Source organism: Mytilus trossulus, chromosome 1, assembly GCF_036588685.1.
Source record: "Mytilus trossulus isolate FHL-02 chromosome 1, PNRI_Mtr1.1.1.hap1, whole genome shotgun sequence".
Classification (NCBI taxonomy): domain Eukaryota; kingdom Metazoa; phylum Mollusca; class Bivalvia; order Mytilida; family Mytilidae; genus Mytilus; species Mytilus trossulus.
Genome location: NC_086373.1, coordinates 66,352,472 through 66,496,650, shown reverse-complemented (window position 1 = coordinate 66,496,650; position 144,179 = coordinate 66,352,472). Strand labels below are relative to the sequence as shown.

The window sequence follows — 144,179 nt, the reverse complement described above, 5'->3', positions numbered from 1 at the left end:
ACCGACAGTCATAATTTCTGTATTATTTAAACAAGTTTTGTTACACATTTTGTTACATCTTAGTTATACAGTAACCCGGATTGGTTGGTTATTGTGAAGTTGCATATATTTATATCGTTGTATTCCTTTTGTTTGTGTTAACCAATTGTCGTTCGGAATTATTTTTTATGCATCATTTATTGATCTTGCAATTTCTTGTAATTTAGTTTGCGTCTTATTTCTTTGGTTTCATATTTTTGCTATGTTTGTGTTCGATCATACAGTATAATAAGTCGGTAGTTGCCCGCGAATGGATTTTTTTTTAATTTCTTGTGACTCTTTGAGTCTTATTTGTTGATTGCAGTTGGTTTTGTGTCATGTGGAGATATGGTGTGATTTTGTTTTTCTTTGGATGTGTTTGCATCTTAGATGGGGATTGCGCTGAGTTATTTCATGATTTCTTTTGTGCTATATTTTCGATACATTTTTATTGCCCCACCTACGATAGTAGAGAGGCATTATGTTTTCTGGTCTGTGCGTCCGTTAGTTCGTTCGTCTGTGCGTCCGTTCGTCCCGCTTCAGGTTAAAGTTGTTGGTCAAGGTAGTTTTTGATGAAGTTGAAGTCCAATCAACTTGAAACTTAGTACACATGTTCCCTATGATATGATGTTTCTAATTTTAACGCCAAATTAAAGTATTGACCTCAATTTCACGGTCCACTGAACATGTAAAATGATAGTGCGAGTGGGGCATCCGTGTACTATGGACACATTCTTGTTAGTCTATCTTATAGCATCTTACAATTGGCTCACTCTATTTTTCTCATACATGCTCACTATTACAAGTCAAGTACTATAGTAGTACACCGGTGTCTTCATATTTCATGTACTACACATGCGTATATATATCATATGACTCGAATGTGAAACATGCAACATTTTACAATACTCTACCAAAGCAAGCCAGGAAACAATCCATCAACAGGAAATAAGTTAATCATTTAACTTTAAAGGGGGTATGGTTTTCTTGTCTGAGCGCGACCATTTATTGTCCGCCTCCACCAATCAAATATTTTTTTTCTTTCAAAACTTAACACTATAAGGTTTTAGAAGATCAGAATTTATAATATTTTTTCTGGTTTTAAATTTTGCCTGAAAACACTATTTTTTCGAACGAATTTTGGATCAGACGATATTTTTTTTGAATGAATCTAACCCCCACTCTTTTTCACCATTAGATGTTAAATTTTCGTTCCCGTATGTAAATAACCAGCACAAAGACTCATTTTTTTTTATACATTTGAAGACTTCCATCGCACTGTTCAAACCAATATTCAGCGGCGGATCCAGAATTTTACATTAAAAAGGGGGGGGGGCTGACTGAGCTAAGGGGAGCTCGCTCCAGTCATGCTTCAGTGATTTCCTATGTTTAATCAAACATATTTTCCCGACGAAACTCCCCCCCCCCCCCCAAAAAAAAAAAAATAAATAAAAAAATCCGCCTATATTCTTGAGAAAACGTTGTTCTTATACATATATATACTTACCTCCATGTTATTGTCTCAAGTTTTCATTCTTTGCACCAAACACTTACAATCAACCAAGTCGTTGCTAAGACAGTGCTTAAAAGAGCACTAGCTTGGGTTAAAATTGTACTTACTATACAGTTTTTGATAATCTGTTACAGTTTTGTACAAGAGTTAGTCCTTTGTTGTTTTAATAATAAAAACGGAACTATTATGATGTGATGGGAAAAATCGAGTTTGCTTGATATTGACAAATCAAAAATTCAAGTCACATGGTAATGTTTGGGATGCTTAAACCTTTGATATATTTTGTAAGTTGAAAAATGAATATACTAATTTTAAGACCTTTTTGTGGTGTTAACATTTACGGTTGACTAGCATATTTATGTAGAATGTACAACCTGTTTTATTTATAAAAAAAAATGATGATTCTAAAAGATAACGAAAATTAAGCATATTCTCTTTAAACTGTTCTTGAACACGGCTCCAATTAAAAAAAAAAGATGTGTACTCCAGGAGTCGTTTTCACACAAAAAACTTACGACTAAGATTTATCGTAAGTACACTGAATTGTTCATGACTTACGATCATTCTTAGTCGTAAGTTTTTTTGTGAAACCGACTCCTGATGATCAAGTTCTTTGAAGAAGGAGAAAGGGGAAACCAATGGCACTGCTATATCATCTCAGAAATTATGTAAATTATTACTATCAGTATTATAAGACTATGAAGGATGCATTCACATCTCTTCTGTTATGGATACGTTTGACATATTCTGTATATAAAAAAAACAAGTTCCTTTTGTGGCATAACTTTATTCATATAGATTATTTCTCCTACATATCTGTATATATTGTTTTCTTTGATTCAAATTTGAATCTCAGATAAGCATCTGTTACTTTAAAACCTTCCTCTCTGTTTCATGCCTCTGGTCGACATGTGTACTTCAGAATAATTCCTGACTGTCAGATGTATAGCAGAACTTTCACATAACTTCTTGATAAAACAGCTGTCTATCTCCCTTTTCGACACTGCAAACATAAAAATCGAACAGGCCATTAAAGAGGGGGTTGCAACCACATGTTCCCCGTACAAACGGATCGGAACTAAGAGTTCTTTCCCGGATCTGCCACTGGATTTATACATCAGATGCATCACAAAATATAAACATGTTATTAATTCTAACATGACGTCCTTCAAACACTTTGAGTACACACCCGTGGTAAAATATGAATATATTGTTTGGGCTGTTCCGATCGTACTCCCACGTCATATGCTTTTTTATGAATGAGCTACCCGACGTCATAGAACGATGACGTCTGAATATAAGCATTTTACGGGGAAATACACGTTTTTGAACCCGAAAATCATCACAACAAGGAAACGTAATCAAACTATCTTAAAACGTATATATATATAAGTACAATGATCATTTAGATTCATATAAATCTATATCAATATGTTATAGTAAATAGTTTTAGCATGTTGCTTACTCGTTTTTTCTCCGTTCTTTTACGTCAACTTAATAGTGCGTTTATTTATGGGAACGGCAAATAATGCCTTCACCTAGAGCGCTTCGATCCAGAACAGTTGCCGTATTTGTCCTATTAGAATCGAAATAATTCATGTGGGCTTGAATATATCGTGATTTTACCACGGGTTGTCCCTTTATGCCGATATTTTACCCCTCGCTATCGCTTAGGGTAAAATATTTGTCATAAAGGGCCAACCCGTGGTAAAATCACGATATATTCTAGCCCCCATGAATTATTTCTTAAATATACTAAAATATGAAATAAAGAAAAATATAAATCGAAAATGTTGAATTATAATTTATGTCTACGAAACCAAAAGTTCCTACTTAATTGGCCATGTTTTCAAATCATATCAAAAGTTTTCATTGGTCTTCACAGGTTAGAAAAATGTAGGTTATTGCATATTCTTCAGAGCTGTATCTTGAACTAATGAATTGGAAAAGAGGGGATGGATATACGTACTAAATATTTGTCTGTATTTTCAACATATTTAACAAACATGTGAGAAAAATTAGTTTTAGAATACGAAATATCTCTCTCATTCTGTAAACAGATATTGTAGGATTGTTAAGGTATTTTGGTGTTTTTAACCGCCCCCCCCCCTTTTTTGGTAATATACACCACAAAAAACATTTAGTTAGGATAAAGAACTAATAAACGATAGTCCTATAATGTAAGGCTTCTGGGTTTCATTTCATTTACATTCAACATGTTTATCGGATTTTTTTTACTATCAATGTTGAACCGTTATTTTTTATCGGATTTTTTTTTAACTACCAATGTCGAACCGTTGAACCGTTCAACATTGCTAGTAAACAATAACAAATGTTGAATGTAAATGATATGAACATCCGGTCTTATATTAAAGGACAATATATAAGACTTCTGAGAATCATATCATTTACATTCAACGGTTTTATCGGATTTTTTTTTTTTTACTATGAACCGTTCAACATCAATAGTAAAAAAAAAATCCGATATAAAAACGTTAAATATAAGTGACACGAACCTCCGAAGTCTTATATAATAGCACTACGGTAAATAGAATACTTGAAATTCAGTTAATTGAGTGTGGGAGGCTATTTTAATCCACTTTATGAGTGTGTATAATATTATATAATGTTACAATGTAACAAACCTATCGAACACACCGTGAAAAATAACATTATCTCCCCTGGAAATGCTTAACAACAAGATACCAAAAGCTGCTACCTTTTTTTGCCCTATATCACATAATTATGAAAACACATTACATAGATAGGGAATACTGTGTTTGTGTACACGTTAGGCGTTTGAATGTGTAGGTGGCACACTCAGAACGATCGTCTCTAGATTTTTTTTTTAAATTCGTCCCGGCCTTTCCGGGTTCACGTAGCAACACGTTTCTTTCCTTTCCAGCTATTCCTGATTATGAATAAATCCAAAACATGCATTTATCCCAAAGCAACAACTATTAAACAACTCACGTATACAAATGGTGATCGTCTTATTCATAGCTGATTCCTTTAATCGTACCTTTCTTGACGACACCCATCGTTGTAGCGTCTACCATTGAGGTAGCGAAATTACATGATTTGACAGGAGTGCGAAATAAACAAGGGGAGCAATTTTATCGAACCACATTCCGGACTGCAGTATCCTGCGGGTTTGACACTAGAAAAATAAATAACCCGGGAATTCTGAAAATGACCCGTTTTCACTTGGATTCAAAGCCTTCAGACTTATTTCATATTGAGTGATTTTCCTTTGCAAAACCGGTAAATTAGTAATTCTCCTTGGACAATAAGTTCAACTTATAATCTTTGTAAACTGAAATTAACTGACCCATTTCAGTGCATGGCTTCACTTGACAGCTTTGGTGTCAAACACACGGTTGATAAGCAGCCATTACCTAAGCTTTGGGTCGTAAATAATTTGATTATTTCAAAGTTGTTTTAAAAACAATTTGAGTTTTACCCCTTTTTTCATCTTATACAATATATATATACTCCTTCATCTTACGTTGTTTTATTTAGCTCAGCTGACCTGAAAGGTCAAGTGAGCTTTTCTTATCACTTGGCATCCGTCGTCCGTCGTCGTTAACTTTTACAAAAATCTTCTCTTCTGAAACTACAGAGACAAAATTAACCAATTTTGGCCATAATCATCATTAGGGTATCTATAGGTAAAAAAATATGTACGATGACCCTGCCTTTCAACCAACATCTATCTCCAACAAGGGTAAAAATAGAACATAAGGGTAAAATTCATTTTTGGGTTTATACCTCTGAAACAAAAGCATTAAAGCAAATCTGATGGGTGTCAAAAAGGTTCATCAGATTTAGATTTGTCTGCCCTGAAATTTTCAGAAGAATAGGACAACCTCTTGTTGGGTTGCTGCCCCTGAAATAGTAATTTTACATAATTATTTAAGGTATAATTATAGTATCTAATGATATCTTATATCTAATACTATTGATTATGTTTAAACCATTTTACATGATTTTCAAAACATCATAAAATACAGGTGAGCGACACAGGTTAATGCAGCCGTCGTAGATCAGCGGGATATAACGGCTGAATTATTCGGGTTATTCCGACACCCAATAAGTCCAAGAGTCCAATAGTCCGATAATCCGATCATCCGGTATCCAATAAAATGATAAAAAATACCATGTTTGGCCTCGTCAACCCCCTTTTCTACAAAATAACTAACGACAGGTATTAACATTCATTAACTGTCACTTTTCATTTTTTACTTGCAGGACGTGTGCGAGTATATATTTTTGAATAAAAGTTCATTCAAATTGTGGGTATTAGCAGAGACATAAATTGTATTATATTTCCCTGGTATAAGAGGGTCCTTTCCTACGGAACCCTTTAAGTGCCAAAGATGAAATTTAAATTATTTGTGCGCGCGACTTTGTATCTTGTGCGCACAACTTTTAATCTTGCATAGGGGCTCCGTACCTTTCAACACTAAATATCTCAGAACTGCGATACATCTGTTGAATGCCCATGCAAAAAGCAGCCGAATGAAATAAAATCCCCGAAAAATTGAATAAAAAATATATATTTAAAGTGACTTTGACACCTTAAAAAAAATCACTGCCTTCCTTTTTATACTCATCAGGATGATTATTTTGTTTGCTAAAGTCCGTCCATGTTACGAATTTGGGTAAGGGTCCTTTTATGTCCTTTATTCCATGGAAACGTTTAGAGCTAGGTTCATTCCGTGTCAAAAAAAGGAAGCTCATCGAAGTCGGATGAAAAATGAACTCTACATAAAAAGTACAAGTGTGGACACTATGAAATGTCTCGCCTGATCACTTGTCATATTTTAATACTAAGGCCACACCAATTTAATTTCTTGTTCTACGGATTTTTGGAATCCAAAAATTGGGGCGAGCGAGCGATTTGAAAATTTTAATAAAAAAATATTTAATTTGCAAATTTTTGAGGCGAAGCTTAAAAAGTAAAGGCGAGCGATTATATTTTTTTTTGTAAACATAAAATAGTAGGTTTTGACTATATTAAAACTTGATTTATCACTTGTACCTTGACATTTCTTTAATTTATGAAGTATTTTTTCCCTGTTCAACAAGAAATAATTGAATAATTAAGTCTGGTCTATGTATGTGTGACTGACAATGAGACAATTCTCCATCCAAGTCATAATCAGGTTCAGAACAACCCCTTAATGTTATGAATATCACTTTTATGAGGGGTCAATATAAGTTTTTTTTTTTTTTTGTAAAAACACTTTAAGTACAAAAGGGCTTATATTTCGGACTTCCCCGAAGAACTATAATATTTGGTATTAAATGGTCAAAACATGTCCAAGAATTTGTAATATTATTACTGGACTTTAACCATGTTAACACATTTACTTTAACAGTTTAATATTATTCAAAATAAGTGGACCCATCCCTCTTTTAAAAAAGTTGTTTAAAATATAACGTAATGAGAAAGCCCCCCCCCCCCCCCCCCTCATTCGTTTTTGAGTAAAAAATTCTAAGTTGTGAAAGGTTTTGTATAGTAGCACTATACAAATCCTTAGTATTTCTATTTTCTTTTCTACAACAGTAAACATGGTAAAATGACCCATCCAAGGCCCTGATTCTGAGGGAGGGTTGGTCCCAACCTGATAATAACAAACAAAGGTCAAAGTACGGCCTTTTACACAGAGCTTTGATCTAATAAACCATACCAATAAAACAGTAGATGTCTTCTAAAGAACACTAACAAGTCTCATATACCATACCACAAGAAACAATAGCTGTCTCCTAATAAATGCTACCAATTCTCATATACCATACCACATAGAAATGTAAATGTCTCTAAAGTACATTTATAAGTCCCATACCACATAGAACAAGTAGAAATTTCCGCCTAAAACCTAACACGTCTTATATACCATACCACAAGAACAGTTGATGTGTCCTTATAGACAATAACTAGTCTCATGCATCATACCACATTTATCTATACTACTATAGATACTTAGAGTAGAAAAGTAAATGTTCAACTAGGATGGAACATTTATCCTGCCGTACTGGATACTTGATATCATACGCAAAACTTTATAATAACTATTCGAATTTTATTAACAAACTAATATACTAAGACACCATGTATACACAAATATCATACCCCATGAGTATAAAATAGTCTTGGGCCATGTATGATTGAAAATTATTTTGGGTCAATTTAAGCAATAACACATATTTACACCTAAAAATGCATATAGAAGATATATTGTATAGGAAATAGATTTTGTCTACTTTTTGCTCGTTTCTAGGCTAAGATGTCATGATACAACAAGTACAGTATATGCTGATGCAAAGTTTTTTTCATTTTTTAGCGGAAAACTTTCATGGATTTTTAGTCCCAATCGGCATATACATGTACATTGTTCTTGGTCCACTTACTATCATACCAAAGAAAATAAAGGTACAGTGTAGTTTATGAAATGACACGGGTACATTTGTACGCTTATCAACATAATCTACTGTTGAAAACTTTATAAATCTAAAACCAGATGCTCCGCAGGGCGCAGCTTTATACGACCGCAGAGGTTGAACCCTGAACCGTTGGGGCAAGTAAGGACACAACATTCAAGCTGGATTCAGCTCTAAATTTGGATTGTGATTAAATAGTTGACACAGCATAGGTTTCTGACACAGAATGAATGTGGTCTAATGAACTTAAAATATTTTTTTTGCCTTTGAGCAATTCGCTATGCTGTTGAATATTAATCCTCTCAAAAAAATGTTTGAAGAAATTTTCTTTTTATTTAAGAAATCTGAAATGAGAGAAAAAAAATTACCCCCCCCCCCTTTTTTTCACATCCCCCTTTCCCTTTTTCCAAAACTGATCTCAATTCAAATTTCTAATGGAGTTTGCAACAATAACTTCTCATTTAAATACATCATAAAATATTAAATGTAAAATAAAGTGCTTGTTACATGTTTCACTGAATGGTAAAGATTGTTTTTATTTATCAGTTGGTAGTAAAAGTGAATATACATTGTATATTGTATATAACAATGATTTAAGTTGATTCAACTACTATTCTGGACAAAGAAAGATAACTCCAATTGAAATTTTCTTGCTACTGCACAATATTGTGCAATTAGATATTTCTTGCTATTGCGCAACACTGTGCAATTGAAAGTATTTGCTATTGCACAATACTGTGCAATTGAAGATTTCTTGCTATTGCGCAATACTGTGCAATTGAACATTTCTTGCTATTGCGCAATACAAAAATTGAAAACTGGGCCCATAATCAAAAATCCAAGTACATGTTTAGATTCAGCATATCAAAAAAGCCCAAGAATTCAATTTTTGTTAAAATCAAACTTAGTTTAATTTTGAACCCTCTGGACTTTAATGCAGACCAATTTGAAAACGGGACCTAAAATTAAGAATCTACATACACAGTTAGATTTGGCCTAAAAAAAGAACTCCAATTATTCAATTTTTGATGAAATCAAACAAAGTTTAATTTTGGACCCCAATTTGGACCAACTTGAAAACTGGACCAATAATAAAAAATCTAAGTACATTTTTAGATTCAGCATATCAAAGAACCCCAAGTATTCAATTTTTGTTAAAATCAAACTAAGTTTAATTTTGGACCCTTTGGACCTTAATGTAGACCAATTTTAAAACGGGACCAAAAATTAAGAATCTACATACACAGTTAGATTCGGCATATCAAAGAACCCCAATTATTCAATTTTTGATGAAATCAAACAAAGTTCAATTTTGGACCCTTTGGGCCCCTTATTCCTAAACTGTTGGGACCAAAACTCCCTAAATCAAACCCAACCTTCCTTTTATGGTCATAAACCTTGTGTCAAAATTTCAGATTTCTATTTACTTAAACTAAAGTTATAGTGCGAAAACCAAGAAAATGCTTATTTGGGCCCTTTTTGGCACCTAATTCCCAAAATGTTGGGACCAAAACTCCCAAAATCAATCCCAACCTTCCTTGTGTTTAAATTTCATAGATTTCTATTCACTTTTACTAAAGTTAGAGTGCGAAAACTAAAAGTATTCGGACGCCGCCGCCGCCGCCGCAGACGACGACGCCAACGTGATACCAATATACGACCAAAAAATTTTCAATTTTTGCGGTCGTATAAAAATCACTGTTTTTAGCATAAAAAAACAAGTTTGTCCTTAAAACAAGTTTGCCCATAGAGTCTATTTACTTAATACTAAACTTATGGTGTGAAAACCAAGAATAATGCTTATTTGGGCCCCTTTTTGGCCCCTTATTCCTAAACTGTTGGGACCTTAACTCCCAAAATCAATCCTTACCTTCCTTTTGTGGTCATAAACCTTGTGTTTAAATTTCATTGATTTCTATTTACTTATACTAAAGTTATTGTGCAAAAACCAAGAAAAATGCTTATTTGGGCCCTTTTTTGGCCCCCTCATTCCTAAACTGTTGGAACCAAAACTTCCAAAATCAATCCCAACCTTCCTTTTGTGGTCATAAACCTTGTGTCAAAATTTCAGATTTCTATTTACTTAAACTAAAGTTATAGTGCGAAAACCAAGAAAATGCTTATTTGGGCCCTTTTTGGCACCTAATTCCCAAAATGTTGGGACCAAAACTCCCAAAATCAATCCCAACCTTCCTTGTGTTTAAATTTCATAGATTTCTATTCACTTTTACTAAAGTTAGAGTGCGAAAACTAAAAGTATTCGGACGCCGCCGCCGCCGCCGCCGCCGCCGCAGACGACGACGCCAACGTGATACCAATATACGACCAAAAAATTTTCAATTTTTGCGGTCGTATAAAAATCACTGTTTTTAGCATAAAAAAACAAGTTTGCCCTTAAAACAAGTTTGCCCATAGTCTATTTACTTAATACTAAACTTATGGTGTGAAAACCAAGAATAATGCTTATTTGGGCCCCTTTTTGGCCCCTTATTCCTAAACTGTTGGGACCTTAACTCCCAAAATCAATCCTTACCTTCCTTTTGTGGTCATAAACCTTGTGTTTAAATTTCATTGATTTCTATTTACTTATACTAAAGTTATTGTGCAAAAACCAAGAAAAATGCTTATTTGGGCCCTTTTTTGGCCCCCTCATTCCTAAACTGTTGGAACCAAAACTCCCAAAATCAATCCCAACCTTCCTTTTGTGGTCATAAACCTTGTGTCAAAATTTCAGATTTCTATTAACTTAAACTAAAGTTATAGTGCGAAAACCAAGAAAATGCTTATTTGGGCCCTTTTTGGCCCCTAATTCCCAAAATGTTGGGACCAAAACTCCCAAAATCAATCCCAACCTTCCTTGTGTTTAAATTTCATAGATTTCTATTCACTTTTACTAAAGTTAGAGTGCGAAAACTAAAAGTATTCGGACGCCGCCGCCGCCGACGACGACGACGCAGACGACGACGCCAACGTGATACCAATATAGTACGACCAAAAAATTTTCAATTTTTGCGGTTGTATAAAAATCACTGTTTTTAGCATAAAAAAACAAGTTTGCCCTTAAAACAAGTTTGCCCTTAAAACAAGTTTGCCCTTAAAATTCTTGTCCCAAAATTCACCCTCACTAAACAGACGTCTATATCGACCGTATTGAAATGCTGTGAAAATATTTGGTGCATGAGCAAAACAATTGTTTGGTGAGTTAAACAAAAGTTATTGTCCTTTAAATTCTCAAAATCGCTGAAGTTTGTACAAAATACAAGATTTTCACAATCAGTCACTGTGAAGGTCAAAGCTATCATACAAACTTAATGGAGAGTATTGGAAATTGAATTTTTGCTGTTTTTTTGGGGGGGTCAAAACAGTCTTTACCAGATGCATTGCAAAATGGTACCTATATTACTGGTGGGTGTAAGAATGATCCATTTGTGTCGAATTATGTTTCTGAGGCAAATAAAGTATGTTTAAAGCTTTTCCAAAATTGTTTGGGGGAAAAAAAGGAGGGGAGGGGGGTTGTATTTGCAGAATAGGATGGAAAAATCCTGGTGCACTGTTTAAAGTTATAAGGTTGTACGAAAGCCAGTAAAGTTGGCCTGCTGCAAATCAAACCATGCTTTTCTACACTTTTATTGGATAATTGTTGTTATACCACACCGCAAATCTTATGCGCCCATGTAATGGTATGGCGATGTCTGTGTCGTCGTCCGAAGACATTTGGTTTCTAGACAATAACTTGAGTATTAGTGTATTAATCTCTATACAATTGTATCACAAAGCTCCATACCACAAAAGGAAGATTGGGTTGATTTAACGGTTATTGTCCTAACTATTTAAGAATTAGGGGCCAAAAACAAGCATTTTTCTTATACTTGTGAATAATTGTATGAATCATTGTATGAATTGCTAATTTTTGGAACAATTTAAATGGGGTTTAATTTAAAGTCTTGAAATCTTGGGGTTCTTTAATATGCTGAATTTAACCGTGTATTTTGGATTTTGGGCCTTGACATTTACTTTGGGCATTGAAGAGAGGATTAGGAAAATAAGATAGAAAAGATGAATAAATTATTTTGTTCTTGGCATAAAAGAAATCTTACTCTTTTTGGAAAAAAATTGATAATTAAAACATTAATTGTGCCCATTTTTACTTTTGTGGGATCTGCTTGCAGAGTTCCAGAGAAATTTTTAAAAGAAATAGAAAAAGTTGTTTTAAATTTGTTTGGGATAATAAACCAGATAAAGTAAAAAGATTTCAATTATTGGTTCATATGAAAAGGGGGAACTGGATATGATAGATATAAGAAGTTATTTCACTGATTTAAAAGCTATGTGGGTAAAACGACTGGTTAATGATTGTGAAGGAAGGTGGACAATTATACCTCAACACTATTTTTATAATTTTGGATCAAACTGGTTAGTGTTTCAAACAAACAGTGGGGATAAGACAAACGAAAGCATTGAAAATATCCCAGTTTTTATAAAGATATTATTTAATGTTGGAAATTAACTGGTGGAGGTCTAACAAAAATAAACCAGAAACATTTAGATAAAAAAAAAACCAAATATTAAGGAACAATTATAGCTTTATTAAATTTGAAAATAAAGCTATATTTAAAAAAAATTGGATTAAAAGCGATCTTATTTATGTAAATGTTATCATAGATGAAAAAGGCTGTATTTCTCAAGACATCATTTGAAATAAACTAAAAAATAAATCAAACTGGATAGCTGAAATTAATTTACACTGCTACTTTTGCCTAGGTACTTTTTCTGTACTTGAAATCTGTAGTTCTGGAAATTTACTCTAAATATTTAGTATACTTTTTCTTTACTTTAAAAATATTGTAATACTTAGGTACCTGTATTTTACAGTACTTGATTTGTACTTAAAATATTGGTACAAACAAAGTACCAACATGATCACAGTATTCCATGTTTGAACATCATAACTATAAGAGATTCGAAAATAGATAAACTTTCAAAATGCTGAAAATGTAACGATGTAACCAAATATCTGTAGTACTTAAATTTCTATAAGTACAAATCAAGTACTGTAAAATAAAGGTACCTAAATGTTACAATTATTTTAAAGTAACAAAATAGAGCTGAATATTAAAAGTAAATTTCCAGTACTAAAGATTTTTGGTACTGAAATAGTACCTATGCAAAAGTAGCTGTGTAGTAAAGAAATCTATACCAAAAGACTGGGCAGCAATTTTAAAATCGGAAAATTCTATAAAATGTATTGTTAAATTAAAAAGAAACCAATTTATATTGGATGGTTAACCTATAAAATTAGAAGCATTAAGAAAAAAACTTTTATATAAGTCTCTGATAAAAAAATTTGAACCAGCTATTGGACCCAAAAAATGTCTGCGTATATTTGATATAGATGATGTTTTATTCAAAACTATTTATATAAATTTTTATTCAGATATTTAAAAGAAAATAAACATAGAATTTTTAGATGGAAATTATTACAACATATTCTACCTACAAAGAAACTTTTATGCAGGTGGAAAATTGTAAACAATAGTTCTTGTAATTTTTGTACACAAGAAGAAGATTATGATCACTTCTTTATACTGTGTCCGTATTTAAAACTTTTTTGGAATGAAATAAATGAAGTTTTAAAGAACAGTAAAATAACTTTTAAGATAAAACTACACTTAGTATTTGGATATAAAACTTCTGAAGAAGAATATTTTGACTAACTATTTTTTAACAATTGTGGGTTTTTCAATTTACAAAGCCTACTACATATCTGATCAAAAGACAAAAAATGTCAATGTTTTCTCAATTTTTCCCAATGAGTTCAATAGAAGAGTATGTTTGAAAATTAAAAGTAATGTTTTAGCAACTATTAGAAAACATATGAATAGTCATATTAAGTGATTAAGTGATATAATTTAATATATATATGATGTAAAAAATGTAATATGTATTTTACAACTAATCACTACCCTGAGTGATTAGTTAGTGGATTGTAACAGGGAACATCAGGAGGAGCTTGGACTCCTGAAGGATATTTTAACAATATAAAAAAGAAGATGTGGTATGATTGCCAACCACAAAAGACCAAAATGACACAAACATTAACAATTATAGGTCACCGTACGGCCTTCAACATTGAGCAAAGCCCATACCGCATATAGTCAGCTATAAAAGGCCCCGATAAGCCAATATTTGAAATAAATATTTATTGATGTTGTTAAAAAAAAAAAAAAAATCTGTATCATATACCCAAGCGCCTGTGGTATTTTAGTTTCAAAAACTTGTAACTGTAACCTGAATGCGGACTGCAAAAAAAAAAACCTCCTAACTATGTCCATGATTGGTCATTAACGTACAGAAAAAAAAGGCTTCTTGGTCATAAAATATCTAAATGCCAGCGGGAAAACGCTCCGTCAATGTCTCACTAAAATGCTGATAAATCAGCAAATAAAAAATAAATGGGGAATGTGTCCATAGGGACACAGATAATGCCCCCGCTACCATATAACGCTATAAAGGGACATAACTCAAAAACTGTAAAAGTGACGCTTCCATAAATTGGACTTAGACTGAGTTTTGTGGTAAAAAGCATCATATATATATGTACATGTTGTTCAGAATTTTGATTGGCAAACTACTTTGACTGCTTTTGGAGACGACATAGACGGAATGGCATTTTTTTTTCACAGATAAATATTTAGAAATTGCTAGAAATTCTATACCTACTAAAACTGTCACTATTCGATCATCAGATAAACCGTGGTTTAACTCGAAAATTCGAAAAGAGATTAGACTATAGACTTCATAAAAAATTACGGAAATTTAGAACTGTACAAAATACTAAAAAATTTAAAGTTCAACGTAACAAAGTAAATAACATGATTATTCATGCAAAAGAACAGTTTTACTTAAACGCTAATGGTCTTTTGGACGATAAGTCATAAGTCTTCGAATAATGCTTTAGATATAGAAAGGAGATTAAATGAGGATCTACAAACATTAAATGATTGGTCAAAACAATGGCTTGTAGATTTTAATCCTCAGAAAACAGAATATATGGTTTTTAATTTCCGTAAGGATTCACAGCCTATTTATTTGAAATTTAATGGAGAATTGATTAAAAAGGTTGATGACCATAAACATTTGGGTGTTACTTTTTCTGATAATTGTAAGTGGTCAGTACATATAGATAACATTTGCTGTAGTGCCACTAAACAATTTTTTTGTTTTGAGAAAATTGAAATATATTCTTAACAGAAACAATCTTAATAAGATATATCTTGCATACATACTTCCACTTTTAGAATATGCATGTGAGCTATGGGATGGATGTTGTGTTAGAGATTCTGAAAAAAATTGAGCGCTTGCAGTTTGAGGCAGCCAGAATTATTACTGGACTTCCGCAATTTGCAAGTATAGAATCCCTACTTTTTGAAACTGGATGGGAAACTTTGAGTTCTAGAAGAAATAGACGTAAATTATGTTTATTTCATAAAATAAACAACAATAATGTTCCAGAATATCTTATGGATTGTATCTCGGATTATCCAGATGATAATTATTATAATACTAGAAACCGTTCTCACTATAGAGTACCAAGATGTAGATTGGACATATTTTCTAAATCTTTTTTCCCTTCTTCAATTCGAGCATGGAATTTATTACCATTAGATATTAGATCCATACAATCATTTCCAAATTTCAAAAACACCATCCGGAGAAATGATATTTCTTTTTTGGTACCTAAATATTATTTCTTTGGAAACAGGATAGAAAATATACTACATACAAAATTACGACACAGATGTAGTCCTTTAAAAGCTGATTTATACAGAGTTAATTTAGTAAATGACCCCAGTTGTGAATGTGGGTGTCCATTAGAAGATTCGATTCATTTTTTCTTAGAATGTCCACTCTACATAAACTTTAGAAATCAGCTCTTTAAAAACATTCAACACTTAGCTGATATATCTATAGAACATATTTTATTTGGAACAGACGAAATTACTGTTGAACAAAACACAATCCTTTTCAGAAATGTACATAGTTATATACGCCATACAAAAAGATTCTTTGATTAATATTGCTGTATCTTAAAATGTACTCGTATCCTACTGTAATACTGTTTAAACATAATATAAAATTGTATATATTTTTCATATTGTACTGAAATATTTAATTGCTGTCATCTTGAAATTTTGTATATTGTACTTATATGGAGAGGATTATCTTAAGTTGTTATAACTTGTATCCAATCCTATTGTATATTTAGACAATAAAATATGTTTAAACTAAACATGTTGTACGGATCACATCAAATAAGGCTATAATTCGAGTATGCGGTTAACTATATACTATATAAGTATCTTTATTCATCAAAACTACATATAATTTTGGCTTCATATACTATTAGTGGTGTAACAACCGATTCTCTACAATAAAATACAAATACACATTAATATACATCGTAAGTAAAAATATAAATTAATTAAAACACTAAAAAACATAATACTAAACAAACAATATGAATCACTTTCTTTCACGCTTCATAAATAACTTGTTAAATAAAAAGTTAATTGAAATAAATATTTATTTATAAGTTCTTTTACATTTCTTTATATTTCTTCTTTAAATAAATATTGTTCTTAAAAATGTACATAAATATCTCTTACCGATTATAATCTCTCTATACAAAATACTGATGTGTCTCCGAATAATAAATAACTTGCAATGAATACAAACTCTAGACAACGTAACGTACGTCAAATGCGAAACGCCATAAAACTTTTAAAACCAGATAGCTTTATACGACCGCAGAGGTTGAACCCTGAACGGTTGGGGCAAGTATGGACACAACATTCAAGCTGGATTCAGCTCTAAATTTGGATTGTGATTAAATAGTTGACACAGCATAGGTTTCTGACACAGAATGAATGTGTTCTAATGAACTTAAAATTTTTGTTTTCTCTTAGAGCAATTCACTATGCTGTTGAATATTAATCCTCTCAAAAAAATGTTTGAAGAAATTTTCTTTTTATTTATGAAATTTCAAATGACAAAAATTGAGCCCAATTTTTTAATCACATCCCCCTTTCCCTTATTCCAAAACTAATCTCAATTAAAATATTCTAATGGAGATTGCAACAATAACTTCTCATTTAAATACATCATAAAATATTAAGATGTAAAAAAAACTGCTTGTTATCACTGAATGGTAAAGATTATTTAAATTTATCAGTTGGTAGTAAAAAGTGAATATACATTGTATATTGTATATAACAAAGATTTAAGTTGATTCTGGACAAAGAAAGATATTTCTTGCTTACTATTCTGGACAAAGAAAGATAACTCTAATTAAAAAAAAAATTGCTATTTCACAATATTGTGAAATTAGATATTTCTTGCCATTGCACAATACTGTGCAATTGAAAAGACTTGCTATTGCACAATACTTAATATAATAATTTTAGATCCTGATTTGGACCAACTTGAAAACTGGGCCCATAATCAAAAATCTAAGTACATGTTTAGATTCAGCATATCAAAGAGGCCCAAGAATTTAATTTTTGTTAAAATCAAACTTAGTTTAATTTTGGACCCTTTGGACCTTAATGTAGGCCAATTTGAAAACGGGACCAAAAATGAAGAATCTACATACACAGTTAGATTTGGCATATCAAAGAACTCCATTTATTCAATTTTTGATGAAATCAAATAAAGTTTAATTTTGGACCCAGATTTGGACCAACTTGAAAACTGGGCCAATAATCAAGAATCTAAGTACATTTTTAGATTCAACATATCAAAGAACCCAACCGATTCATTTTTTGTCAAAATCAAACTAAGTTTAATTTTGGACCCTTTGGACCTTAATGTTACAGTAGACCAATTTGAAAACATGACCAAAAGTTAAGAATCTACATACACAGTTAGATTCGGCATATCAAAGAACCCCAATTATTCAATTTCGATGAAATCAAACAAAGTTTAATTTTGGACCCTTTGGGCCCCTAATTCCTAAACTGTTGGGACCAAAACTCCCAAAATCAATACCAATCTTCCTTTTATGGTCATAAACCTTGTGTTTAAATTTCATAGATTTCTATTTACTTATACTAACGTTATGGTGCGAAAACCAAGAAAAATGCTTATTTGGGTCCCTTTTTGGCCTCTAATTCCTAAACTGTTGGGACCTAAACTCCCAAAATAAATACCAATCTTCCTGTTGTGGTCATAAACATTGTGTTTAAATTTCATTGATTTCTATTTACTTAAACTAAAGTTATTGTGCAAAAACCAAGAATAATGCTTATTTGGGCCCTTTTTTGGCCCCTAATTCCTAAACTATTGAAACCAAAACTCCCAAAATCAATCCCAACCTTTCTTTTGTGGTCATAAACCTTGTGTCAAAATTTCATAGATTTCTATTCACTTTTACTAAAGTTAGAGTGCGAAAACTAAAGGTATTCGGACGACGACGACGACGACGACAACGACGACGACGACGACGACAACGACGACGACGACAACGACGACGACGACGACGACGACGCAGACGACGACGCCAACGTGATTGCAATATACGACGAAATTTTTTTCAAAATTTGCGGTCGTATAAAAACCGGTAATATTACAATTTATTAGAACGCAACGTTACATATGCGCAAATACTCAAAAATAGTATCTACAAGTATTATAAATGAAATTAAAATAAAAATCAGTAGTAATAAATGGAAGAAACCCAACAATTTGGAATAACATTTCAAATCTAACACATTTCATTACATTTAGTTGAGACTAACTCAAGTTAGAGAACGGAAACGAAAAATTCAGCATTTTTTTTCATTTGTAAAGGGCATAACCCTAGAACGGTAATCAAAGTGCTTGTAAGCACTGAATGATAAAGATTGCTTCAATTTATCAGTAGGAAGTAAATTTGAATATTGCATTGTATAAAGCATTGGTTGAAGTTGATTCAACTACCATTCTGGACAAAGAAAGAAAACTCCAATTTTCAAAGAAGACTTTAATATATTTTTAGAAATGAAGGGTAAAAATTGCTTTAATTTATCAGCGGAAGGCAAAATTAAACAGTGCATTGTATAAAGCATTGATTGTAGTTGATTCAACTATAATCATGGACAAAGGAAGATTACCTAAATTTTAAAAATTACTTAATTGATGTTTTGAGAAGAAAAAAAATGAAAAATTTAGCAATTTTTCCATTTGTAAATGGCATTACTCTAGAACAGTATAAGCGATGGCACCAAGATTCAAAACTTGATCTGTATATTGTGGTTATAAGCATTGTGTATAAGTTTCATAACATTTGGTTGAGGCAAACTTAAGTTAGAGAACAGAAACGAAAATTTTAGCAATTTTTCCATTTGTAAAGGGCATAAAAATATGTTCTTGAATTTTTGCTTTGGATTGACGCTCTATCTTGATCATTTAGAAGCTTCAGTTAAATTTTCGTAAGATTCCTTGAAGGTTTGACAAAGTTATATCATTTGTATGTACAAACGCAAACTTAACCTAAATGTCAACGACGCCGACGGAATCTATGATCGCTATGTCTCGCTTTCTCGACTTTCGTTGCAAACGAGACAACAACAGTGAAATGTATTGCAGATGGTGTTGTCATAATGTCATACATTTTGATGCTCGTATTTAACATTTGAATTATTTGAGTTCAATAACCACACCAGGTATCCAGATCCAAAATCTGCGCTGGGATCCGAATCCCAGAGCAATAGCACGAGAATGCATTCGGTGAATAAGTAAAATCTGGTTCCAACTCCCACGCAGCATCATCCTCTGTGCGAATCGGATCCAGATTTGATTTCCTTACCGTTTGCGGCCTCGTGTAATTTCTGCTTGGGATTTAAATCCCTCCGTGGATTTTAGATCGGGATACCCGATGTGACAATTGTATCAAGCAAACAACTGTTACATTAGCTTAGAATGTCTTTATTTTGAAGCACACAATGAATGTTCAAACGTAATTTAAAAAAATAAAAAAACACTTGATTTTTAAAAGATTGTCTGAAATAATTTAATTTTGTATTAGTTCATACCATAAATAAATGGGAAATGTGTCCATTGGACACAGAAGATGCCCTCGCTTGCATATACGTTATAAAGGGACATAATTCAAGAACCGTAAAAGTGACGCTACCCAAATTCGTACTCAGTAGTAATCTGAGTTTTGTGGTAATATAAGCATTGTGTATGAGTTTCATATCATTTGATTGAGGCAAACTTAAGTTGGAGAACGGAAACGACAAATTCAGTATTTTTTCCATTCATAAAAGGACATAACTCTATAACTGTAAAAGTGACTCTAGAAAGGTAAAAGTGAGGCCACCCAAATTCAAACTTGATCTGTGTTGTGTAGTAATAATCATTGTCTGTAAGTTTCATAACATTTGATTTAGGCAAACTGAAGTTAGAGAACGGAAACCAATTTCGAGACGCACGGACGTATAGACGGACAGGGATAAAAGTAAATGCCCCCTCCGCTATGGCGGGGGCATAAAAAAAATACAAGCAAGCGAAGTAAAAAACTATGGCCTAAAGTTTTAGTGCAATTCAAAATTTTATGAACAGAGACCACAATGCTTATTGAGTAGCCAAGTATATATATGTCGATTTGCATGCTGATGAAAAATAAGAAAGATTATCATAAATTATAAGCGCACAGAATGCTCTTTCTAAACAATGTACATAAGTACGGAGTGATCCAATTAGCCCTAAACATAATACATTTTCTCGAAATAAACAATTTATTAGCGCATTGGTCTAGTCGTTGTCTCGAGACTTTCAATACTAATATGAAAATATAATAAAAACTACAATTATGCATTGTTTATATTTTTATAACGATTTATCTCTAATTAATCATGTCTTAAAATTAAACAAATGGAAGTAAAACATATTTACAAAAGTAATAACCCGTAAAAAAATCAATAATTATTTGAAATCATCACGATTATTGCGCATAAGTGTTAATTTATTCCGTTAAATTTCTTGTTTCACCTCTGTTTCAGTGTTTATACATCTACTGTAATATGTACAATCATCGAGGTTGGTAAGTGAGAATTTAGGTCCCATAAATTTGATCCGGTGTTCTCTTTGTATGTAATATTTAGAATAAAATGGCAGCATTGGTCATTCGTTTTTAATATTGCTACTCGCTACTTTCCGTTACGGTTGAAAAAAATTCCAAATGGATCAGTCTAATTGAACGACGTCACACTCGCCCTCACTTTCAAAATAATTCGCCCCCACTAAATCAATGAAAACTCGCCCCAACTGAAATATATCACAGTTATCATCAGCTCAGTAGTCAGTATTTGGGTACTGACATGATTAAACAAACTTAACTTAAATTATCCGTTTATAAATTTATAAATTGTTAAGAAACTAAGGTTTCAACTCCCTCAGGCAAAGTTGGCTTTAGATGAATTTGGCTATTTATTTTAGGTATTTTTGACATACAGCTCTTCAACGGTTTCGGTACTTATACATCTTCGGATTTCAAATGTTTGGCTTTGAGCGTTCCTGATGAAGGTTAATCTAGAAAAGCGCTTCGGACGCAAGAAATTAATAACGTGTTGTTTTCAATATTTTATGGTAGGTTCTAAAATCTTTCCATATGCTCGACATCACTTTCAAAATTACCCCAATTTCTAATAAACTGCTTCGCTGAACGCAGCTGGATACGCCTGCAGCGGTCAAACCCTTAACAGTTGGGGGCAAAATGGACACGATATTCAAGCTTGATACAGGTCGGAATTTGGATTGTAATTAAATATTTTACATGTTATAGGTTTCTGAATAAATGTAGTCAAAGAACTTGAAATTGGTAACTAGTATATGAATTGAATTTGTATTCAATTAAAGATTTCTTGCTGTTGTGCAATACTAAGTAAATCTGTTGTCAGACTATAAAAAAATAAAGTTAAAAAACTTCTCAATGTTATATCAGAAATTTATAAAAAACTAAACTAAAAGGAGGTTATCTTAATAGATATAAATCAGTCATCAAAGTTTAATGAAAACTGCTCTAAGCACTTTAATGATATTGTCCAAAAACTTGAAAATCACCCCTTTTTTATGAATAAAATCTTATAACTCGGAAACGTAAAATCTAAAATTTTTAAAAATCAAAAGGGAGCTTACAACAATAGATATAAACAATTTACCAAAGTTTCATAAAAAATGCTGAAAGCCTTTTTGAGTTATTGTCCGAAAACTGGAAAATCCCCCTTTTTGCAATGAATAAAACCCCATACCCATAAATCGGAAATTTGTATTCTAAAATTTATAAAAATCAAAAGGGAGCTCATGTCGAGAGTATTAAACAATTCACCAAAGTTTCTTGCAAATTGGTGAAATTGTTTTTTGAGTTATTGTCCGAAAACTGGAAAATCCCCCCTTTTTTAATGAATAAAACTCCAAAATTCGGAAACGGTATATCCAAAATTTATAAAAAAAAGAAAGGGAGCTCACGTCAATAGATATAAACAATTAACCAAAGTTTCATGCATATTGGTTAAAGCGTTTTTGAGTTAATGTCCGACATGTTGACGACGGACAGACGGTCAACGGTATACCATACTACGTCTCGTAAACGGGCATGTAAAAACTGCAACTTCGCAGTCTAATATTATATGTGATCGTGAATGCAAATTAAATGTTGCCTCATTTCTGAATTTGTTCAGCTAAAAAAAATCCTTTTCACAAAGAACAAGCATTTTGTGAGTATTGCATGGCAATACATAGTCCCCTACCGGTTTAAAATTCATTGTAATGGAATGAAATTCTAACTTGATCTATAGCTTGTCATGGTGTAAATTACATAAAATAACAAACAAACCTACCACTTAATTCTTCAAACAATTTATAAAGAGAAGGAAACAAAAAAAATGTCATTTATCTTAACACAAAGTCTTTTACAAATCTTTTTAAAACCAGATGATCCACAGGGCGCAGCTTGATACGACCGCAGAGGTCGAACCCTGAACAGTTGGGGCAAGTATGGACACAACATTCAAGCTTGATACAGCTCTAAATTTTGATTGTGATTAAATAGTTGACACAGCATAGGTTATTGACACAGAATGAATGTGGTCTAAGAACTTAAAGAATTTAAATTGGACATTTACTTATTGTGGTCCAATATCCAAAATCTAAATACATGGTTAGATTCAGCATATCAAAGAACCCCATACATTCAATTTTTGTTGAAATCAAATGTAATTTTTGACCCCGATTTGGACCAACTTGAAAACTGGACCCATAATCAAAAATCTAAGTACGTGTTTAGATTCAGCATATATCAAAGAACCCCAATAATTCAATTTTTGTTATAATCAAACTAAGTTTAATTTGGGACCCTTTGGACCGTAAAGTAGACAAATTTGAAAACAGGACCAAAAATTAATATCTAAATACACGGTTAGATTCGGCATATCAAAGAACCCCAATAATTCATTTTTGATGAATCAAACAAAGTTTAATTTTGGACCCTTTTTTGCCCCTAATTCCTTAACTATTTGGACCAAAACTCCCAAAATCAATCCCAACCTTCCTTTTGAGGTCATAAATCTTGTGTTTAAATTCATAGATTTCTTTTTACTTATACTAAAGTTATTGTGCGAAAACCAAGAAAATGCTTATTTGGGCCCCTTTTGGCCCCTAATTCCTAAACTGTTGGGACCAAAACTCTCAAAATCAATCCCAACCTTTCTTTTGTGGTCATAAACCTTGTGTTTAAATTTCATAGATTTCTATTTACTTATACTACATTTATTGTGCGAAAACTAAATGTCTTCGGACGACGACGTGATAACAATATACGGACCACAATTTTTTTTTGCGGTCGTATAAAAATGAGTTATTTCCCTTTGAATAGAAATCTAGTAATGAATAAGTATTTCATCAAAAAATTAATTCTAGGGAAAGGGCTTTAACTGAACAAGGAGAAAAGCTAAAATCTTGAAATTGGAACTTGACCTGTAACTTGTCATGATAAAACAATACACCAAATATCAAATGAATATCTTCAAGCATGAAGAAAAAAAGTCTGGAAAAGTGATTTGCCGGACTGACGAATGGTCAGACAGACAGACAGCCAGAGTGCAAACCTTAAGTCCCCTTCGACTTCGTCGGTAGGGAACTAATAACGTATCAGATGTAGCCATGGAAAACAAGCCGAATTATTTGCAAAATAATGGAAAAAAGAAAGCAGTAAATTAATCCAGTACCATGTTAAATTTCATATAATTTTTTGTTTAAATTTTAAAATATAGAATTGTACGTTATTATATGTAATTGGAATCGATCTTTGCTAAAAGCAAAGTTCATTAAAACAAAGTTCAGTAAACATTATGACTGTTTATGATTTAATGTGACACAGTATGATGAAAATATTATATATATAAAGAGATCAGTCAATATCATGGAGATAGCAACTAAGAGAATAAACTTTTCAAGGCTCAACAACAATACATGAAGAAAGGTAGATAACTCCAGGACAACAAAAATCGTCCCTTGCATGACATGTGAGACTTCAGAAGATTTTGGACTAATATAGTCATGCAGGATCGATAAGTTCAAATTCATAAAGGTTACAAAGTAAAACTTTGCCTTATGCACCAAAAGTTTATTCAATTAAAACTTTCTATGGGTCACATTAATCATGTTAACAATCTTAGTTTAGTTTACTTGGTGCAAAACGTTTTCTTTTAATCTGTTTTACACATATTTAAAACGAACTGCATTAAATGAAATTCAAGATGTCACATCTGTCTTAATGTATAAAGCTAACTTCTTTTTTAATCAATAGTTTGCGCACAGTTCAGTTTTGAACATTTTACCCTTCTTCCTCTTCCTCTTCCTCATCAAAGTCCTGTTCTTCTGCTGTTGCATCCTGATACTGTTGGTATTCAGAAATTAAATCGTTCATATTCGACTCTGCCTCGGTAAATTCCATCTCATCCATCCCTTCACCAGTATACCAATGAAGAAAAGCTTTTCGGCGAAACATGACTGTAAACTGCTCAGAGATTCGCTTGAATATTTCTTGAATTGCTGTACTGTTACCCATAAAAGTAGCCGACATTTTCAAGCCTCTTGGTGGAATGTCACAAACAGCCGTTTTGACGTTATTTGGAATCCATTCTACAAAATATGAACTGTTTTTGTTCTGGACATTTAGCATTTGTTCGTCAACCTCTTTCATTGACATTCTCCCTCTAAAAATACAAGCAACAGTCAAATATCTTCCATGGCGAGGATCACAAGCCGTCATCATGTTCTTAGCATCAAACATCTGCTGTGTCAGTTCCGGTACAGAAAGTGCACGATACTGTTGACAGCCGCGTGATGTTAAAGGTGCAAACCCTGGCATGAAGAAATGAAGACGAGGAAACGGAACCATATTAACGGCTAATTTCCTCAAATCTGCATTCAATTGTCCAGGAAATCTAAGACATGTTGTTATGCCCGACATTGCAGCGGAAACAATGTGATTCATATCTCCATATGTGGGTGTGGTCAACTTCAATGTTCTGAAACAGATGTCGTAGAGAGCCTCATTGTCGATACAGAAAGTCTCGTCTGTGTTTTCAACAAGCTGATGAACAGATAAGGTTGCATTGTACGGCTCAACAACGGTGTCAGAAACCTTGTAAAAAGATTATTTTACAAAATTTATTAAGTGCTTTAATTTATTAGGAAACTGGTGAATCAATAAATAATTTAAAACATACCCATCAATTTTCATACATACATGTATTTACACAAGGTCCCAGAGGAAGAAAGGAATGAACCAGAGATCTTCTTTTCCATGCAAATTTCAGGTCAGTAAACATATTAACGTGCCAGTCTTAAGTTGGGGATCATCAGTCAGTGGTTGGTTTTTTTCATACCTTAATTTTTTGTCATTTGTATAATGGAGTTAAAAGCTGATTTTTTGTTAGTCATTTAGATTTATTCACTTTTTGGGACAATTGAAAGCATAACGAATGTAAATCTCTAAATAAGTTTCGGCTTCTTGTACATTTTTGGATAAATAATCAAAATTTATAAAAATATGTCATAAATGATGTTTTGGACTATCTTCAGGTGTTCAGGTACCAAAAACAAAACAAAATTGAAGCATCACTTATGAAAGTTTAAACGTGGCTTCTGGTCATGTCTTACCCACCGTATCTGGATGACACATGCCCAATAGCTGGAAATACATAATAGTTCCATTTCCAGAGATTTTATATAGAGACCTAGATTCAGGAGATATTTCAAACTAGATAGCTGTCATTTGTTAAGAATGCTAAATCCCAAGTTCCAATCTGACATGATCACAAAAAGCAGCATCTCCAATTACTGAATTATTACCTTAAATCACAAATTAAATAAATAAATATTTTATTTTATTGAAAGCAATTGTTGGAAAGTCTCTCTTCATGTAATAAGAGGATATATACGTGCCTTTGTTAAAATTGTCTTTTGTAGATCTTATTCTTGTAGAATGTTATCTAAATGAAGCAACAGCTAACATAGTATAAAAGTAAACATCACAACTTTGGAGAACTCAGATTGAATTGTCTCCCTTTGTATATAAAGTGTGTGATATCAACCTATATACTAATAAAATAAGTTCATAGTTTAATTCGATATCGACTATTAAAAACATGTATAAACTTTTTACTTCAAGTTATATATCATCAGAGACATATAATACATGTATTATATGTCTCTGATATCATCGTGTAATGTGTTTTCGTACTAATAACAATTTTCACTGCTTACGGTTTTCACTGTTGAGTTTTTATTCAGGTGTTTACTCAAATTTAAAAAGCATGTCCTGTAGATCTAGTTTTTTTGTCAATGCTTACTACGATTTTTTACTGTTTCCGATTACTTTGCGATTTTTGTATGTCAATAAAACGGCGTCATATGTTTTCGTATGAATCAAAAATTGGATCGGTACACGGACAGGAAATGACTACAAAATCCGGAAATTAATATTTTCTAAAGTCGTGGTTCTGGTGATCGCTTGAATCTTAAAAAAGTTATTAAATACTTTTTAGTACTAAAAATTACTAGGATATAGTTTTAGGTTGGTGTTTCGTGTGCTAATTTTTAGATTTTGATTAATTTCAGATTGGCACCTGGTTTGTACAAAATACATCATTTTTTCTAAAATAAAATGCAGTTTTCAAAATTGAGGATTAAATATAAAAAGTTAAAACTATTTTCATCTTCATGTATCAAGGATGAATAAAAAAAAATTGTCAATGAAATATTGAATAATTAGATTTTGAACAACCATTTTATATAAGAACCCTGCTAATTTTAACTCGCTGGTTTGTAATTAAAACGGCAACAAAAACCACATGACAGTCATATGTCTTGAAGATCCGTTGTCTGACTTGCAAAAAAAACATATCTGGACTTTATTTCAACCCTTCAGAATTTTATTCCACAAGTATTCTAGTGATGCATATTTTTGACATTAAATAAAAATGGCTAAATAGGTTAGTTTCTAACGTCTTTAAAAAGCGACATTGAATATGTTTTAAATATGTCAAGTTGTAGTGGTGTTGTTGTTCTAAATATAGAAATCGAAAACACGCCATAATGTACGCGTATGCAGTCTAAACCGACGAAATGTAGTTGATACGAAAACATAAGACATACGAAAACATATGACACGACGATAAGAGTAATATTTCATAATTTTGATTTACATAGGATTGAAATGTAAGTGTTCTTCATCTGAGATTGTAGCAAGTCTCAGATTTAATTTGGTGTGACTTCTAAACTCTTTTTTTCATTTAAAGGCAAAGATATGTGAACATGTACTTTAACAGGTAAATGTAACACATTATACATATATTTATTTTTACCTTTGGAGATGGGAATACAGAGTAAGTGATCATTATCCTGTCTGGGTATTCTTCCCGGAGTTTACTGATCAATAGTGTTCCCATGCCAGATCCTGTTCCTCCACCAAGAGAATGTGACAACTGGAACCCTTGAAGGCAATCACATGTTTCCGCCTCTCTTCGGACGACATCCACAACACTTTCTACCAGTTCAGCTCCTTCCGTGTAATGACCTTTGGCCCAGTTATTTCCAGCACCAGACTGACCAAATACGAAGTTGTCAGGTCTAAATAGTTGACCAAACGGACCCGATCGCACAGAATCCATGGTACCAGGTTCCAAATCAACAAGAACTGCTCTAGGAACATATCTGTTTCCTATAATTATATAGATGTAAATGTATGTTAAACTTTAAAATTATAGATTTTACCTTGGTGGTGACTCGACTCAGATATTTTACTTACTTATTGGTTTTTTTAACGACCTTGACTGGCTATAAACACAGGGACTCGGTTAGCAGATTAAAACTTTGTTAAACAATGTTTTTTTCTAATTTTTTTTTATTATTTCCTGTCTACTTGTATTACTTTATTAACGTATTTGACCTTGACATCACTATTTCTTTGCTTTGATATTATCCATATCCGTATACTGAAAAATTCTACGGATATGGATAGTAAACTGCACATTGCTAGAAAACAAAAAAATAGTGATGTCAACGTCAAATACGTTAATAAAGTAATACAAATAGACAGGAAATACTAAAAATAAAAATAAAAAACATTGTTTAAACAATTTTTTATCTGCTAACCGAGTCCCTGTGGCTATAAAGCCCCCGCACGGTCGGTAGATATTTTTTTGTTACCTGGGACTATTACAATAACATCAGGATAATAGTACCAGATGTTTCCAAGTACTGTACATTTAATGATTTTGCATTTTGTAGTTTCCTACTCCACTAATTTACTTAACTGCAGTTGGTGTATAACAATGTAAAAATAATAAACTTAATTCATTCGATTTTACTCTAGCAAATTTGGTACAAGTTTAAATAACATTGTTATACAAGTAAAATTCAAGGTACGATGATCGATCATGTCTACTGATGAATCTCTACGAATAAATCGATGTCATTCGAGGTATATCTACCAGGCAGATTTGAATCTGATATTGCTCTGTCTGACAGGTAACACTATACACCTTATCGCTATTTAGTCCAATCCGGGGAAAAACAGTTACTTGGACAACTTCCTGTTGAGGGAAAGCAGAACCAATAAAGCATTGAGCTGAGGGAGTGAAAAGTTTGGAAGGTGGACAAAATTTTGATATTTTAAGAATCAATTCATTATTGTTAAAAGACAAATTATAGCCATTGAAAATGCTTTGTTTTATGTTTATACGATGGCTTAAACATGTCTGTATGAAAATAAATGGGGAATGTGTCCATGGGACACATATGATGCCTCCACTTGCATATAACGTTATAAAGGGACATAACTCAAGAACTGTAAAATAGACGCTACCCGAATTTATACTTGATCTGAGTATTGTGGTAATAAGTATTGTTTATAAGTTTCATAACATTTGGTTGAGGCAAACTGAAGCTAGAGAACAGAAACGAAAAATTCAGCAGTTTTTCCATTTGTAAAGGAGCATAACTCTAGAACAGTAAAAAAGATGCCACCAAAATTCAAACTTGATCTGTGTTTTGTGGTAATAAGCATTGTGTATAAGTTTCATAACATTTGGTTGAGGCTACCAAAAGTTGGAGAATGGAAACGAAAAATTCAGTAATCAAGTTTTCCATTTTTAAAGGGGCATAACTCTAGAACGTTCAAAGTGACGCCACCAAAATTCAAACTTGAAGTGTGTTTTGTAGTAATAAGCATTATGTATAAGTTTCATAACATTTGGTTGAAGCAAACTAAAGTTAGAGAACGGAAACGAAAAATTCAGCAGTTTTTCCATTTGTAAAGGGGCATTATGCACTAGAACGGTAAAAGTGACGCCACCCGAATTCAAACTTGATCTGTGTTTTGCGGTTATAAGCATTGTGTATAAGTTTCATAATATTTCGTTGAGGGAAAAAAAGTAAGGGAACGGAAACGAAAAATTCAGCAATTTTTCCATTTGTTAGGGGTTTAACATGTTTAACTCTAAAACGGTAAAAGTGACGCCACCCAAATTCAAACTTGACCTGTGTTTTGTGATAATAAGCAGTGTGTATAAGTTTCATAACATTGGGTTAAGGCAAACTAAAGTTAGAGAACGGGAACCAATTTTGGGACGTACGGACGTACGTACAGACCGACAACAAGAAGGTAAAACTTAATGCCCCCTCCGCTACGGCGGGGTCATAAAAATTATGCACAATACATTGTTTCAGAGACATATAATGTTGTCTCTAATTGTTTGAACAAGGCCCCAGATAGCTTCAACTGGTTTTAAAAGTTATGTAATTTTAGAACTTATCCGGATAAGGTGTTTTCTTCTACTAAGTTCTTACCATTGTTTTCATGTTTTTTCCCCTTTTTTTGATTTTTTTCTTATTGCCATTATTGTTTAGAAAATATATTGTATATAAATATATTCTAATTGATAGATCATATATAATTAATGTATTAGTCCAAGATGAATATTGTTGTTAGCATTGTGAATGAAGTTTCTTATTTAATGCTATCAAGCACAATTCTACCTCCTTTTCACTTGCTTTATCTTTAATTTGATTGATTTTAGATATAGAGCTAATGACTTGAAGCCATACACATGTGATCAATGTAAAAACGTCTAACATGAAGAAAATGTCACATACCATTTGCTTCGCTGAAGTAAACACTGATTCTCTCAAGTTGTAGATCAGAATCGCCATGATATTGTCCAGTTGGATCTACCCCATGCTCATCTGAAATGACTTCCCAGAACTATAGAGAAAAATATCAAATAAATTGTGAAGCTTTTTTATTGTCAAAGTTTCTTTCCTACCATTCATCTTTTGTAAGGGTGTATGGGATTTTTCTCGGGACCATATTTGTTTTTCAACTTTACTTTACTTTAATAAAAATAAATCTATGTCTTTAGATTTCTTACTTGGACAAATAAGAAAATTCATTAATCATGTTAATGGGAAAGAGAGATAAATTCTATAAATCCGATTAATTTTGATTCTGAATTTGAACTTGTGAATCCCCTGACTGTTATATTTGAACATGTGAATCCCCTGACTGTTCTATTTGAACATGTGAATTCCATGACTGTTCTATTTGAACATTTGAATCCCCTGACTGTTCTATTTGAACATGTGAATCCCCTTGAAAATAATCTGATTTTTTTGTACATATTTTGTTTATTTGTTTACTAATTTTAACCTTTGATCACACCATGATTCATTTTCCTAAAAAGTAGGATTTCATTTTTTTAGTCGCCTGACATGTGGGAAAAGCCGCCATCGCCAGTCTAATCGAACCGTAGTGAAACAGTTGGCCCTTAATGTACGGCGGTAAGCGTAAGGTAAAGGTAAATTGTTTCATAAAAGTAACATAAAATGTACATAGACAATAAGCTTTCTTTTAAAACCGAAAGACATCCGTTTATGTTCGTGTAATTATGTCATCTATAGTCCAAATGAAACTAAACAGAATAAGAAACTACGTTTATTTTTCATAGAAAATGACAAGACGAAGTTACATTCGGCACACCTTGGCACCGCAATCTGCCGAGGTTGACCGATTATATGATGTTCTTATGATGGTTGTTTAGTGTATTTATACTGCTCGAGACTGCATCATCTACAACATTGTTATGCCAATGTTTTCATCCTCTTCATAAGTGGATCGATTGTAGAAAAGGTTCTTCTTACCACTGTCGTAATCTTCTTTTTTCAGCCGGTTTCACTCGTTTGCTTTTAGCCGCTTTTTAGCCGGTAACGTGATTTGGTTAACACGGCTTATTCCGAAGCTCGAACAAATGAAGCAGGCCTAAAAACAAAAACAAAAAACAAACTAGACAAAGATGAAACCCCCGCCGCATGCATGAATATAATTTCAAAAATATTTGAATTGGCAAACATTAATGTTGAAGTACTTATATTTGAAATGGCAGTGTCAGTCCATATTTTAGGATAATGAGTCTTAATGCATGCTGTTAAACAAAAGTTTTTCAAATTTGGCCGAAGGTTAAAAAAGATGTTAATGATACAAAAATGTACATGGTCATTGCAATAACTAAGCAGTAAAAACAAGGTGGACTATCTGATGTCATTTTTGTCCATTATTTTGCACTTTTTTTACCATTGTTCCCTTTTTTGTAAACCTTATGCAAACCCTCTATTATGTGTGATCATGTATTGCAGTATCTATGTGTTATGTTCAAAATTTTATATAATTTTTTTAAGATGGCATAAGAATACTTGCCATAAGACTAAAAAATCGAGATATGTGCACTCTCATGTCAGAATAAATTCAATTTTTGTGTCATCAGCAAATTAATCAAATATCAATATATTTAAATAACCACCCCGTATCAAGTATCAAGTTGTATAGCCGCTATAGCCCATCATATATTTATTATATATTAATAATATATATGTGATGTCAATACTACTTTTAGTTAAAAGAACTTTTACCTTTTATCAAAAAACTATGAAATATTGACTGTCTAAAAAGAATTGTTTATTATCTTCGGTTTAATAACACAAATGCATATTTACATGTACTGTTATTGTTTACCTAAGACCTTCCAATATTGAAGTAGCAGTGGTTTACACGGGTATGATTTCCATCTTAATATTTTAAGCCTGGTCAATGCACATGTTGCAAAAAGCAGAAATTTCAGCATTGTAAATCTGGGGTTAATAAAATCTAAAATTTGGTTTGCAGTCAGAGTTTCCAGTATTAATATATTTAATATATCTATAATAAGTTTTTTGGGGGGTTTCCATTCCATGAATGCATGTGCAAATTTAGTTTATGATTTTTTTTCTTGTCTCCATATACATAAATTCAAACTCAATTTTAATTTTGAACTATAATAAACTATAGGATTTAAGCAAGGTTTACAATTGTTGGTATGACATGTTTAAGTTTTAAAATGTCACTAAAATTTTTGATGACCCATTGACTCGGATGTCTTAACAGATGTTGCCATTTTTGTCAATATCATCTATACATAAAAACACAGCCACTTGTCTCAGGAAATACTATTAAAGGGACGTAACTCAAGAACAATAAAAGTGACGCTACCCAAATTTGTACTTGATCTGAGTTTTGTGGTAATAAGTCTTGTGTAATAATGTTTGGTTGGGGCAAACTTAAGTTATTGAATGGAAACTAAAAATTTTGCAATTTTTCAATTTATAAAGGGGCATAACTCTAGAACAGTTAAAGTGACTCCACTTAAATTCAAACTTGATCTGTGTTTTGTGGTAATAAGCATTGTGTATAAGTTTCATAACATTTGGTTGAGGCAAACTTAAGAAAGAGAAAGAAACTAAAAATTTTGTAATTTTTCCATTTATAAAGGAACATAACTCTAAAACGGTTAGAGTGACTCTACCAAAATTCAAACTTGATTTGTATTTTGTGGTAATAAGCATTGTGTATAAGTTTCATAACATTTGGCTGAGGCAAACTCAAGTTAGAGAACAGAGACCAATTTTAGGACGTACCTACGTTCGTACAGATGGACAAGGATAAAACTTAATGCCCCCTCTGATACGGCGGGGGCATAAAAAAAATATTCACAAAAACAGAAAGCGCCTGTATTTTAAAAGGCATAGAAAAAGTGTATTTTCTTATTGAATTGCCATGTCTTGAAAACTCGTCTACATAATTTTGTTTTATAATGATATGCTTTTGCTATGGGCATTTTCGTTTCTATACAAATTACAATACAATACAAATTTGGTATTGTCATGTAAATCTAAAAAGATTGGTGAAATAATTAACTAATGTATATGAAAATAAAGGGGGGGGGGGTCACTGGATTTGTTTTTGTTTTGTAAATCGATTTATTTTGAGTGGTGTATGAAAAATGCGATTGTGCAGCGTATTATTATTATTGCAGAAGAATAGGCTCGTGGCTTGACAGTTAAAATTTTAAAAAGAGGTGCTCCACTATATCAGTGTGTGTGTGTGTAACTTGATGTAATATATGTTTAGGTATGTACAGTAAATATTGACAATAAAATCAACATGTTAGTACAATACATGTATATGGTGCAGAAAATTATTTGATTTTTAATATACCTGGTAGATACAGGAGTGCTTTAGTAAAATTAAGATGTGGTGTAGCACCCATCAGAATTGAAACATAACTGTACTGATGTCAGACGTTGAAGATGAAAAACATTTTTTGTTCAACTGACCTGTATATTCAGATTTTCGTCATCATGGTCATGTTGTTTTTAAATTAATCATGCTAGTATTGGTGATGAGAATTTTTTTTAAGGTAATCTGATAATGAAAAATTGATATTTCTTTTTACAAATGAGAATATGGTATTTTATCATGTTTATGCTGCCAAAATCTACAATGAAATTTTATTAAAACGAAAATGTATTATATATACTCGTGATAATGACTTGTAATTTGTATAATATTTATAATTTTAGAAAAAAATGTTTTTTAATCTCTCACAAGAGACCTTATCAATTTTTACTTGGGGAAAGGGGGGGGGGGGGGGGGGCTGGTCAAAATGTAAGGGGAATTAAGTTTTTTTTATGTAAATGGAAAAGGGGGTTCAAATTTTTTTTTTTAATTCAAAGTGGGGGGATCAATTTTGTCTCTGAAACATTTGTGAACTTTTGAATCAAGTATATCCTACATGTCATGTGTGTCAAAGGTAAATGATTTGTATGTTAAAATTGTGGCATATTTAATAAAGGGGGGGCACATTTTTTAAAATGTTTTTCAGGGTGGGTCAAGAAAATTTTATATGTTTGATTTCAAAACGACTCTTAATATAGTGGCTCTTGTTGTTAACTTGTGTTTTACCATAGGTATTACATCTATGGTTTTACTATATGCTGTATATTTTATAAGTAACAAGTGGTTAGACCACATGGATGAAATTTTAATAAATAAGTATTTGTCTTGTCTTGTCTACAAATAATGAAGAATTTATCATGTTTATATTCATTGATATTCATTGATATTCAAAGAAATTGCTACAATCCAGACAAGTGCTCGTTTTTAAAATTTAACGTTTAGTGACATATTAATAATGTGAGTGCTCAATCATTTATCAATGAATAAATTCACAAAAGAACTTCCTAAAAACAACCCTTTCTTTATGATCCTTTATTTACCAAGTCATCTTATTTATAAAAAAAAGTTTTCATTACATTATTGTATATATAAATCAATAATCATCTGATTCAATAATATCGGTCCTTCCTATGCTTACCCTAGTTATAACCAGTTGGATGTGACGAGTAATGTATTATATTTATAAACCATTGTCAAGGTTATTTAGATTGAAAAATCATCTACGTATTACAAAAATCGGCCATTTTATTCATGATATTAAGAAAACATGTGCCCGCCCTTTGTTGTATTAAAATTTAAATAATTGGGAGCGCTGCTAAGTGATTCAGAAGAAGTCACTAGAATGTTTTAAAACCCTTCCCGGCAAATAATTTAAAATTCTATGCAACGTAAATGCATGTTTTAAATATTATGTTATTTTTGCCGGTTAATTCTCTTCAAATTGTACGAATTTCAATGGATTAATTTGGACAAAAATAGATCATTATAATTAAATAATTACCTTGGAACCGATTTGATTTCCACACTGTCCTGCTTGTATGTGAACTATTTCCCTCATTATTTCATGTGCTTCTTACAATAAGAAATTATACTAATAATAAATATGTGATGACGAATTTCTACTGCAACGGCTGTCTGTACACAAGTTCAAGGGCGAATAACTGGGTGATTAGCTAGTAAAGTAAAAATAAAAGCACTTTCGCTATTCTTAGACCATGGACAATTAAAAAGGATGAATTGCTTGAATCTGATATCCGGAACAAGAATAAGAATAATATTTATTGTATCAATTAACAGCATGACATGTATAACAATACACTATTATTTGTAACATAAAAACACATTTTTTTTTACATTGAAATGAAATGTTAATGTTCATTTAGATATAAAGTTACATATATTTCTTTATTTTATAAAAAAAAAACCAAACGTATACACATTTAATTCCAGACAGGACGTCATTACAATAATCATCGATATTACTTAAAATTGATTTACGTTTCGTCTAACATCTAGACATTCAATAACATAATTCCCAAATATTTTAGGGGGTCAGACCCATAATCCGACAGACCCATAATCCGACAGTCCTGTAGTCCGACAGCCCTATAATCCGACAAGACGATAGTCCGACACGCAGTCACTTGTCTCTGAAAAGTATGCATGGAAGTGAATTTTTTATATACAAAAAAATTGTCAAATCGATCAGTATGACGTCTTCTCACCTGTAATCTTACCAGCAGTCCGATATGCGGTTTCAATAGAACAAAAGAATTCGACCTCTTGTGTTTAGAAGGTAGAAAAGTGAAATAAACTTTGTATACGGTTGTCAAGATGGATCCTTGCTTACTGTTTTGGCAGATTCCCGTATTCCGCTTATTGTTTTGTCAGATTCCCGTATCCCGCTTATACTATGCAGTTCTAATTTTTTGTAATTATCCGTGTCCCGCTAGACTTCATTTCCCGTTTTTCACTACACAATCATTTGACTTTCACCTGTCACGCTTGCAAAAAAACGACAATCCGGCGTGACGCTTATACCCAAATGCGACCCATTATTTTACTTTATTTTGACTCATATTAAGCCCATTATAAATATATCAAAAAAGTAGCGTGGATTTTTTATCCCTTTTTATCCCGTCTCGTTTCGTTTTTGAGCCATATATAGATGTCGTATGTGACAATGAGACAACTCTCCATCCAAGTCACAAATTATAAAAGTAGACCATTTTACGTCAAAATACGGTCGTCAACATGGAGTCTTGGTTCACACCGAACAGCAAGTTATAAAGGGCTCCAGTGTAAAACCTTTTAAACGGGAAAACAAAGGTGCAATCTATATCAAGATGTACGTGATTAGTGGTGAAGTGTCATGGAAATGGATAAAAAAAATAAGGATAAAGATTCCTATACGCTTTATAAGAAACTAAATGGAATACATTTGAAATAAATGTTATTTCTATTGAATTTATTAGAGTGTTTTAAAACCAAACTTTCCTCCGTAAGTTAAATTTTATCAAATCTTTCTCTTACTTTATCTATTGTTTGAGCAAGTCGGCTAAATTAAGGCTTTACAGCTAATTTCCTAATGCATGTAAAGCAAAACTTTGGTTAGCTTGCTTGCTTTGTTTGTATAATTGTTTATACAAACTTTGTAAATAAGATTGACATTTTTAAACAATATGAATAGGCATAGTTTAACCTGTATTTTTAATATTTGAATTAAATTGGGTGTTATCATAATGATTATCCAACAAAAAAAAGCAAGCAAATTAACTAAAGTCTTGCTCTACATGCTTAAAGAAAAGAGCTGTAATAGATAAAAAAAAAAAAAAAAATTATACAGTGAAAATGCACCGCATATACAATACTAATGATTCGCTCCACAGTGAAAATGAAAGATTAGTATCATTATTCGACAGTAAACATGACTAGCATTGCGAAATCATCATAGTGGAATTTAGTTAAATATGAAGAAACTGAATGACAAAACATATTCTACGTTATACAACTTTAATAATTGTATTAAAATGAATATTTTTTACTGCAACAACATCTTCCTTGTTAGTTATAAAGCACCTGCACGATCTGTTCGTGAAATGTCCTAAATATTCACCTAGTTTGTTATATATTTCACAGCTGGATGGCTTTAGGCGCGATAAAACCCCGCTCGCATCTCTTACTATGTTTTATTAGTATTATGTATTTCTGAACATATACATTTTAACTAATTTTCTTCATTTTCTTCAAAAATTAAAAAAAGTTCGTCTGTTTATTTATCATTCTACATTAGACATTTATGGCATATACAGTAAAAATGATATTTTAGGATCCGCACTTTACATACACTGTTTGCATGTTTGACATGTTTTTTTATTGAACAATTACATTTACACCGACAGTCATAATTTCTGTATTATTTAAAAAAAGTTTTGTTACACATTTTGTTACATCTTAGTTATACAGTAACCCGGATTGGTTGGTTATTGTGAAGTTGCATATATTTATATCGTTGTATTCCTTTTGTTTGTGTTAACCAATTGTCGTTCGGAATTATTTTGTATGCATCATTTATTGATCTTGCAATTTCTTGTAATTTAGTTTGCGTCTTATTTCTTTGGTTTCATATTTTTGCTATGTTTGTGTTCGATCATACAGTAAAATAAGTCGGTAGTTGCCCGCGAATGGATTTTTTTTTAATTTCTTGTGACTCTTTGAGTCTTATTTGTTGATTGCAGTTGGTTTTGTGTCATGTGGAGATATGGTGTGATTTTGTTTTTCTTTGGATGTGTTTGCATCTTAGATGGGGATTGCGCTGAGTTATTTCATGATTTCTTTTGTGCTATATTTTCGATACATTTTTATTGCCCCACCTACGATAGTAGAGAGGCATTATGTTTTCTGGTCTGTGCGTCCGTTAGTTCGTTCGTCTGTGCGTCCGTTCGTCCCGCTTCAGGTTAAAGTTGTTGGGCAAGGTAGTTTTTGATGAAGTTGAAGTCCAATCAACTTGAAACTTAGTACACATGTTCCCTATGATATGATGTTTCTAATTTTAACGCCAAATTAAAGTATTGACCCCAATTTCACGGTCCACTGAACATGTAAAATGATAGTGCGAGTGGGGCATCCGTGTACTATGGACACATTCTTGTTAGTCTATCTTATAGCATCTTACAATTGGCTCACTCTATTTTTCTCATACATGCTCACTATTACAAGTCAAGTACTATAGTAGTACACCGGTGTCTTCATATTTCATGTACTACACATGCGTATATATATCATATGACTCGAATGTGAAACATGCAACATTTTACAATACTCTACCAAAGCAAGCCAGGAAACAATCCATCAACAGGAAATAAGTTAATCATTTAACTTTAAAGGGGGTATGGTTTTCTTGTCTGAGCGCGACCATTTATTGTCCGCCTCCACCAATCAAATATTTTTTTTCTTTCAAAACTTAACACTATAAGGTTTTAGAAGATCAGAATTTATAATATTTTTTCTGGTTTTAAATTTTGCCTGACAACACTATTTTTTCGAACGAATTTTGGATCAGACGATATTTTTTTTGAATGAATCTAACCCCCCACTCTTTTTCACCATTAGATGTTAAATTTTCGTTCCCGTATGTAAATAACCAGCACAAAGACTCATTTTTTTTTTATACATTTGAAGACTTCCATCGCACTGTTCAAACCAATATTCAGCGGCGGATCCAGAATTTTACATTAAAAAGGGGGGGGCTGACTGAGCTAAGGGGAGCTCGCTCCAGTCATGCTTCAGTGATTTCCTATGTTTAATCAAACATATTTTCCCGACGAAACTCCCCCCCCCCCAAAAAAAAAAATAAATAAAAAAATCCGCCTATATTCTTGAAAACGTTGTTCTTGTACATATATATACTTACCTCCATGTTATTGTCTCAAGTTTTCATTCTTTGCACCAAACACTTACAATCAACCAAGTCGTTGCTAAGACAGTGCTTAAAAGAGCACTAGCTTGGGTTAAAATTGTACTTACTATACAGTTTTTGATAATCTGTTACAGTTTTGTACAAGAGTTAGTCCTTTGTTGTTTTAATAATAAAAACGGAACTATTATGATGTGATGGGAAAAATCGAGTTTGCTTGATATTGACAAATCAAAAATTCAAGTCACATGGTAATGTTTGGGATGCTTAAACCTTTGATATATTTTGTAAGTTGAAAAATGAATATACTAATTTTAAGACCTTTTTGTGGTGTTAACATTTACGGTTGACTAGCATATTTATGTAGAATGTACAACCTGTTTTATTTATAAAAAAAAATGATGATTCTAAAAGATAACGAAAATTAAGCATATTCTCTTTAAACTGTTCTTGAACACGGCTCCAATTAAAAAAAAAAGATGTGTACTCCAGGAGTCGTTTTCACACAAAAAACTTACGACTAAGATTTATCGTAAGTACACTGAATTGTTCATGACTTACGATCATTCTTAGTCGTAAGTTTTTTTGTGAAACCGACTCCTGATGATCAAGTTCTTTGAAGAAGGAGAAAGGGGAAACCAATGGCACTGCTATATCATCTCAGAAATTATGTAAATTATTACTATCAGTATTACAAGACTATGAAGGATGCATTCACATCTCTTCTGTTATGGATACGTTTGACATATTCTGTATATAAAAAAAACAAGTTCCTTTTGTGGCATAACTTTATTCATATAGATTATTTCTCCTACATATCTGTATATATTGTTTTCTTTGATTCAAATTGGAATCTCAGATAAGCATCTGTTACTTTAAAACCTCTCCTCTCTGTTTCATGCCTCTGGTCGACATGTGTACTTCAGAATAATTCCTGACTGTCAGATGTATAGCAGAACTTTCACATAACTTCTTGATAAAACTGCTGTCTATCTCCCTTTTCGACACTGCAAACATCAAAATCGAACAGGCCATTAAAGAGGGGGTTGCAACCACATGTTCCCCGTACAAACGGATCGGAACTAAGAGTTCTTTCCCGGATCTGCCACTGGATTTATACATCAGATGCATCACAAAATATAAACATGTTATTAATTCTAACATGACGTCCTTCAAACGCTTTGGGTACACACCCGTGGTAAAATATGAATATATTGTTTGGGCTGTTCCGATCGTACTCCCACGTCATATGCTTTTTTATGAATGAGCTACCCGACGTCATAGAACGATGACGTCTGAATATAAGCATTTTACGGGGAAATACACGTTTTTGAACCCGAAAATCATCACAACAAGGAAACGTAATCAAACTATCCTAAAACGTATATATATATATATAAGTACAATGATCATTTAGATTCATATAAATCTATATCAATATGTTATAGTAAATAGTTTTAGCATGTTGCTTACTCGTTTTTCTCCGTTCTTTTACGTCAACCTAATAGTGCGTTTATTTATGGGAACGGCAAATAATGCCTTCAGCGCTTCGATCCAGAACAGTTGCCGTATTTGTCCTATTAGAATCGAAATAATTCATGTGGGCTTGAATATATCGTGATTTTACCACGGGTTGTCCCTTTATGCCGATATTTTACCCCTCGCTATCGCTCAGGGTAAAATATTTGTCATAAAGGGCCAACCCGTGGTAAAATCACGATATATTCCATCCCCCATGAATTATTTCTTAAATATACTAGAATATGAAATAAAGAAAAATATAAATCGAAAATGTTGAATTATAATTTATGTCTACGAAACCCAAAGTTCCTACTTAATTGGCCATGTTTTCAAATCATATCAAAAGTTTTCATTGGTCTTCACAGGTTAGAAAAATGTAGGTTATTGCATATTCTTCAGAGCTGTATCTTGAACTAATGAATTGGAAAAGAGGGGATGGATATACGTACTAAATATTTGTCTGTATTTTCAACATATCTAACAAACATGTGAGAAAAATTAGTTTTAGAATACGAAATATCTCTCTCATTCTGTAAACAGATATTGTAGGATTGTTAAGGTATTTTGGTGTTTTTAACCGCCCCCCCCTTTTTTTGGTAATATACACCACAAAAAACATTTAGTTAGGATAAAGAACTAATAAACGATAGTCCTATAATGTAAGGCTTCTGGGTTTCATTTCATTTACATTCAACATGTTTATCGGATTTTTTTTACTATCAATGTTGAACCGTTATTTTTTATCGGATTTTTTTTTAACTACCAATGTCGAACCGTTGAACCGTTCAACATTGCTAGTAAACAATAACAAATGTTGAATGTAAATGATATGAACCTCCGGTCTTATATTAAAGGACAATATATAAGACTTCTGAGAATCATATCATTTACATTCAACGGTTTTATCGGATTTTTTTTTTACTATGAACCGTTCAACATCAATGGTAAAAAAAAATCCGATATAAAAACGTTAAATATAAGTGACATGAACCTCCGAAGTCTTATATAATAGCACTACGGTAAATAGAATACTTGAAATTCAGTTAAGTGAGTGTGGGAGGCTATTTTAATCCACTTTATGAGTGTGTATTATATAATGTTACAATGTAACAAACCTATCGAACACACCGTGAAAAATAACATTATCTCCCCTGGAAATGCTTAACAACAAGATACCAAAAGCTGCTACCTTTTTTTGCCCTATATCACATAATTATGAAAACACATTACATAGATAGGGAATACTGTGTTTGTGTACACGTTAGGCGTTTGAATGTGTAGGTGGCACACTCAGAACGAGAACTTTTCAGATTAATAGGTTCTTAATATGTTTGAAAATGAAGTACAAAAAGTCTTTATCTTCTATAATGTCAAAAAATATGAACATTTGGTGTAAAGCAATTGCAAACAATTATAGAAAACTGAACGTTTGACCTTGTTGAGATGAGGGTTCAATAACTATTGCTCAATACTCCTCTTGGTATGCCCTAAAATCATCAAAAGACGATATTATGAAAGCCAAAAGATTTCTTCAAGTAAAAAAAATAATTTTATGCGGATATTTTTGATACTTTTGAGGTAATAAGGATTTGAAATCAATGTGTACATTTGTGAATTCATTTCGGCGAGTTGCTAATCTCTTAAACTAGTATTATATGTCTCTTATGTGATGGACATCAAGCTGGGATTTATTTTCGTTTCAATAATTGTGACATGTACCTGTACATGTACTCAAGATTTATATACTATACATATCCTTGATGTACCGTAGTTAATTCCAAACGTTTGTTCCTTGATCAATCCAGGGTTCTGTCGGAATATGGCTACGCACTCAGGCCAATCAGATTTATGAATTGATCGTGGCGGTCATATAGGAAGTTTGAGCGGAACAAATATAGTTAGAATATGTTAATCTGGAGATCATTGATTACCCCGCCATATTGCTTTGTTCAAGGACATACATTCGGAACTGTTATTAGTGGAGCGGCGAATGTTGAAAAAGTCGCTTAGTTAACGTTTTTAAATTACCTAAATACCTCATGGAATTTTAAGGTCTTAAAATGTCTATCGATTATTCAGCTTTAGAAAAATATTTGTCGTCAATATCAAATGTGGTACAAATGACGTTAAAAATAGCCTTTACTGACGTTACCCAACTTGCATCGAATACCCCACTGCCGTTTCGGTAGTCAAATTTCACAACAAACCCGTTCTAAAAAATATTTTTTGAATGAAATTGGTAAATATAGTGTTTCGTGAACTTCATACAATGTAAGGGCATTTCCAAATAGCCCTAAATTTAATGCTTAATGCATCTGAAAATGGTTGAAAATAACGCTGTAAAAATCATCGTTTTTCATCTAGCATTATTTGCACGTGCAGTATATGTGTATTTTAAAGGCACAACAGTGAAGCCGCCGTATAATACTTTAATCGACCCGATTTACTTTTTGAAGAAAATTCCTAATAATATAAATATTTGACTAAATATCTGCTTTTTATCCAGATTTCAGGTCCGAATATTTGTCACAGATTTACCGACATTGTTGTGGTTTCTAGTTATAGTCACACATTCATCGATTTAGCGAAGGTCATTTGTAGTCATTTTTAAGCATATTTCTTGTTCTCCTGGGATAAACCACCCATCAATGTAGACATAAAACCAATACTTGCACCAAATAAACAAATATAATCAATACTTGTACCAAATATCCAAGTGTAATCAATACTTGTACCAAATATCCAAGTATAATCAAAACTTGTACCAAATATCCAAGTATAACCAATACTTGTACCAAATATCCAAGTATATATATGTACACACTCTGCATATAAACGCCATACAAAGGCTATAATAAATACCAAAAGACTTTGTAAAGTGGATAGTCGCACGACAACGCCGATGCTGAACCCAAAGAACGGGAAGCTATTTAGTACTATGTATGCAAAATTATATAGTCCCAATGTAAATAAAACAAAAAAGATATTCATTTCCCAAATTCTGAGAAACAATCCAACGTTCTGATAAATCTTCTTTCACATAGCCATCCTTTGAAGTGTCCGACTTCCAACGTCAATGACGTTTAAAAGGTCTATCTGAAAAAACCAAACCTTGCAGCGGTAATTGCACCACAAGATCGTAAACTATATAAACCGTATGCTTTTATATCGGTAACAAATGGAGAAAATTGCATCAAAGTAAATTCCCTCATCCTTGTATAGTTTAAAAGCTAATTTGTTGAACGAAAAACAAAAAGTTCTTTCACTTGTGACAATACCTGAATGAATACAAATTTTAATCAGATTAAATGCTACTCTATGCATATATAATTCCAAATTAGGACTGGACGCAAATTTGTGCGTTTTTCACAATAATAAACCAGTTTCCATCTCTGTAAATATCCGTTTTTCCGATACAATTTGAAATGTGTATTGACTTGCAATTAATTGCATAATAACGCAGATTCAACAATTCTGATACACTTAAAACATAGATATCCCAATATACACGCACCAATGGTACGTTGTGTAAAACGATTATATACACAAAATAACTTATTATACGCATCCTGTAATAACTCATCGGCTCTTCCTTCCAGATTTGTGGGCCTAATTTCTTTTCAACATCCTCAAAAACATATTTCACTAATTGAGAATCTGTTGTAGAATCTACACCAGTAATCGAATGCACCCCTCTATACTATAGTATACAGATACATACAGGACTAGACAAAGCAATATCGTTTCTGAACACCTGGAAAAAACATATTAAATAACATAAATTTAAATTGATATGTGGTTCCTTCCAAGTTTTCAAATAATTCATCAATACAATACATTATACACCAATAAAATGAAAAATTACAATAAAGCATATGCAATAAAAATTACCCCAATACATGAAAACTATCACCAAGTTAATACTAGTTAATTTAATGTCACCCTAAACTCCATTCTAATAGCCAACACCGTAAATGGTAAATCCATATACCAAAAGCCGATTTATTCCCTCTACCAAATAAAAAATTAGCTTTGTTAGTAGGTAATGTAAACCCAACACCTGATCAATAAATATATCTCCTTTGGGACACAAAAACGGCCAGTAAAACGCCGATCTCCACAAAGGTAAAACAAAAGTACTATATGCCTTGTACATGTATACATAAGGACTTTCAATAATAGGCAAACTGGGGGAACATACCACCCATTTATACCTTCTGATCAATTAATCTATCTTCTTTGGGACATAAAAACGGCCAGTAAAACGCCGATATCCACAAAAGTAAAATAATAGTTCTATATGCCTTGTACATGTATACATAAGGACTTTCAATAATAGGCAAACTGGGGGAGCATACCACCCATGTATACCTTCTGATAAATTATTCTATCTCCTTTGATATATAAAAACGGCTAATAATACGCCGATCTCCTCAAATGGTAAAATAATAGTAAAATATGCCTTACACTGCTGCATGTATACATAAGGACTTTCAATAATAGGCAAACTGTGGGAACATACCACCCATTTAAAACCTTGCCAATAGATAGTGAACGCATCAATAAACATGAATGTACATTCCAATACCTGGAGTAAAATACAGGTAATCGATGGTTATGATCACTAACAAACCAATTAATTTCACGAGGACCCAAACAGGGAATCCAAATATTCAAAATTATGTACTGCAAAACGGCAGTCATCAGTATTTATGATACGACTTATATAGTCTGCAATTTTATCTATGCCCTAGGTATCCATTCAACCTCTAAGAACAAGACTTAATTGTGCTTCTTACAAGTCACAAAAAATGACATACGCAATATCTGCAAATAAGGCTTCATACTGCCCTTATATAAACAATAACAAAAAGTTTTGGTTATCCGTAAACCATCAATGCGTTTATCTCTCATAAAATCCGTCCAAGAAGCCATATATATTTAACAGCCGTAAGTTCTTCCAAATAGAACTATGGTATACATCGTATTCATGACACATACCTTGAGCAATAATCTTACTGAACTGAAAGTCCAATATTAGATTCATATAGGCTGATATAACATCAAAACTAATGATTCAATCATAGTATAGTATCCATAGTATAGCCACATTCCTATGACACATATACGAAATGGATATAATTTGACCAACGGAAGCTACAGTTCTCCCATAAAATTAACCTCAATATTCTGAAGATAGTTCAACTTGTTTTATGGTATCAAACAGTTATGAGTCTCTCAACCGGTTATGCTTATGATAGCTTTGTCTGTATCAATGAAATACTTTAGTAACCAAATATGTCAATGTATAACTGGGAGACCATGTGGTTACAACCACTTTGATCAATAAGGTCTTGTCTAACTCAGGTGGCAAAATCTGTACACACGTTAATATCAGAATCGGTGACAAATCCATAAATCTATATACATAAAATTTAAATTTCTTATCATTCACATCAATTTAATTAGTGGTCACATGGACAAACTTCTACTTTCCTTTTTTGGGGGCAACAATCTCGTTAAAACTGGTCCCGCTAGATGCCCCCAAAAAAGGAAAGTGGAAGTTTGTGTTGACAAATGCATTATCTGCGATTCTGTTGTTGATGAAATATATATAACATCAACAGAATCTGGAAGAAAAAGTCTGATTACTGCTGCAGCAAAGAGACGTGATGATTTGTTTAGTTATTTGAACGAATTCTGTAATGAAACAGAATGTAAATTACCCGTGTTTAGGTATCATAGGTTATGTTATAAAAGCTACACAAGTAAGCAGAATTTAAAATCAGTATCAGCTGAAAAGGAATCACCAGATATAGGTTCCGATTTATCTATAATGAATTGTTTGGTGCCTGAAAAAAAAATGATCACAATAATTTGCAAAAAAAAATCTCAAAAAAGGGTGAAAACATTACATACAATTTCATGTGCTGAAAGGTTAGTCAATCTTATAGATGCTGCTTTTAGAGCATGCAACGGTGAAATGATTAATCGAATTTAGCAAGATAATTTGCTCAATAATGCAGTGTATCACGCAGCATGTCTGACCACAAACTTGGCATGTAGACCAAAATCCACTGATCAATCTGCGTACGATATGGCATTTAGCATTGTTTTAATTATAGACAGAGATCTTATTCTTGACAAAAAGTCTCTTGTTTTATCATAACTTTTGACAAGGTTTCAACAAAATTTACACTGAGTCTAAAAATTACGTTTATTACTCTACACTAACAAATGACCTCCAATATGATGAAATGGTGCGACCAATACAGACAAAAGTAACTGACAATGATACAGCTATATTCCGAGGTGTTGTTAGAAAACGAACAAAACGAATTGTTTTATACAATGTTATTGCCGACAAGCCATACGAACTAGTAAGTAGTGCTGTGAAAACGTATGCGGAACAGAAAGATGTACATATTACGTTTACGAAACTGCTTAAAAAGCGAGAAAGTAGGGGTAAATCTACTTATATAATGCGTGTGAATATAAATGAAGATGACTATTTCAATAAAATTGAAACGGACAATGATTTCTGGCCAAAAGGAATATACTGGAGGGATTACGTCCCCTACAACTCAAATACAAACAACAACAAACCTGACTCACAATGGGACTAATTAAACTATTATTTATACTTTTTGTAATACTTTCTGTAATTACTCATATGTTGCGGGTTTCGACATGGAATATGAGAGGTGCAATGTATGGTACCTCATACTTTCAGTCTGTTTTAAATGAATCAGATGTTTGTTTATTAACAAAACATTGGTTAAACGAAAACAATATTTCATTTTTGAGCACTTTTGCAGATAATTTTCATTTGATATACAGTATTGGTATTAATTGTAATAAAACGGTTAAAGGTTCTGGTGGAACGGCTATTTTAGTACGAAAATCATTAAATTTTAAAATACAAAATCTTAATATTATTAATGATAGAATGTGCGGAGTAAAACTTTGTTCAGATAAATATTATGACATTTGCCTAATATGTGTACTTTTACCCTCCACAAATTTTTCTTCGGAGGTTTATATGAATTATATTGATGAGTTATGTACATGCTATGACATGTATTCTGAAGATTGTACTACTATTGTAGGAGGTGACTGTAATGTTGACTTAACTAGTATTTCTACAAGTGGTAAATTAACATGCTTTTCAAATTTTTTGAATGATAGAAATTTATGTCCTGCACCATTACTACAGGGCAGAGTCGGTCCTAAATATACTTTTAGAAGTAAAGATTTAACCAAAAGATCATTATTAGATTATATTTGTGTTCCTGAATATTTGTCAAATGATATTTTTACTTTAGAGGTTAAATCAAATTGTCCGTATGAAGTTTCTGATCATTATCCAGTCTTTGTACAGTTGAATATTGATCTGCTAAGTAGGACGTCAAACGCATACAACATAAATAAAAAGACATTGAAATGGTCAAATGCAGATGATTTTGAACTCAAGATGTATAAAACTGAAATCGATAAACTTTTAAACTTTGAGACAAACTCTGATAATTTATCAAAAGGTGACGTTGATAGATTCTCCTCGCTTCTAATAAACGCTCTTCATATGGCGGCAAATTCTTGTATTCCAGTTGGAACATTCCGACCGTACTTAAAACCTTATTGGAAAAATCAAAATCTTAATAACTGTCATTTCGAGCAAAGAAATGCAAGACGTAAATGGATAAACAACAATAAAACAAGGAAAACAACTGATCTCAGCTATATCGAATATAAAAATAAAAAACGAGAATTTCGTAAGCGAAAACGAATCGCTGAAAAACTTTGGCAAGAGGAAAAATTCGAGGATATAAAACTTGCTGCTGAAATGGATATTGGCGAATTTTATCAACGAGTACGCCGTATGCGAAAAAGCGGTCCATCAACTACAAAGTTGTCATACAATGGTACTGAAGCTACAAACGATAGTAGTATATGTGAATTATGGGGTGAATATTTTCGCGATCTATACTCTGAGCAACCAACTGAATGTTTCAATGAAACTTTTTTCCATGAAATTACGTCAAAAGTGCAAACATACTTTGAAAATAGTGATAAAGCATCTATTCCAGAACTTGAAAAAGAAATTACCTTAGAAGAAATTCGGGAACAAATAAATACTTTAAAGTGTGGGAAAGCACCGGGCCCGGATCGTATTACTAACGAACATATACTATATGGCGGTGATCAAGTGATTAAATGTTTGTGTAAACTTTTCAATATGATCTTGAAAAACTGAATATCTACCTGTTTGTTTTAGACATGGCATTATTATTCCGCTGTATAAAGGGAGTAATAAAGATAAAACTAATCCCAACAGTTACAGAGCTGTGACATTAACATCAGTTTTAGGAAAACTTTTAGAAAAAATATTTTTGTGTCGTATTCAAAATGTGTTGGAAAATATAAACAATGTCGTACCTCATGGCTTACAATTTGGTTTCGTAAAGGAACATGGATCAATTCCTGCTATTTATACATTAAAAGAATCAATAAGGTACTATATCGAACGTTGCTCTTATGTGTTTTCAATATTCTTAGATAACGAAAAGGCCTTTGATCGTATTTGGCAAGACGGACTTTTGTTTAAATTATGGAATGCTGGAATTACCGGTAAAGTGTGGAAAATAATACATATGTCATTTAAGACAGCAACTGCACATGTACAATATAACCGTTTAAATAGTCAGGTGTTTCCTATAAAACAAGTTGTAGGACAAGGTCGAGTTATGTCAGCGTGGCTATTTGCTTTATTCATCAACGATTTAATCACTCAACTATTGGAAACAAACTGTGGGTTGATGATTGGACATATACATATACCTACAATTTTACTAGCGGACGACACCACTTTACTAAGTGGCACGAAATCTGGTTTACAACAAATGTTGAATGTTGTTAATAAATATGCATATACATGGCGGTTGAAATACAACGCAACTAAGAGCACTCACCTTCTATTCAAACCAGCAAAAACTACTATAAAACATAATGAGTCCAAGTATGAGTTTTGTCTGGGTGAAACAAAGGTCCCTATGAAGCAAAGTATTATTTATGCTGGAACTTTGATTGATAGTAATATGAAATCATACGATCGTACTGATAAGGCGTGTAAAAAGATGAAAATGAATCTTCATTCTCTATACAGTATTGGACTTAATCGGAGTGGCATGAACTCAATTACAAATACCACTATTTGGAAACGTATTGTGTTACCAACTTCACTTTACTCGTGTGAGCTTTGGGGAACGTTAACATTTGCTGAAATCAAAATGTTAGAGCAAACACAACGATACTTCGTACGATTTGTATTGGGTCTAGATAAACGATCGCCTACTGATTCTTGTACAAGTACTGTAGGACTTTGGTCTATACAAGGACTCATCGATAAATTCAAACTATTGTTCCTCGGACGGTTGCTCAGAGCTAAATCCAATACAACTCATAAACAATTATTTATTCTACGTCTTAGTCAACTTTTGCTTGGTGAATCCGATAAACGTTCTATAACATACGACTTAATACAAACTCTAACAAAATATGACATGCATTCCTTTCTTGAGAGTTACATGGATGACTTGTATATCCCGGATGTATTCTACAGATGTCGTTCAACACTTAATGTTATACCGTGAAAAACTTTTGGATGCAAGAAATAACATGTTTTACGGAATAGTTGATGTTTTACCAGTCAAGGAATCTGTACGCTTTTTTCAGCAAACTGATAGCGATATAATCGTAGCCTTACTTGGTGGTATTACAGATTTTATGCAATCTGTGAACTCTGACAACTGGGGAAACATGATGTGTTGCTTGGCAGATCATATATTTCATCTGTACGGTAAATTTAAAGTCGAATTATCTGAGCATAGGTTTAATTTTGGACACTGAAATATCTTAACTAAACAAATGTAGCATATAGATATACATATATATTAGTAACATTGTTTTTTTTTTTTGTATTGTTTGTGTGTGCTTTAATTGTAGTCTGTAATTATATGTTGTTTATTACTTGTAATTAGTATATTTGTGTTATAAAATGTAAATCTTCAGTATAATGGAGGAAATAAAGAGAATCAATCAATCAATCAATCAATCTGTAATTCCTCTAAACATAAGGCTAAACTTGAGAGGTACTACAGGGATGCCATTGCCTTTTTTGCTCAACAAGGACAATATAAATCTAGCATTGTATTTGCTAGCGATATTTCCATTGGAGAAGTTGTTAAGACAGCGAATAACATCAAAGCATAATTTAAAATGGTTGAGATAAAAGCCGACTTAAGTACATGTAGCTCCACCAAAACCAACGAACAAATCGGTATGCAAGTACTTTATGAAGCAGCCTCAATTTTATGACAAAAAATGGAAAATGTTTATATATCTAGGGATTATTATCGTGCAAATAACCAAGTACAAATGCATATCATTGGAAATATTAGAAGAAATGTTGTCAACCTGTTTGATAAGTTTTGTTACTTGTCTCTTGAAAAAGTCTTTTGAAACATTTTCTTCAGTATCTATGAATATTTCGCATGACATTCGGAGAAAATGTGCTACTCTCGCAGAGTGCCTGGTGTCAAATTGTAATAACATAATTACTCCATTTAAAGTCTTATTATGCCGGTCGTTCATGCTCTGGGTGGGTGTGACTTCACTTCAAGTTTTTTTTGGAATCGGTTAAAAGTCGGTATTTAACCTCTATAGGACAAAACCAAACCGTTTCGGTAATCTTGTAGGATTAGGTCACCTTATGGCCTTCAACAATGAGCAAAACCCATATGGCCATACCGCAGTCAGCTATAAAAGGACCCGATAAGACAGTGTAAAACAATTCAAATGAAAAGCTTTCGGCATGCGAATTCGTATTTAAGCATCACGTACTACGTACAATGTGGCAAAGCCAAGTTTGGTTGTCGGCAAATCTAGCCAACCGAAGTAATGGCTCCCCATGTGCCTTTGTTGGAAAACTGCGCAACATGACAAGTTAGAGCCAGATTTCTTTGAGGGACAAATGGTATCGGACTTTCTACAAGATAAAATTAGTTCATGTAAGGGGAAAAACATACTAGGCAGCACGTGTTTGCAAGTAGCAGGGTCTTGAATCATGTATATTTTGATTTTATTGATTAAATAACCAGTACATTTAATATTTTGTACATAAAATTTTGCAGCTAAAACGCTGAAAACCGTTTTCCGCCCTGAACCCCCTACCAGGGCTCTGCCCCTGACCTACTGGGGGCCTTAAGCGGTCCCAGACCCCCTGCCGATTGGTGCCTACAGTTGACCAATATCCTAGCTACGCCCCTGTCTTCCTTGCACTGATTTATGTTTTTGTCAAAATGTAGGTAGTTGTAATGAAATATCATGAAAATAGTTCTTGTAATATTTGGTAACTTTATTTTAATTTGCTCCATGTTTTCGACGTTTCATTTTGTATGAAAATAAACTCATCATAGATACCATAACGGTCATGTCTCAATTTTAGGAATTTGTTCTACAACACGCTTGCACTAATTGAGTAACATATCAAACTCCAATAACTATATTATATAAAAAGGTATCTTGTATTGAGATAGTTTGAATTCATTTTCAGAAAAGTCAGTATCACGTCGAATCCTTGAAAACTGAAACGAATTTTTTCATGGCGGCATATTTGATTTGATTTATTAACTATGCATTTCAGATACTCTTTGAAAACTTTTTAACTATTAAAGTATTCAAGAAATGCTATTTGTCGATGTCAATTATCAATGTTTATATTATTATGTTCCTATTTTCCATTAGACATTAAAATTTGTATGTACCATGGACTACCTTCAAAAAAGTTAAATAAAACGTTTTTCTGACGTCATGTGCAATATGAAAAAGATTTTGTATGAACTAATGTTTTTCTACATAATACTACTCTTATAAGTTATTGAATAGATTATTAATTTTGAAAAATATCAATGGTATTGTGTCTCTAGATGAAAGTAGGATTTTTTTAAGTGATGACCTTTGACCTTGATTTTCGATATTATTGTACCAGATTTGATATTGACGACACATATTTTCAAAAAGTACAGGATTTCAGCTTTCCAATGAGCTATTAAAATCCCATGAGGTATTTAGGTAATTCAAATTTCTAAAATTGTCCTCTCCGCCGCTCCACTATATAGCACATGTACAAATAACAATTATAATTTAAACGTAATACGTACATGTAGCTATATGCCGACAGTCGTCTCGTCGGACATTCCCATTAGTCCGACACTAACTCGAATAATTCAAGCCCTTTCCGTGTCCGATTTTCTCCCACACGAGCCGTCGTAGATCAGCGGGATATAACGGCTGAATTATTCGGGTTATTCCGACACCCAATAAGTCCAATAGTCCAATAGTCCGATAATCCGATCATCCGGTATCCAATAAAATGATAAAAAATACCATGTTTGGCCTCGTCAACCCCCTTTTCTACAAAATAACTAACGACAGGTATTAACATTCATTAACTGTCACTTTTCATTTTTTTACTTGCAGGACGTGTGCGAGTATATATTTTTGAATAAAAGTTCATTCAAATTGTGGGTATTAGCAGAGACATAAATTGTATTATATTTCCCTGGTATAAGAGGGTCCTTTCCTACGGAACCTTTTAAGTGCCAAAGATGAAATTTAAATTATTTGTGCGCGCGACTTTGTATCTTGTGCGCACAACTTTTAATCTTGCATAGGGGCTCCGTACCTTTCAACACTAAATATCTCAGAACTGCGATACATCTGTTGAATGCCCATGCAAAAAGCAGCCGAATGAAATAAAATCACAGAAAAATTGAATAAAAAATATATTTAAAGTGACTTTGACACCTTAAAAAAAAATCTCTGCCTTCCTTTTTATACTCATCAGGATGATTATTTTGTTTGCTAAAGTCCGTCCATGTTACGAATTTGGGTAAGGGTCCTTTTATGTCCTTTATTCCAAGGAAACGTTTAGAGCTAGGTTCATTCCGTGTCAAAAAAAGGAAGCTCATCGAAGTCGGATGAAAAATGAACTCTACATAAAAAGTACAAGTGTGGACACTATGAAATGTCTCGCCTGATCACTTGTCATATTTTAATACTAAGGCCACACCAATTTAATTTCTTGTTCTACGGATTTTTGGAATCCAAAAATTGGGGCGAGCGAGCGATTTGAAAATTTTAATAAAAAAATATTTAATTTGCAAATTTTTGAGGCGAAGCTTAAAAAGTAAAGGCGAGCGATTATATTTTTTTTTGTAAACATAAAATAGTAGGTTTTGACTATATTAAAACTTGATTTATCACTTGTACCTTGACATTTCTTTAATTTATGAAGTATTTTTTCCCTGTTCAACAAGAAATAATTGAATAATTAAGTCTGGTCTATGTATGTGTGACTGACAATGAGACAATTCTCCATCCAAGTCATAATCAGGTTCAGAACAACCCCTTAATGTTATGAATATCACTTTTATGAGGGGTCAATATAAGTTATAATAATTTTTTTTTTGTAAAAACACTTTAAGTACAAAAGGGCTTATATTTCGGAATTCCCCGAAGAACTATAATATTTGGTATTAAATGGTCAAAACATGTCCAAGAATTTGTAATATTATTCCTGGACTTTAACCATGTTAACACATTTACTTTAACAGTTTAATATTATTCAAAATAAGTGGACCCATCCCTCTTTTAAAAAAGTTGTTTAAAATATAACGTAATGAGAAAGCCCTCCCCCCCTAATTCGTTTTTGAGTAAAAAATTCTAAATTGTCAAAGGTTTTGTATAGTAGCACTATACAAATCCTTAGTATTTCTATTTTCTTTTCTACAACAGTAAACATGGTAAAATGACCCATCCAAGGCCCTGATTCTGAGGGAGGGTTGGTCCCAACCTGATAATAACAAACAAAGGTCAAAGTACGGCCTTTTACACAGAGCTTTGATCTAATAAACCATACCAATAAAACAGTAGATGTCTTCTAAAGAACACTAACAAGTCTCATATACCATACCACAAGAAACAATAGCTGTCTCCTAATAAATGCTACCAATTCTCATATACCATACCACATAGAAATGTAAATGTCTCTAAAGTACATTTATAAGTCTCATGTACCATACCACATAGAACAAGTAGAAATTTCCGCCTAAAACCTAACACGTCTTATATACCATACCACAAGAACAGTTGATGTGTCCTTATAGACAATAACTAGTCTCATGCATCATACCACATTTATCTATACTACTATAGATACTTAGAGTAGAAAAGTAAATGTTCAACTAGGATGGAACATTTATCCTGCCGTACTGGATACTTGATATCATACGCAAAACTTTATAATAACTATTCGAATTTTATTAACAAACTAATATACTAAGACACCATGTATACACAAATATCATACCCCATGAGTATAAAATAGTCTTGGGCCATGTATGATTGAAAATTATTTTGGGTCAATTTAAGCAATAACACATATTTACACCTAAAAATGCATATAGAAGATATATTGTATAGGAAATAGATTTTGTCTACTTTTTGCTCGTTTCTAGGCTAAGATGTCATGATACAACAAGTACAGTATATGCTGATGCAAAGTTTTTTTTCATTTTTTAGCGGAAAACTTTCATGGATTTTTAGTCCCAATCGGCATATACATGTACATTGTTCTTGGTCCACTTACTATCATACCAAAGAAAATAAAGGTACAGTGTAGTTTATGAAATGACACGGGTACATTTGTACGCTTATCAACATAATCTACTGTTGAAAACTTTATAAATCTAAAACCAGATGCTCCGCAGGGCGCAGCTTTATACGACCGCAGAGGTTGAACCCTGAACCGTTGGGGCAAGTAAGGACACAACATTCAAGCTGGATTCAGCTCTAAATTTGGATTGTGATTAAATAGTTGACACAGCATAGGTTTCTGACACAGAATGAATGTGGTCTAATGAACTTAAAATATTTTTTTTGCCTTTGAGCAATTCGCTATGCTGTTGAATATTAATCCTCTCAAAAAAATGTTTGAAGAAATTTTCTTTTTATTTAAGAAATCTGAAATGAGAGAAAAAAAATTACCCCCCCCCCTTTTTTTCACATCCCCCTTTCCCTTTTTCCAAAACTGATCTCAATTCAAATTTCTAATGGAGTTTGCAACAATAACTTCTCATTTAAATACATCATAAAATATTAAATGTAAAATAAAGTGCTTGTTACATGTATCACTGAATGGTAAAGATTGTTTTTATTTATCAGTTGGTAGTAAAAGTGAATATACATTGTATATTGTATATAACAATGATTTAAGTTGATTCAACTACTATTCTGGACAAAGAAAGATAACTCCAATTGAAATTTTCTTGCTACTGCACAATATTGTGCAATTAGATATTTCTTGCTATTGCGCAATACTGTGCAATTGAAAGTATTTGCTATTGCACAATACTGTGCAATTGAAGATTTCTTGCTATTGCGCAATACTGTGCAATTGAAAATTTCTTGCTATTGCGCAATACTGTGCAATTGAAAATTTCTTGCTATTGCACAATACTGTGCAATTGAAGATTTCTTGCTATTGCTGAATACTGTGCAATTGAAAATTTTTTGCTATTGCACAATACTTAATATAATAATTTTGGATCCTGATTTGAACCAAATTGAAAACTGGGCCCATAATCAAAAATCCAAGTACATGTTTAGATTCAGCATATCAAAAAAGCCCAAGAATTCAATTTTTGTTAAAATCAAACTTAGTTTAATTTTGGACCCTCTGGACTTTAATGCAGACCAATTTGAAAACGGGACCTAAAATTAAGAAACTACATACACAGTTAGATTTGGCCTATCAAAGAACTCCAATTATTCAATTTTTGATGAAATCAAACAAAGTTTAATTTTGGACCCCAATTTGGACCAACTTGAAAACTGGGCCAATAATAAAAAATCTAAGTACATTTTTAGATTCAGCATATCAAAGAACCCCAAGTATTCAATTTTTGTTAAAATCAAACTAAGTTTAATTTTGGACCCTTTGGACCTTAATGTAGACCAATTTTAAAACGGGACCAAAAATTAAGAATCTACATACACAGTTAGATTCGGCATATCAAAGAACCCCAATTATTCAATTTCTGATGAAATCAAACAAAGTTCAATTTTGGACCCTTTGGGCCCCTTATTCCTAAACTGTTGGGACCAAAACTCCCAAAATCAATCCCAACCTTCCTTTTATGGTCATAAACCTTGTGTCAAAATTTCAGATTTCTATTTACTTAAACTAAAGTTATAGTGCGAAAACCAAGAAAATGCTTATTTGGGCCCTTTTTGGCCCCTAATTCCCAAAATGTTGGGACCAAAACTCCCAAAATCAATCCCAACCTTCCTTGTGTTGAAATTTCATAGATTTCTATTCACTTTTACTAAAGTTTAATAGAGTGCGAAAACTAAAAGTATTCGGACGCCGCCGCCGCCGCCGCCGCCGACGACGCAGACGACGACGCCAACGTGATACCAATATACGACCAAAAAATTTTCAATTTTGCGGTCGTATAAAAATCACTGTTTTTAGCATAAAAAACAAGTTTGCCCTTAAAACAAGTTTGCCCATAGAGTCTATTTACTTATACTAAACTTATGGTGTGAAAACCAAGAATAATGCTTATTTGGGCCCCTTTTTGGCCCCTTATTCCTAAACTGTTGGGACCTTAACTCCCAAAATCAATCCTTACCTTCCTTTTGTGGTCATAAACCTTGTGTTTAAATTTCATTGATTTCTATTTACTTATACTAAAGTTATTGTGCAAAAACCAAGAAAAATGCTTATTTGGGCCCTTTTTTGGCCCCCTCATTCCTAAACTGTTGGAACCAAAACTCCCAAAATCAATCCCAACCTTCCTTTTGTGGTCATAAACCTTGTGTCAAAATTTCAGATTTCTATTAACTTAAACTAAAGTTATAGTGCGAAAACCAAGAAAATGCTTATTTGGGCCCTTTTTGGCCCCTAATTCCCAAAATGTTGGGACCAAAACTCCCAAAATCAATCCCAACCTTCCTTGTGTTTAAATTTCATAGATTTCTATTCACTTTTACTAAAGTTAGAGTGCGAAAACTAAAAGTATTCGGACGCCGCCGCCGCCGCCGACGACGACGCAGACGACGACGCCAACGTGATACCAATATAGTACGACCAAAAAATTTTCAATTTTTGCGGTTGTATAAAAATCACTGTTTTTAGCATAAAAAAACAAGTTTGCCCTTAAAACAAGTTTGCCCTTAAAATTCTTGTCCCAAAATTCACCCTCACTAAACAGACGTCTATATCGACCGTATTGAAATGCTGTGAAAATATTTGGTGCATGAGCAAAACAATTGTTTGGTGAGTTAAACAAAAGTTATTGTCCTTTAAATTCTCAAAATCGCTGAAGTTTGTACAAAATACAAGATTTTCACAATCAGTCACTGTGAAGGTCAAAGCTATCATACAAACTTAATGGAGAGTATTGGAAATTGAATTTTTGCTGTTTTTTTGGGGGGGTCAAAACAGTCTTTACCAGATGCATTGCAAAATGGTACCTATATTACTGGTGGGTGTAAGAATGATCCATTTGTGTCGAATTATGTTTCTGAGGCAAATAAAGTATGTTTAAAGCTTTTCCAAAATTGTTTGGGGGAAAAAAAGGAGGGGAGGGGGGGGTTGTATTTGCAGAATAGGATGGAAAAATCCTGATGCACTGTTTAAAGTTATAAGGTTGTACGAAAGCCAGTAAAGTTGGCCTGCTGCAAATCAAACCATGCTTTTCTACACTTTTATTGGATAATTGTTGTTATACCACACCGCAAATCTTATGCGCCCATGTAATGGTATGGCGATGTCTGTGTCGTCGTCCGAAGACATTTGGTTTCTAGACAATAACTTGAGTATTAGTGTATTAATCTCTATATACAATTGTATCACAAAGCTCCATACCACAAAAGGAAGATTGGGTTGATTTAACGGTTATTGTCCTAACTATTTAAGAATTAGGGGCCAAAAACAAGCATTTTTCTTATACTTGTGAATAATTGTATGAATCATTGTATGAATTGCTAATTTTTGGAACAATTTCAATGGGGTTTAATTTAAAGTCTTGAAATCTTGGGGTTCTTTAATATGCTGAATTTAACCGTGTATTTTGGATTTTGGGCCTTGACATTTACTTTGGGCATTGAAGAGAGGATTAGGAAAATAAGATAGAAAAGATGAATAAATTATTTTGTTCTTGGCATAAAAGAAATCTTACTCTTTTTGGAAAAAAAATGATAATTAAAACATTAATTGTGCCCATTTTTACTTTTGTTGGATCTGCTTGCAGAGTTCCAGAGAAATTTTTAAAAGAAATAGAAAAAGTTGTTTTAAATTTGTTTGGGATAATAAACCAGATAAAGTAAAAAGATTTCAATTATTGGTTCATATGAAAAGGGGGAACTGGATATGATAGATATAAGAAGTTATTTCACTGATTTAAAAGCTATGTGGGTAAAACGACTGGTTAATGATTGTGAAGGAAGGTGGACAATTATACCTCAACACTATTTTTATAATTTTGGATCAAACTGGTTAGTGTTTCAAACAAACAGTGGGGATAAGACAAACGAAAGCATTGAAAATATCCCAGTTTTTATAAAGATATTATTTAATGTTGGAAATTAACTGGTGGAGGTCTAACAAAAATAAACCAGAAACATTTAGATATAAAAAAAAACAAATATTAAGGAACAATAGCTTTATTAAATTTGAAAATAAAGCTATATTTTTAAAAAAATGGATTAAAAGCGATCGTATTTATGTAAATGTTATCATAGATGAAAAAGGCTGTATTTCTCAAGACATCATTTGAAATAAACTAAAAAATAAATCAAACTGGATAGCTGAAATTAATTTACACTGCTACTTTTGCCTAGGTACTTTTTCTGTACATGAAATCTGTAGTACTGGAAATTTACTCTAAATATTTAGTATACTTTTTCTTTACTTTAAAAATATTGTAATACTTAGGTACCTGTATTTTACAGTACTTGATTTGTACTTAAAATATTGGTACAAACAAAGTACCAACATGATCACAGTATTCCATGTTTGAACATCATAACTATAAGAGATTCGAAAATAGACAAACTTTCAAAATGCTGAAAATGTAACGATGTAACCAAATATCTGTAGTACTTAAATTTCTATAAGTACAAATCAAGTACTGTAAAATAAAGGTACCTAAATGTTACAATTATTTTAAAGTAACAAAATAGAGCTGAATATTAAAAGTAAATTTCCAGTACTAAAGATTTTTGGTACTGAAATAGTACCTATGCAAAAGTAGCTGTGTAGTAAAGAAATCTATACCAAAAGACTGGGCAGCAATTTTAAAATCGGAAAATTCTATAAAATGTATTGTTAAATTAAAAAGAAACCAATTTATATTGGATGGTTTACCTATAAAATTAGAAGCATTAAGAAAAAAACTTTTATATAAGTCTCTGATAAAAAATTTTGAACCAGCTATTGGACCCAAAAAATGGCTGCGTATATTTGATATAGATGATGTTTTATTCAAAACTATTTATATAAATTTTTATTCAGATATTTAAAAGAAAATAAACATAGAATTTTTAGATGGAAATTATTACAACATATTCTACCTACAAAGAAACTTTTATGCAGGTGGAAAATTGTAAACAATAGTTCTTGTAATTTTTGTACACAAGAAGAAGATTATGATCACTTCTTTATACTGTGTCCGTATTTAAAACTTTTTTGGAATGAAATAAATGAAGTTTTAAAGAACAGTAAAATAACTTTTAAGATAAAACTAAGACACTTAGTATTTGGATATAAAACTTCTGAAGAAGAATATTTTGACTAACTATTTTTTAACAATTGTGGGTTTTTCAATTTACAAAGCCTACTACATATCTGATCAAAAGACAAAAAATGTCAATGTTTTCTCAATTTTTCCCAATGAGTTCAATAGAAGAGAATTTTTGAAAATTAAAAGTAATGTTTTAGCAACTATTAGAAAACATATGAATAGTCATATTAAGTGATTAAGTGATATAATTTAATATATATATGATGTAAAAAATGTAATATGTATTTTACAACTAATCACTACCCTGAGTGATTAGTTAGTGGATTGTAACAGGGAACATCAGGAGGAGCTTGGACTCCTGAAGGATATTGTAACAATATAAAAAAGAAGATGTGGTATGATTGCCAACCACAAAAGACCAAAATGACACAAACATTAACAATTATAGGTCACCGTACGGCCTTCAACATTGAGCAAAGCCCATACCGCATATAGTCAGCTAAAAAAGGCCCCGATAAGCCAATATTTGAAATAAATATTTATTGATGTTGTTAAAAAAAAAAAAAATCTGTATCATATACCCAAGCGCCTGTGGTATTTTAGTTTCAAAAACTTGTAACTGTAACCTGAATGCGGACTGCAAAAAAAAAACCTCCTAACTATGTCCATGATTGGTCATTAACGTACAGAAAAAAAGGCTTCTTGGTCATAAAATATCTAAATGCCAGCGGGAAAACGCTCCGTCAATGTCTCACTAAAATGCTGATAAATCAGCAAATAAAAAATAAATGGGGAATGTGTCCATAGGGACACAGATAATGCCCCCGCTACCATATAACGCTATAAAGGGACATAACTCAACCAGATGCTCCGCAGGGCGTAGCTTTATACGACCGCAGAGGTTGAACCCTGAACGGTTGTGGCAAGTATGGACACAACATTCAAGCTGGATTCAGCTCTAAATTTGGATTGTGATTAAATAGTTGACACAGCATAGGTTTCTGACACAGAATGAATGTGTTCTAATGAACTTAAAAATTTTGTTTTCTCTTAGAGCAATTCACTATGCTGTTGAATATTAATCCTCTCAAAAAAATGTTTGAAGAAATTTTCATTTTATTTATGAAATTTCATTTTAAATGAGAAAATTGAACCCAATTTTTTAAATCACATCCCCCTTTCCCTTATTCCAAATTAATCTCAATTAAATTTCTAATGGAGTTTGCAACAATAACTACTCATTTAAATACATCATAAGATATTAATATGTAAAAAAACTGCTTGTTATCACTGAATGGTAAAGATTATTTTAATTTATCAGTTGGTAGTAAAAAGTGAATATACATTGTATATAACAAAGATTTGAGTTGATTCTGGACAAAGAAAGATAACTCCAATTAAAAAAAAATATTGCTATTTCACAATATTGTGCAATTAGATATTTCTTGCTTACTATTCTGGACAAAGAAAGATAACTCTAATTAAAAAAAAATATTGCTATTTCACAATATTGTGCAATTAGATATTTCTTGCCATTGTGCAATACTGTGCAATTGAAAAGACTTGCTATTGCACAATACTTAATATAATATTTTAGATCCTGATTTGGACCAACTTGAAAACTGGGCCCATTATCAAAAATCTAAGTACATGTTTGGATTCAGCATATCAAAGAACCCCAAGATTTCAATTTTTGTTAAAATCAAACTAAGTTTAACTTTGGACCCTTTGGACTTTAATGTAGACCAATTTGAAAACAGGACCAAAAATGAAGAATCTACATACACAGTTAGATTTGGCATATCAAAGAACCCCATTTATTCAATTTTTAATTAAATCAAACAAAGTTTAATTTTGGACCCCGATTTGGACCAACTTGAAAACTGGGCCAATAATCAAGAATCTAAATACATTTTTAGATTCATCATATCAAAGAACCCAACCGATTAATTTTTTGACAAAATCAAACTAAGTTTAATTTTGGACCCTTTGGACCTTAATGTAGACCAATTTGAAAATGGGACCAAAAATTAAGAATCTACATACACAGTTAGATTCCGCATATCAAAGAACCCCAGTTATTCAATTCTTGATGAAATCAAACAAAGTTTAATTTTGGACCCTTTGGGCCCCTTTTTCCTAAACTGTTAGGACCAAAACTCCCAAAATCAATACCATAATCATACTTTTATGGTCATAAACCTTGTGTTTAAATTTCATAGATTTCTATTTACTTATACTAAAGTTATGGTGCGAAAACTAAGAAAAATGCTTATTTGGGTCCCTTTTTGGCCCCTAATTCCTAAACTGTTGGGACCTAAACTCCCAAAATAAATACCAACCTTCCTTTTGTGGTCATAAACATTGTGTTTAAATTTCATTGATTTCTATTAACTTAAACTAAAGTTATTGTGCGAAAACCAAGAATAATGCTTATTTGGGCCCTTTTTTGGCCCCTAATTCCTAAACTGTTAAAACCAAAACTCCCAAAATCAATCCCAACCTTTCTTTTGTGGTCATAAACCTTGTGTCAAAATTTCATAGATTTCTATTAACTTAAACTAAAGTTATAGCGCGAAAACCAAGAAAATGCTTATTTGGGCCCTTTTTGGCCCCTTATTCCTAAAATGTTGGGACCAAAACTCCCAAAATCAATACCAGCCTTCCTTTTGTGGTCATAAACCTTGTGTTAAAATTTCATAGATTTCTATTCACTTTTACTAAAGTTAGAGTGCGAAAACTAAAAGTATTCGGACGACGACGACGACGACGACGACGACGACGACGACGACGACGACGACGCCAACGTGATAGCAATATACGACGAAATTTTTTTCAAAATTTGCGGTCGTATAAAAACTGTAAAAGTGACGCTTCCATAAATTGGACTTAGACTGAGTTTTGTGGTAAAAAGCATCATATATATAACTGTACATGTTGTTCAGAATTTTGATTGGCAAACTACTTTGACTGCTTTTGGAGACGACATAGACGGAATGGCAGTTTTTTTTCACAGATAAATATTTAGAAATTGCTAGAAATTCTATACCTACTAAAACTGTCACTATTCGATCATCAGATAAACCGTGGTTTAACTCGAAAATTCGAAAAGAGATTAGACTACGTGATAGACTTCATAAAAAATTACGGAAATTTAGAACTGTACAAAATACTAAAAAAATTAAAGTTCAACGTAACAAAGTAAATAACATGATTATTCATGCAAGAGAACAGTTTTACTTAAACGCTAATGGTCTTTTGGACGATAAGTCATAAGTCTTCGAATAATGCTTTAGATATAGAAAGGAGATTAAATGAGGATCTACAAACATTAAATGATTGGTCAAAACAATGGCTTGTAGATTTTAATCCTCAGAAAACAGAATATATGGTTTTTAATTTCCGTAAGGATTCACAGCCTATTTATTTGAAATTTAATGGAGAATTGATTAAAAAGGTTGATGACCATAAACATTTGGGTGTTACTTTTTCTGATAATTGTAAGTGGTCAGTACATATAGATAACATTTGCTGTAGTGCCACTAAACAATTTTTTTGTTTTGAGAAAATTGAAATATATTCTTAACAGAAACAATCTTAATAAGATATATCTTGCATACATACTTCCACTTTTAGAATATGCATGTGAGCTATGGGATGGATGTTGTGTTAGAGATTCTGAAAAAATTGAGCGCTTGCAGTTTGATGCAGCCAGAATTATTACTGGACTTCCGCAATTTGCAAGTATAGAATCCCTACTTTTTGAAACTGGATGGGAAACTTTGAGTTCTAGAAGAAATAGACGTAAATTATGTTTATTTCATAAAATACACAACAATAATGTTCCAGAATATCTTATGGATTGTATCTCGGATTATCCAGATGATAATTATTATAATACTAGAAACCGTTCTCACTATAGAGTACCAAGATGTAGATTGGACATATTTTCTAAATCTTTTTTCCCTTCTTCAATTCGAGCATGGAATTTATTACCATTAGATATTAGATCCATACAATCATTTCCAAATTTCAAAAACACCATCCGGAGAAATGATATTTCTTTTTTGGTACCTAAATATTATTTCTTTGGAAACAGGATAGAAAATATACTACATACAAAATTACGACACAGATGTAGTCCTTTAAAAGCTGATTTATACAGAGTTAATTTAGTAAATGACCCCAGTTGTGAATGTGGGTGTCTATTAGAAGATTCGATTCATTTTTTCTTAGAATGTCCACTCTACACAAACTTTAGAAATCAGCTCTTTAAAAACATTCAACACTTAGCTGATATATCTATAGAACATATTTTATTTGGAACAGACGAAATTACTGTTGAACAAAACACAATCCTTTTCAGAAATGTACATAGTTATATACGCCATACAAAAAGATTCTTTGATTAATATTGCTGTATCTTAAAATGTACTCGTATCCTACTGTTATACTGTTTAAACATAATATAAAATTGTATATATTTTTCATATTGTACTGAAATATTTAATTGCTGTCATCTTGAAATTGTTTATATTGTACTTATATGGAGAGGATTATCTTAAGTTGTTATAACTTGTATCCAATCCTATTGTATATTTAGACAATAAAATATGTTTAAACTAAACATGTTGTACGGATCACATCAAATAAGGCTATAATTCGAGTATGCGGTTAACTATATACTATATAAGTATCTTTATTCATCAAAACTACATATAATTTTGGCTTCATATACTATTAGTGGTGTAACAACCGATTCTCTACAATAAAATACAAATACACATTAATATACATCGTAAGTAAAAATATAAATTAATTAAAACACTAAAAAACATAATACTAAACAAACAATATGAATCACTTTCTTTCACGCTTCATAAATAACTTGTTCAATAAAAAGTTAATTGAAATAAATATTTATTTATAAGTTCTTTTACATTTCTTTATATTTCTTCTTTAAATAAATATTGTTCTTAAAAATGTACATAAATATCTCTTACCGATTATAATCTCTCTATACAAAATACTGATGTGTCTCCGAATAATAAATAACTTGCAATGAATACAAACTCTAGACAACGTAACGTACGTCAAATGCGAAACGCCATAAAACTTTTAAAACCAGATGCTCCGCAGGGCGTAGCTTTATACGACCGCAGAGGTTGAACCCTGAACGTTTGGGGCAAGTATGGACACAACATTCAAGCTGGATTCAGCTCTAAATTTGGATTGTGATTAAATAGTTGACACAGCATAGGTTTCTGACACAGAATGAATGTGTTCTAATGAACTTAAAATTTTTGTTTTCTCTTAGAGCAATTCACTATGCTGTTGAATATTAATCCTCTCAAAAAAATGTTTGAAGAAATTTTCTTTTTATTTATGAAATTTCAAATGACAAAAATTGAGCCCAATTTTTTAATCACATCCCCCTTTCCCTTATTCCAAAACTAATCTCAATTAAAATATTTTAATGGAGATTGCAACAATAACGTCTCATTTAAATACATCATAAAATATTAAGATGTAAAAAAAACTGCTTGTTATCACTGAATGGTAAAGATTATTTAAATTTATCAGTTGGTAGTAAAAAGTGAATATACATTGTATATTGTATATAACAAAGATTTAAGTTGATTCTGGACAAAGAAAGATATTTCTTGCTTACTATTCTGGACAAAGAAAGATAACTCTAATTAAAAAAAATTGCTATTTCACAATATTGTGAAATTAGATATTTCTTGCCATTGCACAATACTGTGCAATTGAAAAGACTTGCTATTGCACAATACTTAATATAATAATTTTAGATCCTGATTTGGACCAACTTGAAAACTGGGCCCATAATCAAAAATCTAAGTACATGTTTAGATTCAGCATATCAAAGAGGCCCAAGAATTTAATTTTTGTTAAAATCAAACTTAGTTTAATTTTGGACCCTTTGGACCTTAATGTAGGCCAATTTGAAAACGGGACCAAAAATGAAGAATCTACATACACAGTTAGATTTGGCATATCAAAGAACTCCATTTATTCAATTTTTGATGAAATCAAATAAAGTTTAATTTTGGACCCAGATTTGGACCAACTTGAAAACTGGGCCAATAATCAAGAATCTAAGTACATTTTTAGATTCAACATATCAAAGAACCCAACCGATTCACTTTTTGTCAAAATCATACTAAGTTTAATTTTGGACCCTTTGGACCTTAATGTAGACCAATTTGAAAACATGACCAAAAGTTAAGAATCTACATACACAGTTAGATTCGGCATATCAAAGAACCCTAATTATTCAATTTCGATGAAATCAAACAAAGTTTAATTTTGGACCCTTTGGGCCCCTAATTCCTAAACTGTTGGGACCAAAACTCCCAAAATCAATACCAATCTTCCTTTTATGGTCATAAACCTTGTGTTTAAATTTCATAGATTTCTATTTACTTATACTAACGTTATGGTGCGAAAACCAAGAAAAATGCTTATTTGGGTCCCTTTTTGGCCCCTAATTCCTAAACTGTTGAGACCTAAACTCCCAAAATAAATACCAATCTTCCTGTTGTGGTCATAAACATTGTGTTTAAATTTCATTGATTTCTATTTACTTAAACTAAAGTTATTGTGCAAAAACCAAGAATAATGCTTATTTGGGCCCTTTTTTGGCCCCTTATTCCTAAACTATTGAAACCAAAACTCCCAAAATCAATCCCAACCTTCCTTTTGTGGTCATAAACCTTGTGTCAAAATTTCATAGATTTCTATTAACTTAAACTAAAGTTATAGTGCGAAAACCAAGAAAATGCTTATTTGGGCCTTTTTTGGCCCCTAATTCCTAAAATGTTGGGACCAAAACTCCCAAAATCAATACCAACCTTCCTTTTATGGTCATAAACCTTGTGTTAAAATTTCATAGATTTCTATTCACTTTTACTAAAGTTAGAGTGCGAAAACTAAAGGTATTCGGACGACGACGACGACGACGACGACGACAACGACGACGACGCCAACGTGATTGCAATATACGACGAAATTTTTTTCAAAATTTGCGGTCGTATAAAAACCGGTAATATTACAATTTATTAGAACGCAACGTTACATATGCGCAAATACTCAAAAATAGTATCTACAAGTATTATAAATGAAATTAAAATAAAAATCAGTAGTAATAAATGGAAGAAACCCAACAATTTGGAATAACATTTCAAATCTAACACATTTCATTACATTTAGTTGAGACTAACTCAAGTTAGAGAACGGAAACGAAAAATTCAGCATTTTTTTTCATTTGTAAAGGGCATAACCCTAGAACGGTAATCAAAGTGCTTGTAAGCACTGAATGATAAAGATTGCTTCAATTTATCAGTAGGAAGTAAATTTGAATATTGCATTGTATAAAGCATTGGTTGAAGTTGATTCAACTACCATTCTGGACAAAGAAAGAAAACTCCAATTTTCAAAGAAGACTTTAATATATTTTTAGAAATGAAGGGTAAAAATTGCTTTAATTTATCAGCGGAAGGCAAAATTAAACAGTGCATTGTATAAAGCATTGATTGTAGTTGATTCAACTATAATCATGGACAAAGGAAGATTACCTAAATTTTAAAAATTACTTAATTGATGTTTTGAGAAGAAAAAAAAATGAAAAATTTAGCAATTTTTCCATTTGTAAATGGCATTACTCTAGAACAGTATAAGCGATGGCACCAAAATTCAAAACTTGATCTGTATATTGTGGTTATAAGCATTGTGTATAAGTTTCATAACATTTGGTTGAGGCAAACTTAAGTTAGAGAACAGAAACGAAAATTTTAGCAATTTTTCCATTTGTAAAGGGCATAAAAATATGTTCTTGAATTTTTGCTTTGGATTGATGCTCTATCTTGATCATTTAGAAGCTTCAGTTAAATTTTCGTAAGATTCCTTGAAGGTTTGACAAAGTTATATCATTTGTATGTACAAACGCAAACTTAACCTAAATGTCAACGACGCCGACGGAATCTATGATCGCTATGTCTCGCTTTCTCGACTTTCGTTGCAAACGAGACAACAACAGTGAAATGTATTGCAGATGGTGTTGTCATAATGTCATACATTTTGATGCTCGTATTTAACATTTGAATTATTTGAGTTCAATAACCACACCAGGTATCCAGATCCAAAATCTGCGCTGGGATCCGAATCCCAGAGCAATAGCACGAGAATGCATTCGGTGAATAAGTAAAATCTGGTTCCAACTCCCACGCAGCATCATCCTCTGTGCGAATCGGATCCAGATTTGATTTCCTTACCGTTTGCGGCCTCGTGTAATTACTGCTTGGGATTTAAATCCCTCCGTGGATTTTAGATCGGGATACCCGATGTGACAATTGTATCAAGCAAACAACACATTAGCTTAGAATGTCTTTATTTTGAAGCACACAATGAATGTTCAAACGTAATTTAAAAAAATAAAAAAACACTTGATTTTTAAAAGATTGTCTGAAATAATTTAATTTTGTATTAGTTCATACCATAAATAAATGGGAAATGTGTCCATTGGACACAGAAGATGCCCCCGCTTGCATATACGTTATAAAGGGACATAATTCAAGAACCGTAAAAGTGACGCTACCCAAATTCGTACTCAGTAGTAATCTGAGTGGTAATATAAGCATTGTGTATGAGTTTCATATCATTTGATTGAGGCAAACTTAAGTTGGAGAACGGAAACGACAAATTCAGTATGTTTTCCATTCATAAAAGGACATAACTCTATAACTGTAAAAGTGACTCTAGAAAGGTAAAAGTGAGGCCACCCAAATTCAAACTTGATCTGTGTTGTGTAGTAATAATCATTGTCTGTAAGTTTCATAACATTTGATTTAGGCAAACTGAAGTTAGAGAACGGAAACCAATTTCGAGACGCACGGACGTATAGACGGACAGGGATAAAAGTAAATGCCCCCTCCGCTATGGCGGGGGCATAAAAAAAATACAAGCAAGCGAAGTAAAAAACTATGGCCTAAAGTTTTAGTGCAATTCAAAATTTTATGAACAGAGACCACAATGCTTATTGAGTAGCCAAGTATATATATGTCGATTTGCATGCTGATGAAAAATAAGAAAGATTATCATAAATTATAAGCGCACAGAATGCTCTTTCTAAACAATGTACATAAGTACGGAGTGATCCAATTAGCCCTAAACATAATACATTTTCTCGAAATAAACAATTTATTAGCGCATTGGTCTAGTCGTTGTCTCGAGACTTTCAATACTAATATGAAAATATAATAAAAACTACAATTATGCATTGTTTATATTTTAATAACGATTTATCTCTAATTAATCATGTCTTAAAATTAAACAAATGGAAGTAAAACATATTTACAAAAGTAATAACCCGTAAAAAAATCAATAATTATTTGAAATCATCACGATTATTGCGCATAAGTGTTAATTTATTCCGTTAAATTTCTTGTTTCACCTCTGTTTCAGTGTTTATACATCTACTGTAATATGTACAATCATCGAGGTTGGTAAGTGAGAATTTAGGTCCCATAAATTTGATCCGGTGTTCTCTTTGTATGTAATATTTAGAATAAAATGGCAGCATTGGTCATTCGTTTTTAATATTGCTACTCGCTACTTTCCGTTACGGTTGAAAAAAATTCCAAATGGATCAGTCTAATTGAACGACGTCACACTCGCCCTCACTTTCAAAATAATTCGCCCCCACTAAATCAATGAAAACTCGCCCCAACTGAAATATATCACAGTTATCATCAGCTCAGTAGTCAGTATTTGGGTACTGACATGATTAAACAAACTTTACTAAAATTATCCGTTTATAAATTTATAAATTGTTAAGAAACTAAGGTTTCAACTCCCTCAGGCAAAGTTGGCTTTAGATGAATTGGGCTATCTATTTTAGGTATTTTTGACATACAGCTCTTCAACGGTTTCGGTACTTATACATCTTCGGATTTCAAATGTTTGGCATTGAGCGTTCCTGATGAAGGTTAATCTAGAAAAGCGCTTCGGACGCAAGAAATTAATAACGTGTTGTTTTCAATATTTTATGGTAGGTTCTAAAATCTTTCCATATGCTCGACATCACTTTCAAAATTACCCCAATTTCTAATAAACTGCTTCGCTGAACGCAGCTGGATACGCCTGCAGCGGTCAAACCCTTAACAGTTGGGGGCAAAATGGACACGATATTCAAGCTTGATACAGGTCGGAATTTGGATTGTAATTAAATATTTTACATGTTATAGGTTTCTGAATAAATGTAGTCAAAGAACTTGAAATTGATAACTAGTATATGAGTTGAATTTGTATTCAATTAAAGATTTCTTGCTGTTGTGCAATACTAAGTAAATCTGTTGTCAGACTATAAAAAAATAAAGTTAAAAAACTTCTCAATGTTATATCAGAAATTTATAAAAAACTAAACTAAAAGGAGGTTATCTTAATAGATATAAATCAGTCATCAAAGTTTAATGAAAACTGCTCTAAGCACTTTAATGATATTGTCCAAAAACTTGAAAATCACCCCTTTTTTATGAATAAAATCTTATAACTCGGAAACGTAAAATCTAAAATTTTTAAAAATCAAAAGGGAGCTTACAACAATAGATATAAACAATTTACCAAAGTTTCATAAAAAATGCTGAAAGCCTTTTTGAGTTATTGTCCGAAAACTGGAAAATCCCCCTTTTTGCAATGAATAAAACCCCATACCCATAAATCGGAAATTTGTATTCTAAAATTTATAAAAATCAAAAGGGAGCTCATGTCGAGAGTATTAAACAATTCACCAAAGTTTCTTGCAAATTGGTGAAATTGTTTTTTGAGTTATTGTCCGAAAACTGGAAAATCCCCCCTTTTTTAATGAATAAAACTCCAAAATTCGGAAACGGTATATCCAAAATTTATAAAAAAAAAAAGAAAGGGAGCTCACGTCAATAGATATAAACAATTAACCAAAGTTTCATGCATATTGGTTAAAGCGTTTTTGAGTTAATGTCCGACATGTTGACGACGGACAGACGGTCAACGGTATACCATACTACGTCTCGTAAACGGGCATATAAAAACTGCAACTTCGCAGTCTAATATTATATGTGATCGTGAATGCAAATTAAATGTTGCCTCATTTCTGAATTTGTTCAGCTAAAAAAATCCTTTTCACAAAGAACAAGCATTTTGTGAGTATTACATGGCAATACATAGTCCCCTACCGGTTTAAAATTCATTGTAATGGAATGAAATTCTAACTTGATCTATAGCTTGTCATGGTGTAAATTACATAAAATAACAAACAAACCTACCACTTAATTCTTCAAACAATTTATAAAGAGAAGGAAACAAAAAAAATGTCATTTATCTTAACACAAAGTCTTTTACAAATCTTTTTAAAACCAGATGATCCACAGGGCGCAGCTTGATACGACCGCAGAGGTCGAACCCTGAACAGTTGGGGCAAGTATGGACACAACATTCAAGCTTGATACAGCTCTAAATTTTGATTGTGATTAAATAGTTGACACAGCATAGGTTATTGACACAGAATGAATGTGGTCTAAGAACTTAAAGAATTTAAATTGGACATTTACTTATTGTGGTCCAATATCCAAAATCTAAATACATGGTTAGATTCAGCATATCAAAGAACCCCATACATTCAATTTTTGTTGAAATCAAATGTAATTTTTGACCCCGATTTGGACCAACTTGAAAACTGGACCCATAATAAAAAATCTAAGTACGTGTTTAGATTCAGCATATATCAAAGAACCCCAATAATTCAATTTTTGTTATAATCAAACTAAGTTTAATTTTGGACCCTTTGGACCGTAATGTAGACAAATTTGAAAACAGGACCAAAAATTAATATCTAAATACACGGTTAGATTCGGCATATCAAAGAACCCCAATAATTCATTTTTGATGAATCAAACAAAGTTAAATTTTGGACCCTTTTTTGCCCCTAATTCCTAAACTATTTGGACCAAAACTCCCAAAATCAATCCCAACCTTCCTTTTGAGGTCATAAATCTTGTGTTTAAATTCATAGATTTCTTTTTACTTATACTAAAGTTATTGTGCGAAAACCAAGAAAATGCTTATTTGGGCCCCTTTTGGCCCCTAATTCCTAAACTGTTGGGACCAAAACTCTCAAAATCAATCCCAACCTTTCTTTTGTGGTCATAAACCTTGTGTTTAAATTTCATAGATTTCTATTTACTTATACTACATTTATTGTGCGTAAACTAAATGTCTTCGGACGACGACGTGATAACAATATACGGACCACAATTTTTTTTTGCGGTCGTACAAAAATGAGTTATTTCCCTTTGAATAGAAATCTAGTAATGAATAAGTATTTCATCAAAAAATTAATTCTAGGGAAAGGGCTTTAACTGAACAAGGAGAAAAGCTAAAATCTTGAAATTGGAACTTGACCTGTAACTTGTCATGATAAAACAATACACCAAATATCAAATGAATATCTTCAAGCATGAAGAAAAAAGTCTGGAAAAGTGATTTGCCGGACTGACGAATGGTCAGACAGACAGACAGCCAGAGTGCAAACCTTAAGTACCCTTCGACTTCGTCGGTAGGGAACTAATAACGTATCAGATGTAGCCATGGAAAACAAGCCGAATTATTTGCAAAATAATGGAAAAAAGAAAGCAGTAAATTAATCCAGTACCATGTTAAATTTCATATAATTTTTTGTTTAAATTTTAAAATATAGAATTGTACGTTATTATATGTAATTGGAATCGATCTTTGCTAAAAGCAAAGTTCATTAAAACAAAGTTCAGTAAACATTATGACTGTTTATGATTTAATGTGACACAGTATGATGAAAATATTATATATATAAAGAGATCAGTGAATATCATGGAGATAGCAACTAAGAGAATAAACTTTTCAAGGGTCAACAACAATACATGAAGAAAGGTAGATAACTCCAGGACAACAAAAATCGTCCCTTGCATGACATGTGAGACTTTAGAAGATTTTGGACTAATATAGTCATGCAGGATCGATAAGTTCAAATTCATAAAGGTTACAAAGTAAAACTTTGCCTTATGCACCAAAAGTTTATTCAATTAAAACTTTCTATGGGTCACATTAATCATGTTAACAATCTTAGTTTAGTTTACTTGGTGCAAAACGTTTTCTTTTAATGCTGTTTTACACATATTTAAAACGAACTGCATTAAATGAAATTCGAGATGTCACATCTGTCTTAATGTATAAAGCTAACTTCTTTTTTAATCAATAGTTTGCGCACAGTTCAGTTTTGAACATTTTACCCTTCTTCCTCTTCCTCTTCCTCATCAAAGTCCTGTTCTTCTGCTGTTGCATCCTGATACTGTTGGTATTCAGAAATTAAATCGTTCATATTCGACTCTGCCTCGGTAAATTCCATCTCATCCATCCCTTCACCAGTATACCAATGAAGAAAAGCTTTTCGGCGAAACATGACTGTAAACTGCTCAGAGATTCGCTTGAATATTTCTTGAATTGCTGTACTGTTACCCATAAAAGTAGCCGACATTTTCAAGCCTCTTGGTGGAATGTCACAAACAGCCGTTTTGACGTTATTTGGAATCCATTCTACAAAATATGAACTGTTTTTGTTCTGGACATTTAGCATTTGTTCGTCAACCTCTTTCATTGACATTCTCCCTCTAAAAATACAAGCAACAGTCAAATATCTTCCATGGCGAGGATCACAAGCCGTCATCATGTTCTTAGCATCAAACATCTGCTGTGTCAGTTCCGGTACAGAAAGTGCACGATACTGTTGACAGCCGCGTGATGTTAAAGGTGCAAACCCTGGCATGAAGAAATGAAGACGAGGAAACGGAACCATATTAACGGCTAATTTCCTCAAATCTGCATTCAATTGTCCAGGAAATCTAAGACATGTTGTTATGCCCGACATTGCAGCGGAAACAATGTGATTCATATCTCCATATGTGGGTGTGGTCAACTTCAATGTTCTGAAACAGATGTCGTAGAGAGCCTCATTGTCGATACAGAAAGTCTCGTCAGTGTTTTCAACAAGCTGATGAACAGATAAGGTTGCATTGTACGGCTCAACAACGGTGTCAGAAACCTTGTAAAAAGATTATTTTACAAAATTTATTAAGTGCTTTAATTTATTAGGAAACTGGTGAATCAATAAATAATTTAAAACATACCCATCAATTTTCATACATACATGTATTTACACAAGGTCCCAGATGAAGAAAGGAATGAACCAGACATCTTCTTTTCCATGCAAATTTCAGGTCAGTAAACATATTAACGTGCCAGTCTTAAGTTGGGGATCATCTGTCAGTGGTTGTCTTTTTTCATACCTTATTTTTTTGTCATTTGTATAACGGAGTTAAAAGCTGATTTTTTGTTAGTCATTTAGATTTATTCACTTTTTGGGACAATTGAAAGCATAACGAATGTAAATCTCTAAATAAGTTTCGGCTTCTTGTACATTTTTGGATAAATAATCAAAATTTATAAAAAAATGTCATAAATGATGTTTTGGACTATCTTCAGGTGTTCAGGTACCAAAAACAAAACAAAATTGAAGCATCACTGATGAAAGTTTAAACGTGGCTTCTGGTCATGTCTTACCCACCATATCTGGATGACACATGCCCAATAGCTGGAAATACATAATAGTTCCATTTCCAGAGATTTTATATAGAGACCTAGATTCAGGAGATATTTCAAACTAGATAGCTGTCATTTGTTAAGAATGCTTAATCCCAAGTTCCAATCTGACATGATCACAAAAAGCAGCATCTCCAATTACTGAATTATTACCTTTTAAAAATCACAAATTAAATAAATAAATATTTTATTTTATTGAAAGCAATTGTTGGAAAGTCTCTCTTCATGTAATAAGAGATATACACGTGCCTTTGTTAAAATTGTCTTTTGTAGATCTTATTCTTGTAGAATGTTATCTAAATGAAGCAACAGCTAACATAGTATAAAAGTAAACATCACAACTTTGGAGAACTCAGATTGAATTGTCTCCCTTTGTATATTAAGTTTGTGATATCAACCTATATACTAATAAAATAAGTTCATAGTTTAATTCGATATCGACTATTAAAAACATGTATAAACTTTTTACTTCAAGTTAAATATATATATCATCATGTTATGCGTTTTCGTACTAATAACAATTTTCACTGCTTACGGTTTTCACTGTTGAGTTTTTATTCAGGTGTTTACTCAAATTTAAAAAGCATGTCCTGTAGATTGATTTTAGGTATCTAGTTTTTTTGTCAATGCTTACTACGATTTTTTACTGTTTCCGATTACTTTGCGATTTTTGTATGTCAAAAAAAACGGCGTCATATGTTTTCGTATGAATCAAAAATTGGATCGGTACACGGACAGGAAATGACTACAAAATCCGGAAATTAATATCTATACTATTAAACGAGAAGACCTCATTTTTGGTGTCGCTTCTCTTCTTTCCACAATGAATTGATCAACACGCCTCTGTGTCTTATATGTACAGTACATAGTGCCATTTGTCATCCAGTCATATGATTATTCAGATTGAGTTATTTTTGGAGAAAAACGAGAAAAAAGGCATCCGGATATTGTTCCGTCATTGGACGAAATTATAAGTCAGATTAGACTTCCGTTTTGCGTTTTTTCTGTATACTTTGAACATACATATACAAAGAATAAAGTGTATTTGCAGATTTCTATCTGCTATCTTTTTCAAGTTTACTATCCACGACAGTCACAGAATTTATTAAATAGAGAGGGTCTGTATACTATACCAATAACCACTATTGATCTATTAGTAAACTTAGAATTGAAAGTGTAATAGATGTGCCTTGATGTACCTAGGTTAATTCCCCTTAATTTGGACAAATTAATAATTCAGTATTTAAATGTTTATTTTAAGTTTAATTTTATTTAAAAACAGTATGATAAAAGTAAGGATTGTTAATTTAACTGTTTTAGTATTTAACTTTCGATGTTTTTATAATGTTTTATAAATATTCATTTATTCAACTTTTCTTCAGTACCGTTTCAGTTAAAAGTCACCCTGTTTAATGACAAGTTTAGAATATCATTTGGAGTTTAGGAAAGCCGACCGTGCAAGGGCTGTATAGCCAGTCAAGGTCGTTAAAAACTTCCATTTGTTGTTGGAGTTTAGGCAGAATCGGCCTTGCATAGACCTCCAAAACTCGCCGCTTTGGAGTTTTTAGTTAACCACTATATCGGTGCAGTTCGCCAGAGTTGAGCATTATCTTGCTAATTTCACTACATTAAAACACAACGCGAAGCAAATTCACGTTTCTGTTTAGACAAAGTTTTTTGACTCCTGTTTATATCCGACTTTGTTTAATACATGCAACTGTTACATACATTTGTGAATAAAATATAGTTTCGTTTGATTCATTGTCTGTTGTTCAGCCATAATCTGATATCAGGTATCCCAATGGTCAAATAGGGGCAAAGTACTGGCCGCTACACGTCCCGGAAGGTGTCGTCACCGACCCCCTCCGTTACAAAAGTAAATACACTATATTTATAAAGTAATGAGTGTTCATAATATACAGATAAGCATGTGAACTTTTGATACCTTTTCTGAAATTATCCAGTCATTAAATCTTTTTCAAAATTAATTAGTTACAAAAAAAAAGAAGATGTGGTATGATTGCCATGTTGAGACAACTCTCCACACGAGACCAATATGACACAGATATTTACAACTATAGGTTACCGTACGACCTTCAACAACGAGCAAAGCCCAAACCGCATACTCAGCTTTAAAAGGCCCCGAACTGACAATGAAAAACAATTCAAACCAGAAAACTAGCGGCCTTATTCATGTACAAAAAATGAACGAAAAACAAATATGTAACACATAAACAAACAACAACCACTTAATTACAGGCTCCTTACTTCATAACATACTAAATGTATGTTTATATTGAAATTGATAGAAAACCAAAAATGGGAAAATTGGAAATAAAGAAGGAGGGATAAAAAAGCATTTTCCTGTCCCCAATAACCTATGACTTATGATACTTTTGCTGAAATTCTCCAGTCATTCAATATTTTACAAAATTCTTCCAACAACACTTTACATACTTTAAACTACGCTCTGAATGCCCGCGATTTCGCGGGTGTGTTCTAGTTTTTTCTAAAGTCGTGGTTCTGGTGATCGCTTGAATCATAAAAAAAGTTATTAAATACTTTTTAGTACTAAAAATTACTAGGATATAGTTTAAGGTTGGTGTTTCGTGTGCTAATTTTTAGATTTTGATTAATTTCAGATTGGCACCTGGTTTGTACAAAATACATTATTTTTTCTAAAATAAAATGCAGTTTTCAAAATTTAGGATTAAATATAAAAAGTTCAAACTATTTTCATCTTCATGTATCAAGGATGAATAAAAAAAAAATGTCAATGAAATATTGAATAATTAGATTTTGAACAACCATTTTATATAAGAACTCTGCTAATTTTAACTCGCTGGTTCGTAATTAAAACGGCAAAAAAAACACCACATGACAGTCATATGTCTTGAAGATCCGATGTCTGACTTGCAAAAAAACATATCTGGACTTTATTTCAACCCTTCAGAATTTTATTCCACAAGTATTCTAGTGATGCATATTTTTGACATTAAATAAAAATGGCTAAATAGGTTAGTTTCTAACGTCTTTAAAAAGCGACATTGAATATGTTTTAAATATGTCAAGTTGTAGTGGTGTTGTTGTTCTATATATAGAAACCGAAAACACGCCATAATGTACGCGTATGCAGTCTAAATCGACGAAATGTGGTTGATACGAAAACATAAGACATACGAAAACATATGACACGACGATAAGAGTGATATTTCATAATTTTGATTTACATAGGATTGAAATGTAGGTGTTCTTCATCTGAGATTGTAGCAAGTCTCAGATTTAATTTGGTGTGACTTCTAAACTCTTTTTTTCATTTAAAGGCAAAGATATGTGGACATGTACTTTAACAGGTAAATGTAACACATTATACATATATTTATTTTTACCTTTGGAGATGGGAATACAGAGTAAGTGATCATTATCCTGTCTGGGTATTCTTCCCGGAGTTTACTGATCAACAGTGTTCCCATGCCAGATCCTGTTCCTCCACCAAGAGAATGTGACAACTGGAACCCTTGAAGGCAATCACATGTTTCCGCCTCTCTTCGGACGACATCCACAACACTTTCTACCAGTTCAGCTCCTTCTGTGTAATGACCTTTGGCCCAGTTATTTCCAGCACCAGACTGACCAAATACGAAGTTGTCAGGTCTAAATAGTTGCCCAAACGGACCCGATCGCACAGAATCCATGGTACCAGGTTCCAAATCAACAAGAACTGCTCTAGGAACATATCTGTTTCCTATAATTATATAGATGTAAATGTATGTTAAACTTTAAAATTATAGATTTTACCTTGGTGGTGACTCGACTCAGATATTTTACTTACTTATTGGTTTTTTTAACGACCTTGACTGGCTATAAACACAGGGATTCGGTTAGCAGATTAAAACTTTGTTAAACAATGTTTTTTTTAATTTTTTTTTATTATTTCCTGTCTACTTGTATTACTTTATTAACGTATTTGACCTTGACATCACTATTTCTTTGCTTTCTAGCAATGCGCAGTTTATTATCCATATCCGTATACTGAAAAATTCTACGGATATGGATAGTAAACTGCACATTGCTAGAAAACAAAAAAATAGTGATGTCAACGTCAAATACGTTAATAAAGTAATACAAATAGACAGGAAATAATAAAAATAAAAATGAAAAACATTGTTTAACAAAATTTTAATCTGCTAACCGAGTCCCTGTGGCTATAAAGCCCCCGCACGGTCGGTAGATATTTTTTTGTTACCTGGGACTATTACAATAACATCAGGATAATAGTACCAGATGTTTCCAAGTACTGTACATTTAATGATTTTGCATTTTGTATTTTCCTACTCCACTAATTTACTTACCTGCAGTTGGTGTATAACAATGTAAAAATAATAAACTTAATTCATTCGATTTTACTCTAGCAAATTTGGTACAAGTTTAAATAACATTGTTATACAAGTAAAATTCAAGGTACGATGATCGATCATGTCTACTGATGAATTTCTACGAATAAATCGATGTCATTCGAGGTATATCTACCAGGCAGATTTGAATCTGATATTGCTCTGTCTGACAGGTAACACTATACACCTTATCGCTATTTAGTCCAATCCGGGGAAAAACAGTTACTTGGACAACTTCCTGTTGAGGGAAAGCATAACCAATAAAGCATTGAGCTGAGGGAGTGAAAAGTTTGGAAGGTGGACAAAATTTTGATAGTTTAAGAATCAATTCATTATTGTTAAAAGACAAATTATAGCCATTGAAAATGCTTTGTTTTATGTTTATACGATGGCTTAAACATGTCTGTATGAAAATAAATGGGGAATGTGTCCATGGGACACATATGATGCCTCCGCTTGCATATAACGTTATAAAGGGACATAACTCAAGAACTGTAAAATAGACGCTACCCGAATTTATACTTGATCTGAGTATTGTGGTAATAAGTATTGTTTATAAGTTTCATAACATTTGGTTGAGGCAAACTGAAGCTAGAGAACAGAAACGAAAAATTCAGCAGTTTTTCCATTTGTAAAGGAGCATAACTCTAGAACAGTAAAAAAGATGCCACCAAAATTCAAACTTGATCTGTGTTTTGTGGTAATAAGCATTGTGTATAAGTTTCATAACATTTGGTTGAGGCTACCAAAAGTTGGAGAATGGAAACGAAAAATTCAGTAATCAAGTTTTCCATTTTTAAAGGGGCATAACTCTAGAACGTTCAAAGTGACGCCACCAAAATTCAAACTTGAAGTGTGTTTTGTAGTAATAAGCATTATGTATAAATTTCATAACATTTGGTTGAAGCAAACTAAAGTTAGAGAACGGAAACGAAAAATTCAACAGTTTTTCCATTTGTAAAGGGGCATTATGCTCTAGAACGGTAAAAGTGACGCCACCCAAATTCAAACTTGAGCTGTGTTTTGCGGTTATAAGCATTGTGTATAAGTTTCATAATATTTCGTTGAGGGAAAAAAAAGTTAGGGAACGGAAACGAAAAATTCAGCAATTTTTCCATTTGTTAGGGGTTTAACATGTTTAACTCTAAAACAGTAAAAGTGACGCCACCCAAATTCAAACTTGACCTGTGTTTTGTGATAATAAGCAGTGTGTATAAGTTTCATAACATTGGGTTAAGGCAAACTAAAGTTAGAGAACGGGAACCAATTTTGGGACGTACGGACGTACGTACAGACCGACAACAAGAAGGTTAAACTTAATGCCCCCTCCGCTACTGCGGGGTCATAAAAATTATGCACAATACATTGTTTCAGAGACATATAATGTTGTCTCTAATTGTTTGAACAAGGCCCCAGATAGCTTCAACTGGTTTTAAAAGTTATGTAATTTTAGAACTTATCCGGATAAGGTGTTTTCTTCTACTAAGTTCTTACCATTGTTTTCATGTTTTTTCCCCTTTTTTGGATTTTTTTCTTATTGCCATTATTGTTTAGAAAATATATTGTATATAAATATATTCTAATTGATAGATCATATATAATTAATGTATTAGTCCAAGATGAATATTGTTGTTAGCATTGTGAATGAAGTTTCTTTTTTAATGTTATCAAGCACAATTCTACCTCCTTTTCACTTGCTTTATCTTTAGTTTGATTGATTTTAGATATAGAGCTAATGACTTGAAGCCATACACATGTGATCAATGTAAAAACGTCTAACATGAAGAAAATGTCACATACCATTTGCTTCGCTGAAGTAAACACTGATTCTCTCAAGTTGTAGATCAGAATCGCCATGATATTGTCCAGTTGGATCTACCCCATGCTCATCTGAAATGACTTCCCAGAACTATAGAGAAAAATATTAAATAAATTGTGAAGCTTTTTTATTGTCAAAGTTTCTCTCCTACCATTCATCTTTTGTAAGGGTGTATGGGATTTTTCTCGGGACCATATTTGTTTTTCAACTTTACTTTACTTTAATAAAAATAAATCTATGTCTTTAGATTTCTTACTTGGACAAATAACAAAAATTCATTAATCATGTTAATGGGAAAGAGAGATAAATTCTATAAATCCGATTAATTTTGATTCTGAATTTGAACTTGTGAATCCCCTGACTGTTATATTTGAACATGTGAATCCCCTGACTGTTCTATTTGAACATGTGAATCCCATGACTGTTCTATTTGAACATTTGAATCCCCTGACTGTTCTATTTGAACATGTGAATCCCCTGACTGTTCTATTTGAACATGTGAATCCCATGACTGTTCTATTTGAACATTTGAATCCCCTGACTGTTCTATTTGAACATGTGAATCCCCTGACTGTTCTATTTGAACATGTGAATCCCCTGACTGTTCTATTTGAACATGTGAATCCCATGACTGTTCTATTTGAACATGTGAATCCCCTGACTGTTCTATTTGAACATGTGAATCCCCTGACTGTTCTATTTGAACATGTGAATCCCCTGACTGTTCTATTTGAACATGTGAATCCCCTGACTGTTCTATTTGAACATGTGAATCCCATGACTGTTCTATTTGAACATTTGAATCCCCTGACTGTTCTATTTGAACATGTGAATCCCCTGACTGTTCTATTTGAACATGTGAATCCCCTTGAATATAATCTGATTTTTTTGTACATATTTTGTTTATTTGTTTACTAATTTTAACCTTTGATCACACCATGATTCATTTTCCTAAAAAGTAGGATTTCATTTTTTTAGTCGCCTGACATGTGGGAAAAGCCGCCATCGCCAGTCTAATCGAACCGTAGTGAAACAGTTGGCCCTTAATGTACGGCGGTAAGCGTAAGGTAAAGGTAAATTGTTTCATAAAAGTAACATAAAATGTACAAAGACAATAAGCTTTCTTTTAAAACCGAAAGACATCCGTTTATGTTCGTGTAATTATGTCATCTATAGTCCAAATGAAACTAAACAGAATAAGAAACTACGTTTATTTTTCATAGAAAATGACAAGACGAAGTTACATTCGGCACACCTTGGCACCGCAATCTGCCGAGGTTGACCGATTATATGATGTTCTTATGATGGTTGTTTGGTGTATTTATACTGCTCGAGACTGCATCATCTACAACATTGCTATGTCAATGTTTTCATCCTCTTCATAAGTGGATCGATTGTAGAAAAGGTTCTTCTTACCACTGTCGTAATCTTCTTTTTTCAGCCGGTTTCACTCGTTTGCTTTTAGCCGCTTTTTAGCCGGTAACGTGATTTGGTTAACACAGCTTATTCCGAAGCTCGAACAAATGAAGCAGACCTAAAAACAAAAACAAAAAACAAACTAGACAAAGATGAAACCCCCGCCACATGCATTAATATAATTTCGAAAATATTTGAATTCGAAAACATTGATGTTGAAGTAATTATATTTGAAATGGCAGTGTCAGTCCATATTTTAGGACAATGAAATGCTTGCTGTTACACACAAGTTTTGCAAATTTGTCCGAAGGTTTAAACAGAAGATGTTAGTAATACAAAATGTACATGGTCAGTGCAATAACTAAGCAGTATTAATAAGAAGGACTATATCTGACTTCATTTTTGCCCATTATTCTGCACTTTTTCTACCATTATTCTGTTTTCTGAAGAGCTCCAGATAAGCTGCGTATTTGCGTAATTACGCAATCAAAACAATAGAAAACCCAATTCAATTGTCCTTCTCGGCGTTTGAAAAGTAACCAATTCCTTCAAAGGAGAACCCAATTATTTATTGAAACTATTCCAACCCTAATAGTCGCTGTCAAGTGCGTTATTTACCCTAAACAATGAATTATTTTTGCGTAATTTAAAATCTTTTTTTGTAATTTAAAGTGATCTACTTTCGTTCTTAAAATAGAGCACCAATCAAAAAGCAATCCTAACTTCTCGGGCATTCTCGCTCACTTACATTAACGTAAATGCGATAAGGATCGAGAAGTTTCAAATGGTAGAACTGGCTTCTTGTATGAATCTAAAACCAGATGCTCCGCAGGGCGCAGCTTTATACGACTGCAGATGACGAACCCTGAACGGTTTGGGCAAGTATGGACACAATATTCAAGCTGGATACAGCTCTGAATTTGGATTGTGATTAAATAGTTGACACAGCATAGGTTTCTGACACAGAATGAATTTGATCTTATGAACTTAAATTTCTTTTTTTTCTTTTGAGCAATTCACTATGCTGACTGTTGAATATTAATCCTCTCAAAAAAAAAAAAAAGGTTTGAAGAAATTTTCTTTTTATTTCTGAAATTTGAAATGAGAAAAATTTACCCCCCCCTCCCAAATTTTGTTTTCACCCCCCCCCCCCCCCCCCCCTTTCCCTTATTCCAAAAATGATCTCAATTCAAATTTCTAATGGAGTTTGCAACAAGAAATACTCATTTAAATACATCATAGAATATTAAAATATAAAATGTCGTACAGTCTTGGTTAAAATTACTACAGTCGACTCTCGTTATCTCGAAGTCAGCCGGACCGGAGAAATATTTCGAGATACACATAGTTCGACTCAAACGAAAACCGGAAGTTTGACTGAACAAGGGACACAACTCTTGCTTAGCATGGTAAAGCTAAAATAAATCCGGGTGAATATGGGAAGGGGATCGATATTCTGGTATTAGATCGATGTATTTGTATGTCATGGTCTTTCGTTATTATAATAACATTGTATTACTTATTCAATTGTTTCAGTTACAATGTTTCCTATGGCTTTTATCCGAGAGAGTAATTTCGAATCGATAGTTTCGTTATTCAGGTCGTTTAAAGTTGACAAAATTGTTTATTCTCGGATACAAAAAGACTTTAGAAAATTTAGATTCCTCTTCATTTTGTTTTATCTCACTCTTTCTTTTAATAAAAGAAAATACAACATGATTAAAGACGCAGAATGAGTAGTTTTTAGGTGATCATCAAAGGAAGTCATAATCCTTACTTTATACACACCCAAGCTCATTAGTGTAAATCACAATTTATTGTTTTGTAAACATTGTAAATACTTTTTCAAAAGATGATCTTAGGTAAACACTCGTGGAAATAGCATTTCATAAATCAATACAGTTGTCAGTGACTGGAAATTTAATTACACGTGTATTGTCAGATTAACTCTTCAATCCATTTAAATGCCGGAGGTCATGTTTTGACATATGTGTATTAGTTCGAGATAAATAATGAATTTTTAATGCTTTTGTTAACCTTGGAATCGTAAATTTAGTTCGACTCAACCGAAATTTCGACATATCCCATTTCGACTCATCAGGAGTCGAATTACATACATTTATATGGAACAAAGGTCGGGACCACGTGAAAACTTCGACTCATCCGAAATTTCGAGTCAACCGAGTTCGAGACAACGAGAGTTAACTGTATTAATTAATAGTAACTTCTAAAAAATAAATTGGGAATGTGTCCAAAGGGACACAGATGATGCCCCCGCTAGCATATAACATTATAAAGGGACATAACTCAAGAACTGTAAAAGTGAAGCTGCCAAAAATTGAACTTAAACTGAGTTTAAACTTTAAGGTAATAAGCATTATATACACTTTTCATTAAATTTAGTTGAGACAAACTTAAGTTAAGAGAACAGAAACGAAAAAATTCTTCAATTTCTCCACTTGTAAAGGGGTATAACCCTAGAATGGTAATCAAAGTGCTTGTAATCACTGAATGGTAAAGATTGCTTTAATTTATCACTGAGTTGGCAGTAAAAGTGAATATTGCATTGTATATTGTATATAGCATTGATTTAAGTTGATTCAATTACTATTCTGGACAAAGAAAGATAACTCCAATTTTCAAAGAAGATTTCATAAAGCATTGGTTTTAGGTGTTTCAACAACCATTCTGGACAAAGAAAGATAACTCCAATTTATTGTCTTGAAACTACAAAAATGCTTGTTTTTGGCCCCTTTTTTACCCTTTATTCCTAGACTGTTTGCCCCATAACCCTTAAAATATATCCCAACCTTCTACTTATGGTATTAAACATTGTGGTACAATTTCAGAACAATTGAAATACTTATACACAACTTATTGTCCTAACACCAGATAAATGCTTGTTTTGGGCCCTTTGGGCCCCTTTTTCCTAAACCTTGGGGACCATAACCCCCCAAAACAGACACAAGCTTCATTTTGTGGTTATAAACATTGTGTTTAAATTTTATTGATTTCTATTTACTTATACTTAAGTTATTATCCGGAAACTATCCGTCTTCGGATGACGCTGACGACGACGTGATACCAAAAATACGACCGCGGTCAATTTTGCGGTCGTATAAAAATCGTTTGTCCCTTGCTAAAAATTTTATCCTGATAAACAAGCGGCACCAGTTCATACCATTTTCTTTTTATAGCAAAGGAATAGAAGAGGTAGAAAAAGCACCTCTTGTGCCAAAGACGTAGTTTAGTGAACAACCTCAAAACTACTCGTGAAAGCAATAACTCCGTGTGCAATAACTCTGGACATTAAATAACCACCAATCATCATGATCATATTGATAGTGACTGTTTTGCTGCTTACATGAACAATATTTTGGTGTATGTTACTAAATTGGGTAAAAATATAACTGTCCATGAATCGATGTTACATTGTTTTAACACAGTCACAAAACTATAATATTGATGCATCATAAACATGGCAATGAATCAATTTTACCCAAACAGAGTAAATGTCTCAATTTTAAGCCCTTTTTTACTCTGTAAGATTTGACCATGCAGTTATTCTCTATTCTGTAACCCTCATCCAGACCTTCATACAAAGATGTTACTATTACAAGGGAGTGACTCTAGGGATTCCATTGCACTTTGTTTAATCTAGTGACTGCATCACAAAAATGATAATGGAAAATAATTGTATTAATGTGATTATTATATAATGTCTGAACTTAACCAGACTGTTCTCTATCTAATAAACCTGATCTTACAGATCCATAATTGAATGAGTCATGTCTGTTGCATGTATTGATCGACAAATTCGTAGACCAGTTGTGTAAAACATGGTGAAATCCTTATATTGAAATCGAAATGTTATCTTGCAGAGGAGGGGAAAACAAAGGGGGGGGGGGGGGTCACCGGATTTAATTTTGAGTGGTGTATGATGTAAAACTACGATTTTGCAGCGTATTAAAATTTTTGCAGAAGTTAGGCTCTTGACCTGATACAGTTACATAAAGAAAACGCACCACCAGATATGTTGGTAGATCTTGGTATCTTGATGGCAATATATGTTGTTATATACAGTAAATATTGACAATACAATCACTCCTAGTACACTCAGACAAAAAACCATACCCCCTCCCCCCCAAAATTGAAGAAATAAATCATCTTATTTGTAAAAAAAAATCATTATATTATTGTATTCGTATAAAACAATCAAATGTATCAGTTTAAATATAACCCATTGTCAAGGTTATTTTGAATGTAAACATCATCTACGTATTACAAATATCGACAAACATCGGCCATTTTATTCATATATAATTAAAACATGTGCCCGCCCTTTGTTGTAAATTTAAATAATTGGGAGTGACGCTGCCCATTGATTCAAAAGAAGTCACTTGAATGTTTAGAAACCCTTCCCGGCAAATACTTTAAAATTCTATGCAACGTAAATGTATGTTTTAAATATTTTGTTTTTTTTCTGTTTAATCTTCAAATTGTAAGAATTTAAATGAATTAATTTGGAAAGAAAATTGATATCATTAAACTTAAATAATTTATAATTACCTTGGAACCGATTTGATTTCCACACTGTCCTGCTTGTATGTGAACTATTTCCCTCATTATTTCATGGGCTGCTTACAATAACAAATTTTCACTAATAATAAATATGTGATGACGAATTTCTACTGCAACGGCTGTTTGTACAAAAGTTCAAGGGCGAATAACAGGGTGATTAACTAGTAAAGTAAAAATAAAAGCACTTTTGCTATTCTTAGACATGTCAATTAAAAGATCAAACGCTTGACATCTAATATCCGGAACAAGAATAAGAATAAGAATATGGTAAGCAGCATAAACTTTTTATGTATGAGGCTGAGAAACTGGGGAAGGGCGAGGTTCTACCGAGCCCTTCCCCAGTTTTTCGCCGAGTACAAAAAAAGTTTATATTTTTATGACATTGACCTTATATTGTTTTTATACTGCAACTTAAATTAATAAATGATAGCTTTTTTAATTCAATTCAATTCAATTCAAAGTTTTATTGCCATATAAACTTTACAGTTTGTGACATATAACAACAACAAAAACAAATAAAGACAATAACTAAGTAACTCAATATATATACACAAATTCAGGTAAATATTAAAGGGTCCCCTGTCCTCAGTTCCATTGACTTTTTTATAAAGGATCCTAGTTTATTCACTTGTGTTGGTGTTGATGGGTTAAGTATATATATAACTTTGTCATTGTCAGTGAGATTAGCAAATAAATTACTTTCTCTATTAATAATGCAATCAACATATGTTAATCTAATATTTGAATTATGAGAACAATTTATTAGGAAATGTTTCTCATCATCTAGTACTTTACATTTTTTGCAAAGTCTCTCTTCGCGAGGAATTTTAAAATTAATAATGAATGGTCACTGATTCTAAGTTTTGTAATTAATTTTCTAAATTCAAAGTTTGGGTTAGAGAGGTAAGGTTTGATCAATAGATTTGGCTCAAGTGCTTTATAAAAATTTAATTTACTTTTATCATCAATAGATGTTAACTTATTTATCAACAGGTTGTTGTAGTATGAGTTTATTTGGGGTTTAATATAACTTTTAATATTTTTTAATTGTTTTAAATTATCACTGGTTTTTAGTCTATCTATAATCAATGTTAGATTCAGAAAGAATATCTTTTGCAGAAGTGAACCATGAATAGGTGCCACTAGAATCCAAAGTTTTAGTTAATTGAAAAGATTCATGTAATAAGGGATTCAAATTTGAGGTGAAAAGCCTTGCTAAATACATAATAGTTTGGGTTTTTATATGACATTCAATAGGCAGTCTTCCCAATTCGTTCCTTGTACCAAAATTTGAGGCACTCTTGTTAGTGCCAAGGGTAAACTTGCAATAACCAAGATGCAAGTTTTCTATTGGAGTCTTGTCAATAAAATTAAATGGGTCCACAATTTTTCCAGAAACCAAAGCTCTTTTTTTTAGCTTTGAAATATGTTATATATGAGTCCAAATATGTTATTTCAGAATTATAAGTCAATATAGTTCTCACTAAGGTGTCAAATAAGTTATTTTACACTCTGATAGGAAGGCTGCCAAGAGAATTACAAAAAAAAAATGTAGTATATGTTTTAATAGAGAACAAAACCTTTTTTGCCTTTTTTGTTAATTCAGCTGTACTATGACTGAGATTACCATTTGATTTAATCAGCAGACCCAAATCATGCTTTTGTCAAGCACGAGCCTCCCAAGTTTTAAGTATTATATATACATTTGTACCACTGCTTTTCTGAGATAAACGAGTTAAACAACGAGCACGCAGTGCGAGTTTGTTTACCAGTTTATAAAATTGTCATTACAAACTGTTATGTTTCTGAAAAGAATATAAATGAACCAGACGTTCCCGTGACGAAAACTGATAGATTCTACATGAAGCCCCACCGCACGGCATCACCACACATGCTTCCGAAAACTTTACTCTGTACGTTTTTTGCGGGTTTTTTTCAATAAATATATCGTCGCTGTTATGCAAAAACCTCGCATCTAAGGTTTTCATAATTTTACACCAGGCAATAAAAACTGATTTTTTTTTATCGATTATTTAGAATTAAATATTTATGTTCCAATGTATGCAGAAATATCTGATCTTCTAACCAATCAATTACCAAGGCGAGCAAAAATTTCTGCACTTATATTGTATTTTTAAAGCTTTTCATTATTTCTAAGCTATACATAATATATTAGACAAAAAATTGACAAAACTGTACCTGTTATAATCTCAGCTGCTAGTGCCATCTTTTTTTTCTTTTGAGATATGATATTTTCGCACAACAAAATGTCTCACCAATCCGACTACACTTTTTTCGTCACTTGTCAGAATTCGGGTTAATGATTGGTTAGAAGATCAGATATTTTCGCATTCAGTGGAACATACATATTTAATTCTTAATAATCGATAAAAAGATTTCCGCAAAAAATTGAGATACGAGGTTTTTGCATAACAGCGACGATATATGCAAAGTTGCAATACGATATTTCCTATCATTTTAAAATACGTTTATCATATTATAAATAAATTTTGTGTATTTACTGTCTTCTGATTGGTTAAAAGAATTAGCTTTATTTTCAATGTTATCAATTTTTATAAAGACGCGCCCACTCTAACGTTGTGTATTCATACGCAAACATCTGTGTACGTTGTTATTCGTATTAATACATATCTTTGAGCCATACCAAGGAGGACTTGCACATTTGAAGGTTTCAAATAAAGACATAAAGCATTACACAAGGGGTGGTAAGTACCATTTAATAAATCTAAAGCAGGTCGTTTTAGAATAGAGATAGTTCATTACCAAATTTTTTTTCTGAAAGTTATTTTAAAACACGTTATATTCAGGAGAAAATGTGATAAATTCAAAGTGTCAGGAGGAAATGTGAAAGATTCATATTTTCCCTTTTTATATGTAATATATATATATATACTAGTCAACAAAAGAAACGATACACGACTTTGAAATAAAATTTATCAAAAAGAATAAAATATAAAAAAAATGTGATACACTACTTTAAAAAGCTTTCATTTTCAATGTATTCAAAGGACCATGATGTAATATGTGTATTTGGTTTGTTGCTCGATTTTTGTTTTTCAAAATAAATTTATTCATGCTTCAACTTTCAGGTTCCAGATGTCTTTATGAATACTTTGAAACTTATCTAAATGCTCTTGGAAACGACGGATGTTTCTACCGAAAGCCTTTGACCAGCGTAATACGCTATGGAAAACAGCAATTAGGCGTGAACAAACTAGAGTTTTTAATGAAGGAAATGTGTGGAAAAGCCGGGTTAAAAGGAAACTTCACAAATCATTCGGGAAAAAGTTGCGCTACGTCCTTGTATAAGGCTGGTCTAGACGAACAGTCCATAATGGACCGTACAAGTCACCGTTCAACTGCCGTGAGAGCGTACAAAACAAAGACCAACGAAATAGAAGAAAAGGTATCGATGGCACTAAACCCCCCGTCTGAGGAGAACACCGTCGGGGCACTAAACCCCCCGTCTGAGGAGAACACCGTCGGAACAAGAGATGAAAAACAACCACCCACCAAGAAAATAAAATTCGATAATTCTGTAGAGATTCATGACGACACAAGGCATGGATTGTCCGATATCACGAATGGCCCCGCTTCTCGTGGAAATGTCAGTTATAACAATTGCCATTTTACTTACACCGTTACTAAATAAAGACAGTCGCGATGTGCATGTCAGAATATATTTTTTTTATTATGTAGTCTGACAGAGAAAAGCAGACATTTTTTAATAGATTCATATTTTGCAAGATGGATAAAATTTCAACTATTATTTAAGTGCTATAAATAATCCTGTATTAGTGCGATTTTTGAGATATTATACATAATTTGGATATTGTTTCTTTTTCTTTGTATGTTTTAGATACGAAAGTGAGCTCATTTTTCGTCAGGAGTAACATGATTTAAAATAGGGTACATTTGGCATTAAATGGTTATTTCAAAAGAGGGTTTGTCATATTTATTAAGTACTCCTGGTAGAAATGTGTACATTTTTGAAAATTGAAAAAATGACAGCATCACCCAAAAAACATGTTTATAAATTGAGCAGTTAAAAAAGAAGTGTATACAACCGAAGCGATATCCAAGAAGAAGGGGAATTAATGGACAAAAGACAAACCCGGGAACAAAAAAGACACGCATGGACACACAGTAACATTTAACATTGAAAACTAAAAACAAATGAGAAACACGGACCCCGAAAAAACTGGGTCGACCCCAGGTACTCCTGAATGAACTACAAAACAAGAACACCAGCCATTCCAATTCCAATAAATTAATCCTACACACTAGGAAACATCCTTTTTCAGTTGAAAAAACCAAAAGATAAGGGGAATACGGCACATCAGACATGACAAAAAGTTATTTTTCTGAATTTCTGAGCGACTCGGGCTCCTCTAAGGCACATACCATTTGATTTTCTGGGGGCCTGGGAATTTTTAGAACAAAATATTCCGGCTCTGATTTGTCATAAAAAAAATCTTTAAAAAAAAAAAGATTTTCCCCAACAAAATTTATTGCATTTATTAAATGCATTGGCAAAAATAATCCGGATCAGGTATAAACAGCCCCCCACTCCCGAAAATTAAATGGTTTGTTCATAAAACTAAAAGCATGGACCAGATGCCTTCTCTGTTTTCCATGAAACACTGGCCGAGTCGTTAGAGGTGTGTCTAAAAATTGCGTTGAAATTTATGAAGTCAGTGACGGAATTCCCAGAAAGTAGAAATCCTATTTGTAAAACAAACGAAATCCTTGTCCTCGTGCATTCACTAAACTGTCAATCACATGGAGGCGTAACAAAGAGGCGGAGTTTAAATCATGGTTTAACATAAAAAAAAATATCAGATTATACCAAGAGAGTCCAAGCTCCGCCAATCAGTATCTACATGAAGTTGCAAGAACAAAGTATGTCATGATTTTTTTAATGGAATAACATATCAATCTTTATATTAAACCATGGTTTTTCAGAAACCGAACAATTAAGCAGATTATCACGTAAAAACTTCAAAGGAAAAAATGCCGTATTATGTTATATTGTAAACGGGAGAAAAGGTGATTTTTTTATCAAAATTAACCTAAAAGTTTTCTTGTCGACATGGTTTCACACTTTTTCAGATTGATCTCTCTTTAAAGGTCGGTTCTCCCCCTTATTTTTGGCTTTTTCTGAATTCACTTCTAATTCTCTTAGAATAGAAAGTTTAATGGAAATCTGTAATTTAGTTCTCTTGAATTTTTAGGATTAAGGTAACGCAGGTACAATTTTCCCTATTAGTCTGTAAATATTTTACAAATTATGAAGGGGAAAAAACTATTTTTTTTAGCAGTCAGTAACTTGCTAAGATGGTCGGTGACCCCTATTTTTATTGCATTTTCTAAATCTGTATGTAAAGAGGTTTCAATCAACAAATTATCCGGAAAAACTTAATTCAGTTTTATACCATCAAGCCTAAGTATAGCATCAATTGACCAGTAAATTCTATAACTTACATATTATTAAGGTGGTGTGTTAAAAACCTGTTTCTGCAGTGTCTGTAAATACCAAACTTTGATTTCCAATGGTTGAAGTACACTTCTGCTTGTTTTGCTTTATCTGTTTTACATTTTTGCAACCAGCTTATAATAGTGCGTTCGGTTTATGTTGTGAATTGTAATTATTAAATCCTCAATTCTTTGTTTGGACTTATTATTTATGTACTCACGTGACATTTTAAAGTGTTTTTGATCCATATGCTGCATTATTTCAATGCATATTATTCGATAATAATGTGTGCAAATGTTTATGCTTGTGTGTACTTGTTCCAAGCTGAATCTGTGCTTATTGTGATGTTTTGTATGTATTATGTTATATATTGTAAGTTGTAAGACCATTCTTAGGGTCATGTTTATAGCTTACTATTACAGTATATATGTACCGACTTTTAATAAATATATTTACTGACTGACTTACTTACTCACCGAGATATTTGAGGTCACAAATTAGGGAAACATAGCTTGTTAGTATTGCAAAGTATAGATATAGATATAGGCAGCGAGACAGTCTCAAGTTATGCCAAGAAATAGACCGGAAGTGTATAAACTGTATGTTTTCACTTGATATTTACTTGTGTGCGGGAATCCTAGGTCTTGAAAGAAAAACTATTTAATTGCTTTGAGGTCTGTTTTTTTGGTCAATATTTTAATCTGTATACATAAACCAATAAATAATCTGCCAATAGAGAAGTTTTTTTGCAATAAGGGTTTCGTAAATTAAAAAAAAGGGGTGGATGTGTCCATGGGACCCAGATGATGCCTCCGCTTGCATATCATATAAAGTATATATATATAAGTAAGCCGCCTACCAAAACCAATAACAACAATATCATATAAAGTTATAAAAGGACATAACTGGAGAACGATAAAAGTGACGCTACCCAAATTTGTACTTGATCTGAGTTTTGTTTCATAACATTTGGTTGAGGCAAACTTAAGTTAGAGAACAGAAACGAAAAAATCAGCAATTTTTCCATTTGTAAAGGGACATAAATCTAGAACGGTTAAAGTGACGCCACCAAAATTCATACTTGATCTGTGTTAATGTGGTGATAAGTAATATGTATAAGTTTCATAACATTTGATTGTGGCAAACTAAAGAGAACAGAAACCAACTTTGGGACGTACGGACGTACAGACGGACAAGGATAAAACTTACTGCCCCCTCCGCGACGGCGGGGGCATAAAAATCAAAAAGCCGTTTTCTTTTTTCTGTCCAAAAGCCGTTCATTTAATCAGCCATGCATGTACATTGCTATTTCTTGACCACGAAGAAGCTTGTCCAATTTAAGTTTCTTAAAACCGTTTACAAATGCATTGCAGTTGAAAAAACTTGTAACTGTAACCTGAATGCGGACTGCATAAAAAAAACCTCCTAAATATGTCGATGATTGGTCAGTAACATACAGAAATAAATGAGGAATGTGTCCATTGGACACAGATGATGCCCCCGCTAGCATATAACGTTATAAGGGACATAACTCAAGCACTGTAAAAGTGACGCTACCCAAATTTGTACTTCATCTGAGTGTTGTGGTAATAAGCATTGTGTATATGTTTCATAACATTTAGTTGAGGCAAACTGAAGTAAGAGAACGGAAACGAAAATTTCAGCAATTTTTCGATTTGTAAAGGGGCATAACCCTAGAACGGTAAAAATGACACCACCAAAAATCAAACTTGATCTGTGTTTTGTGGTAATAAGCATTGTGTATAAGTTTAATAACATTTGGTTGAGGCTACCTAAAGTTAGGGAACGGAAACGAAAATTCAGCAAATTTTCAATTTGTAAATTGGTTTCACTCTAGAACGCTAAAAGTGACGCCACCAAAATTTAATCTTGATCTGTGTTTTGTAGTAATGAGCTTTGTGTACAAGTTTCATAACATTTAGTTGAGACAAACTAAAGTTCGAGAACGGAAACGAAAAATTCAGCAATTTTTTCATTTGTAAAGGGGCATAGCTTTAGAATGGTAAAAGTGACGCAACCAAAATTCACACTTGATCTGTGTTTTGTGGTAAGCATTGTGTGCAAGTTTCATAACATTTAGTTGAGGCAAACTGAAGTAAGAGAACGGAAACGAAAATTTCAGCAATTTTTCCATTTGTAAAGGGGCATAATCCTAGAACAGTAAAAATGACACCACCAAAAATCAAACTTGATCTGTGTTTTGTGGTAATAAGCATTGTGTATAAGTTTAATAACATTTGGTTGAGGCTACCTAAAGTTAGGGAACGGAAACGAAAATTCAGCAAATTTTCAATTTGTAAATTGGTTTCACTCTAGAACGCTAAAAGTGACGCCACCAAAATTTAATCTTGATCTGTGTTTTGTAGTAATGAGCTTTGTGTACAAGTTTCATAACATTTAGTTGAGACAAACTAAAGTTCGAGAACGGAAACGAAAAATTCAGCAATTTTTTCATTTGTAAAGGGGCATAGCTTTAGAATGGTAAAAGTGACGCAACCAAAATTCACACTTGATCTGTGTTTTGTGGTAAGCATTGTGTGCAAGTTTCATAACATTTGGTTAAGACAAACTAAAGTTAGAGAACGGAAACCAATTTTGGGACGTACGGACGTACAAGGGTAAAACGTAATGCCCCTTCGCTAAGGCGGGGGCATAAAAAGGCTTCTTGGTCATGAAATATCTAGATGACAGTGGGAAAACGTTAAATTTCTTGCTAAAATGCTGATAAATAAATTAAAAATATGTTCTTGAATATTTGCTTTGGATGCTCCATCTTGATCATTTAGAATTCGAAGCTTCTTTTAAATTTTCGTTAAATTCTTTGACGGTTTCACAAAGGTATATCATTTGTATGTACAAACACAGACTAAACCTAAATGTCAACGACGCCGACGGAATCTAGGATCGCTATGCCTCGCCTTTCTCGACTTTGGTTGCAAGCGAGACAATAACAGTTTATTTTATTACAGATAGAGTTGTCACAATGTCATACAGTTTGGTGTTCGTTTTTAACATTTACATTATTTGTGTTCGACAATTACACCGGGTATCCAGATCCAAAATCCACGGAGGGACAAGAATCCCGAGGAGTAATTACACTATAAAACATTCGGTGGATTAGTAAAATCTGGATCGGACTCCCACGTAGCATCACCCTCTGTGCGAATCGGATCCATATTTGACTTACCCAGCGTTTTCGGCCTCGAATAATTGCTTCTCGGAATATGAATCCCTCCACGGATTTCAGATCGGGATACCCGGTGTGACAATTGTATCAAGCAAACTACTGTAACACACCAGTTTAGAATGTCTTTATTTTGATGCAAACAATGAATGTTCAAACGTAATTTAAAAACTAAATGGGGAATGTGTCCATAGGACACAAATGATGCCCCCGCTTGCATATCATATAAAGTTATAAAGAGACACAACTGAAGAACGGTAAAAGTGACACTACCCAAATTTGTACTTGATCTGAGTTTTTTAGTAATAAGTATTGTGTATACGTTTCATAACAAATTGATTGAGGCAAACTAAAGTTAGAGAACGGAAACGAAAAATTCAGCATTTGTTTCTTTTGTAAAGGGGCATAACTCTAGGACGATTAAATTGACACTACCAAAATTCAAAATATATCTGTATTTTGTGGTAACAAACATTGTATATAAGTTTCATAACATTTGGTTGAGGCAAACTAAAGTATGAGAACGGCAATTAAAATTTCAGCAATTTTTCAATTTGTAAAGGGCCATAACTCTAGAACGATTAAATTGACACTACCAAAATTCAAAATAGATCTGTATTTTGTGGTAACAAGCATTGTATATAAGTTTCATAACATTTGGTTGAGGCAAACTAAAGTAAGAGAACGGCAATTAAAATTTCAGCATTTTTTCAATTTGTAAAGGGCCATAACTCTAGAAAGGTAAAAGTGACGCCACCCAATTCAAACTTGATCTGTGTTGTGTGGTATTAAGCATTGTGTATAAGTTTCATAACATTTGGTCTAGGCAAACTAAAGTCAGAGAACGGAAACCAATTTTGGGACGTTCGGACGTACAGACGGACAAGGGTAAAACTTAATGACCACGGCATAAAAAAACCTGCAAGCAATTAAGCATAATACAGTTTCTCGAAATAGACAATTTATTAGCACATTGGTCTAGTCATTGTCTCGGGACTTTCAATACTAATATGAATATATAATGAAAAATAAAAATTGTCATTGTTTTATTGTGAATATAACGATTTGTCTCTTACTAGTCATGTTTTAAAATTAGACAAATGAAAGAAAAACATATTTACAAAAATGATAACCCGTAAAAAATCAATTATTATTTGAAGTCATTACGATTATTGCGCATAAGTGTTAATTTATTCCTTTTAATTTCTTTAACACCTCTGTATGGACTAATAAAGTCATACAGGAACGGTAAGTTAAAATTCATAAAAGTAACAAAGTAAAACTACTCCAAATCAAAGAAGCAATCCTAAAAACATTGACTAAAAATAAAGAATAAAAAAATATAAAATTATCAAACCTGAAAGTCAGAAATTTTCTTATTAAACAAAAACTTTTCAATTAAAACTTGCCATGTTGTTTTGTGTGCACAAAAATAATAATTAAAACAGCGTCACATTGATCTATTTAATAATCTTAGTCAATTGATTTCTGTGCAAAATGTTTTCTTGAAATCTGCTTTACGCATAATTAAAATGTACTGCATTAAATGAAATTCCAATGTTAAATTTGCCTTAATGTATAAAGTTAAATCTTTTTTAATCAATACTTTGCGCACAGTTCATTTTTTAACATTTTACATTTCTCCCTCTTCCTCTTCCTCTCCCTCATCAAAGTCCTGTTCGTCTGCTGTTGCATCCTGATACTGTTGGTATTCAGAAACTAAATCGTTCATATTCGACTCCGCCTCGGTAAATTCCATCTCGTCCATCCCTTCACCAGTATACCAATGAAGAAAAGCTTTACGGCGAAACATAGCTGTAAACTGCTCAGAGATTCGCTTGAATATTTCTTGAATTGCTGTACTGTTACCTATAAAAGTAGCCGACATTTTCAAGCCTCTTGGTGGAATGTCACAAACAGCCGTTTTTACATTATTTGGAATCCATTCTACAAAGTATGAACTGTTTTTGTTTTGGATATTAAGCATTTGTTCGTCAACCTCCTTCATTGACATTCTTCCTCTAAAAATACAAGCAACGGTCAGATATCTTCCATGGCGAGGGTCACAAGCCGTCATCATGTTCTTAGCATCAAACATCTGTTGTGTCAGTTCCGGTACAGAAAGTGCACGATACTGTTGACTGCCGCGTGATGTTAAAGGTACGAACCCTGGCATGAAAAAATGAAGACGAGGAAATGGAACCATATTAACGGCTAATTTCCTCAAATCTGCATTTAATTGTCCTGGAAATCTAAGACATGTAGTTACACCCGACATTGCAGCGGACACAAGGTGATTCAAATCTCCATATGTGGGTGTAGTCAACTTCAATGTTCTGAAACAGATGTCGTAGAGAGCCTCATTGTCGATACAGAAAGTCTCGTCTGTGTTTTCAACAAGCTGATGAACAGATAAGGTTGCATTGTATGGCTCAACAACGGTGTCTGAAACCTTGTAATAGAAATAATATTACAGAATTTATTAAGCGCCTAAAATTGATCATCATGAAAATATTGAATCAATAAACATTTAAAGACATATATCTATTAATGATAATGTTAATATTTATAAGATCTTTGATGGCCGGCAGAAATGATGAAAACCGAGCATTTCATTTTTTGTGCAAATCGAAGGTCAGTAAACATGTTGATGAACCTGTAGTTAGGAACCAGCGGTCAGTGGATGTCTATTGTCATACCTTATTAATATTTTTGCCATTTGAAGAATATGGAGTTCATAACTGATTTTTTTTATAGTCTCTGTTAGATTTATTCACTTTTTCGGACAATTGAAAGCATAACGTATGTAAACCTCTAAATGTCTTCTTGTACATTTTTGGATAAATACTAAAATATTATACAAAATCTATCATACATGGTATTTTGGGCTATATTTAGGTGTTCATGTTCCTAATGTTCTAACAAAATTGAAGCACCACTTTTGAAAATTTGAACAGGGATGTCTCATTACCCGCCATATCTGAATGTCATCAAACAGCAGCATTTCCATGCATGTAAATTATTCTTTAAATCGTTACTAAATACTTGGACAGTTTACGTTTTTAAATATTTAATGGTTACAATCCTGCCTGCAGTTGTAGTTTATAGTTCATTTGCCCTGTGACTACTCCATGTATTGTAATATTCTCATTTCGGCGATATTCAATATACTTTCTAGATCATATCAGTATTCAAACCTACATGGGGATCTTTCTATGTCTTGATTTGGATAAAGGTTTTATTTCGTTGGACACTTGAATTCGTGGATAAAGTCATCCACGAAAACCACGAAAATAAGTACCCCACGAATAAAAGTACTTTCACAGTAAAACAAAAGTTTTATTCAAAGCATGAGTGTTGTGAAGTCTATCTGTATGTAATGAAAGGGATACACATGTGCATGACTTTGTTAAATGTTCTTTTGTAGATCGTATTCCTGTAGAATTGTATGTAAATGAAGCATAATATGATAATATATATTATCATTGAACAAATAACATAGTATTTAGTAAACATGATGGGAGTTTTTAACGACCTTGACTGGCTATACAGCCCTCGCACGGTCGGAAATTTAGTAAATAGTATAATTTTGGATAACTCGGATTAAATTGTCTCCCTTTGTACATGTTGTATTTTAGTGTGAAATATCAACACGGTAATAATACACATGCGCAAATATTCGATATCAGCAGCAACGTCATGTGGCGCGGAAAGTGTCCCGGATGAGGTTTCGGATTCCAAACGTATGCAATGGACGTTTGAGAATTGGAGATCGTGTTTTATATTTAAAGATGTCCGTATGGAAATTAGAAAGAATGTAATTGCTTCAAATACAACTTTCTATATAGGGAGACCGACTACAGAACAATAGTGTGTGCACGTAAACTAAGTGGAATAAAGCGTAAATTAAATATACTTGGCTGCATGGTTTGTAAGTTCTACTACAACGGAGACCCATGAACATCCACTGATATGTTCTCGGCTGGGAATAGTATACCAGGCTTAAGTTATAACCACCCCCTCTCCCCCCCCCCCCCCCCCCCACACACACTTTTATTTCATCTGCCTTATTAATTTTCTCAATAAAAAAAAATATAATATTATATTTTTGCTATTATAAACACAATCTTATTTTGGGAGCAGTTCACATATATATGCCTACCCTTTTCCCTTATTTTCTATACATGTGATAAAAATAATCGAACATTTTGAATAAAAAATCGCGCAAAATCATTCGTTAAGGAAATGATAAATTCATGATCTTCTTTAGTAGTCATGGATATCAATTGATGCCATAAATCACTGGCTCAACACCTAATTTTGCAGGAAATTCTTAGGTAGAACATTAATAGAGGAGAGGCATTTGTGGTCCCCATTCCCTTAATAGCAAGAAAGAAGTCTGAATATGCCGTATACATACTATGAAGTAAATTCGTTTGCATTTTGATTTGTTGACGTGCATGAAAACTCTTTTTGCACAATTTTTTGCCGAGTGACTTTAATTCAAAAGTGTCTTTGCTGAATATAATCATTCGTTGTTATTTTGATCTTTCTTGACAAGCTGTTTATATTAACAGAGAATCAGCCAGCATAGAAAGAATAAATTGAATTTGGTTCGCGAGGAATTTATTCCTATGGTAAATTCTATTTTCCCCCTTCATTACTATTTTCCACTGAGGACGTTTTATCTTGAGCTTTAAAATTAGTAACGTGCTGGCGGAGAACGTACAACAAATTAATTGTTCCAATTCTCAGTGTTTGCATGAACGAAATTGTGTTGCCACAATTTTCTCCACTGGATGCTACAATAACCACTTAACCAAAAACAAATTCATTATTCATTGTTATTTATGGGCGGGAAAATAGCATAATAGCAGAGAAAAGCAATTCTTCCAGATGGTCGTAAGAATAGATATTTTTTTGAGATAATAGCACTTTCAAAAGCATAAGATACTGATAAAATACGATCATAATTTAATTCGATATCAACTGTTAAAAATATTTTTTACTTCAAATCATTGAAAGAGTAATATTTAATTAATTTTAATTTACTTTGATTTCTATGCAAGTGTAGATAATCTGAGATTATTGTATAAGTCTCTGATTTTAATTAAAATTCAATCTACCTGTCTCACTTCAACACTTTTTTCAATTTAAGGACAAAAGACACATGAACATGTACTTTAATGGGTGAATTAAGACATATATATTTTTACCTTTGGCGATGGCATTACGGAGAATGTGACCATAATCCTGTCTGGGTATTCTTCCCGAACTTTATTAATCAACAGTGTTCCCATGCCAGATCCTGTTCCTCCACCCAGAGAATGTGTCAACTGGAAACCTTGCAGACAATCGCAAGTTTCTACCTCTCTTCGAACCACATCTACAACATTATCTACCAGTTCGGCTCCTTCTGTGTAGTGACCTTTGGCCCAGTTGTTTCCGGCGCCAGACTGACCAAATACGAAGTTGTCAGGTCTAAAGAGTTGCCCAAAAGGACCTGACCGCACAGAATCCATGGTACCAGGTTCCAAATCAACAAGAACTGCTCTAGGAACATATCTGTTTCCTAAAATTATACGAAAAAATTTAACTTAAAACTATCCTGTTGGTGACTCATGACATTGTTCCGATGTTAAACTTATTAACTTTATTTTATTTTTTCTACCTGCACTTATTTACTGCAATTGATGAATAAATAATATAATTTGTTATACATGTTATACATTAGATAGATCTATTATCTTTTGCAAAAATCATTTAATGTTATATAAGTTAAAATAATATGTCAATACGATAATATCTACTAAGAAATCAACATCATTTTAGGTATTTCTAGCAGACAGTTTCTTATTCTTTTATCATTATATATACCATGTATACCATTAGGTAGATGCACTGTGTAAAAAATAAGTCCAAGGTGTATAATAGTGTGTATTGCCACTGCACATACTGCATGAAAAGTTTAATTAACGCAAACATACTAAGTACTCAGTCACATCTCCTTTTTCACTTTTTTAATATGATTTGTTAGCTTTTAATTTGAATGGTTTCAAATCCAGGGCGAATGACTTGAAGCAAAACAGACAGGATCTATATATGTAAAAACTACATATTTTCTTCAACATGATAAAATCTGAACTGCGTATATCTCCGTGTCATAATGGTTGCTTAGAAGTGACCTCTTTACTTAAACTGAGACAATTTAACAAGAAGATTATGTGATCTTAGGGTTTTCCCTCCTGGAGCCCAATCATGAACACCTCACATACCACTTGCTTCGCTGAAATAAACACTGATCCTCTCAAGTTGTAGATCAGAGTCACCATGATATTCTCCTGTTGCGTCTACGCCATGCTCGTCTGAAATTACTTCCCAGAACTATAGAGAAAAATATTAAATAGATTGTGAAGCTTTTTTATTGACCGGTTAGATTACTAGGTTCCATCTATTCATCTTTTGAAGGCATGGTAGGAGTGCATACTAGATATTTTCTTGAGACAAAATTTGTTTTTAAACAATACTTAAATAAAAAAATATATATATTTTGTCAATATCCATGAATACAAACAATGAAATTATTATTTTTAAATCAATGTTGTTTTATTGATATTTTTGTTTTAACTAATTTTCAATTTAAAATAATTTCACCTCAATTCTGAAAAAAAATATTTATTGTAAAGAAATTGACTTTTCTGTGAGATATTCAACCGGTGACCTTAACTTCCCATGGGGGTCACGTACCCCACCCCACCACACACACACACAAAGGATGAATGTTCGATGCTATAGCCACTGTAAACATATTAAGATGACACAATTCTCACGAATGCGCATCATACTAATTGTATGGCAAACCTTTAGAACAATAGGACAAAAACATGTACGTACCACACACATCAATTAACCAAATACTTGGTCATTTTGTCCATTGCTGTTTTTTGCATACAGCGGGGTATATTGGAATAAAATGAAAAAGATAGCAAAAATCAAGTATTACTTTTTGCCATCTTAAACAGTTGTATTTCACCATAGTTGCTGTTTTCATGTACCTTGTCTACAGCATTTGACAGGCCATCCCTGCTGGAAAATTTTACTAAACAAACAGGGAAATTGTTCAGTGTCAACATTAGAACGTCTAGCAGTTTTTGCCTACCTAGTACTAAAGGTACAGGCACGACGGTCACTTTATTTGCTATAATAGCAGTCGCCTGAAAGTAAGGAAAACGATAGTCTAATCAAAACGTCGTGAAATAACTGGTCCTGGATGATAAGGAACGATTGTAAGCACATGGCAAAGGTAAAACTTACAATAAAATAGTTAATTTTAGGCCTTTGTTTTATAACCGAAAGACTGCATTATCATGAGTATATGCGTTCATGGTCAGGCTCATGTAACAATGCAATCTGTTATTCCCAATCAAATCTAAAGTTTGAATCTAAATCGAAGGCGAAACTATTATTTTTCATTAAAAAAAACATGACACTGCGATGTTACATTCGGCACACCTCGGAATCGGACTCTGCCGATGTTTGTCGATTGTACGACGTTATCATGATGGTTGTAAAGTGTATGTGCATGATGAACACTGTTCGGAACTGTATCGTCTGCAACATTGTTATGTCCATGTTTTCATCTCTTCATCAGTAAGTGGGTCCATCGAAAACAAAATTCTTCTTACCACTGTCGTAATCTTCCTTTTTTCAGCCAGTTTCACTCGTTTGATTTTAGCCGCTTTTTAGCCGGTAACATGATATGGTTAACACGGCTTATTCCGAAGCTCGAACAAATGAAGCAGACCTAAAACAAAAACAAAAAAAAACTAGACAAAGACAATGCCCCCGCCGCATGCATGAATACAATTTTGAAAATATTTGAATTCGCAAACATTGATTGATGTTGAAGTGCATATTTAAATATGGCTGCGTTTTCCATAGTCTTAAGGACAATGAATTATTTGCTGTTCCATTAAAATTTAATGTTTACGTTTTTTTACTCTAACTGGACGTTAAAAAAATGTTAAATTATACAGTTAGCAAACTGTGGTATGAACTGGAGACTATCATAAGTTATTTTTGCCAATTATATTGCACTATTTGCCTATTGATCACTTTTCTGTAAACCTCATCCAAAAAACCCTATTACATGTTATCATGTATTGCAATATATGTATGCTTCAAAATAATGGTTCTTCGTCATTAGACCTAAAAATTGGGATATATGCACACTTGTAAAGTAGTTTAATTTACATGTATGTTTTATAAGCAGATTATCAAAATATTTAAATAACATTTTTTTCCGAGTTGTACATGTATAGCTAAGCAAAAAAGACTGTAATATTGACAGTAAAAAATGAAATGTTTGTGGATTTTAGTTTAATAACACAAACGCATATTTACAATGTACATGACTTGTCATTGTTTAACTTCCAATATGGAAATAGCCGAGGTTTACATTCAAACATGATATATTATCATGATTATATATGTCTTTAATAAGTCTTTTATTTCATTTTATGAATGTATGAACAAAATAAGTTTTTTCTTGTCCCCATATACATAAAATGAAATCCAATTTTACTATTAGACATGTTAGACTACAATAAAGCAACATTCATCTTTTTATACTTACTAAGCAAATTTTTGATGATACATGATTATTGATTCGGATGTGATAACAGATGTTGCCATTTTTGTCAATATCATCTATATACATACAATTTAATCTTTTGTAAGTTTTTCCATATATCAGCCTTTTTAGAGGTATGCAATTTTCATCAATATGTATATACATGTATACACTGATGATCATATGCTGAGCTCAGCCTTTCTAATATATTAGAATCAGATTCAAAACAGTGTGGTCCTGGTCATTGATTGACGACCTAAATTATCCCATTGACTGGGACAGATTAGGCGAACGTTTGTCTGTAACTACCATTGCTCACTTCTTACTTATTATAGAATTTAAACTGTTGGGTCACCAAAGGTTCTTAACGCCTTTAATAATAAAATTATTCGAAAAATTATTCAGGAATAACCTTTATGTTTTGATTTATATTATTGATATAAATCAACACATCGTATTATTCCGGATTCGTTTTTCGAATTGCTTTATTTGGGTGTTGAGAACCTTTGGTGACCCCACAGATTTAGTGTCTTTAACAAGTACATAGTGAGCAGTGATTGTTACCGACAAACGTTCACCTTATCTGTCCCAGTCAATGGGATAATTTAGGTCATCAATCAATGGCCAGGACCACACTGTTTTGAATATGATTCTACATGTATTTGCAAGTGTGCAAATTATTGTGCACCAAAACATAGGGGTTAAATGTGCTAATTTCCGTATATTTAACATTACAGGGGTCCTCTTTCTGGTGTATCTGTCTCGTTCATATTATTACCCTAGATATAGAGGCATTGGATTATTTGTATACCTAAGCCTGCGCTTCCGAGTGGCTTGATCGATTTAAAAATTGGCTAGGTTTTCAATGCAAATTACGATGATATTCAGATGTTTACATTCATTGATTCGTCTACTGTATGTGCCAAATGATTGACTCGTCTTGGGAATAATCATTCATCAGAAGTTTGGAAAGTCAGCTGGTTTGTGTTCAGAGGTTTTGCATAATGATACGTGACAAGCCAGAATTTGGTTTGATAATCTTTGTGCTTAACTTTTTTACTATGTTTAGCATGTTAGTTTGCATACACTTATTACATCTGCTACATGTATCCATTGTGATAAGTTAGTTTTCTAGTTTGATAATATGGCTTCATTGACGTACTTGTACATTTCTATGACGATTTTTCACGTAATTGGCTAAAGCTTTTACTTTGAGGTCACTAAAAAGTACCAGATGCGTCACACTTAAGGCATGTATGCGTTACTTTGGCATATCATCAACAAGGAACCAACCTCTGCATATTTTATGAACAAAATACCAATGATATTTTCCTCTCAATTTCTGACCGTCTTCTTTGCACTTGCTTCTGTGTAGCAAGTATTATAAACGCCATATCTATTCATTGTACTCTTGATAGGATTTGAAGGTCGCTATTCTTCTAAACGGGGGCGTTTGACGGCCTTGATTATCTTATGAGGCTATATAATACATTGTTGTTACAGTACGAATTTGTTTTTTTTTCTCTGGAATTTTAATTGCATATCCGTATAATCGTGAATGGAAAGAGTGGTTGCTCAGTTAGGTAACCATTCATTGAGTATTAAATATGGAAACGGGGAAATTGATTTCTAAATAGCAATTACATTACCAGAGTCATGCACATGTTTAATAAATATTTTGTACATGTCTCTCCCCTTTTTTGTATTTATGTGCGTGTTTCTATATATTTAAAGTTTGGAACTTCGTGTTCAAATATCTTTAATCATTTATTCATATTTTGTTTTTAAGGGAATTCAATGTTTATGAAAGATCTTTGATGATAAATGTACCCACAACTCAAAACAATCAAAAGTATCGACATATATGAATATATAGGAGACATCTAACGTACGACAGATCCGAAAAGAGTTCTAACCTTACTACCTGTCACTGAAAACCTGCAAAAACCATATTTGAAGACTTTCTGTTCGGTAAGAAGTACACGAGAAAAATATGATGAACAATTGAGATAGATGTTTTCTAGACAGATGGACAAGGCGACTTCACAATAGAGGCCCCCCACTTGTACGTAGAGTTGGAGTATATTAGAAGTGTTTCACATTTCATATACATTTGGTCTACTGAAACTTGTAAGATAAACATGACATCCACCGTAACATATAATACACATGTTTTTGTATTACATGTAAGTCTATTTTTAGCATGTTGTCTCATTGGGGGTGTATCCAACATCGTATATTTCCTTAGACACAATTAATGTCAATCCAATACAACGTGTCAATCGTAATCTGCATAGCATTCTTAACCATTTTATATTTCACATATGTATAATTATATATAAGATATGTGATGAGTAGAATGCTGATCCTTTTATAATATCAGTGTCAAAATATCATCCATGTACTAGCATCATTGAAGTTCATTTAAAATGTACACTCCACACCAGAACTACATGTACATGTACATGTATGTTAAGCCTTACTGTATTAATATAAGCATATTAAGAGAGTCTGGATGGTTTATCAAACCTGCATCTCTTATTATTTGTAACTTTCTATAATCTTTATTATTTTTTTCCATTATATATTTGAACACCCCTTAATCCTCAATTGTTTTGTTTTTCCCCCTTTCTATATACTGTTCTTTGTTTTATTGATCCATTTTTTTCCGGCTGTAGAGTTAACCCAGCCGTATTCTCTATTCTCAGTATGTTACCCTTTCCTGACCCTCATATTAAGATATTACTATTACCATGATAACCAGGAAGTGACACTAGGGATTCCTGAGCACTTTATAATCTAGTGACTCCATCACAAAAATAACAATGGAAAATAATTTTATTCATGTGATTATTATATGAACATAACCAGACTGCACTTTAGTCTAACCTGATCTTACAAATCCATAATTATAAACGACTTGCAATGTCTGCATGTATTGACCGACAAATGCTAAGCCTTTGACATGTTTGACGAGTTGGATAAAACCTGATTAAAATCGGAATGTTAGCATGCAGCACAAGATGTTACAGTACGCTGTTCAAATCCATTTTTGTAAAATTCTACAGCGAAGGATTCCATAGACATCGCGATTACAAATTTATGAATTACTATCATAACTATCGTATGCAAAAGAGGAAGAACCCATCAAATATATTAAAATATTCTCAACGATTTTTGACATAATGAATAAGTTTAATAAAAACAAGAAAATAAAAGGGGGATCAATAGATTTACTGTTTTGTAAAATCGTTCAAATCGCACGTTTTTCACAATAAATATATATTTTTTTAAATAGAATCATCTAAAATTTGTTTATCTCATGTGGGCAGGCGGTGCATATTCAATCATTGGAAATACCCCCCTGGATGCTGGATCCGCCTCTGAATATCCACTTCCCTCCACCCCTTCCGATATAAAATGGTCATTCCTTTAGTAAGGGTCAGATCTCTGAGGGTCAGATACAGGATAAGGGCAATATATGTTGAGCCATGGACAGTTACAATTTCAAACTTGTCTAAGACTTTAAATAATTAATCGATAAAATCGTTAATCAAACACACATCGATCATATATATGATCGAAACTCGATCTATCATGTAATACACTGAGACTTATCGATCATTAATCGATGAATATTATAAGCTCAAAAAAGATTATAACTAATAAATTTTATTACCAGTTAATCACTTATTTTCATCCTAAAAACTACCTTTTTATTTATCATGTTTATAAAGTCATCTTATTATTATTAAACACATAGTATTTCCTGCAATCGTAAAAAGTAATATAATTATAATATTGGCCTACCTACATTTACCCTAGTTTTAACCAGTTAGATGTAGTGATTAATGTATATTATAAATATAAACCATTGTCAAGGTTATAAAGATTGTAAACATCGTCTACGTATTACAAATATCGGCCATTTTATTCACAATATTAAGAAAACATGTGCCCGCCCTTTGTTGTAAAATTAAATAATTGGGCTCGATGCTGCCAAGTGAAGCAGAAGACGTCACTTAAATGTTTTAAAACCCTTCCCGGCAAATACTTTAAAATTATATGTAACGTAATTGTATATTTTAAAGATTTTGTCATTTTTTCCTGGTTAATCCTCTTCACATTGTACGAATTTCATTGCATTAATTTTAACAGAAAATTGATATCATTATAATTATGGAATTACGAAAATAATTACCTTGGAACCGATTTGATTTCCGCACTGTCCTGCTTGTATGTGAACTATTTCCCTCATTTTGTATGTGCTACTTCTATTGATAACAAATTTCCACTTCTAATAAATATGTGATGACGAATTTCTACTGCAACGGCTGTCTCTACGCAAGCTCAAGGGTGATTAACAGATAAAGTAAAAATAAGCGCACTTTTGGCTATTCTTAGATCTCGGACAATTTAAGGATGAAACACTTGACTTCTGATATCCGGAATATTAACTGTGTCAATCACTTTCACAATTAACTAGATCTTTTTTGGCTATAAAGGAAAATAAGTTGATATTTTTAAAGAAAAAGTTTAATTATTCTATAAAATATTAGGCAAATGATATTTTTATTTTTTTGAAGGGGAGGTCTCTTTTTTAAAGCTCCGCTGAAAGGCGACAACACAAAAATTGATATTTAATTTTAGCAATAACCTTCTAGATGTATAAAGGCTATTTATTTTTCTTGACCCCTGGTTTACAACATTTATGCTTGGACTAGGGATGGCCGGATAGAAAATTAACGGGCTTACTATTATTAAAGTGACAGGTAAGATGAACATTTAAAAAAATACCAAATAAATTAATCACTTTTTAAAAATTACTTTAATCAAAACTGTATAAATCCATTTACCATAAATGGATTTATACATCTATGTTAATCAATAGTTTTTTTTCAACATTTTGAGAATTTCTGGCCAAACAAGACGAGGAACTTTTCTGAATAAAAACTAAGATGTTGCAAGTTTTAGGAAATTTTGGTATTGAGAAATATTTAACCGTAAAAGAAGTTGGACAGAGAAGACATAATATCTGCACATAGTTTGCATGTTGAACGAGAAAGGTATCGGGGTACTCTCCGACAAAACACACCTTGTCTCGGGGTACATATAAGGCGGATGAAGTGAACTTACATTATTGTAATCGCGTGCACTTCCAGTTATAACAAGGAGGGTGGCCTGAGCACCATCAAAACAGACATTAAAATTAATTCTTTTGGCACTAACCGTGGTTCTGAATGTGCATGTCATATCTGCAGTCAGAATTCAAACCAATATTGGGTTTTTTTTTCATATAATTTGAAAGATTTGATGGCAGATGTTCTGTTATTACTCCCTAATAATCTACATCAGTGTTTAGACTCTGCATATTTTTGAAATTCTCATGTGTAGATGTCTTTTGGTTATAATTGTTGTTGTCAAAATTCCCCTCATCTGAAGTACAAAATGTACATGAATAGACCACATCTAATAAAGGTTCACATTTCAACTACTTTAAATTTTTCAATATAAGTTTTGGCGCAAAATTTATATTATAAAAACAAGAACTTAAATTTCAAAATGCAATTTAATTTTTGAAAGCAAATAACAAATCTTCTTTAGTCTTTGTATGAGTTCACGACATCTTATCAATCACGTTGTTGGCAATGTAACTCTTATGCTGAAAAAAAAAAGAAAACAAATGAAATAACTAATTACTTAAAAATCTAGAAAAACTTTGTCATCATATAAGTTAATATGCCAAACTTTATAATAGCATACAGAAAAGATTTTAAAACACATTTCATCGAAATTAGAGTTAAAAAAACACTTCAACTGATCATATCTGATTTAACCGTGTCTTGATGGACCCTCGAATTTAAGAAACTGACGCCTAGAGATTTCAACTGTGCAAAAAACATTGAACACCATTTAAGGCATTGATCCAGATACGGATCAAGCAATTTGAAAAGAGGAACGAGCACCACTTCAGTTTGAACTGGGACCGGTAATAAAATCTGAATTTACCATAAATGTAACCTCATTTGGAGGCCTAGGGGGCCCCGGACACAATCAATCCACCTCTCTTACCAAACATCTCTCTATCGTTATTTTACACGCATTACAGAACACATATTTTTTGAAAGGAATTAAGTATATTTTTGAGTTTGCACAGAGCTAAAAAGAAACGCACTCCTCTTTAAGATTCTTTACCTGAACATTTCCGTTGTATTAGAACATCTCGCATGTTTCGAAGAGGATCAAAGCTTGAGTCAGAGAATACATATTTGTTATACGGCTCTGTTGCCATCTCCTTGAACAGTTCCTGGTTTGTATGTGAACCAATGCCAATCACCATTACTTTTATCCCACTGTTTCTTGCCTTCTGTGCTTCTCCCAGAGTTTTAGAAAGTCCCTTGTCAGATCCATTTGTTAGAATGATCATCATTTTCTTTGCATTGCTGCGAGAATCTGAGGGATACATATACATTTACAAAATATGTCTCTTATAAAAACTTACATTTAGAGACAAATCTTAGATAAGAATAAGACGGTTAACATCATGCACAAAGTTAACAGACAAACAAAAAACAACAGTCAACAAACCTCAAAACTATATTTTTAAATTATAACACAAACCTAACAAAATTCGAGTTGTCGCAGGTGCATGCTTAATCGAAATAACAAATGACTTTTCGACTACTTAGCTTCGGTAAGAGGTCCAGTTGCGAATATTTCATCATGTATCAAGATGATATTTAATTGATATAAGTATTCATTTACCTGGGAAACTGTTTTTCCTTGTATATTCAATAGCTTTTCCAGTATTCACCTTCCCCCCAGTGTATTTTATTTTATTGACAGCTCTGATGATGTCTTTTCCCTTTTTATACTTTCCGATTTCGAATTCTGTACTAGCAGTGCATCTGAACGTATTGACACCAACTTGTACATTTCCCTTGCCAACCGGAACTTCTTGAACAAGGTCTTCAACAATGTCCAACATTTTCTGGAAATTTTGTTTCCCTACATGACAAGAATCTTCAAGGACAAATACCAAATCTGTCTTTCCCCAACAAGCTGACAAAATGAAACAAATCATGTTAGATATTGTTTAACATTAACTGTGATTTTGTTTTTTACTAATGCTCATTTATTCTGCTGTTTTCGTATACATGAGTGTTTCGTGACATTTTCTGTAACACCAATAAAACTGAACTAAGTTGTTTTTTTCTACTTAAATGATGCACTTTTATCTTTTTTTCATTTGCGGAATATAAAATGTTGAACACTCTTTCTCTCTTTGTCTCTTTTTTTCATTTACTGTTTGTCGACTATAGCAAACTTTAAGGTTAAAATCCTGTCATAATAGACAATGACCTGACCTGAAGCTAGCAAACAATTGTAGCGCACAATTAGCTAACAAACAATTGGGAGGTATAACTAAAATTCACTCTAGGCAATAGTGTTTTTTTTTCGAGTTAGCGATCACTTAAGAGAATGCATGATGATACAGTTTATTTCGTTATTTTTTAAGATTATTCTCATAGTTGTCCGCTAGCTTGGAGAGAAAAAACATGATTGCCTTGTGTGATATTGTGGTTTTTAGTTATACATACATGTACCTCCGAATTGTTCGTTAGCCAATTGTTTGCTAGCTTGACTCGTCTATTTTCGTGCGCACAAGATGCACATAATCATGAAAACAGATACATGTACGTATGCTAAACAAATTAATTTAGAAATCGAATACTATAAAAACGGAATTGCAGGAACAGTGTATGCAACCTTAAAAATATTTTTTTGGGTTTGAAAATTACATGACGATGCTAACAGATCGTTTAAACTAGATAGCATTACATTTATACTCATTTTGTGACGAAAATCTGATATTCAAATGTTTAAATATTAGCAAAATAATATTCTTATTCAACTCGTAATTGGTTTGGATGTTTTACAGAATGTTTTATTGATGTGAAATACAATATTTTATTCTCTCTCGCAAACTATCATTTTGAGAGGATGGAAGAAACTAAAGATCTTTTATTTATAGTCCAGAACTACCAGATCAGACCCTGCAGCAACTTTATGCAACCATGTTTTGTCCATTGCACAATAAAACTTTTACATCGGAACACTGTTTGAAGAAATCTGAGATAAAATTCAAAATTTGCAATCATAAACTTTTTTACCCACACTCGCATTAAAACGTCATATTTTCATTCATTAAGGTGTTTTATGTATTTATGTGCAAAGGAAATTATGAATACTTACTAATATCGGCGACTGTAAATAAGGATAACAAATTTATTAGATCAAGACGGTGTATCAAATTGAAGTTACATTGAAAAATAAGAAGCCAAATTGTTGTTAGATGCAATACAATATATCAACGATTTTGCTTGTCCCGTTTACATTCTATGGGAAAGAACGCAGTATGTACCCATTGCAAAACAATATAAAATAGGAGACACAATCATACTCTAAATTGAATTTTACAATCGAAACTAGTCATCAAAACTACCAAATCTTCCATACTCTTGATTCTGAATATTATATTTGTTCAGAAGTTTTGTGCTATTTTATGATAAAACTGATTTCTTTAGATCTTAAATCGAAGTATATGTTTCCTCTTTGCATATGTATTGGTGCATTGTAGAATATTTGTACTGGTATGTTATCTCGTTTGGTAAATGTATGAATAGAATCTTACTTTCTATAATTTTAACGTCTATACAAAAAAGAAGATGTGGATTAGTTGCCAATTAGACAACTCTCCACAAGAGACCATAATGACACAGAATCTTTTCATAAATTTGATATTGGCATAAAGCACTTTGATTGGTTGCCTTTTTTCAGAATGTTTATGCTTATAAAAATTTCAGTTAAAAAAAAATGACTAATCTACCTTCGCAAGCTTTACTCAAGACTATAGTCTTGATTGATTTCAGCAAATTGAAATTAGCAGCTGTGAAGACAAACTGGCTCTTTGGTTCACTGGCAACACTCTGTATTTCTGTCGCATCCACAGAACTACCGACTCCTATAGAAAACATTCTTATCCCTTTGAGTCTGGCATTCCTGGCCTCTTCTCTGGTCTGTGCTTTATTTGATGAATATCCGTCTGTTATCAAAATTCCAATCATTGGGTGTCCAGGTCTGTGTCCTGAATTTTAAATTAATTTCATTATTGTTTAGGATATGTGGATAGATTTATAATCGTTTAATGAAAGCAACGCAATATCCAGATACTTGTACTCTAAATCATGTAAAAAATAAAACGTTATTCACATAGTTAACGCAGTTACTGCTGGCAAATAGTATAATCCCTTCTTATGTCGCAGCTAGGGGAGATAAAGTGTGATTGTTTGATCTTTTTTCATTTTTAAAAAATAGTTTTAATCAAGAAGAATTGAGTTGTTGGTTCTCATGGTATATCAAATAGTTTGGTCATGTTTTAGAACAGTAAAGAACACAATGGTCATTTATTCTCATTGCAAGTAATGTTTTATCAAGGGAGATTACTCTGAAAATAATATATCAAGGGAGATAACTACAAATAATATCTAACTACATGTACCTGATGAGTGGGCGAACGATGTCGAATGAAGATATTTAATAGCATCACCGGTATTTGTTCCCCCTCCCTCGTACTTGATTGACATTATGGCATTCTTTATATCCTTCTTGCTCTGATACTTGTCTAGGTTAAATTCCGCCTTAACTGGTGTATGAAAAGTTACTACGCCAACTTGAAACTTGTCTTTGGCAATGTCAAGGCCGTCAACTATGTCAGACATAAACTTCAAAGTGGTTTGAAAGTTGGTGGATCCAACACTGCCAGAATTATCGACCAGGAAAACGAGGTCCGCTCCAGCGTTGCAACCTAGTAATTTGTAGCATATATTATTATATATGTGACATATATTCGAGGGAAACAATCTTGTAAAACTAATACTTATAAATAAATAACCCTCTTTGATGTTTCCATGAGAACTTTTAAAAACCATATGTAATGTCCCTCTTGTTAATTAAAACTTATGACTTGTGTATTATATTTCAGTGATTATATAATGAAGATGCTGATGAAGAAAATTAATGACTTATCAACAATCTGTCAAAATAATGATGGATGTTATATGTGTGTATATTTTGTTCAAGTGAAGAAGTGGTATCGTAATGGAGAATGAAAATGTTGACAAGGACGAACACGAGAGTTAAGTCCATTAAGTATACCCTGATGTTCAGTTTATAGATACTAACATGCGCAGCGTTTACTTGATAGGCAAACCCGTTTAAGGCACTTTGCTCCTTTATCGTGTTTGGTCATTTTGATATCTCCCTTTACATTTTAAGTACTTACCAGTAGATCGTGGCGTGAAAACTGAAAACATAGAATAACAAATATATATAGTATATATAAGAAATACACAAATCAAATCAAAAGAGTTATTTAAGGTCGGCGTGTCACAAAACAATAACATTATAAGCTCTTTGAACTTGTATAACCGACAAATACATACATTTACACAATAAACACAATAAACATACACAATTCGGATATTAAAGCATAAAAGACATAAACAACCGTGCAAGGGCTGTATAGCCAGTCAAGGTCGTTAAAAACTTCCATTTGTCAAATCAGTTCGTTAAAGTTATAAGAAACGAGTGACCAGTGAAAAATAATGTTCTTCCAATTCTTGAACCAATGCATAAAAACATCATAAACTTAGTCTTCTATGCACGAATTTATAAATTTTTTCGTGTAAATTTCGTATGATCGTCAATTTTTGAATTATAAAAAAACGTATGCATTATTTTTTTGGATTTGAGGTTTCTTATGACTTTAAACAGCCAACGCCGACATGATTTAATCATTATTAAAGTCATAAGAAACCTCAAATTAAAAAAAAATATGCAAGTGTTTTTATAACTAAATGGATAGTTTTTATTATACATTTTATGTACATATCCTTTTTTTTTTTTAGGAAAATTCTTTTATTTTGTCTCCATTTAGAAGAAGTTTACTTATTTTTAATTGCTTGCTTCCAGGAAGCAATTCGCCGACATATCTTCCGTATTTGATTTTAAACATATTTTATTCATTAAGATATGAAAAGGATTGAGCAACAGGCACAGCCTATAAAAGCTCTCTCCATATTACATGTTCAAGGTATAATTCAATTATAACAACTGTATTTAAAATAATGCAATATAGTGGAATATGCATGCTACTTATGAGCACACACGAGAAAATAAATGTTTACAGTGTTACTTACTAAATGCAAAGTATATTTAAGTATATATAGGCAATTACTCATATATTCAAGAACCTTGAAACATGCAAATATCCTTTATAAGTCATTAGAAATATATATATATATGGCTTGAAAGAGACACTAAGCTTGCTTAGTGGATAAAATGAATTAATGTTTAAGTGGAGAAGAAGAAAAAAAAAAAATAAAACTAAATGAAGCAAAAAATAAGTAAGTTTTAAACAAAACGATGAGTGTCACTGATATATTTATGAACAGATTTAAAAATAGCAATATTCATATCATATGAAAATAATCTGTTTCCAAAAAGTAATAATTCAATATTTATATCAACATTGTCAGCAATGGAGTTAATGGAATCAAGAAGGATCTGTCTTACATCATTGTACTTAGGGCAAATGAAAAAGAAATGTTTGTTATCCTCAACAGGGTGATTACAGTTTACACAAACAGTGTTCTCTGATAAGAACTGGTTAAACAGATGAGATTTTAGGTTGCTAGCATTATTTCTGAGTTGACAATGACTTATATTAAGTTTCCTTATCCCATAGTTGAAAGGTTTAAATATATCATCAGTCCTATAAAACTTTTCCAGTCCACTTCTAAATATACCCAAACTTGGGGATTTTTGTAAACTCAAAGGAAGACTATTCCAAAGTCTTATGGTGGAAGGAATGAAACTATTAAAATAAGAGCTAGTTCTAGCAAGAGGCGGATGAAAAGTGTTATTTTCATTCCTCAAAGTATAAGGGGTTTGTCTGGGAAGATATGGCTGGACTAACTCATATAAGTATGCAGGTGTCATCCCATTTAATATTTTATAGAATAGTATAAGCTTATGTTTATTACGTCTATTCTCCAGAGTTTCTAAACCTAATTCAATATAAAGTTTTTGTCTGGAGGAATTACGTCGTAAGCCTGTAATAATTCTAGCGGCTTCTATCTGAATACTTTCAAGAAGCTCAGACTCGTGCTGGGAGCAATTGCCCCATACAACATCACCATACTCTAATATAGGTCTAATAAAAGCATAATAAATACGTATAAGTGAACTCCTATCTAATAAATATTTAACTTGACGAAGCACAGATAGACGAGAGCATGCTTTTTTATAAATAATATCAATATGCGAGTTCCATGAAGCTGATGACTGAAATGTTATCCCAAGATGACAGTGAATATTTATTTTCTCAACCTCTTCCCCGTTTATTCCAAAAAATACAGGTGGGTGTTCCCTTTCCCTTCTAGTAAATACAATATTTTTAGTTTTCTTAGAGTTAAATTGAACAGCCCATGATTTTGCCCAATTTGAGATAACATCCAAGTCATCAGTCAAAGAAGCAGCTGCTACAGCAGGATCATCATCTACTATAACAAATAAAGAGGTGTCATCTGCAAAAAGTCTAATATCATTAGAAATGTCATTTACTATATCATTTATATAAATGAGAAACAGAAAGGGTCCTAAAACTGATCCCTGGGGGACACCTGCATGTATACTTCTAAGGGTTGACGAAAAACCTTCTGAAACGACCTTTTGTTGACGATCTGAAAGATAACTCTCTATCCAAGATAAGAGCTGATCGTTTATGCCAGATTGTTTAAGTTTAAATAAAAGTCCTTTATGCCAAACTTTATCAAAAGCTCTAGATACATCACAAAATACAAACCTTACATCCCTCCCACTATCCATATTACTAATAATTTTATGATATATTTCAATTAACTGATTAACAGTAGAGTCACCTGGCTGGAAACCAGATTGAAACTTTGACAAAAGGTTATTACTTCTCATGTAATTATACAAATGTTTAAATAGAACTTTTTCCATAATCTTACAAACAATACTAGTAACAGATATTGGACGATAGTTAAGAGCTGAATGTGGACTACCTTTTCCTTTAAAAATAGGATTAACATGTGCAATTTTCCATAACAGTGGAACCTGTTTAACTGATAGAGACATATTAAATAACTTAGTTAATGGTTTAGAAACAAAGCTAGCAACCTCTTTTAAAATTCTAGGACTGATACCGTCAGGTCCAGCAGGTTTGTTAACATTCAAGATTTTTAATTGATCTAAAATTTCTTTCTCAGTGATGACAAATTTATTTAAATGACATGGAGGAGGCTCTTTATTATCAGGAATTTCTGGTTCTGTATCAATATTAGCTATATTAGCAAAATGATTGTTCAGGATCTCTGATTTGTCCAATGGATGAATAAAAATTTGGCCATCATGTTCTAAAAAAGGGGGAGAATCTCTATTTTTAGTAAAATTTGATACAGACTTGGCAATGCGCCACCATTTACCAGGAGGAATATTTTTGTCAATAAGTTGAGATGTCAGTTTGCACTTATAATCTTCTTTTGCCTTTCTAACTAAGCTGATAATTTCATTACGAATTTCTCTAAATTTTTTCCAGTGATCTGGATTATTTGAAGTTTTCGCTTTGTGGTGAATTCTATTACGATGTCTTATCTTGTTTCTTATTAAGTTGTTCATAAAAGGTTTATCATTTGGTCTTACTGTAATAGTTTTAGTAGGTATATATCTATTTACAGTACTTTCGAATGTTCTGACAAAGTTCATATAAACATCATTTATATTATTTGAATTAAAAACAACATCATCCCAGTCAGTATCGTTCAACTGGTTTTTAAGACCTTCATAATCTGCACGCTTAAAATCACGAATTTGTCTTTTAAACGAGTGTTGTTTAAAAGTTTTAAATGAAATTTCGACTGAAACAGGAGAATGAGAACTGCATATCGGTGTAAGAACAGTTACTGATTTAATTAAGTTCTTGCGATTAGTCACACATAAATCAATACAAGTTCCAGTTTGGGTTGTAAAGTTGGTAGGCTCCCAAACAACATTTTCTAAGTTTAAACGGTTAAGTAACTTTTTAAAAGAGTTACTTGTGTTTGACATCATATCGCAATTGAAATCACCACAAAGGAAAATTGGCAAATTACAATCAAGTGCTTTATCAACTGACTCATTAAATAATTCCCATATATTAGAATTTGAGTTTGGAGGCCGGTAAAAAACACCAACTAAAAATATCTTCCGTATGCATAGTGACCCAAACGTAACCCTCCTCGTAAAAATCCGGTGACCACAATACGGATGGATCTGTCATTGGAATAAACAAATATCTGATTATACATGTTAAACACATGCTTTTTGTGATTTGTTTACTATAAGGTGACAATCGGTAAAACTCGGCTTCAAAACACGGCATTTAATGCTCGCAGCCATATTTGTTAAATCATAACAAACAGAGAGGAAACAAATTGACGATTATATGATATATTTGCGAAAATAATGATAAAATCGTGCACAGAGGACTAAGTTTATGATGTATACATGCATTGGTTCAAAAATGGGATAAACATTATTTTTCACCACTCACTCGTTTCATATGACTTTAAATGGGTAACTAGCTGTCAGTAACTGCGAGTACTCTCAAATCGTATTTTCTTGTTAATTCGACCTGTTGATACTGTTTATAATGCTTTTTTGTTATTTTTATTTATATGGATCTTGTCTGTACACCAGCTTTGATTATTTGTAATATCTTCAATTTTTCACTTATTCTTACAACATTTGTATAAACTTCAAGATTATAAAAAAACGGGTTTTTTTCTAAAGTGAACTTTGATTGGTTAAATATTTCTCATTGATGTCCTGTGTTTGAATTTGTTTGTTAGCTTTTTGGTCATGAATGTTTGTCTCTAATATTTAATTAACTGTGCATTTGTATTCAGATATCGCAGATCAAATTTATTCGTTCATTGTGTAATCATACGTTTTTTGATTGAGTTAAGTCTGCCAATTGATATTTTATCGTATGTTTTTCTATGTTGTGATGTTATGCTATTGTTTCAGAAAAAGGGAGAAGGTTTGGATCCATTAAAACGTTTAATCCCGCTGCAAATGTTTGCACCTGTCCTAAGTCAGGAATTTGATGTACAGTAGTTGTCGTTTGTTTATGTAATATATACGTGTTTCTCGTTTCTCGTTTTGTTTATATAGATTAGACCGTTGGTTTTCCCGTTTGAATGGTTTTACACTAGTAATTTTGGGGCCCTTTATAGCTTGTTGTTCGGTGTAAGCCAAGGCTCCGTGTTGAAGGCCGTACTTTAACCTATAATGGTTTACTTTTTAAATTGTTATTTGGATGGAGAGTTGTCTCATTGGCACTCACACCACATCTTCCTATATCTATAATTAAAGATACATTAAGCCCTTATGATAGCGTTAAAGCCAATTATTCCAAAATAAATTTAAACAATATTTATGATTTCACATATCCATATTGAAAGTATTATCTCTTCTTTAACCATAACATTTGATACGGTATATTTTAAAATTGATAACTATCTTAATTTCCCATGCCAGCACCAAATCTCATGCTTATGTTGAACGCACATTTTGGCTGTGTGTGTTAATTATACGACTGCTAGAATACTGATGCAACTTGTCAGGAGAGCCCCGAAAGGTCTACACGTTAAAGAAGACTGTGGAGTCCGTTGCAAAGCATAATGTTAACTGCTATAAACATGTCATCTGTTCCACTTTTAGCTGTTTGTTTTTACCGCCCTCCAACTCAATGAATTTCTTGTTTCTTTGCATCCGTCCAAACGGCATGACCTATATTTTATACTGCATTATCAATGAAATTCAACAAAAACTCTTGTGATAATTAAAAGTTGACAATTTAAAATCTCTATATACATACTTGTGCATGCTTTCGAAGCAAGGCTACTTTCGATAGATTTCAAAGCTTTGAAGTCGTTCACTGTGAAGTAAAAATCACTGTCTGGGTCATTAGCTATACCCCTCAGTTCTGCACTATCAGTACTACTACCAATCCCAATAGAAAACAGTAGTATTCCTTCACTCTTGGTATCGTTAGCAGCAGACAGCGTTTCAACTTTAGAATTAGACTGTCCATCTGTAACAATGATCCCTATCTTTGGAACGCCAGACCGGCTTCCTGAATTACAAATGTGCATGTATTATTATACAATAGTTTTTTCTTGTTGAACCAGCTTACAGCACATATACATCCAAAATCGCGAGCGAGTGAGTAAAGCAGCAACCATTTGTATTAAGAAATAAAATCAAAAATGGGGTGCACTCTGATCAACCTGCCTACATGTAGTGGGATATTTAAAAGTGTGTACAGCAATTTTGAGAATATTAAGAAAAAATATTGCAACCATTCCATTTTAATTTCAATTTCATTTTTAGGAAGTTAATCTTAACATTTTTAAGAAGTAAAAAAGTTAATCTTTTAAAACATGTTTAAAAACTGAGAATGTTTGATGTCAATGAATTGATAGAAAAACAATCAGCCAATCAGAAGACGTGTTACATCCAATAATTACCGTATGATGAGGAGAAACTGGTATTAGTCATGTGTTGTATGCCAAGATGTGTTGCTGTTCCTCCGCCAATATATGAAATACCTTTCACCGCGTTCATAAGTTGTGTTTTGGAATGGTACGAGTTTAACTTTATTTGTGAAGATGGACCACCTGAATAGATGTCAACACCAACTTGAACATCATCTTTGCCGATGGTAAATATATTGATAACATTTTGAACGAATTTCAACATGATTTGCCAGTTAGAAGATCCGACGCTTCCAGAAGAATCTAAAACAAACATCACATCTGCCTTCGTTCCACATCCTATAAAATATTAAAAAGCAATGACATAAAAGGCAATAGGTGGCATACTGGTGCATTTAAAACTAGTTTCTTGGTCAAACTTTATTTGAAGAGTGCTAGATATTAAAAAAACTGGATGTATCAACCGATAACATCAAGAAGGAGTAAGAGAGTATTGTTTATTGAAATTTACAAGATAATGTTAAAATTTATATGAAAAAGAGCTAATTAGCATTGTAGTCTGTCTCGCTCAATTGCAAACCAGGCCATTTCGATGTGACATGTACTGATTTTGGAAAGCATTCTATTGAAGTTAAGGCTAGGGAATTAAATGTTTTGTCAGTTCTAGAATCACATTATTTACCTTCAAAATTAGAACAAATATTTACAATAAAGGAAATATTGATGGATATAATTGGTAACACCTTCAGCAATTATCAAATTAGTTTACGTTTCCCTTTCTTTCTACTAGTGTTTGAAAAAAAAGAGAATTAGCCAAAATGTAAATCGTAATTTTTTATTTTTATATTACAGGATGAGAAATTCTTTATCCCTTTTTATTTGAATTTTATTTGTAGAAAATGTCACTTGTTCAATGTGTCCTGTACTTTTCCTTACGATTTTGCAATTGTTTATAAAGGTGTTTCCTCTTGTAATGTTTTCCACCTGGGCAATGTACAATATCTTGAGTGTCTTCTGGTACTGTGTACAGTACACAAGAAAATTTGCAACATATGTTTATTACGTAACTAATATAACAGGAAGCACAGTGACCGATATTAGAGTGAATAATGATATGATTTCATGCTGAACTTGCAAGTTTAGGATTTGAAATTGATTTCAGAAACTGTGAGGATTTTTCATACGGTATGTAGATATAAGAAGTTGTGGCACGAGTGCTTTCAGAAGCTGCGAGCATTTTTCATACGTACATTGTATATATAGATATAATAAGTTGTTGTATGAGTGCCACTCTCCATCCAAGTCACAATTTGTAAAAGTAAACCATTATAGGTCAAAGTTATTGACCTCTTCTTATGTTTTTCTTATAATTCAACTATGTAGTATCCTGTTTACAGTAATTGCAATAGTATGTTTCGTGTATATATATTTTCTTAGCACACTAACTTAGATCTAAAAGTGGGACGGTAAGGAACCATTAAAAACTAGTTTTGAACTCCTATATCCTATTAAACAAATGTGCTAGTCCAAAGTCAAGAACCTCATGTGTGGTACACTTACCTTTTGTGTTCTTTGCATCTGAAGGTTTTGCCAAGAGAAGCAATACGAATACACTTAAAATTTTCATATCTGTAAATAAATGGAAAATACTTTGAAACATCTATTTATAGCAATAACCAGAAAGTTCATTCAAACATTTCTAAAATTGCACATTTTTAATATGTATTTTGTACACTCACGTTTTCGCTAAGCATACCAATAAATGCATTTTGACGATTTAATGTCAAAAATTATATTTTCCGATCACAAGTTGGGGATAAGGTAGAAAAGGAACTGTCTATTTAGAGGGAAAAAACATACAGTAATTATTATATATTTGCTCATTTCAAATGCACCAACCTACATGTAGTTCACAGTATCTTATTTTTACTTACAACTCCCATTCTAACCTCTGCATCCTCTTAATAAATAATCCACAAAGTGAATGCAGAGAAATAAAGAAGCAAAATAAGTATGAGTGATCATAATGGTTCCACTGCAATTTAAAAAAGCCTACCAGCACTTTATTATTTAGTCAGTGCTAATAAGATGGACATGCCCATTGATGGCCTTCGGCTGTTGTCTGCTCTTTAAGTGGGTTGTTGTCGCTTTGACACATTCACCATTTCCTTTCTTAACTTTATGAGTTAATTGGATGCAAAATATCAAGACAGTCGTGTCTTTCTTTAATTTAAACAACAAAAATCGCATTGAGGTTAAATTTATGTAAACAGTGATAAGAATTTCTTTATATACGGCCATTAAACCTAGTCAAATTCTGACGACTGAAAATTAAATGGAATTCTAACATGACGTCCTTCAAACGCTTTGAGTACACACCCGTGGTAAAATATGAATATATTGCATTGGCTGTTCCGATCGTACTCCCATGTCATATGTATTTTTATGAATGAAGTACCCGACGTCATAGAATGATGACGTTATAATTTAAGCATTTTACGGGAAAATAAACGCTTCTGATACCGAAAATCATCACAACGAGGAAACGTAAACAAACGATGCTAAAATTGTGGTATAAGCCTATTTTTTTACACATAGAAGACATATAAACAAATTATCAATAAAATGTATCCAAATCTATCTAAATACGTTATTGTAAATAATTTGAGCATGTCACTTATTCTGTTTGCTCTGTTCTTTTACGCCAATCTAAAAGTGCGTAAATTTATGGGAACAGCAAATAATGGCCTCCACCTAGAGCGCTTCGATCCAAAAAAATTGCCGTATTTGTCCTATTAGAATCGAAATAATTCATGGGGGCTTGAATATATCTAGATTTTACCACGGGTTGTCCCTTTATGCCGATATTTTACCCCTCGCTATCGCTCAGGGTAAAATATTTGTCATAAAGGGCCAACCCGTGGTAAAATAACGATATATTCAAGCCCCCATGAATTATTTCTTAATCAAATTGTTACTTAAGAAGTCAATACCCTTCGTTAAATCGCCGTTTCAGAATTTGAAAGACTATGGGTTATTTATTTGCATTGGTAAGGAAAATTTTAACCAATCACGACGTTTGTTGTACACTTGAGAGAATAGTACCCAGAATGCATTACACAGTAGTTTGGCACTGTTCAAGTCGTACTTGACTGTGTTTGTTTTAGTAGTTGGGTATTTGTGTGGAGAGGTTTGTGACGTATTCAACTGGATCCGGAGGTGATGTCATCAATCAAGGGGTCATTATGTTCTGCGCATGTGGTACTACATCAAATAAAGTGACATCACAAGTACGATCATTCCTTAATTTGGTTTAATATTTAATGAGTTTTTGTACACTAAATGTTTTTTTTTAATCATGTTTCCTATTAGAATTCCCAGAAAGTTGCTGATATACATATTGGTAAAGGTGAGGTAAAATCACTTCTGAAGAAAGACTCTTTAAAAGTTTAAGTTTATATTAAACCGTTATATAATATTTGCCGTTGGTGACCGAATGTATTCCTGTTTCTTTCTTGGCGTCTACAAATCGGTGCTTTTTCCTTTTTGATGTCTTTCAACGAATGAGTCCTACCACCAGAGTTTAACTTTGCAAGATAACGGGTGCCGCTAGTAAAGTAAAAGAATTATTTTACCAAATATACCATATATTATCGAACATTTTGTCCTGTGTGCATATACAACATAACAGTTAGTAAAACATCATTCAGTGCATGACCATTTAAAATGACTAAATAAACTTCACTTTAAAGGAATCTGTATCAAGGGTGCATTTACAAATTAGCAACTTAAATAATGTGCATAGAGATTTTCTGTTAAAGATTAGATATTAAAATGTATTAAAGATAAAACTTACCGGAAAAAATCTTCTTCGATATTGGAAATGTTGGCCAAAACGTGTCACACAAATTAAAACGAAACTAGACACTTGTCTGTATCAGAATGACATACAAAATGTACGTAACACGCAACAACCACCATTATGACATGCATTGAATATTTGTTGCACAATTTTAGAAACCATGTTTTTGATTTTTTTCACTCTGTCGATAGTTATAAGAATCATTATTTTAAACAGCAAGATTATCAATTTTTGATATATAACTGTTTCAAGATCTTTTGTATTTAATGTCAGAGTTAGTATCTATTATATTCCGGGAGGAAAAGAGGGCACGATGCATTTCATTTTCGTTGATTTTATGAAAACCACTGTTATTGAATTTAATAAATGACAAAGACATGTTAAATTGACGGCATAATTGTGACTTTGATACGAAGAAGAGTTGCAATACAAGCGCTGTTTCACAATTTGTCTAGAGCGCGTACAGGTTGTGTGTCATGAACTGATGCACTAAAATCCTTTCTTTGCTATTATACAGTCGGAAGTTTACTCCATGACATCCATATTAATTCCAAAAGCTTACAGGCTCCAGGGCTTGCATTGAATCTGATGCGGAAAAAAAATCATATTTCTTTATCTGTTATCATATTAGGAAAACACATTTAAAGAAATTAAAACATCAATAAAATTTAAAAAGATATATTACATTTTCAATAATATAGCAGGTAAATTTTTATATATATTTTTTTTTGGTATTCAGGTCGTCCATACATTGAGCCAAGAAATTTCTGTTAAAAATAGTTATGGAAACACAATAATTTAGCCTCCGAAAGTAAATAAATAGATAAAATTGACTGTCTGTCCCGCTTCAAGTTAAAGTTTTGATTAAAGTTTGTGGTCAAGGTACACATGTAGCTTTAATTTTGATGACCTTGAAGTCCAAAGAACTTGAAACTTAGTAAACATGATCCTTATGATATGATCTTTCTTATTTTAATGTCAAATGAGAGTTTTTATCCCAATTTCACGGTCCACTGAACATAGAAAATGATAGTGCTTGTGGGGCATCCGTATACTCGGAATACATTCTTGTTTTTTTCTGATTTTAATTTGAAAATTTGTTCAACTTGCTAACCACTTCTGAAGAAGTACACAATACACATTATTATATATATATATTTATTGCCGAAATGTGCATCTTATAAAAATTGGATTTGTTAATGTTATTATCATAGTAAAATAGTTGAAATCTTGTGATTAAGATATTTTTTGAAGTTATCTTCCAAGTCGACATAATGCCATTCACTCGTAATTACGAGTCCTTGGATGACCTTTGAGGACCTTTGATAGCTCTTTTTAAATTAATTTTTTTGTTAATTAATGAAATGCACATTTATGCTGTGACAACTACAAGGGTCATACCTAATGAAGAGTTGAGAATTTAATTTAACAAGTTAATTACCCCGAACATATACGCGTACGGTCGGACCATATGAGTATAATACCCATATGGTCATGACCATACGCGTATGGTCCAAATACTCATATGGTCAGAAACATATCCTTATATAAAAAAAAAATGAAAAGGAATAATTTTGCATTACCTTTTGAATACTATGACTTTTTAGATATTAAGACTTATTAAGACTAATGAAGTAGATGTTGATAATATTGGCTTGACATGCTTGAAATTTCTATCAGATTACTTTTGGAGCAGTTATGAGTCTGAAGCATGCTCACAAAGGTTCTTTTGGTGAAATCATTTGCATATTGGTCAAAATTTTCTTTGCTCCGACCAGCTTTGGAGGAGATATAATCAAAGAATCAGCATAGAAGTTTATCTCCTAGATCATCTATCCCCAAGCATCATGTCAGGCATTGTCATTACTTAAAACCGATAAATGTATTCTAATCTGAGGAACAATTTGGCATTTTAACCAAAAAAATTAACTGATGATACTGATGATCCACCACAAAGTAATATAATTAGAACCATACCAATAGTAAGCAAATACATCTAAAAAAGAGGTGGTATGATTGCCATGTATTTAAATAGCCCATCCGAGCTCACCCATGAGCATGAATGCTAGGCCCGGTGTTTCTGCCGTGTTTGGGGAAAAGATCCCTGAGTCCGGCTTCATCAGTGGTCGACTCAATAAGTTGTATATTTGCGTATTATTTATGTTTTTTGTTTTATTTCGTATATTATATTGGACCATACACCGGTTGTCTTTGAATAACATATTAGTTAATTATGATTTATTTTTTGTGAGATCAGTATCATATTGTGTTGTGAAAGGTTGAGCAAACTATACCCACTAATGCTTTGATAATAGTTCTTGTAAATTTGTATGTCTTTTATAAGCTATAATAGGCTGGCGATTAAATATGTTCAAATAATTAGGGTTTAATGAAATAAGGTTCCAGTGTTTTGTAATTATATTTTTCAGTTTCTGTATAGATGGGTTGAATTTTGTTAACATAACTAGTGGTTGTTCCCGTTTCGTTTGGCGTTGTATAAGCAGGTTTTTCCTTTCTATATTTTGTGTTTGATTAAAAATTTCGTTGATTTCAGATATTTTATATCCTCGTTTGAGGAGACGTGTTTTAAAAGCTTTTAACTGTTTTTTAAAGTTCAGTTTTGCTACTGGTGTTTCTGATGTATCTCAATACTTCACCTTTGATAAATCATTTGAAAACACTTTTCGGGTGTGAGCTGTATCTGTGTAGATATTGAAATGTTTCAGTTGGTTTGAAATAGGTTTTAATGTCTAGTATGCCTTCGTTAAAGAATCTTTCTCCTTTATATATGACAGTGTCCAAGAATATTGTTTCATTACGGGAAAATTCGTAGGTGAACTTCAAGTGCGGGTGTGCAGTATTAGCTATTGTAAATAGTTCGTGTATTTCTTCTATAGGTCCGGAATATATAATCCAACCATCATCCCTAAATCTGGAAGTCATTATCATTTTGTTTCTGTGCTGAAAGCGTTGTAAAACGTTTTCAAGAATGACGAACATTGTAAGATCTGCCAATTCAGCAGACGCCGATCCGCCCATCGGCACTCCCAAGGTTTCACGGTAAATCATAATTAACTAATATGTTATTCAAAGACAACCGGTGTATGGTCCAATATAATATACGAAATAAAACAAAAAACATAAATAATACGCAAATATACAACTTATTGAGTCGACCACTGATGAAGCCGGACTCAGGGATCTTTTCCCCAAACACGGCAGAAACACCGGGCCTAGCATTCATGCTCATGGGTGAGCTCGGATGGGCTATTTAAATACATAAAGACAATTCTCCACAAGAGACCAAATCAACACAGAAATTAACAACTATAGGTCACCATACTGCCATAAACGATGAGCAAAGCAAATACCGCATAATCAGCTATAAAAGGCCCCGAAATGACAATGTAAAACAATTCTAACGAGAAACTATTGGCCTTATTTTTATTTTTAAAAATTAACAAAAAACTAATGTGTAACACATAAACAAACGACAACCACTAACACACAGGTTCCTGGTTCGATTCCCGTTCGGGATGAAAATTTCAGGAACTCAATTTTCGGCTCTCCCTTGACACCACATGCGAGTATGGTCTTAAGGAAACGATGATAGTCCGTCGGAAGGGGACGATAAATGGCTGACCCGTGTTAAGAGAGAGCCATATCTCTTGCACGTTAAAGACACCCTTGTAGATTTCGAAAAAGAGAAGGCTAATGCCGCTACAAGGCAGCACTCGCACCCACAAAGTGGAAAGGGAATAATATAAGTTGCAAAACTTGTTTCCCAATCCACTCTAAATAAATATGTTTAAACTAAACGACAACCTCTGAATTACAGGCTCCTTAAAACTAGATGTTCTCAAAACTAGATATCATCTGCCATTTAGAAAAAAAAACACGTGAAAAAAGAACCTATTATGTGTTGTTCTCCAAGCTACAAAATGTATCCAACATCAAAGATGTAGAACATATTCTATCATAATCATTTGGTAACTAATGTAATTACTGTCTCCTCCATGCCTGTCTTGAACATAAAAAAAAAGAAGTTTAATAAATAACGCCCCTAATGCTCAGATTGGTTGCTATCGTGCAACACAGTTAATAAAACCATGTAGGAAAAACATAGAACTCCTTTTGTCATAAGACACTGTCAAACATCCAAACATACTATCCACACTCAACTGTGTCCACACTTGTTATCATAGAAAAAAGTAGACGCCAATGACGAATATTTGAACTACACTAATATGACCGCACTGAAGTACGTCCATTATTCATTTTTCATTATTCAAAATTCAATAATGAATAATGAAATAGTTCATCAGCTTTAACCCTAGACATGCATGAAAAAACCAATGTAAAACAATTGGACTATAAAATAAATTAGGAAATAGGAAATATGTCAATGGAATTCAAATCAAATCATGTCATAATTCAAAGCACTAGTTTTCTTTAGAAATTTGGTTAAATGATAAAACATATACTACGTCACTCATTTCATGAAATTGTTATCATTTTGTGAGTTTAATTGTCATTCGCATATCATAATAAGAAAAACACTTTTGCTGTTGTAAAATTTTAAGAAAATCAATAAAATCTCTTTATTATTGTAACAACTCTGATTAATTTGTAGGCCTGTTGCTAGCAAACATTTCTGTCCCTAAATCAAACGTTCCCTAATTTTAATGTTAGTCAAAATTTCCCACCAATGATCCTGGGTCAACTCCTGCATTGTAAAGCCTTTTTGGTTGTTTTTATTGCTTATTTTTTATCGTCCTGAATATGCCAGACATATTTGACAATAAGCGTAAACCATATAACAACGAATGAAAGAGGGGCGGACAGGAGTACACTTCTCCTTTGTTTTGCAACTTATATTAATCCCTTTCCATTTTGCGGGTGCGAGTGCTGCCTTGTAGCGGCATTAGCCTACTCTTTTTCGAAATCTACAAGGGTGTCTTTAACGTGCAAGAGATATGGCTCTCTCTTAACACGGGTCAGCCATTTATCGAGGAACATTCAAACTCACTAATCATAGAAAATGCAATTACAGATGGTACCCAACACTCACACTAAAATTGATTTGGCTCGTTTAATTTTTTTTTAAATTTTGACAAAGTATTTACTTTGACCCTTTGAAAAAAGTATAAAAATTTCAAAAAAATTTAACCAACCTTTTAATCAGAAAAATTTCACTGGTTATATAACTGTTTGAATTTTATAGTTGACAGCCAAAACCCGGGATTAGCCTTATCCGCCTTCGGAATCGGATCCGATATTGTAATTGTCTTCTCAGGCGCGGCAGCCATTTTGTTTTCAATGTTGTTTTTGACTAAGATAGTGAGATACGATTTTACTCGGATTTACACATTATTTGTCGGCGATTTTTTGTATATATATATAAAGCTAGCGGTTGAACAAATTGAACATCGCTGTCATGAATATATATATGGTAATGATGGAAATAAGTTAGATCGTTTATTAGGAAACTTTGGTAAAAATGTTTGCAAAGTTTTTTTTAAATTTTCTTTCAAGGTCCGTCGGGCATGTTAGGCGTAGCTAGTAACCAAGTAGAAAGTCCGACTGCAAAAATGGGAGGTTGCAGACCTCGGAACACCGTTAATTTGAACCCCTGTGTCCAAATTGAAAAGATACGAACATTTCGTCTTCTAATTCAAAACTGCCACCAACAGCGTGATCAGTTGAACTTATATTAATTAGACTACTGACGTAGTTGACTACGTATTGACGACAAACAATATTCCTACGACTTTTGCAATTTGGGAAATCTTAACTACTTGTCTTTTGAGATTTACGGCGATTAAGTATTTCACACATTTGTTCTTTGGCATCTTAGCCAAAAGCTCAGGGGATAATAAACTACATGTCACCGTCGTATTTATGTGTATATTAAATGGTTATTCATCAGTTCATTTATTTCATTCATTCATTCATTCCATTTTCTGTTTCATCATACTCATTATGACGATTGACTGAGACTGACGACATTTCTAATATACGTCACTGCACAATTTCATATACACGTCACTTCACACCTGAACGATTTAAATAAAATAAAATATTATTGCACGAGCGCGGGAAAATATGTGTACGCCTTATTTTTATATAAAGATTTAGGATTTCATTAAATGAATAGCAGCCTTTCAAAGCTGACGCTTCATAGCTAAAGCAATATTTACAGGTTAGTTAATTTTGTTATTTGGAAAATATTATTTAGTTTCTCGATAGAGTTTCATTCATTGAAAGTTAAATGGAAATATTATGATAGTTTTATTATAATCTGCTTTACGGCTTTTCCGTACTTTTTATATAGTTTTATGGTAAAGTTCAAATTACTGAATTACAGCTAGAAATTGTTTTATTGGCGATATTAATTCATGGCGTAATTTTAAAAGTGCATTGTCGAATTCATTAGTCCGTCAGTCCTTGTTTCATTGTAGTTTGTGGTTTTATATTTAGAGTATGAATGAATGTAATTGTTTCCGAATTTGTTGAAAGATTTGTATATGTTGAAATAAATGTATATTTACAGTATAATAAAAGTGGAACTAAAGTCACTGTCTGGTATATAAGCCATTGCGTTAATTTGGTATAATTTCCACTGTGACATACATAAGGATTCCTAATGTGCTCTACTTCCTATGTGCAACTTCAAAACTTTTGGGCAAATCGACGATCATTTAAGGTTTTTCTGGTCATATTTTTTGTAATCCAGAATGAAAAGTATGAAAAAACTGTCCAATAAGTTATAAATAACATAGTTGCCAGCTAGATGATAACAATGGCACGTATTTCAGCATTTATTGGGTAGAAAAAAAATCCAGGGTGCTCGCATAAGGCAGCTTAACTGCCTAAAAATTATATCTTTAAGAAGTAATACACTGTCATCTTCATACGGCACTGATTTACTTTTTTGAAATCTTCAGGTCTTATAATGAAGATTTCATTTAAAAAAAATTAAGAGCACAGGTCGCGTATTATTCTGATGTGTGAATGAATAACCGACCGTTACTTGATACTAACAATATAAATATACTTTTCTGACATAAATAAGATATGTATAAATATGTCACTATGACATTTAATTGTAGGACTGTAATAAGTTCATAACAGACATGCTATATATAATAGTTTTATGTATGGCCAATTATCACTTTTCGGTACAAAGATTGTCGTTGCGACTTATGGTTTATAATAGTTTTAATGTTTAAATATGTTGATGATTTTGAAAACTAACGTAAAATATAATTAAGGGAGCGTTACTGATTGAAGCACCTAAAACTTTTATGGTTTAAAAAAAAAAACATTTTTGATTTTTTGTAACATATTTTCACTCATGTAATGTGTTTACAGGGTGTCATTCGGGTTATCGAGAGAAATGAGCGTGAAAGAATATCTAACGGCGGTCAAGTATTGAGCGACGATCGTGAAATCTCTGGTAACGGATCGTGAATGACATTTAATGGGAATTCTAGGTCATAATCATAAAAAATATTGCTTCATTTTCAAAACGCGGAACAAATCCGAATAAAAAAATATGTCTGTCAAAATGGTTGAACTTTCCCAACATAACTGTGAAATAAGAAAGAGAAAATATGCAGTACTTTATGAAAAAACACAAAAGGCGCAATGCATGTTTATGCAATTAATTACAAATAAGACGCTTTTTGTTACTATAATGGTCATGTTTCAGTTCATCGTGATATATTTGAAATGTAATCTTTGGTGTATCTAATAGTACAGTAAAATTAAGGTATGTTCTCCTCTTAAAAGCATTAATTTGTATATGAAAACCTTGAACTTGTTGAATATCCATCAAACTTGATCGTGAAAGATCATACAACGCATTATTTTGATCGTGAAAGATAATGCGTGACCAGGCTTATAACTAATAATCAGAAATCAGTATTTCTTTGACCATTTGATAAACCTGAAACTGGTTGAAGCCTGTTACTATTTTGATAAGGATGAATATTAAAGCTTTTTTTTTATTCAACGCTTTACCTAGAAAGTTAAAAAAAACAACAACTAAAACATCTCTAGATAAGTTTGAAAGATTCAGCTCTGAGAATCGGTCAAGTGCAATTCATGCAGACTGACACTATTTACTAATAGCCAATAATATGGATATGCAACGTTTAAACCAAAATGATATCCATCAAACAAAAAATCACAGCAAAACAGCATCTTTCATGAGTAATTTGAGATTGAACGATAACCAACATTACTTTCTTAAGTTCTGTATATACAACGCAGATGTGGATTGATTTAACTATATACTACAGACTATAGAATACCAAATCGCAAATGCTGTAATGTCTCGTCTGCTTTACTTATGATAGTTAATGTTATGGAACGTCTATAATATCAAGGGTTTTACTAGAAGTGTCAAATGCGCTTAAACGCTTAATGAATTTTTGTCCATCTGATGAATTAAGCCTTTTCAATTGATTTTTATAGTTTGTTCTTATGTGGTACAGTTATACCACTGTCCCAGATTCGGGGGAGGGTTGGGATCCAAATAACGTGTCTAGTCCCGCCACATTATTAATGTATGTGCCTATCCAAAGTCAGGAACCTGTAATTCAGTGGTTGTTGTTTGTTTTTGTGTTACATATTTGATATTCGTTTATTTTTTTTTTATACAAAAGCCGTTAGTTTTCTCGTTTTAATTGTTTTACATTGTCACTATGGGGGCCTGTTATATCTGACTATGCGGTATGGGATATGCTCATTGTTGAAGGCCGTACGGTGACCTATAGTTGTTAATGTCTGTGTCACTTTGGTCTCTTGTGGATAATTGTAGGCAATCATACAACATTTTTAAAAAAATTATGATTGTCAATGGTTAATAAAAAGAATGCAAGGTCAGACGAACCATGACATACAGATCTCTACAAATATCCCGTAGACCAAATAAATGTGTTCCGATCCTTACAGTGCCTTAGAAACTGGCAAATATAAAAGTGATGCTGGCCAATTAATTCGAAACATAAAGTAAAAAGTATATGAACCCTGACCGACAGCCAGACATAGACATCTTTCTATTATACAATATATCAAATACAATTGACGTCATTATGGTCATTTATGAAACATGCAAACAGACATGTACACCATACACGAAATCCCATGGCGCTATAGCATACAGGTATATATCCAAAGGCTAGACAACATAAAACGAGCATTGCCGAATGATGCATGACAATGGATTCAATGTCAGTTGAAACCTTGCAGAAGTCGAAAATGTACACCTCACAATCATAACAACAAACACTTATCCTAAAGCTTAACGAATCCGCGATACGGACTTGACCACAAATATGAATCTTCATCCATAAAATAAGGCAAATTCGGGGTCAGGTGAATCCTGTCTGACGGACATGTAGTTTATAGGATCCAATATACCAAATGTGGATATCCTATAACTCGTGATAAGTGAGTACTTCACATGATAATTAAAGCTTCATCTTACAATCATTCAACTAGTTTACATTTCATTTTCTGAAAATATTTATAATTTGAAAAGCTTAAACTTGAGGATGTTGACCTATATAGCTTTTCTCAATACCAATAACAAATATTAATTATGATATAATTGGAGAAAATTTGAACGTCTTCGTAGCATCAGATCTTTTACGATCCTTTTCACGATCTTCAAAAATACGGTACATGATCTTTCACGATCCAAAAAATCCATTGTTGTGTAAATAGTTCTTTATTTATCAAGTTTCATATTATGTTTATACAAAATAACTATAAGAACCTTTTGATTAATTCAAATAGAATGCCTTTATTCGTATTAAAGTAGGTTTTTTAGTCGAAATTGTGAAAGAATCATGTTTGTTTACATTTTTTATGTCATTGAAATGTCGAGAAGCAATCTGCCTTTTGTTGTTTTGTAATAACTATGTACTTTTAAAACTGGATATTCTGACATACTGATCATAATGTTAAACCATTTTGACAGACAGTTTTATTTTGTCGTAAATTTGTCTGTGTAATTAATTTAATAAGAATGTGTATTGACCTTTCATATGTCTTCTCGATTAAATGTCTTTCACGATCCGTTACCAGAACTTTCACGATCGTCGCTCAATACTTGACCGCCGTTAGATATTCTTTCACGCTCATTTCTCTCGATAAACGGAATAACACCCGTGGTTTAACTTTGCTCTTATTAATATGATGTCGCAATAACAGTAATTTGAAGACACGTATTTTGTTGAGTGCTATATGTACTTGCAGTGGCGGATTCAGGGGGGGGGGCGTAGAGGGCGTACGCCCCCCCTTTGCTCGGATTTTTTTTTTTTTTTTTTTTTTTTGTAAAATTATTTTTCAGACTAGACTTCGTGAATTTTGCCATTTCCCGAGTATTTAATTTTTATACGACAATTCTTTACTTATAAAGATATTTTTCGGTGGTATTTTCTGATTGTCAAAGTCATTTGATTTGCTATGGTGGAGTTGACCAGTGCGTTGAAAACACGGCACACGGTAATTTTGAAATTAAAATTACAGTAATACACATTGCTTAGGCTGAGGATATCATGACAATCAGGAAACCTTCAAAGCAACACAAGATTGAACAAGAACGTATTGACTTCTATTTCACTATTCCACCAAACAGAAAGTAATAGTAAATACTCTATAGACTATTGCACTCTCAAGAAAAGAAAGTTCCACAATATTATTTACCTACGAAAACATGTTTAACCCCAAATGCACCAGCTTATTTTATAAATAACAAAGTTGAATAATGAACCCCAGTCACCCCGCCGCATTTTTGCGCCTGTTCCAAGTCAGGAGCCTCTGGCCTTTGTTAGCCTTGTATTATTTTATTTTTAGTTTCTTGTGTACGATTTGGAAATTAGTATGGCGTTCATTATCACTGAACTATTTTTGTTAAGGGACCAGCTGAAGGACGCCTCCAGGTGCGGAAATTTCTCGCTACATTGAAGACCTGTTCGTGACATTCTGCTGTTGTTTTTCTGTGGTCGGGTTGTTGTCTCTTTTACACATTCCCCATTTCCATTCTCAATTTTAGTATAAGCTCTAGAAAAATTTCAAGTCTCAGGTACGAACCATTTGATTTGAGGAGGTAGTCTTAGATATTTGAGAGAGAAAAATTGACTCTGATTCTTGCCTTAAACAAAAATTCTGAACCGTATCTGGATTGAAAACAATAGTCTTGTCCAGTTTTTTGCTATTAAAAACGAAAATTTCCAACAAAATTATTTAGCATGGAATGAACATGATGAATAAAACGGGCGTAGTTTTTTTGTGGCCGGGGTTTGCGTGTCTGACTTGAATGTCTGTTTCGCCGGACTTATATATATTGAATACTTTGTAACCTGCCTACTGGGTGTGACCTTAATGTCTCCATTTGTCGACTATCATTCTAACTTTGTTGTCATTTCAGACACTCTTTGTAATCTTTGGGGAATTTGGAACCCCTCACTTCGGTTCCCTAAGTTATGTTGGGTGAAAAATATCAATTAAACATTTTGATAAAAACTGCTTGTTTGTCTTTTTTAACTCGTGTTGGTCGTACTGTAAATTTCATCGAATGTCCATGTCCATAAAAAAATGTCCAACCCTTAAACTTTTAATACAGCAACTATAAAATATACATGCCCAAGCCAGGAATCGTTTAAATTGTGCATATTACACTTATTTTATGTTTTTTAGCCGAAAAAAGGTCCCAAAAATTTTTCGCATCGCTCCGCTCGGCGAAATTGAAAATCTTCGCCCCCCCTTTCCAAAATCCTGGATCCGCCCCTGACTTGGGCATATTAATACCATTATTAAAGCTAATAAGTGGTGTGTTACGCAGTACAAAACTATCGACTGCATGTAGACAAAACATACTTTAAACTACATGTAAACATTGAGTTTTATCAATGGGAACGTAATTATGTTTAGTTTATGTCAATGTGAACAGGGCCATATTCGGGGATAAAACCAATAACATCATACATTCGGGGAATGTACCTCTTCAAGATACTATATACATGTAGGCAGTTCGGATATTTGATGAACAAGTTGTAATTTAATGTAAGACTAGAACACACCCGCGAAATCGCGGGCATTCAGAGCGTATTTGAAAGGATGTAAAGTGTTGTAGGAAGAATTTTGTAAAAGATTTAATGACTTAAGAATTTCAGGAAAAGTATCAAAAGTCATAGGTACTTAGGGACAGGAAAATGTTTTTTTTAACCCTCCTCCTTTATTTCCAAAATTCCCATTTTTTGTTTTCTATTAATTTCATTATGAACATACATTTAGTGTACATGTATTATGAACATTCCAGTCATGAGCCTTTAATTCAGTGGTTCAGTGATATTTGTTTTCCGTTCATTTTTTGTATATAAAGAAGGCTGTTAGTTTTCTCATTTGAATTGTTTTACATTGTCATTTCGGGGACTTTTATATCAGACTATGCAGTATCGGCTTTTGCTTATTGTTGAAGGCCGTAAGGTGACCTTTAAATGTTAATTTCGGTGGCATTTTGGTCTCTTGTGGAGAGCTGTCTCATTGGCATTCATACCACATCTTCTTATTTTTGTAAAACATTTAACGACTTGAGAATTTCAGAAAAGATATCAAAAGTCATAGGTAATTTGGGACAGGATAAATGTTTTTCTAGCCCGGCTCCTCCTTTGTCCACAAAAAAATCCTTTTGTTTTGTTTGTTCTCTATTAATTTTAATGACACATGAATAATTTTAGCGCTTATCTGTATATTATGAACATTGAATTTCATTAAAGGGGGAGGGGGTCAGGGCAGAGGCGGATTAAGGTGGCCCGCCCCCCCTTTTCTGGAAAATAATTGGTTGCTTATATAGGGAATCACTGAAGCATGACCGGAGCGGGCCCCCTCTAAGGCAGTCAACGGCCCCCTTCTGGATCCGCCACTGCGGAGGGGCCCTGATCTCAATTTCCCGGGCTTAAAAACATGTAATCCCGAGGTTCTGAATTTATTATACAAATTAAATATCTCGACATCCCGAAATTCGAAAAAAGAAAACCCGGATCCCGAAATTGTCAATCCTGAAATTTCGATCTTAAAAACACCCGTTCCAGAATTTTAATCAATTCTCAGTTAAATAATTGATCCACAGCGGTCATCGCTATATTATTCAGACCCTCTCTATTGAATAAACCCTGTGACTGCCGTGGATAGTAAACTTGAAAATGATATTAGACAGAAAATACACTTTTCTCGTAGTATTTATAATGTATGTTCAAAGTATACAGAAAAACGCAAACCGGAAGTCTAATCTGACTTAGAATTTCGCCCAATGACGGAAACATATCCTGACGTCTTTTTTTCTCGTTTTTCACACAAAATAACTCAATCTGAATAATCATATGAATGGATGACAAATGCAATTATGCACTGTACCCATAGGACACAGAGGCATGATGATTAATTTATTGTGGAAAGAAGAGAAGCGGCACCACAAATGAGGTCTTCCCGTTTAATAGTATAGTCAAGATGTCTTGTGCAAGTAGATGAAATTGGTTCTTTTCATTGTTTGATGTGAATTCGTGCATTACGTGATCACTGTTTTCAATATTTTGTAGATGTTTAGAATTACAGAATAACCTAAGTAATATTTGTATAGCCTGTAGCAAACTTATAAAATGTAATCTGTATTCGAATATCACAATACCAAACGAAATAAATTGAAGTGAATATCCAACATTTACCACAAATCAAAGAGTGAAATAGCTCTGAGGGGAAATAGCTCTATTTCTTTTTTTTGGAGAGGGGGGGGGGGGGTATCGTTTGATAGACTTTAGTTTTCATATAAAGAATGACAAAAAGAACAGTTAGAAACATGTAGAAAGGTTGACAATATAGAAATCAATTGTTGTTTAATGTAATTGTGTTTCTTTAGTTTATGATTCAATTTAGACCAATGAAAGAGATCTGCATCTTCTAAATCTAAACATTCAATTAAAGTTGATAGTTAATTATCTAAAATTCACCTAGTTGAATTCGGTCATTTAACAACAACTACAATATTTTTTGAAATCTTAATAGTGTACGACTGAACTGCAGGTTAGAGCCATTTTCCATTTCTTGTGACAGTACTCTTAAGATTTTTATTTTTTTTCTGAAGAAAGTTAGGACCGAAAAATCTATTCAGTTTTAAATTTCCATTGATAAAGTTCCCAGTTAAAACTCTCATCACACGGGTACAGGCACTAATAACAATATGATTAATGTGTTAAGCTTGTTTCCAAATCCTACATTTTAAAATATTTGTAAAATTTCATGAATAAATTGGTATAAACAACAAAATGCAACATTTGGAATTTAATTTTTTCTTGTTACCATTACAATGATTATGTTGGTACACACAATTTAGGTTTAATGGAAGGATGTATATAGCTACTAATCATATACTAAATGTTTCATTTTAAGTGTTTATTTTAGTCTGAGACTACTATAACACAGAGATTGGTCACTCTCGATTTCCCTATTAAACCGGCTACACTCAAAAAAGCTAGCTGCGTTAATTTAACGTAGTTTCGTATTTTACCGTTAGCAGACGACATGTAATTGTTCAATAAAAAAATGAATAATACAAAGCAAAATATAATTTTCTATGCTGTCATTATTATTCCTATTATTATGATTATCCTACTTTAATACTTATTATATTATAATAGTTTATAATAATAAATGTATTTTAATAGTTTTTCATAATAAACATGTTTTAAAAGTTTTTAAAATAAGCTATGCGACTATGATTGAGAATGGATTGTTAATTCTCATAAATCCGACAAACGAAGTTGTTGAAACAGGTCCCGTTTATTTCATCCAATCAAGGAATCATATAAACAATCTCCCGATCAAATATACAAATGTTTTACCTGTTTTACCTACCTGTAAAAACAGGTGCATTTGTGAATTGGCTGGGATATAGTTTTGATACACGTATACACGTGCTAACTAAAAATGGAATTCAGATATATAAATCTCATTATCGATACTATTTAATAATTTTTTTAAATTTTCATGAATGATTGAAAAAAAAATGGAAAAAGGCTTCTGTTTTTGTTTTTCCAAATAAAGGTTAATTACGGCTGAAGATTACGGCCATATAGCGTTATAGTAGTCTCAGATTTGATATTGTATTAAAAATACGATATTAAATAATTAATACGTAATAAATTGTATGTCATGTATCGGAGTTAATTATTTGATTGTTTCATAATGGGTTTCTATTAAATATACACCTGTCTCGGAGACATAATGTCACAGTGTGACATGTATATTCGGCTTGAATTATCCGATGGTCAGGTAAATCACAACCTGTTAAAATGAGTTTTATTTGACACCTGGTACACACGAAGTAGTTACACCACAGGTTTTCACACTCCTTCCGAAAATATTATTTACAAATTATAGAATTAAATAATAAATATTGTTTGACAAATATCGTTTATCATGTTCGACTTTGTCTTATAATATTTATAATTTGTATTGATCATTAAAAAATGATTACTTTCTAGGTTCATTATTAATTTGGTTTGTATTGGGTTGATTTTTTATGATTGTCTGTAAATTGTTTTCTAATGGTGTTTTTCGAAATACTATGAGCTTGCATTCAGTTGTTTTTATGATCGTCGGTAAATTTATGGTTTCTCCTTTTCACGGATTGTGTATTTAGTTAGGACTTACACTTAATGATCATTTTATAGATAATTGCAATACAAGTCTCACTTTTGACCTCGAATATAAAGGGATTAACCATATTGTAAGCGTAATGTACATGTTTCCCTTCTTTTTTTTTACTTTTAGACTAGAAAAATCTCCTTTTAATTTTGAAACAGACATGGACCTGTGTGAATAGTGAAACAACATTTTGACTTGATTGTTAGTTAAAACCATTTTTTTTTACTTTAAACAAACTGCACGAAAAGGTGTCTTCCTTTGTTGTTGATCAGGCTGATTAAATTGATGCTTGCTTAACGTCCAGTGGCAAATATTTCATTTTTGTTGTTGTTGATCAGGTTGATTTAATTGATGGTTGCTAAACGTCCAGTGGCAAATATTTCATTTATTTTGTTATTACATATTGATTTGCGAGTGTATGACATTCATTTTTTTCTGTACAGTATATGCAATATAATGTCTAACTCTCCACAAGAAACCAAATGATACAGACATCAACATTTTAAGGTGACCAAAAGGCTCTAAGCAATGCGTAAAATTCATATTGCACTGTCAACTATACAAGGTCTATTTAAGAAAAAGGTTTAACACATCAAACAAGAAAACTCACTGTCTTATTTATGAACAAAATAATAAGAAAAAAATCCAAATATGATGTATACAGCAACACACCAGTGAATTACAGGCTCCTTACTTTGGGAAAGCACATACATAATAAAGGCATGATAATAGATTTAACCATAATCACAAGCCGTACAATTTTATGATCTTGTTTGTTGTTTTTTCCCCACAGTAATCATATCAATAAAACCTATAAACCAATAAATGTGGTGTGGCGTTTGAATAAACCAAATTACATCTGTAAAAAGACACCTACATACATCCCAGTATTCTAAAATGAAAAGGACCAGTCAGACTGAGAATCAGAACTTGTACATGTATTAATGTATACAATATATCTAAAATATCACTACACATTATTCCATCCTTTTTCAATAACTAAACCAAAATGAGAGAGAACAAAATCAATTCCAGGTATAAATAATATTTTTATTATCAAACATTTATTCATAATGTTACTGTCAATAATAACTGAGAGTTTTATGATAATTTCCCTGCAACTGATCTGCATGGGTTATACAAATTTCGGTATCTGTACAGCTAAGGATATATACATGTATCAGCGATGATAACTTGTAATAAATTGCATACAGTGAAAGGGAGATGGCAAGATTCTTCATCTTTATTGTGTGTCTCATTCACTGCAAATATCTCAATTTCTTGTGCAATCAGTTGCTCTGTGCCTTTCACTGGTGCTAGAAAAAGAAACAGCATGACAATCAAATTTAAGCGTTCATATTTTTTCATTCTCTTTCCATCTTCAGTGTGGATTGAAACTGGAACAGATGTCTCCTCCATACTGGTACCAACAGCTGTTCATTGTCGAGGATTACTCTCTTTTTAACTCCATTTGTTAATTTCTACATCTTTTCCTCTTTGGCATTCTAAATTAAAAAAAAAAGATAGAGTTGAATAGACTATTTGTCTTACTTGTAAACTTTACTTCCTACATGTATACCATCTGAGACTATTATAACACATTTGTCAGAGAAAACACCACAGACAGCAGGCATTAAATTTTGGAACCACAAGTGCTTCAGACATAACCACCTTAGAGATGGGGTTCACCTAAATGACAAAGGGAATGAAGCATTTTTCTTCAGCATTAGACATGCAATGAACTCAGTGACCAATGTATAAAGTAATGGATATTACAGTAAACCTTATTCATTGGTATTCAAAGTCAGCAAATATTTAAATGTTATCATGTTGAAAAACAAACTTACCAATTTTATGCTTTGGTTCTTTTTTCTGATGGCTGTTCTTTTTCGGTCGTCCCAAACGGGATTTCTTTCGGAGAGGCATTTCTACAATAAATAAAATTATAATCAGTAACATTGAAAACTTACTTATGCTTCTAGACTATAAACATGATAAATGAATACTCAGAATAGGGTCTGCAACTTTACTTAAACAAACTAATAGCCATGGTAAATTGATGGATTTGTTTAAAATGTGGACAAACTTACCTTTTTCAAATTTTTCATTTGGGAGTCTTCATCATGGGGACCCCCCCACACACACACACACACAAAAAGGGGTAAATAGCAGTATGCTGGTATATCAAATTATGACAAAGTAAACATTAGTAGAAGGAAGAATACAAGGGAATGTTTTAATGCCATTTGGGAAAACAAATTATTCAACTGAATTATACCCTAGCACAACAGAAATTGACTCAAAATTTACATCGGCCATTTTGAAAACCTTCATGTGGTAAATCTCCCCACAAAAAGGGATCAATAGCTTTTTGCTGGTATATCAAATTATGACAGGGTAAACATTAGTAGAAAGAAGAAATACAAGGGAATGTTTTTATGCCATTTGAGAAAACAAATTATTCAACTGAATTATATCCTAGCACAACAGAAATTGACTCAAAATTTACATCGGCCATTTTGAAAACCTTCATGTGGTAAATCTCCCCACAAAAAGGGATCAAAAGCAGTCTCGCTTTTTCGACTAAATTAAGTCGAAGGCTCGACAAAAATGAATATACAATATGACTTGATCTTTGTTTTAAAGCGCTTAGGGCAATTTAAATATTATATAATGCGCTGTTAGACACTGTATAATAAAAATCATAATAATAACAATAATAATAGTTTAAGAGAAAGAGTTTTAATTGTTCGTAATTTTACTATTGTTTGAACAAATTACTGTCAATTAAACTATGTGCGTCTACAATTAAAT

The 144,179-nt window shown here is 32.6% G+C and overlaps 4 protein-coding genes across 7 annotated transcripts; all 4 read right to left on the bottom strand.

Annotated features, from left to right (window-relative positions):
* Window positions 1-24,626: 24,626 nt before the first annotated feature.
* LOC134682572 (tubulin beta chain-like) lies at window positions 24,627-35,781 on the bottom strand. Of its 2 annotated transcripts, XM_063541779.1 has the most exons (5): window positions 35,632-35,759; window positions 31,724-31,841; window positions 30,680-30,788; window positions 27,889-28,244; window positions 24,627-25,664 (listed from the first exon to the last, which is right to left on the bottom strand). In XM_063541779.1, the coding sequence occupies exons 4-5, from the start codon at window positions 28,192-28,194 to the stop codon at window positions 24,852-24,854; spliced, it is 1,119 nt and encodes a 372-aa protein (XP_063397849.1). In that variant the 5' UTR covers window positions 28,195-28,244; window positions 30,680-30,788; window positions 31,724-31,841; window positions 35,632-35,759; the 3' UTR covers window positions 24,627-24,851. The 2 variants fall into 2 exon arrangements, with proteins under 2 accessions (XP_063397849.1, XP_063397848.1); XM_063541778.1 differs by lacking the exon at window positions 31,724-31,841 and having other exon boundaries at window positions 35,632-35,781.
* A 37,864-nt stretch (window positions 35,782-73,645) lies between these two features.
* LOC134682546 (tubulin beta chain-like) lies at window positions 73,646-87,980 on the bottom strand. Of its 2 annotated transcripts, XM_063541777.1 has the most exons (5): window positions 87,819-87,975; window positions 83,250-83,367; window positions 81,815-81,923; window positions 79,010-79,365; window positions 73,646-75,063 (listed from the first exon to the last, which is right to left on the bottom strand). In XM_063541777.1, the coding sequence occupies exons 4-5, from the start codon at window positions 79,313-79,315 to the stop codon at window positions 74,251-74,253; spliced, it is 1,119 nt and encodes a 372-aa protein (XP_063397847.1). In that variant the 5' UTR covers window positions 79,316-79,365; window positions 81,815-81,923; window positions 83,250-83,367; window positions 87,819-87,975; the 3' UTR covers window positions 73,646-74,250. The 2 variants fall into 2 exon arrangements, with proteins under 2 accessions (XP_063397847.1, XP_063397846.1); XM_063541776.1 differs by lacking the exon at window positions 83,250-83,367 and having other exon boundaries at window positions 87,819-87,980.
* Window positions 87,981-96,644: 8,664 nt separating this feature from the next.
* On the bottom strand, window positions 96,645-109,549 carry LOC134682520 (tubulin beta chain-like). 2 transcript variants are annotated; one of them, XM_063541775.1, is made up of 5 exons: window positions 109,366-109,510; window positions 104,218-104,336; window positions 102,808-102,916; window positions 101,749-102,104; window positions 96,645-98,984 (listed from the first exon to the last, which is right to left on the bottom strand). In XM_063541775.1, the coding sequence occupies exons 4-5, from the start codon at window positions 102,052-102,054 to the stop codon at window positions 98,166-98,168; spliced, it is 1,125 nt and encodes a 374-aa protein (XP_063397845.1). In that variant the 5' UTR covers window positions 102,055-102,104; window positions 102,808-102,916; window positions 104,218-104,336; window positions 109,366-109,510; the 3' UTR covers window positions 96,645-98,165. The 2 variants fall into 2 exon arrangements, with proteins under 2 accessions (XP_063397845.1, XP_063397844.1); XM_063541774.1 differs by lacking the exon at window positions 104,218-104,336 and having other exon boundaries at window positions 109,366-109,549.
* Window positions 109,550-110,714: 1,165 nt separating this feature from the next.
* Window positions 110,715-125,711, bottom strand: LOC134682504 (cartilage matrix protein-like). The gene is made up of 11 exons (XM_063541773.1): window positions 125,646-125,711; window positions 123,350-123,418; window positions 121,823-122,128; window positions 121,171-121,428; window positions 115,510-115,530; window positions 114,727-115,032; window positions 114,055-114,312; window positions 113,421-113,432; window positions 111,930-112,226; window positions 111,360-111,617; window positions 110,715-110,826 (listed from the first exon to the last, which is right to left on the bottom strand). The coding sequence occupies exons 2-11, from the start codon at window positions 123,414-123,416 to the stop codon at window positions 110,822-110,824; spliced, it is 1,788 nt and encodes a 595-aa protein (XP_063397843.1). The 5' UTR covers window positions 123,417-123,418; window positions 125,646-125,711; the 3' UTR covers window positions 110,715-110,821.
* Between the last annotated feature and the right edge of the window lie 18,468 nt (window positions 125,712-144,179).

Bases quoted from the DNA above. Each gene is read 5' to 3' on its own strand.
- LOC134682572 (XM_063541778.1), bottom strand. From the start codon at position 35,688: ATGAGGGAAATAGTTCACATACAAGCAGGACAGTGTGGAAATCAAATC. The intron at 30,789-35,631 runs GTAATTATTTAA...TTTTCTCTATAG, and splicing joins GAAATCAAATCGGTTCCAAG to TTCTGGGAAGTCATTTCAGA. The intron at 28,245-30,679 runs GTATGTGACATT...ATATAATTATAG, and splicing joins TTACTTCAGCGAAGCAAATG to GAAACAGATATGTTCCTAGA.
- LOC134682546 (XM_063541776.1), bottom strand. From the start codon at position 87,875: ATGAGGGAAATAGTTCACATACAAGCAGGACAGTGTGGAAATCAAATC. The intron at 79,366-81,814 runs GTATGTGACATT...ATATAATTATAG, and splicing joins TTACTTCAGCGAAGCAAATG to GAAACAGATATGTTCCTAGA. The intron at 75,064-79,009 runs GTAAAAATAAAT...TCTTTTTACAAG, and splicing joins CTGTATTCCCATCTCCAAAG to GTTTCTGACACCGTTGTTGA.
- LOC134682520 (XM_063541774.1), bottom strand. From the start codon at position 109,422: ATGAGGGAAATAGTTCACATACAAGCAGGACAGTGCGGAAATCAAATC. The intron at 102,917-109,365 runs GTAATTATTTTC...TTTTCTCTATAG, and splicing joins GAAATCAAATCGGTTCCAAG to TTCTGGGAAGTAATTTCAGA. The intron at 102,105-102,807 runs GTATGTGAGGTG...GTATAATTTTAG, and splicing joins TTATTTCAGCGAAGCAAGTG to GAAACAGATATGTTCCTAGA.
- LOC134682504 (XM_063541773.1), bottom strand. From the start codon at position 123,416: ATGAAAATTTTAAGTGTATTCGTATTGCTTCTCTTGGCAAAACCTTCA. The intron at 122,129-123,349 runs GTAAGTGTACCA...AATATTTTATAG, and splicing joins AGATGCAAAGAACACAAAAG to GATGTGGAACGAAGGCAGAT. The intron at 115,531-121,170 runs GTATGTATATAG...CTATGTTTTCAG, and splicing joins TGCTTCGAAAGCATGCACAA to TTTTCACGCCACGATCTACT.